The following is a 121896-nucleotide window of genomic DNA, read 5'->3' as shown; positions in this document are numbered from 1 at the left end:
TTATCAACATGTCTGTACGTGGACAAATGTGTCCGTGGCACATTTTTGATTTTCTATTTTTCTATTTTTTCTATTTTTCTATTTTTCTATTTTTCTATTTTTTTGTTCTTAACACCCAAAATACTGAATGTTAAGTCTGCAGGTTTTCGGATGCTTTCTTATTTAGAATATGTATGACACTTATTCTACTGTTAGACGGGATGATAGGTTCTTAGTTTACTTATGATCTCAGATGACTATTTCTATGTATTTGATGTATTACCTTATGTTCTTCTTGCTTACTGTAAATCACTCTGGATTAAGAATGTGTGCAAAATGCCGAAATTGTAAATTGTACTCAAGAAGCATGTTGATGAATTGAATACACAGAACCATAACGGGGGGGGGGGGGGTTATCCTTTTTGTCATCATTGTATAAACGTTATATCGTTAACCAGAAATGGTTTTGTTCTGTACTGTATAGCAGTGATGCCTCTGCTATAGCCTCAATGCTTCAAATGCCTATGCCTCAAAAGTTCAGCATTGAGAGAATTTAGATGAAATCTACGTGAACGCTTGTCATTTAAAGAGGCTTAGTTTGCTACCCCCCTGTCTGTTTTGGAATGAGGGAACATAGGGCTGAGGGAACATAGGCCTGAGGGAACATAGGGCTGAGGGAACATAGGGCTGAGGGAACTTGGGTACGGTCCCAAATCTACGTGAACGCTTGTCATTTAAAGAGGCTTAGTTTGCTTCTTTGCTTGAAATGACCATGCAGTCATAGCCAAGGGTACAGTAGACCAACGGAACGGAACCAGACAGACAGACAGACAGACATGGAATTCATAAAGTTTAAGCCCACATGGCCACCATCCTCTGATGTACATTAGGTATACATTATGCTGGCGCCAGAAAGGTGCGTCTCCATTTTCTTTTTACTTACATTTTTATCCCACGATTTTTGTAACCCATTTTTTTTCGCCCAGTATCTATTCTCTAATAATCTAGGTAATCCTGGGGAGAGCAACGGACTGACCTCATGTTTCCTTCAATGCATGAGGAGTCCAAAGACAAATTCCAACACCCAAATTCTCGGCCACTCGCTCACTCACACTATAACTCCAGCTTAGCGGTGTTATAGTGGAATTGGTGACATGCTGGAATATGACAATAGTGTAGACACTAGACATCACATTTGCCATGCTGGAGTGACCGAGTGTGAGTGAGCGAGTTGCCGAGACTTTGAGTTTGAGTATTGGAATTTGGCTGAAAACGGGGGGACGGTGGGGGACGGGGGGGGGCGGGGGTTTCCCCCGGTTGGACGTAGCACGTGGAAGGGAACACGTTGTTCCAACCAGTTCCTTTCCCCCTCCATCAGGTGTCACAAAGATGCGTCTCCATGTTGAATGCACGTCAGATCATTGCGCCGACATGCAAAATGCCATAAATGTAAAGTTCAAGTTTGTTCAGGTGTATTTTCTATTTGCTTTGCGTTGCCTCCACGTTTTTCCTGTTCTTTCCTGTGCAGACATTTCACTCTGATGCAGGGTTCATCGCCATGCTGGCTTGTGGTGGACTTTTTTTGACACGGACAAAAATGTACAGTAGCCTATGTCCGTTTTAATATCACCAGAAACATACACATAAAAGATCTAGTCCTGAATGACCATAACAGGGTCTGTAACTGCAAATGGAATCAAATGGTCCGTGGCTCAAATGCTGAATAAATAATGGACCTTGATATGAAAAGGGTTGAAAACCCTTTATACTCAAACCCTAATCAGTTCACCACTACTCCATTGTTGACTGTAATGAGCAAAACATCATGGATTATTTTGGCCATTTGTATGCGGTTATTATTCAATAGTAAACTTCTCATTCTCATCATTTCATTTGCTCTTCAAATACCATTTTGTTTGCAGAGGAATGCCTAAACCCATTAGCCGTTATGTACAGTATGTAGGCTAAGTTCTTAGAAACCAACTAAATCCAGTCAGTGGTGTTAAAAGTACTCACAATCTTTATGCAAGTAAAAGTATCAATATTGTAATGTAGACGTACTCTGTTACAAGTAAAAATTCAAAAGTCAAAAATGTACACAATCCATGCCACCAACAGGCAGGTGCCAGAGATAAGGGACACTGTCTCCGCTTGCCTAAGAGCCAAGGGGAGGGCATTCCAGAGCGATGGAGCGTGGGCCGCAAAAGCCCGGTCACCTCGGGTGACAAGGTGAGTTATGGGTGGAAGTGGAACAAGAAGGGCCCTATCTGCAGATCTGAGCCTGCGCACCGGCCTGTGGGGTTTTAGCATGTCCGTGATGTAGCTGGGGGCTAGTCCATTGTAGGGCTTTGAAAGTGATCAATAAAACCTTGAAATCGATTCTGTAGCTCACAGGGAGCCGGTGTAGGGTAGCCAGGATTGGCGTGATAATATGCTCACGTTTTCGTGTGTTGGTGAGTAGGCGTACCGCAGAGTTCTGCACCATCTGGAGACGTGCTATATTTATTTTGCTCATGCCGGAATAGACAGAGTTACAATAATCTAGTCATGAAGAAATTAAGGAGTGTATGACGGTTTCTAGGTCTGCATGTGACAAAAATGATTTTATTTGAGCAAATCTGGTAGGAGCAGGACTGGACAACTTTGGTGACTTGGGTGTTAACACATTGATTGCTAGAGTTTTCTATTTGCTCAGGCTTGGTGGTGCTGAGCGATTAACATTGGGACTTCTGAACTTTTTCGGGGCCCACAGCGAGGGGCCTCTTATAGCGAGAATCACACCGCATAAATCAAAAGGAAGCCAAACTAGTCCACTTCAATTTAAAAAAAAAATTATGATTCTACCATCTTCCATTCTGGAGATATTGACCTTTTTCTAACACCTGCTTTTCGCAGCACGCTGCTCTTTTGAAAAAACAGCAGAGATATGGAAGGTTGAAGTTGACAGACATTGACAGACAGATATAAAAATGAACACAAATAATATCATATACATACTACACACTGAATGAAAGCCCTGAATGTCTACTTTTAGGAGGAAAACAAATACACATGGTCCCATGTATAGTTTGTCAGTAATTGGCTATTGAATGCAGCTTGCGCCCACCAGAGAGGATTTCAGAAAATGCATGGACCAGAAGAACTATTATTCACAAAATAAAAAAATAATAAAATCACACCCCTGTGAAGTGAGCAGTGCAATGTTGCGCAACATTGCACTGCTCACTTCACAGGGGTGTGATTTTCATTATTATTACAGTAGAAGTATTTTTCTTATGAAAGCAGAGAGTCTTCTGTTTCATACGGTATATAGTATGTACATTTCGCTATAGGCCTTATTTTGTGAATAATAGTTCTTCTGGTCCATGCATTTTCTGAAATCCTCTCTGGTGGGCGCAAGCTGCATTCAATAGCCAATTACTGACAAACTATATTTGTATATATTTGTATATTTGTTTTCCTCCTAAAAGTAGACATTCAGGGCTTTCATTCAGTGTGTAGTATGTATATGATAATAATTTATTTATGTTTATATCTGCCTGTCAATCTCTGTGACTTTAAACCTTTATAACTCGCTATGATAACTTCATGAGGAAATGCTCACTTCACAGGGGTGTGATTTTTATTATTATTACAGTATTAGTTTTTTTCTTATGAAAGCAGAGGGTCTTCTGTTTCATACGGTATATAATATGTACATGTCGCTATAGGCCTTATTTTGTGAATAATAGTTGGACCTGAACAACTGCATTCAATATCCTACTGACAAACTGTACATGGGATCAATATTATGTATTTGTTTTCCTCCTAAAAGTAGACAATTAGGGCTTTCATTCAGTGTGTAGTATGTATATGACAATAATTTATTTATGTTTATTTTTATATCTGCCTTCAGAACGATAGTATAACGGTGAGATGCGTTACTGGATCGGTGAGTTTAGTGGTTGAGGTTGACATGTCTGGACATGTTTGAGGAAAGAAGCACAGGAGAGAGAGATGATCAAATAACTGGCTGCTTTGTTGGACAACGCTATCTTCACTTTGTTTGGGCAAAGAAGCAGAGATCAGCGATGGAAAAGAGTTTTATCCACGGCAGATAAGTAATGACGTATTATCGAGGGACCGCCATGATCAACTAACTGCCTGGGACCGAGGCTACGTTGTCACCAGCCAATGCAGCCATCGCTATCCGTTGTGTGATTGTAGCCTTTTTATTCATTATAATTGCAGTGATAAGACCTATATCACAGCCGGGCGTCTCTCTCGATACCGTGGATATAGCCTACATCCACAATCACACAACGGATAGCGATGATGGCTGCATTGGCTGACGAAGACGTAGGCAGTAAGTTGATCATGGCGGTCCTTCGATAATACGTCATTACTTATCTGCCGTGGATATAAAGCTCTTTTCCATCGCTGATCGTGCTTCTTGCCCAAACAAACAAAGTGAAGACGCGATGGCGATCCACACAACGGATAGCGATGGCTGGTGAAGACTGAAGACGTAGCCAGGCAGTTAGTTGATCATGGCGTGTGCCGTGTGCGTGTTGAAAACGTTATGAAATGGCGATCGTTGAAGATTATTCTTGGTTTATATACTGGCAGAGGGCAAATCGACACGACTGCGTTATACCTTTTTCCGAGAATGAGAGAGCGGTGCAAGGCGATTACAAGGCGCAGTGTGGCCTGGGGCCAGGGAACTCAAACTGCAATGCGATCCGGGCAGAAGAGACTCAGACTCCCCCCACAAAGATTCCTCGGGAGAAACCATGTAGAAACAGGAGGGGAGGGGGAATCGAGTGTATTCACAGACACTAGACTACTACTAGAGTATGGGTAACTCCATTTTAGATGCCCTGACATCTGCGTTGGTCTATGCCGTTGCCGTGCAGACCCATACGTGTAATGGAGGCATTGGAGGAGGGAGCGTCTTCGCCACAGACAGACCTCTTTTCAGGAGGGAGGGGCTTTTTACTCCCGGATCACATATTGGAGCTTCCTGGAGACGATCGCTGTTATTTTCCTCGGTGTCCTGGAGCATAGGACGTTGATGTACAGTAAGCAATAAAAAAACGTATAAAACGTATACATACGCTTCGCGCGTACGGCGTTCGATATTAATAAAGCGTATGGATACGTTTCCAGCATTTTTTGTGTTAAAGGAGATGTCAGGGTAAAAGAAAACACCCAGGTTGCGGGCTGAGTGTGTAATGTTTGCAGATAGAGTGCCGAGTTCAGAGTGGAATGAGAGGGTGGAGTGTGGAGGACCGAAAATGATCATTTCTGATTTAGAATCATTCAGTTTAAGGACATTTTGTGACATCCAAACAGAGAGCAGTTTATAATGGAGATAATATTAGGGGCAACCGTCAGCAAGTTCTCCTTCAAGAAGGTGGTGGGAATTTTATCATGGGCATGATGATGATTTCATGTGAGTGAGAGTTTTTAAAGTTTTTAAAGTGATAGGTGGCACTGGACAGGCGCACAGGGCCGACAGTATCACAGGCAACTGCTGTCTAATTCCCTCTATTTTGGCAACAAAATTGTGATGTCAGAACAGGCCAGCTCCATATATGGAGATGTAGGGGTGATCATGTGTGATCAATTGGCCAATTTGGGCCCTGTCCAGAGCCTGAGCAAGGGCTTTTGTGCTGGTGTATCCTACCGACTCAAGGCCGGGCACTGCACTCCCTGTGGTGGTGTGGAACGCGTGTGTCAAATTTGAAGTCGGACCATATAAAATAGCTCGAACTAGTGCTGGTTGTCTCATTAGAATCCATCGCAGTGGTATCCGATTAGAACTTCTAATATAACTTCTAATATAATGATATCTGAGTTGTAAAGCCAAATACTCTGTCTCGTACAGAAGGCCATCGAGTCTCTCCATCGCTTAATTTCCACCACTGACTAAATGAAACAATAGAGCTAAGTTAAGTAGGCTACATTTCCTGTTCTAACAACTGTGCTTTAGAAGAAAGTTCCTGGAAGCTGGCATCGATCATTGCATTATTATCCAAGATAAGCTCCTGGACGCAGAAATGTTTAGACATCTTACACTTCAGCATTCATTCCCATCCATTCCAACCCGCAGAATGTTAATTCCACTAAGATGGATTAGTGCTCGATCTGTAACGGGCACTGACTGACGTCCAGGCAACAAATCAAGGTTCACGAGGTTTCATGCTTGGGTCAGAACCAGGACAAACCGCCCGGGATATGAGGCAGAGAATATCAGCTGGGTCCATGGAGAACTAGAAAAAGTGCCCTTCTGGGCACAGGTCTCCACCAGGATAGGAATGTAGGACATTGCAGCTTGCCTTCATCTGGTGGTTGGATAAAAGGGCAACAAAAGTAAATAAAAACACTTTTCGGCCAGTTATAGCGCCACCTTGAGGCTGAGTTGAAATTGTTCATGTGGCATTTCGTCCTCGGCCTAGTGGGAATGTGGGTGCACAATTTCACGGAAATCACGCGATGTGTTCATGATTTGCAGCATTTTGTTTGAAACTGAGCGCTCCTGTGAACTTTGGAAGCCAATCTTAACCAATCAGGATGGAGTCTGAGAAATCTGAAAGACCGGTTTCGTTGAATGGCTCTAGAGAGACTGTGTACCAATTTGCGTGATGTTTGGACAAAATCTGTAGGTGTACTGTGCAAAAACAAAGTGGCCTCCTGGTGGCGCTATAACAGGCCGTTCTGGAAAGTTTGGGGCAGAGGTTCATCGTTGGCATCCAGGGAGTGTGTGTGCAAAATTTGGCATCGACTGGGTTAACGGTGGCCGAGATTAGCTGCTCACGGACACACACACACACGGACGGACGGACGGACACACGGACGGACGGCAAAACATACTCTCCCCCCATGCCATCGGCCTGGTGGAGACAATGAGGCAGGAGTTTAGTTTTAGTCATAGTCTCTTGAATAGGAATGTTTTAGTGTTCGTCTACTTTTAGCCGGCTAAATATCATAAGATTTTAGTCTACTAATTTATTTTGGCGGGCCTTGATGCCGTCGTAATGACTTGCTGAAAATAGGCGATCTACAAGCTCACAATACTGTACGTCACAGCGCGACGCGTTGTGAGCATGTAGATCGGCTATTTTCCGCATACAACCATGTGTAAAATAACTTATACTGGATCTCTTGTCCACTATAGTCCCTTCCTAACATTTTAGTTTAGTTTTTATTTGTTGACGAAATTGTCAATGAATTAGTTTTAGACATCATAGCTTAGTTTTCATTTCGTTTTTGGCAGTGAAAAAAGATAGTCTTGTGAAGGAAGATTCACACTTGAGCAAGAATCGTGCAGGACGGACGTGCATGGTTTCACAGCCAGTCTGAAAGGTCAACCAGTACGGCATCATAGTTATGGCCAGAATGTCAATGTCAAAACAATCACTGGCATCAGAGTATCAGTACAGATCACGAGAGAAAGACAAAACGGCTTAATAGTAAATGTCAATGAAAAAAGAACAGCTCTGGCCAAAGTGCAGTGTAGGTTTTAGGGAGAATTGAAAGTCTCATGAGCCCCTACCAAGTCTTCTTCCATAAAGTGATTTCATATAGGCTGCTGTGTGATGTGTGCATCATCACTCTGTCATATCAAGATCCATTATTTATTTGGCATCCTAGCCACGGACCACCATTTGATGACATTTAGCTTCTCAGACAGTGTAGAAAGTGTAGAGAATGTCATCGTTGGATAAGATCTAGTCCGCAATGCCATGCTGTATTGATGTTGGTGCCATTAGGAGAGAAACAGGCAAGCGTTGATCAAAATAACAATTCTTCTACATTCTTTTATCCATTTTGTGTAGACTGTGAAAATTAAGCATTGCAGATGTTTGACAATAACATAACGATGAACATATATTCACAAGCTGAGAAAATATATGTGGCCAGGTGTGGGAGAGTAAAGAAGACAGCCAGTTCCTTGTCTTCTTGTGTCCCTGTCAGATTCCCTGACCTCTTACATAACTGGATAATATACACACACAGACTCTTGCAAAGTGGTAACCTACCACCTCTACTTTCTCACTCCTCCCAGCTGCCTCGCTCCCTCACCACGAGCTGATGAACGTAAATAAATAAATACGGTGGGGATGACCTCAAGTTCACAAAATGAAAAGAGAGGACGCACAGTGCGTAGCCGCGATGTATGGATTTATTTAGTAGGAAACCAGCGTTCCGACCTGTCAGAGCTTTTCTTCAGGGAATAAAATGGTAAATGGTGCATTTATATAGCGCAAAGGCACTTTACATAGACTGTGCATTACATTCACCCACACATTCACCCATTAATTTCACACACATTCACACACCGATGGCGCCGGAAATGTCACGGCAGACAGGGAACTCAGATGCAGACAGATCAGACAAGGAAACGTGGTATGATGCAAAAATCCAGAGTATTTATTCACTCCAAAACACAGAAGTTCAAGGCAAAAATTAACTCAAGTCCAAAAGGTATAAAGTCCCAGTTTCCAAAGCAGATAATAATACTTAGGTCTTCAGTTGGAGCTGCGTGGAGAGGTGGTCAGGCTGGCAGGCAGGTACTGAGAAAGGAGACCAACAATTAGGATCAGGCCAGTAGAGGAGCGGAATATGTTCTTGAGTCTTAGAATTCAACTGACCTAGTACAAAAGCACAGAGGTGTGCACTGGCCGAAGAGGAATTATCACTGAGCACTGTGTGCCATCACAGCCAGTTATAAGTAGCCAGCCAGGTGATTGCCAGATGGGGACCAGCCAGGTAATCACCAGGACACACCTCTCCACAGGTAGAATGCAGCTCCAACCTAAAGGACATAGAAATAAAAAGTTAGAACAGACAGACATTCAAGCTGCCATGACAGGAAACCATGCAAGGCACCAACCTGCTCATCGGGAGCAATTATGGGTGCAGAGTCTTGCTCAAGGACACTTCAACACTAACTCTGGGGGAGCCCGGGTTCAAACTGGGAACCTTGTTTAGCTGTAAATGACATTGTGTGTCACAGTGTGTGTGTGTGTGTGTGTGTGTGTGTGTGTGTGTGTGTGTGTGTGTGCGTGTGTGCATGTGTGTTTTTACATGGCTGTCATGTTGGAAACAGCAGTGAATCAGAGGGGCCCAGCAGGTGCTCAGAGGGTTTGATTAGGCAGCAGTCTGTTATAGAGCGGAGCGGTCTGTTATCAAGAAATAACACACCGCTGAATTCAGTGATTGATCAGAATCAAGCATTCAACCATTTGATCAACACTTCCTTCCTTTTACGTGGCGACAGTGTTGCGCTGGGCAGATGGCCAGTGCAACACTGACTGATACAATACTGATGGAATACTTTTCTTTACCGTAAGCAAGGAAATATATGGTTTTGTTGTTAATTTTGGGTCAATGTATTTATTTACTTATTTATTAGCCGTGTAATAGGCTAAGCAGGATAATAAACGGGTCTGCGGTCATTATCGAGAAATTAAATCCCGACAGGATAATTAAACACAGAGACGAAGTCAAGGTTTATTATCCCTTACATATTGCACAGTGGGCTCAGTGCATTATATCTGACGTTCTGAACACACCCCTTAAATTAAGGGTACAGGACACACAGTTGAGTTCCATCTGGAGAGGCCTCAAATTGAGAGAACATTTGAGGAAAATGTTAATAGCCTAACAAGAGAGACATATAGTCCGGCAGCCGGGGGGCGTGGAGTGGGAAATTTGGTATATCGGTTCTTGTTTTTGCCTAAAATATTGTCTATATAGGCCTATACATACATACATGCATGAATCCACTTGCTGACCGGCTGTCAGCATTGAGCATTTTTTATAGGGAAAATTGTCAAAAATGTAAACAAATCTTTAGGATTTAAGTAGAATCTGATGTGTCAAACTAGGGGGTTTTCATGATTCTGAATGAATTCCAAGCATTAGTTTTGCACAAAACAACACTCCTTGGGCTAAAAACGGCCATAGTCGTCATCACAAATGTGATGAGGTCAGCACATTTTGGGCACATTAAAACACGGAGTACGCCAAAAGCGGCGAAAACGGAGGGTTAAATTCCAGGGTTTATATTCTTTAATCCATGTTTTGATCCGATCGTATCGTTAGCCACCGTACGTTAGCACAACAGACCAAGTGGGACAGTGGCCGCGGCCATTTTGAAGATCTGCGCGCATCCACTTCCATTCTAAACCCTGCATTCAAAGCCCATTCAAAGACATTGAGGGGCCGTTTTTGGGGAAGACAAGGGTTTTCAACGGCCTGTAGCAGGCGTTGTGATACTCTCGGTCGCGAGCTTCCACAACCGACCGAGAGAACAACAACTGGTCATGACACCACACACAGCATTTTGTCACTGTCACAACATGTGGTTACGGATATTTGGCTCTTCAAAGTACGTGTTACGTGCAATTAAACCTTGGCAATACGCTATTAATTAATGGCGGCAGGAATTGGGTTGCAAGTGGGACAGGTCAGCAAGTGGATTTATGAATATAATTATAGACAATATTTTAGGCCAATAAGAAAAACTATATACCAAAATTCCCACTTTAAACAAAAGAAGCCTGTCGGCTGCCAGACTAATATGAACCTCACGACCTCCGAGTTGGTGGTGGGCAGCACTTTACCACTGCGCCACCCGAGGGCCTCACATTATGCTTCTACGCTTCCGTCTCCATCGGTGCAATAATGAACATCAGGGGACATGTTTTCTTTTCAAAATGATTCCACTGTCTTTTGGAATGAGCTCCTCCTAATAAGCTTTTAAGGACCAACGCAGAGGTTGCTCAGAAAGTGGACTTATTGTCTACCTGCAGGTAAAACTAGCTAACAGCAAAGTCTAAACCAAGCTTTTAACTATTATTGTTACATCTGGGCCTTATTAACGGACCACGGCACACAGACTAAATCTAAGGGACTCGCACGCGCACACGCACACACGCACACACACACACACACACACACACACACACACACACACACACACACACACACACACACACACACACACACACACACACACACACACACACACACACACACACACACACACACACACACACACACACACACACACACACACACACACACACACACGAGAACCTAACCGTACATGGAGCTATGTTACCTAAGCTATGTTCAGATGCTGTGACATTTTCGGGAAACACAAACTGTACACAATGTTGCCACAACCCACAACTAATACTAAATAGTAGTAGGGTATCACTATATGTCCCCATGTACCTGTCAAAATACTTGCCACTCCCACTAGAGGGAGTTCCACAGACCACATTCAACCCAGATTCGGCTCAAACGAGGGTTTGAATTAATTTTTCAATCAATCAATAAATCAATCAATCACATGTGTTTCTGGGTCTGCCACATATTTGGCATAGCAACGAACAACTTCAAAGCTTACTTATTCACACACACACACACACACACACACACACACACACACTGCAGGTGCTGGGCCAATGAAACTACCGTAGCTTAATATGTCAAAATTCCATTTCTGCCATGGACATGCAAAATGAGTGGACAATAATACTACCAGCAACACACAAAGAGCTAGCTGGGCTTCTGAATGACCGTAGTAAATAAGTGTCATACATATTCTGAAGAAAGCCCAGAGACGTGACATTGGGTCTACTCTATCTATCTATAAATGCACGCCTCTGTACATACGTGTGTAAGTCTGTAATCCACGTAACTCGAAAATCGTTCGACTTCAAAAACGACACACGTTCCACACCCCCACAGTGGGGTCAGTATGAAAGATGCTCATCCATTATTTCTAACCCTTAATTGTACACAATCTTTTGGGGGAAATGACGACAACAATACATGAACTTCACATCAACGTCACATCTTAATCACTGAAATACAGCTCAAAATATAGGTTACAAAACAAAATATAGGTTATTATTTAAAGGCACACATGCTAGTAGGAAGTCAGTCATTATGTATCACATGTCAGTACATGTCTGCATTCGGAGTAACACACTTACACAACAAACGACACACTGTACACAGTAGCAAGTCATGTCCAACAATAGTTCCCCTGCGCTCCACCCAGACTTACAGTATTATTGCATAATACAAGTGAAGTTTATGGGATCAAATTGTCCGAAGAAAGAAAGTCTACGAAATTTCTGAATGGTCTAATGCAAATGGGTCCCGACTCAGTGTTTGGGAAACAGGCCCAAATACTGAGTCGGGACCCATTTGTGGGTGACGGACCAATGTTTATGCGTCACGACTCGAGTAATTATTTTAAATAAAAATCCTACATTTAAAATATATACAGTATATCTTTTTTAATCCAAATAAAGGCCACTACCAAGGGACACAGATGTTTGCCAAAATAAAAGCAGTATAGGGAAACAACGGACAGACGACAGACTAAGAAACTAGTAACTATAGTAAAACAAAAGCCTGCTTACCGAACTACTCTAACCAAAGCATTGTTAAAAAATACATATAGGTGGCAAACAGCCCCATCTAGTTATATAGGCCTCTTACCTGTCCCAAGGCAGAGCATATGCACACACAACACGCCATTTTGGAAAGAACTTGGGCTCCTTCCCTACTTCCTTCACAGGTGTTACCGATGATACTAATGAATGCCCTGCATTCCGGTCAAACAGAGTCAGTGTTAATTATACTAATGAAGGAGCTGTTCCATTCTGGTCAAACAGAGTCAGTTAATGATACTAATGAAGGCTCTGTTCCATTTGGTCAAACAGAGTCAGTTAATGATACTAATGAAGGCTCTGTTCCATTTGGTCAAACAGAGTCAGTTAATGATACTAATGAAGGCTCTGTTCCATTTGGTCAAACAGTCAGTTAATGATACTTGTAAAGTTGCCCGAACGGCCAAGGCTCCAAGAACAGTCAGTCATGCAGTTTAAGGGTCTTTATTTTCCCCCAAAACTCCTCCACCAATAGTCCAGACAATAGTTCAGTGCAATAATGCTCAATAGCACACGGTAGGACAGACAACAAAATAAAGAAAGGACAAAAAGATAAATAAATACTTGGGCAACACTCCTTAACAAAACCCAAACAGGATTAGAGCTCCCTTCAGGCTGTACCCTGATCACACAAGGCCCTGTAGCTCTCCCTCAGGGATGTTACCAGTGTCAATGCCCACATCCAACTAACTAACCTCTCTGTCCCTGCAGCCTCCCTTAAATAGGAGTGGATCCTACCACAGGACACAGAATCAATTAGCACCATTTCTTCTCAATAAATACTTCCAATATAAATACTTCCATAAATAACAGCTTGAATACAAGTAACCTAAACATTCTAAATAATGTGTTACAATTAAACAAGTATAAAACAGAATGAACACTCAATGACAATTACTCCACGCATCAAGAGAAACACCCCTCTCCTGCATAGCACTTGGCCCCTTCCTCATCAAGGGAAATGCCACCAGCAGTGCAGGAGAGACAACTAACCAATCAGTGGTTACAATTTCAATAAAGGTTAAAACAATAGTCCTTGCCTGTTATAGGAAACAGTTTCATGTGTATATATATATATATAGGGCACGGGTTGCCCCGTGACAATACTAATGAAGGCTCTGTTCCATTCTGGTCAATTAATAGTTAACTCTAATTAACTAATAAATGTACAAATGGAACCAAATGGGGTTCCATTTGTACACTCTCAGAGTAATGGGGGTCCTTGAAATTAAAAAGGCTTGAGATCCATAGGCCTACACTAAATGGAACCTTAATTACCGGTAGGATCATCTGTAACACCTGTGAAGGAAGAAAGAAGGAAGAGTTATTCTGTGTGCATATAGTCTGGTCACGGTCACGCGATTATGAATCCCACCAACGTTCTGGGATAGACCCGCCTTACCATCTGTCTGATTGGCTCCCGGGCAGGCATATAGTTTTACTGAGGTTAAGTTTAGCGTTAAGGTTAGGTTTAGGCATAGTTTTACTGAGGTTAGGTTTAGGGTTAAGGTTAGGTTTAGGCCTAGTTTTACTGAGGTGAGATTAGGTTTAGGGTTAGGTTTAGGCATAGTTGCAAAAACTTGTCTGGACGTCTCCAACTGCATGCCTCTTCAGCCCAACAGTTCCCTACTCATTACACACCCGTGCCAACTTCCCCAATCAAGCCATCACCTATAAAACTGGACTCATTCTGCCTCATTCCTTGCTAGACTATGTTGTTAGTGGTGTGTATTCTGGACTCCTGCTTTTGAGTATCTTGATGATTGCTAGTGTGAGGTTTGACCTTTTGCTTGTTTTTGGACTTTGTTACTGCCTGCTCCTTTTTGACGTGTTTGCCTCGTTTTGGACTGCTTTCCTGGTTTTGACCTCTGCCTGCCTGCTGTACTTTGATGTTCGGAACATACAGGGAACATCATGTTCCCTGTATTGATCGCTAATATTAAACTTGTTGACCTTACTCTGCCTGTGTTGCCTGCATTTGGGTTCTACTTTAGCTCACACGGTAACAAGTCTATTTAACTACGAGTAGGAGAACATACATCAATACAATACACAAAGTTTGCTCTGTGAAATGCAAATGGGAGACAAAACAATTAAGGAAGGGTCAGCTACAGTAGGGCTGCAAACAGATGAAATGGTTGAGAGAAAATGAGCTGAGGTGACTGGGAGTGGGAACCTAGCTATAGCAGCTGTTGCGATTGGATGAAGGTCGAGTCAGGTAATGGGTTGATTGACAGATGAGATGGTTGGGGACTGAGAAATAAGTATTTTGGTTCAACTATGTATGTGTTAATGAGCACGAGTATGACTATTAGTACCTGCAGGGGCGCTGTTGTGCCAGAAAGAGAGATAGTGCTGTACTGTTGCCTGCTAATGAGAGAGAGAGAGAGAGAAAGAGAGAGGAGGGGGGGGAGAGAGAGGGGAGTTGCACCACTCAGTTCACACGGGTGTGATTTTTCCATATCGCCCACCCCTGCTCTGTGTGTGTGTGTGTGTGTGTGTGTGTGTGTGTGTGTGTGTGTGTGTGTGTGTGTGTGTGTGTGTGTGTGTGTGTGTGTGTGTGTGTGTGTGTGTGTGTGTGTGCGTGCGTGCGTCCCCAGTCTAATCCTCTCAGTCACTGTGGCTCCACTTATTCCCGTGCCAAACCAAACCAGAGCCCTACATTTGCACAAATGACCTTTTTGTTTCACAGCCAGCCTGAATGGTTTTACACTGTTTCATGTTTAAGAGACGTACGTGTCACAACACTCACACCAGTCCATAACAGAACAGCGGTGTTGATGTCGTCGACTTAAACTGTGGCGAAAAAATGTTCATCGACTACCCTTTTTCACTGATGAAAACTACATAAAAACAAAGCTATTATGACTAAAACTTAAGACTAAATAATATTGATAGATAAAAACTAGACTAAAGAGGGACCAGTGAAGAGATCCATTAGAACTGAAAGTAATTTTAAGTTTGGTTATGCTTGGGTGTTGTGCTCTGAAAATAGCTGATCTACAAGCTCACAACACGTTGCAGTGACACGTTAAGCTTGTGTGGAGTTTGCATGTTCTCCCCGTGTCCCAAACATGCAGTAGATTTCAGATTTTTTCTTCTTTTTTTTTAATCCTGGTCTCTATGCTGCCTCCCCCTGGTCAGCTTGGGTGCCTGATGGAGGGGAAAGGAACTGATTGGAATAACGTGTTCCTAACACACAACATGTCCAACCGGGGAAACTCCCTGTCAGGTGATAAGAAGCGGCTTGCTCACTCCTCATGCATTGACGGAAGCATGAAAGGTCAGTCCATTGCTCTCCCCAGGTCGGCGGAGGGACTCAGGGGAGTATAGTGCAATTCACACTGGGTGAAAAAAATTGTTACAAAACATTGTGGGATGTATATGTATTTTCTTTTTAAACGAAGCGACAATTATGCTAAAGTTGACTAACAACTAACTATTTTTCCGTCTCTTTCCATCCCAGATGAGCCGTCCCAGAGTCTCTCTCCCTGTCCGGAGTTCCGGACGTCCCAGAGTGTCATCATCATCATATACCCCCCGTGCAGGCCAACAGCTCGGGGAGTCAGCGGGTTCACAGAGATGCTGCTGGTGGTCTATCCTGGGTGGGTGGAAAGTTTTGGGAGAGCGAGACAAATACGAGCTTCCCCTCGCGGGCCCCTAAGGATAACGTCCCCCCCCCCCCACCCCCCACCCCACCTCCCCGTTTGTGCTCCTGTCATAAAGAATGCACTCCCAACTAAAGCACTTTCCCACCAGTAAGAGGATTAGGAAGGTAATGCTTTCATATGAGGAGATGCTCGGGCAGATCTAGACACTGGGAAGCTAAACTTAATAACTCATGTAGAAAATTAAAGTGATTTTTTCTTCTTTTCTTTTTTCGACTGTCTGTGTCGGACCGGACCAATCGAGTGCCACGTGTGTTGATTTCGTTGACTAAAAAACTATGACGAAAATGATGACTGAACTAAGACTGACAAATTCGTCAACAAATAAAAACTAGGCTAAAATGTTATAGAGAGGGACTAGTGGAGAAGAGATCGTTTTATGTTTGGTTGCGCTCAACCAAGTGGGGAGTTGGGGACGCAATCAACCATTACGATGTCATCAAGGCCTACCAAAATGCATTTTTGTCGTCAAAATCAACCGTAGATTTAGTCGACTAAAATCGCATGATCTTTAGTCGACTAAAACTAGACTAACACTAAAACTTTTCAGGTGACTAAAATAAGACAAAAACTAAATAGAAATTTGATTCAAAAGACTATATGACAAAAATGTGTCAGTTCACAGGAATAATTTCAACTGACAATTTGCGAAACGTATCAAATGTCGTTGATTGGATTTATGATAACTTACCAAAGAAACATCTCAACACTTGTCCCAAATTGCCCCGCCGCAGGTTCATCGAGGGTGCGTGTTGCAGGGGGACAGAGATTGGAGGCGCACCATGCATGTTCCCATTCTTTCGGGAGTGCGTGTTTAGGTAAGGAATGTTTACGTAGCGTCGCACAGGCCTCACGTCCGATCAGGATCAACTATGGCCGTGTGTGTGTGTGTGTGTGTGTGTGTGTGTGTGTGTGTGTGTGTGTGTGTGTGTGTGTGTGTGTGTGTGTACAAACGTAAACCACTTCCTCTTTGGTGACTTGTTTGTTTTTCAGTCTGATGACCACTGGCTGTCTTTTGTGTCTCCACTGTGGAATGGCAGTCACATTCACGCACCCGTGGCGTATAGTGAACACACACACACACACACACACACACACACACACACACACACACACACACACATTAAAATAGATAGAAACGGAGGGGGGGGGGGTGCATTTCATATAAAGCATTTATAGGAATAGAACAGCTATACTCTTGGTGGAACTTGTGTATTGAAATGCTTCAGACTTCATATGAGTAAATAATCCATCCATTCATCCATCCATCTTCAACCGCTTATCCGTAGTCGGGTCACGGGGGCGAGAGAGAGCCTCTACAGAGGGATCCCGAGGCGTTCCAAGGCTAGTTAGGGGAAATGCTGACAATAAGAAAACAAATCAGAACACGGGAGAAAGCCCAAAAGCCTTGTGTGTGCGCGATAGGGCCAGAGGATAAACTCGGTTCGAACTCAGGTCTCCCGCGTGAAAGTCCAACAACTAGACCAAAGACATATCCCTATGGACCTGGGAGATATTAAACTTTTGAGGCCATCAGGCTGAGGCTCTGAGCCACTGCTACATACGACAACTGGAACTGAGCGCTACAGCGTCGAGCCTCGGAGTGGACAGGGATGTCATATCCTGAGGAGAAACTCCAGAGCAAGATGTTTTACGCTAAAGTTTTACGCTAAAGCACGTTCAGTGCTTTCCGATCGAACTAGTGTTAAGTCTGAAATTTGTAACATTATTGACGAGAAATTTGCTGCTATGGCTCATGTGCTGAGCGAGATAGAGAGATAGAGAGGGATAGCGATGCTGAGTACAGTGACTGCTATTTTCGATTTCTCATGTGCCATTCAGGAGCAGAGCAGGACATCTGCACTTGACTTTGACCACCCCGATGTGGGGGGAAATGACGAGTCAAAGAATGTCAGCGTTTTGGTGACAATTTCAACAACAAAGATACCGATCACTATTTCCTTTTACTCCTTATCTACAGTAACAGGTGTTACCGATGATACTAATTAAGGCTCTGTTCCCTTTAGTGTACAGTGGTTTTCAAAATGTCAGTGTACACTCTGAGAGTGTACACTTTCAGAGTTACAGACCCTTACGGCCGGGGCCATTTGGAACCCACTCAAGGACACTTTGAGACCCACTGGTGTAGCAGAGTGTTTCCAGTGAGCCAACATGCACAATAGCAGCACCCTGACTCTGTTTGACCAGAATGGAACAGAGCCTTCATTAGTATCATCGGCGGTAACATCTGGTCGTGTGTGCATAGACCAAATTGGAGTAGGGGTGCACGATTATGAAATTATGAACAATCTCCGATACCGATTCTGACTGATTCCGATATTATACAGAGGACCACAATGGAAATAAGCCTAGGCCCTAGGGGCTTGGCCCAAACTCCAAAGCATGTTAATAAAGTATTAAATCAATCAATAAATAGCACATATTATTTTCCATGTGTCTGTTTTTAGTTAATTTTTACTTAAGATTTTTTTAAGATTACTTAGATTTTACATCATAATGATTTGGCTTTTGTTGTAGACTAGAGATACAGAGGTAGACACTTTTGATTTATATTGAACTCATTGATTTTTTTTACATTTTCCCTGCTGGTGAAAACCGATTAAATAATGTGTGTTATTTTGAGACCGCTCCGATATGGCCTATTTCCGATTATGCTACTGATTAATCATGCATCCCTAAATTGGAGTCAAGGTGTGGACTCTTTTGAGGATCATCTGGGTTTCTGATGAATTGAAAAAGGTGGACCCTGTTGTAAACAAGTCTTTATAGTGCTTTATCATGGTGTCGTCCACAAAGTAACAGTTTTTGTATTGGCTTGTGCTTTCTTTTGAAAAGTATTCTAAATACTGTGAAATAAAAATATCAATCAATCAATCAATCAATCAATCAATCAATCAATCATTCATTCATCCTCACTGTTCACTTACAGTCTTACACTCTCTTCTTCTCGCTTACACGCAGTATGGACCCGTTTACCCCTCAAACTGCTTGACCCGAGCAGTTAACACGTGAACCCAAAAAAGGGAAAAAAATGTAATTTTGCTATTAGAGTGCACACAATCGTGAGAGCTTTGATTTTTTTCCTTCTCGGGGAACAAAAACGGTCTTCCGTCTATATTGTAACATAACCTCCCTTGGAGGTAGGATGTTCTAGGAACGCTCGCAGGGGGGTGGGGGTGATCAAGGTTGCAGAGAAAAGACAATCCCCCGTCTAAAGCCTAGGAAAATGAAAAGTTAATAAGAACAGTTGTGCCTGGGTGTTAGTGATCTGGCCAGGCCGCGGGAGGGGGGCATGGTGGGAGAGTACGGGCCATGGATGGACGGGATGGGATGGGTGGAGGAATGTTTGGCTTGTGCCCCAGTGGACAGTCAAGTTACTAAACATCAGTGGTGGAAGAAAGCACTCACGTGTTTTACTTAAGGAAAAAGTCAACAAGAAACGGTCTCGGTCTCAAAAGTACAAAGGTATTGGCATCAAAATGTAGGCCTATACTTAAAGCACCAAAGGTAGAAAGTCATCGTTGTGCGGAATGTCCCATTTCAAGGTTTCAAAATGTATACAAATCTTTTTGAAAATAGCAGATCTAAAAGCTCACAATGTGTCGCATCGCGACGCAGTGTGAGCAAATACATTTCTGAGATGTAGTGGAGCAGAAGTGAAAGTATTGGAAATACTCAAGTAAAGTACTGTACAACCACCTAAAACTTGCACTTAAGTACCGGTACAGTTCTTCCTGTTTCTGATCAGATCATAGCCTATATAACTTCCTGTTTTTATGAGTAAGCAGGAAGTGCCAGTTCAACATTTGTCACCTTTTGCGGTTTGACACGACTAGCTGTCAGAGAGAGCACAGGGATATATCATAGAACGCATTCAAGAAAGACTGCTTGCAATCATTCAAGTGCTGCAGTTTCGACCAACAATCTGAATTTAGTTCTTGATATTGAGCCTTCCTGAATTCATAAGATTTATGTCAATTAAGTCTATCCTAATACAGAGATGTAAATGAATGCAGAAGTGTGGTAAGCCAGTGTGGCTTTCTACTGCGTGTGCGTGCATAGATTACAGAGCACACACACACACACACACACACACACACACACACACACACACACACACACACACACACACACACACACACACACACACACACTCCAAGTTAAATATGTGGAGCTCCGTTGCTCAGAGCAGGTTATTGGTGTGCAAAAAAAGAATGTGCGTAAAAAGCAGTGAAATAAAAAGGTTCACTGCAAACATTTTTACACTCCTAGTGTTAATTAAGTTACAGGGTTCTTCCTTTAACTTCCTAGCCTCCAAGACTGACATTTTTAATTGGCAAAATGCCTTATAAGTCACGCAAAACACAGATGTCACAAAATCAAATGACTACCAAAACAGCATAACTTGTAATCTCACAAATGGTTAATTTGTATTCATCATCACAATGGTTAGTATATGCTAACATTCTTAATCTTAATCCATGTGTTAATGTGCACTTTATGATACTAGTAAGTAAAAGTACTGGACATTGTAAATACTGGAGTAAAGTACCACTGTGAATCAGCCATAAGGACATCCTCACTGGGAGATTGCAGCACACATGGCCGCTGAGCTTTGACCCCGGCACATACAATGGCTTGTTGACCAATCATGTTCCTTCCTTCCACGTCTACTTACTTCTTTCTGACAAGTTGAAGCCTATACTGTACTTCACCCACACCCGTGAACTGAAAACAACGAGTTGAGCTGCGCTGGGTTCAAGCTGCTCCGTTACTTTTGAAGAGCAATGCAGTTAAATGTAATGCATGTTTATTAATTTAGTACTTTTTTTTAGTGTATCATTATTTGAGGGCGGAAGTTGCAGGATTTTGGCGGAAGTACCGCTCAAGGAAATTACGTTGACACCTTACAAATCAGTTTACATTCTCCGTGAATGAAACGAGTGTTGTGATTGGTCGGAAAATATCGTATCCGGGGGAAATACATCTGATGGATGTTCCGGCCCGACACTTCCGCCGATACACTCTCTGCCTTAGGTCGTGACCAGGCTGGGGCCAAGGCTACAGTAGCTAGTGGAACAAACAGTTGCAACAGAGAGCCTCCTATAGTGTCAACAACATCTCATCAGTCATCTTCCCCTATTGACTATAGCTGTCTCTGAGTCTCACAAGAGACAGTACGTGGGGGCTGTAGCATGCTACTTGGACACAGGCCGGGGTCTGATCAGCCTTGGTCGGGTCGCCTGGAGGAGGGTGTCTGTTGTAAGAAACAGAAACACCCAATGATCCCAGGTTTACAACACTGATGATGTGTCCAGGTTTGTGCAAAGTAGATGTTTAATTTACTTACCATAAGAAAAGACAATCACAATGATGAATGTGGTCCTGTCTGGATTCATACTAATCAAAGGGCATTGTTGGCAGCAACCGTGTCCAATAAGGGCAGCTTCCGGAGTGAAGACTGTAGCCCTGCCAACCAGCATGGAGTTGTCTTTGAATTCTGTAAATACGTTTGTGGGAGAGAAAAGAAAATAGTATGTTATAAATGGTAAAATTGTGCATTTATATAGCGCTTTTATCCAAGGTGCTTTACATTTACATGGTGCGTCTTTCTCAAGGACACTTCGACAGTAACTCTGGGGGAGCCCGGGATCGAACTGCGGCCACTCTACCGGTGGCCAACCACTCTACCCCTGAGCCACTGCCCCTATGCTCTACTGTATGTTCTGATGATTACATAAAAGACATTAAAGGGAAAAAATATATTTTTTTTATACGGTACCACTGAGTAAATTAAGCATAGGCCTATAATAGCGCAAGGCTGTTTTTTTTTGTTGCACATTTTCAGATATAGCCCAAACAAGGACACCAGGGTCAAAGTGGTTCATCTGTCGTCCAAGTTCACCTGCCCTCTCTCACCAGGGTTTAAGTGCATGTCTACTGTCGGGTGCCCCAAGAGTTAGTGTGTGGAAGCGTCGGGGCGAATGATGCGCCAGGGCCCTTAGGGTGACTGACGGGGGCCCCAGTGCGAGGGCCAAATCCATCCCCCTGGCCTTGATCCGCCTTAGATCTGTGGGGTCAAGGTAAAGCCCAAAACAATGGCTCGCACACAGACCAATACACAAACGTACTCATGTGTGACTGAGGAGGGCATATTAGGAATGCACGCTGCCTCTGTGTATGTGTGCGTCTGAAAGTACACAGAGAGAGAATGAGCTGGTGTGTGTGTGTGTGTGTGTGTGTGTGTGTGTGTGTGTGTGTGTGTGTGTGTGTGTGTGTGTGTGTGTGTGTGTGTGTGTGTGTGTGTGTGTGTGTGTGTGTGTGTGTGTGTGTGTGTGTGTGTGTGTGTGTGTGTGTGTGTGTTAGAGACACAGAGAGAGAGAGAGAGAGAGAGAGAGAGAGAGAGAGAGAGAGAGAGAGAGAGAGAGAGAAAGAGAGAGACAGAGAGAGAAAATGTGTGTTGTTCAAGGATGTGAAATATTTATTCTTATTTGCTGAAGTTAGGCAGATCCTCAAAGTGATATGGCCTGCAGCCTTAGTACAGGGTTTGTAGTTCTTGGTACGTTTTGTTGTGTACTGTACATATACTGTAACCAGACCTGGTGGTTGAATAAAGGATAAACCAAAGAAACTGAGCAAAAATACTTATTTCACACCCAATAAAGATGAGCTTGCACAAATACATAATGTCACCCACTTCTGATGACGTGACAGTAGTATTGGTTTAAAAAAAAGGGTAAATGGTGCATTTATATAGTGTCTTTATACTGTAGCAGCTAGGCTGCTACAGTTTTTACTGTGTCAGAAGGGAGAAATTAAGTGGCTTTCGAAGGAGCTAGGGAAACCGAAATGATCGCTGCACAACAGTGTCAATTTCATCGACTTCTATGACTAAAACATTCCAGGTGACTAAAATGTGACTAAAACTAAATGAAAACTATTCAAGAGAGACTATGACTGGCCTGGGCCATGGCTCAGCGGTCCAGGCACCTTGCCTGGTAACCCAGTCTGGCAGTGTGCCGCGGGTTGGACACCCGATCCCGACGGCCTTCACTGCATGTCTTCCCCCCATCTCTCTCCCCATTTCCTGTCAGCCTACTGTCTGTCCCTCCATAAAAAAATATAAAATAAAGGCGAAAGCCACAAAAAGAATGACTACAATTTGCTGTCAAAATCAACACTGCTGCACGAGGACAGGAATCAGGGAATTTGGGACGACTCGCTCGGCGAACCGTGCACGTCTGTCCGTCACATGACGACGTGCACGCGTGTAATCTCCGTGCACTACCAGGGAGGTCCGCTTTGAAGGTTCCGTCGCCCACGCTGATCTGTAACGACACCCCATCTCGTCCCTTTCTCTCCGCCTCATCGTCAAAGTGTGCTCGTTGCTACGGCACCGCTTCGGTTCAAATACTGGACAGTGTAAGCTAATTAGGCCGCGGGGTCGTCGTGATGGCACTGAGAGCATTTGTTAACGATATTAAGTACAAATAAGTCCAAAGGTGTTTAAACTGGAATTTTGATACAATATAAACTCATTTTTTCTGGAACCCCCAAGGACCTGTGGTGGGGGTCCCCGGACCCCACTTTGATAGCTCTTTAAATACGCTGCACTGTCAAAGTGCCATTGACGGGTATATACTTTTAGTGAAATCCCAACGGTCATTTCTACAAGAACGTATAGCATAGTTCCCAATGAAGACCACAACTGCCCACACAAGCAGTTAGGCAACATTTAAGATAGACTACTAGACCACTTGGGCACCGGCCTACTCAGGAAGGCGGGAACGATGCAAGTTGGAAATCCACGCTCCACCTGGTTATACTTGGTTATATGTGTCTGTCTGTGTCCCTTTTGTGCCCATGTATGGAGATTTCTGTATCTCTGTCTGTGTCCCTTTTATGCCCATACATGGAGTTCCATGTCCGGCATGCTCAAATATGGAGTCCATGTCTATGATGTCATATTGATGACATCAAGCTAATTTGTTGTTTTACTAATATTTTTGGGGGGAGATATGAGATAATATGCTCATATATGGGTATATTAGTTGGCTTAGACTCTAAGCCTTAGAGGCTCGACCAACTCAACGCCGGGCGCGACACTCGCTCGGATCCTTGACAATGTGCGCGTTTGTGCGAGTTTTAAGTCAATCGTGGGACAGTTCTCAAGTTCTCAAGTGAACACACATTTTATTATATATATCAAAAAAGTGTGGGCACCTCTCTCCTATAGGCTGTAGTTACATGTGAAATATATTGACCTATGCTATTAAAAGTGAAATGTTGCGGGCACACAGTTATCCAGTTATGGGGACATTTTAAGAACCGTTATAGAAACGTTTAATCGATTCATAGATGTATTAAATATGGAAGGCTTTTGGACTCATAGCTAACTTAGGTCACTTTGAGAGGGAGTGTGTGTGTGTGTGTGTGTGTGTGTGTGTGTGTGTGTGTGTGTGTGTGTGTGTGTGTGTGTGTGTGTGTGGTAGGGCCTAGCCTATGTTTGTATACAAACCCACGTCACTATGAGGCAAGGCCCCGCCCCCTCCTCGAACAGGGCTGATGCAATAGGAGGCAGCTTGTGACGGTGAGGTATAAAGAGTCTCGTCCAACCCTTCCTGTATTCAGACAACTGCTCATCATTCAACGGACTCACATCACCGCAGCATCTACACTGTTTCTGTTCTGGAGGAATTTTAACGCTTTTTTACGATCACATCATTCCTGTTGTGCCTATAGTCTTATTGTATTGAGTTATAAATAGAGCCTACTTGAAGAAGCCTGTTTTTCTTTTAATCCATTGAAATACATAGATGTAATTTTGGTCGTTATTTGTAAATATATGCGTTTAAAGTAAAAAATAAAAAATAAATAAAGCTTTTTTTGGAACATTTTTTTCTTCAAAGAGTTTGTCTGATCGATCATCTGCGTTTTGATCACAAGGAATTTACACTCAGACCCTCCCCATTTCATCAAAGGTAAGTTACCGGCAGCATCAGCTCACTCACTGACAACGCGCGCGCGCGCGCACACACACACACACACACACACACACACACACACACACACACACACACACACACACACACACAGACACGCACACGCATGCACGCACACACACACACACACACACACACACACACACACACACACACACACACACACACTGTGTGTCAACATTACACCGGCTATATATTAGGAGGAAACGCGTGTATCCCCTTAATTGGTTATAATAAGCAATAACGTTATAATGCACGTATACACGGCCTAAAATACATAATTTTATCTTTATCTACGGCCTGGTTTTAAAACATATCACCTTACATAACCTCACACAGCCTATACAATACATACAGTGTCATTTCAGACCATTATAGCTACCAGCTATTGGCCCGGCAATCAGGCTAGACGACATGTTCTCTCTATATACAAATGGTTATTATCTTTAATTGGGACTTATTATTTCAATAGGCATGGTGGTGCTGTGCTGTGTAACAGTGTAAGCCTATTTTTTTAATAGGCCAGCTATGTTGTAGTAGGCCTACATTAGAGAGAGTTTATAGGCCATTAGACGCTCGTTCAACTAAATAAATAAATAATTAGTCTAAATGACAGTGATGCTGCAGTGTCGCCTATCTGAGATCCTCAGAAATGAAGAGTACAGGCCTATTATAGCTTCATAAGTGATATGATGAGTGTATGATAATATTGATAAAGTCTTGCGTGTAAATATCGATGTTGTAAGTTCAATAAATATTGGAGTCAGAGAACTGAAATGTAAAGAGCACCGGCTCTGCGGAAAACGACAGAGAGAAGCATCATTGCCCAGGCCATAATAAAGGAGCACGTGCCATTGTTTCCATCTGTGGAACCAGACGTGGAAATAATGTCATTAAAGCCATCTTTGAGGTCTTTTATATAGGCTATAATATAGCCTATCCCTTTGCTGACAGACAGTATAGGCCCTAAAACAAATAAAAAACTAAACTCCATTTATTGACATTTGGGGAGTTCACGCCCTAGCTGTGAGAGGGGCGTCAATGCTATATTTATTTTATTATATTTAAATAATAATAAACGAATGAGCCTATATGGGCTACACTTTGACTTTAGACACTGAAATGAAATATGTGTGCGAGACTTCGTCTCGGATTAGCCTATATTTTGAGCGCAAAGTCAATGGAGCCACACAATGCGGTTTTTGTGTGTGTGTGTGTGTGTGTGTGTGTGTGTGTGTGTGTGTGTCTCATGTCATGCACGCTGTCTGTGTGTGTGAGATGCGCGGTATAGAGTCAGATGCCGGCTCTCTGGTATTTTTCCACTGCCGATGAGTCACCCCCCTCCTTCCAAAACGCGGTGGTCACGTGGTGTCAGATTTATGAGGTGGGCTGCGGCTCCGCTCTGTATAATATTGATTATTCTAAGAGGGCTAACAGTCTGCATATTATCATAGATATTATATAGGTGCATGACGCAGGTCTGGAACGGTGGCATATAGTCTAAAAAACAGTGGTACCCCCAAATTGACACATTTGAAAATATATGCCAGGGACCCCCCATATTGAGAAGATTTGGGCTCTAGCAGTGACTCTCAGCCATTTTAATTTCAAGGACCCCGCAGTATGACCTGAATTAGGCTACGGACCGCCATTTAATGGCATTTCTATCTCTGGGACCCCAATGTGTATATTGTAAAAAGCAAAAAAAAAAAGTCAATGTTCATTTAACTCTGAGACTGTAAAAATTATTCAATTTGCACACTCTCAGAGTTACAGACCCATATAAGGGTCCATTTGGTTCCAAATCCTAGCTGGGGACCCCCTGGAACTCCCTTCTCAAGGACCCCTGGGGGTCCCCAGACACCACTTCTAAAACACGTTAAGACAAACAGCGCACCCCCAGATGAACCGACTTCATTATTATTCACCTTCCTCATTTTTGTGGGACGCTAGCCCCTCCTATGTCCAGCTTTTGGTGTACTGTATAATGTGCAATTGTGCACAAACTTTGTCCTACACAAACATTCCCATTAACAATGAATGGACAATTTTATGTCATAGTGTCATGATGATGACATGACACAAATTGTTATTGGCCGGAATGAGATGTGCCATGACAAGAGGGCCCCTCAATTCATGAAACAACCTCATTTTTACGTGCATAACTGCAGCATGAAAGAACCTCATTTTTACGTGTATAACAGCATGAAAGAACCTCATTTTTACGTGTATAACAGCATGAAAGAACCTCATTTTTACGTGTCTATCCAGGATGAAACAACCTACTATCAAGACAGAGATGAGTAGCTTCAACATCAATCCAGATGAAGACAGCAGCTGCAGCTCCAACAGCAATGAGTACACGTACCACCAGGACTGCCCTAAAAAGATCCCTCTGAGCAGGTACCTGAGCCCGGTTCCTAAAAAGATCCCTCTGAGCTAGGGATGTCCTGATTGTTTTAGTTCCCGATCCAATCCCGATAACACAATTTCTGTGTTAGCCGATACCAAATACAGATACCAGTGTTGTGATCTCGTGTTATGTTTATAGCTATCTAGCTATATATCTCGTGTTGTGTTTATAGCCGACTCCTCACTCAAATGTGCACTTGCAGTTTTGGCAACTCGAAAGCAAACTCCACATGCCCCAACATTTTATTTACCTGACATTGTGTCAACCCCTTACCCCTGCTTCGGATCGGTGCTTAGACTGGCATGTTCGCAGATACCGATATGACCCGATATGACAAATACCGATACACTATCGGGACATCTCTAGTACTCTGAGCAGGTACACCTGAGCCCGGTTCCTGTGCCCAAAAAATATAAAACCACACAATTCCAACATAATGTCACATTTAGATGTAGACATAGCATTCTATAGTGTAGCCTATACTTATAGTTTCATTGTACTGTCAGATGCATGTTGGCTTCTTAGTTTACCTCTGATCCTTGATGGCCATTTCTATGCATTTGAAGCATTACCTGGTGTTGTTCTTGCTTACTGTAAAAGTGGCTCTGGAGTAAGAGCGTCTGCTAAATGCCTAAATTGTATGTAAAAAAAAAAAAGCTAAGCTGTCGTGTTTATGCTGTCTTTGTGTGTGTGTGTGTGTGTGTGTGTGTGTGTGCGCATGTTAATAGCCAATACCACCCTGACATCGATGCCGAGAACCAGAACTTCCTTCCGGGGCAAAACCTTGGCAAGAAGAAGTATGAGACGGAATATGTAAGTGCACTGTCATTCTCTCTAACGTTTTTATATAAGTGCACTGTCACCCTCTGTAATGTTTTTAACAGTTTAGCAAATGTTATAAAACCACATTATTCTACTTGCACTGCTTGTTCTAATGTGATTTGGCGCTCCCTCCAGCACCAGGGCACTGCGTCCTTCGGGATGTCAGTCTTCAACCTCGGAAACGCTATCATGGGCAGCGGCATCCTGGGTCTGTCCTATGCCATGGCCAACACTGGCATCGCACTCTTTGTGTGAGTATATACATCTTTAAATAATAAACACACACATCTAAAACTTTCCAGTGAGACTATCACATCCAAATGATGTGTTCGCTGGGTGTTTTCTACAGAGCGCCCCCTGTTGGGCACAACATGCATTTTTACACTATGGTGAATTGCGCTGTATTAGATCAGGGGTTCCCAAACGTTTCAGGTCGAGACCCCAAAGTGAAATTAGCTCTTTGACTCAAAATATTGAAAACAGCAGATCTACAAGCTGTAGATCGGCTATTTTCACTACTTCTTAAATATTTGTTTTCTAATTTATGGAATTTATTAAGATTTGTCTTTGATTTCTTCATGAAATTACTGAAAAGAAATCATTTAATTTTGTTTCATGAAAATGTTTGCTTTTCCGGTAATGAATTTGAAAATGTTTTGAAATAATAATAATACAAAACAAAATGCAGGAAATGAAAAATAAAGGTTCCACAAACGGGTCCCTTAACCCACTGTTTGGTGACCAGTGCACTCTTAGTGAAGTGCACTAATAATATAGTGAAGTGTGTATAGTAGGGTCAGCGAGGTGTTACTACTACCGTACTCTAACACAATCAGCTTACTCCCTCTTAAGACCTTTACCTGATTCACTCTCTGTGTGCTCAAGCAAACCACAGGGTGGTCACCAGTTAGTGTCCAGGGATGTTTTACTTTCCAAACGCAATGTACTCTTGAATTTTCCGCGTTCCCCTCGATGTGGTCGTGTTTACAAACACCAGGAGAGGTAATGTGAGCAGTGTGCGGTTCGACGGACGTGTGGCCAGGGGGGCATACAACGAGTCACGCACAAAGCACCACCGAGAGAGAGAGGGGAAGCCGCTTAGTGGCCGTAATCCCCCCGCTGCATTGGAGCCAGAGTTATACAAATTAGCCCAAGAGGTACGGTGGTACAGTCCATGCTTCGCACATGAGATCATGAATGGAGCCAACGGCTGGCCCGGCCAGTTGTCAGCCGCCAACTCTAATTAGGGCTCTCTCTCTCTCTCACCGAGTTTGGGAGGGGCCGTCGCCTCATGGAAAAGTTCCATGTTGAGAGACCATTGAATTTAGGAACGTTTCAAAATGTAGGGCAGGAGATTAGGGGCTTCTGTATAGCTCAGAAGCTATTCCATACGGAAGTTCTCAAAGAAAAGACAAATACAGTAGTTCAGGGGGATATTATGTCAACATTCCTAACTATTTAAAAGGTCTCATGGTGGCCGCTAGCAATCTGCCTCACACACAAGAGAACAAATTGACTTTTCTTTTAAGGTCGCCCTGGGTGTATTTGATCGGTCACTGGCACTGCACCCGGGGCGATAAGATAGAAATGATGTAGTATAAGTCAGAGGCGGGTTTAGATCGTGGCTAGCTGAGCACGGCCGACAAAGCCTCGGACCTTCAGGTGGCCGTGGTTTTCCAGTGGCCCCGTGTTTGGATCCCTCGCATTGTGCCGCGCACACGCTTACTGCAAATTCCCAGGAGGTGCAGTGCGTCTGTATTATTTTGCCCCGTGGTGGCTCAAATTTCTGGGAGATTAGTTTTCATTCAGTGCTCATTCCCAGGAAAATGTAGAGGAGAGGTGGGGGAGGGAGGGGGGTGTCCATTGTCCTGTTAACGTTTACCGATGCAGTTTGTATCATAACTGTGACGCACAAGGTTGATTCTTTTGCGCTGATGATCAGATGATCGCGGATGAAAGACTGACCGTGTGAAGGTCATTTACACTGGGCCGTCTGTGTGTTACATAAGAAAAAATAATAATAATACGTTGCAGTTTTATAGCACACATGATTCCATAAAATCTCCTATCCAGTAGCTGTGGGGGAGGGGGTGTATTACCTTTCACATCAAAGTACAGGACATGTGTGAAGCACGGGTTGCCGACAAGAAGTATGTACAGAAATGTGAAACCGAAGGACTACAGCTGACCTTGGGTGTGGTCTGTTGTCGTTGTGTTTGTTTACCGTGGGTTAGAACAATACATTTGTTATTGAACTGGCCTTGCACTTCAATGGGTCTCCAGTATATCGATGGAGGGGACGGTACAGGATTAGCCCTCGAGTGCGAAATGTTGACACCGCTGTAATAATAAGGGGCCGCCGTGCGCCGCTTCGTGCTCGATCAGCACAAACCTGTGCTCGTTATGTGTGAAGTGTTCATGTGGGTTCGTGTGGTGATTTTCATCGAATGTCACACTAAATCATAGTATTTTTATTATTGTTTCGTTACAGGATTCTCCTGGTTTCTGTTGCGATCTTCTCTCTATATTCAGTGCACTTGCTGCTGAAGACAGCCAGTGAAGGAGGTGAGTGTGTGTGTGTGTGTGTGTGTGTGTGTGTGTGTGTGTGTGTGTGTGTGTGTGTCAAATGTGTCTTAACAATCTATTACAATCATTAGTACGTGTGTTTATGTGTTTATAGTATATACCGGTACTTTAGTAAAATCCTGTGTGCACTCTCAGAGTGAAATTAAGGATGAATGACTTTTTAACGTTTATTTTTTATTTTTTGTGTCTTTGGACACTGACAGAGTCACTGGTGTATGAAGAGCTTGGTTACAAAGCCTTCGGCATGACGGGGAAGCTGGCCGCCTCCATCTCCATCACCATGCAGAACATTGGAGGTGAGAATTGAGTCTAACCTGCGTCTGAACTAACCCAGTGGTTTTTGCATACCAAGGTCCATTATTTATTTGGCATTTGAGCCACGAATGACCATTTGAAGACATTTATCCTCTCAGACCCAAACTAATGAATGTTTTCTATATCGTCGGATAAGATTTTGTCCACAATTCCATGGTTTATTGATGTGGCACTGGTACAGTCGGGTACCATAGGAGAGATAACAGGCAAACGCAAAATAACAATAACAATTCTTCTACATTCACTAATTGAATAATTTAACTCTTGGGAGTGTAAAATGAAACCAAATGGACCCGCAAGGGACCCGCAATATTTGGATCCGAGATGTGGTGGAGTAGAAGTAAAAGTACTGGAATTTGGAAATACTCCAGTCAAGTAAAAGTGCAGTAACACTTAAGTTTTACTTAAGTACAGTACTTGAGTAAATGTACTTTCCACTCAACTTCCATTTCTTCTCATCCTCCACAATGTGCTTCTCTATTTTTTGTATTCCTAACTTATTCCTAGCTTATTTACAGTAAAGGTCCCAGTATGTTTATGCGAATGGATATTATGTCTGTCTAAAATGGATCGGTTGGGAGGGGGGAAAACATGCCAGAGATCCCAGCCAGTGATGTCAAAGCTGTGTTTTCGGGTGAACGACGTGGCTTCCCATAAAACGCCTGAGTCATACCACATGCTTGTGTCAAGAATGTCCCTCGGAGCAACTTAGCCTTATATTGCCAAATATATCAGCGGCGCTTATATTTATTCTGTGTTCCACCACCTCAGAAACCGTGTTTTCCCCTCTAATATGTTGTGAGCTTTGTATGTTAGAGTTTTGAAAATAATTCTGAAACGCTTGAGAATTTAATGCCCTGTATATAACGACATGCTGACACCACGCTGTCTCGTGAATTATACAAACTAACCGTGGTGCCATTGTTTCTTGTTTTGCAGCCATGTCAAGCTACCTCTACATTGTCAAATATGAGCTCCCTATTGTCATCATATCCTTCACAGGAGCCAAAGAGTAAGTGATTATGTGTGTGTGTGTGTGTGTGTGTGTGTGTGTGTTGTTCGTGTACGTGTCTTTTGGGTAAATGTCGAGCGCACAAAGTGAAATAAAAAAGAGTGCCCGCCCGGCAAAATGGCCGCGAGTTGTTTTCGAGTACCGAGCGGCGCATGTTGGAAGGTGAAGCAGCGTCTTTGTTGTCCCTCCGTTTGGATAGGGAGGCGAGGAGGGGTGGGTGGGGTGGGGTGGGGTGGGGGGCACTCGGAGCGGCTCGCTCAAAGGCTCCTTTTAGAAGGAGGCATCTGGAAGTACCAGCATGGAGACAGAGCCCAGGATGAGCTCACTAAGAGACCTCAGTCCCGCCATGAAACATTGATGTGGTTTTCCTGCCAGCGCACATACAGTACCACCCCCTAAGTGCTTTTCTCTCTCTCTCTCTCTCTCTCTCTCTCTCTTCTTTTTTTTGCGTGCACTGCAGCATTCTTTTTTATCTCCATGGATATGTTCTTTCCAACTAAATGCCGGAATTAGATTTAAAATGAAATACAAGACAGAAAAGGATATACAAGTGGGAGGAATCGTGGGAACGTGACATTTGTAGACATAATAGCCGACACGTTTCGGCTGGTTTGAGCTACAAGCACAATGTTTGCCTATCATTACCAGTCGAAACGCAAAAGGACGGGAACCCCTTTTGGTGTTCTAAGCATTATGTTATACATTAGCTATTGACAAATAGCTAATGTAAATCGTGTCGCAAATGTGTGAATATATATTCTTTCAGAGCGAATGTTTTTAACTAAAATATTTTATTCTGGCGGTGGGGTCCCTGGAACTACATATTTTCACATGGGGAGGTCCGCAGCCAAATACAGATAATTCTGGGGGTCCTTAACATGAAAAAGCACCACTGACATAGAAACATAGGTTTTTCAGAAAACCTAGGCCTCAGGTCTAAATGGGTAAATATTGTTATGAATAGGGATGGTAGGTTGACATGCTGTTGTTGTTCTGTCTATGTTACTTACAGTGAATGGTACACTAATGTTATATATCTGTGTATGTTACAGTGAATGGTACACTAATGTTATATATCTGTGTATGTTACAGTGAATGGTACACTAATGTTATATATCTGTGTATGTTACAGTGAATGGTACACTAATGTTATATATCTGTGTATGTTACAGTGAATGGTACACTAATGTTATATATCTGTGTATGTTACAGTGAATGGTACACTAATGGAGACTATTTGGTGCTGATTGTGACCGTGATCATTATTCTGCCCCTCTCACTACTGAAGAACCTAGGTAAGCAGTGTGTGTGTGTGTGTGTGTGTGTGTGTGTGTGTCCACATGCTTGCATCAGAGTTACACAAAGCGGATGCCTGTGTAAATACTTGTGTAGGGGGCGAGGCAGCTGAAGCAACACGTGTGTGTGTGTGTGTGTGTGTGTGTGTGTGTGTGTGTGTGTGTGTGTGTGTGTGTGTGTGTGTGTGTGCAAAACCTGTAAATGGGTTGGAGTGTGGTAGCCTAAGCGATAAAAATAAAACACTTTGGGGCTAGTAAAAAAGAAGAATGCAAGTATTCTCTTGAAAATGTAGCGCTGCCCTCTCTCTCACAGCATGCTGCCGTTTTAACGAACGCTCTCTCTCTCGTCTCTCTCCTTCAGGATACCTGGGCTACACCAGCGGGTTCTCCCTCCTCTGCATGGTGTTCTTTGTGATTGTGGTGAGTAAAGACCCTCCATGCTCACATGCACGCAACGCACACTCAACGCACGCACTGCATTGTGTGCGTCCCGTCCTCTTGGTTGCCATGGCGACCGATGATAAATAGGAAGTGGCGTGTTATTAGCTCACTTGTCTGTCTGACCATGCTTTTCCTGTGATGTCACATATTAGACGTGGATTCGTCAGAGTGAGGGCGGGGGGGTGGGGGGGTGCATTGGCAGGTTAACAATGTTGGAAAAAGTACTCAAATGTTTTCAAGTGTCAATACTGCAATGTAGAAATTCTCTGTTACAAGTAAAGGTCTGGTATTCAAAATGGACTTGAGTTAAAGTTGTTTGCATCAAAATGTACTTAAAGTACCAAAAGTAAAAGTACTCATTATGCAGAATGTCCCATTTCACAAGTGTTCAAAATGTATTAAAATCTTTGGAAAATAGCAGATCTACAAGCTTGCGACACGTTGCAAAGAGCTGAAGTTTCAAAAATATTGAACCAATGGAAAGTAGTAAAGAACACTTTAGACAAACGCTCTTAACTCCATTGGACCCTCAAACTGTCTGCTAAAGCAGCTAACTCCATCACCTCTCCCCATCTCATGCAAGTAATTGGCAATACCTATATAAAGTCACAATACCGACTTTGATGAAGGTTTTCTTAATTTCCTGAAGAATGTAGAGATATGCAGAAATGTCTTTGCTTAGATAATATACAAAACAGTAGCTATATTGAACTCAACGATGTCCTGTCCTTCATGTGTGTGTAGGTCATTTACAAGAAGTTCCAGATCCCGTGCCCTTTTGAGAGTGTGGACAACTCAACGTTGAGCAAATCAAGTGAAGTAGTGTGTGAAGTAGTGAACGCCACCATGTCCATGTCCATACTCAACACCACGGTGGGGGACTACATCGACGACTGCTGCACGCCAAAATACTTTGTCTACAACTCTAAGGTAATGAAAGTTCCACCCGAGGTGCAAGCCTGTGTCAGAAACGTTGCTCGTATTTGGCTACAGACCCCCACCCATCTGAAAATATGTTGTTCCAGGGACCTCCCCAGAAGCAAATATTTTAGTTAAAACGTTTGCTGTGAAAGAATACAGTATATATTCAAAGATTTGCGCTACATTTTCACGATAAAGAAAAAAAATAGCAGATCCACAAGCCTGTATGAGCTTGTGGATCTGCTATTTTTCAACAGCTAAAGTTTAAAATATCTCGGGTAACTCTCAGGCAGCAAAGCTCCCCCGAGGTGCAAGCTCGTGTCAGAAACGTCGCTGTGTGACAGACGTGTTGCAACGTGTAACACACAGCGATATCGTGTTATTTTGGAGGCCGTTGAAAACGTATCCATTGTTCTTTGTAACACGGATTACGTTACATGACGAGTCGTCTGTACACTTCATCTTCGACTTTGTGGCTGACATTTTATACTGTATGGTCGTTGTTGCTTTGTTTCAGACCGTGTACGCAGTGCCCATCCTGACATTCGCCTTCGTCTGCCACCCTGCCATCCTGCCCATGTACGAGGAACTGAAAGAGTGAGTGTCTTTTTCCTGTCTAGCGCACGCATGCACGCAAACGCACACACACATCCTTACCCAAACCCAAACATTACTAGCTTTGTGTGTGTGTGTGTGTGTGTGTGTGTGTGTGTGTGCGTTTGCTTTTCAAACAATAGTTGGACGTCACAGGCAACCTTCTAGTTAGACAACAGGAAAGTGTTGAGTCTAACCTATCGAGACCATCTGAGACCATATTCTACAAATGTCTTGTCTGGAAAAACCTGTTTCTATATCAGTGGTTCTCGAACTATTTCATGCCAAGGACCCCAAAAAATATATGTATTTGGCCGCCGACCCCATCTGAAAATATGTTGTTTCAGGGACCCCCCCCCCCCCAGAAGCAAAGATATGAGTTAAAAACGTTTGCTATATAAAGAATATATATTCAAAGATATGCACATTTTCAAAAATTGCAAATCCACAAGCTCGTAGATTTGAGCTTGTGATCTGCTATTTTTCAACAGCTAAAGTATAAAATAATGTTTTAAAGTGGTTGAAAGCTAAACGTGACACAGATGCGTTCCAGGTCTCAATGGGCTAAAACCTCTCCCTTCCATCTCCTCTCCTCTCACCTCTTCCAGTCGCTCCCGCAGAAAGATGCAGGGCGTCGCCAACGTATCCTTCCTGTCCATGTTCATCATGTACCTGCTGGCAGCGCTGTTCGGATACCTCACCTTCAACCGTGAGTCTTCTTCTTCTTACAAAAGCACTGCAAACTGCAAAAGAATTTAAAAAAAATGCAGCTCAAATGAAAAGGAAAAGAAAGAGAATGTGTCACTGTACATTTTGCACATACTGTACATGAAATGTTGTAATCTGCATTGAAGCCATCCAAACTATCGGGAGCAGTAGATGATTGATGTGACATCACATTAGCAGTTAAGAGTGATCAAATATAATATATAATATTTTTATGATTAAGCATCCTATACCAGTGTTGCTCAGTGTTCAAATAATGATTTTGTGGCAGGGACCCCCATAGAAGATTTGTCAACATTATTTTGACAACATTATTTGAAAATATCCGATCTATAAGTTCACAGCGTGCCCAAACAAACTGAAATAATAAATAGGCCTTAAGTATTGAAACCCTGTTTAAACCTGTAACGCGTCAACTTAAGGACCCCACTTTGAGAACCAGTGTACTACATATGTATACGATATTGAACCAGTGGACCACTATCAGTGTTCATACATTATTGAAGCAGCTTCACATAGTGTTGGACGAATGCCAACACTTTAGGAAGTGTAGTGTAGTAGATTCATTGACTCCCTCCAATGTACGGGTCACATTCGGCCACATTCGGCTGTCCTTGAAACGACCCGATTGCAAAACGTCAGACAAAGTTTGCAGGAGTCACAATGGGTTCCAAAGTAAACAAAAAAAAAGGATATCAGTAGCTTCTTCCAAATGTTTTGGGGACTGTGTGCGTGCGTGCGTGTGTGTGTGTGCGTGCGTGTGTGTGTGGGGGTGTGTCTGTTATGTAAGCCTGATGTGATAATAAAACAGCTGTGCCCGTGATGTGCTTGTGAGCTGTGTGGCGTTTTGCGGGTGTTTGTTGTGGCAGGAACATCGTGATACTGTACGTGTGTGCAGACGTGTTCCTAGAAATGTAAACTGGTTATGCAAGGTCAGATAGTGAGGAGGAAGAGAAATAATACGTTCTCAGCCGACAAAGTGGGGAAAAAACCTGGTGTTCGTGAGAAACTCACAAGTACACCCAACTTGACCCAAGATAGCTGATGGAAAACGATAACTTATTTAGCCAGGGTCAAGTATAGTACACTGCATGTAGGGTACCAGTTGGAAATAAATTAGATAATCACAGGGGGAAAAAATAATATTTGCCAGATAATTAAGCTTTACAGACTGTAGATGCCGTTGTCCGGATGGGACACACTCATCCATGTTTTAATCTAGCTCTGACGAGGACAGTTTCATTCCAAACCAACAACAATGTGTCGTAGAACCTAGGGTTCCTTGAGGGAGTTCCAGGGGGTCCACAGATAAATGATAGATAGTTAGGACTTAGGAGCCAAATAAACCTTTATAGGTCTGTAACTCGGTAGGTCTGTCTGGGGGGGGGTCCTTGAAATTAAAATGCCACAGGAAAAGAATCACTGCTAGAGTTGTACAAATCTTCTCTTATGGGGCGTCCCTGGCATATCTCTTCAACTAGCTTATATTTTTTGCAGCAGCTACAAATGTTGGATGTATCTTTGTATCTTGATGTCACTGGCTTCCATTGACTATGAATGGTAGTCTGTATCTTCTTTGCATCTGCCCATGTGAACGCACCAGAGGGCATCTTGTGACGTCTGTCTCTCTATGCCTGTCTGTCTGTCTGTCTGTCTGTCTCTCCTCTCCCTTTCCCGTGCAGTGAAAGTGGAGCCAGAGCTGCTCCATACTTACTCCAAGGTGAAAGGGACCGGTGTGATCCTGCTGATCGTTCGCCTGGCCGTGCTCACCGCCGTCACACTCACTGTCCCCGTGGTGCTGTTCCCCGTAAGTACGCCCTCCCTCACCTCACTGTTCCCCGTAAGTAGTAGCCTGGAAACCAGACAAATGCCACAGGACAAAAATAATCCATGTTGAGATTGGTCTGGCTCACCCCAGAGTTGTGGGTGACAAATCAGGGCCCATTATTCAAAGTGAGACTTCTTTCTACGCAGAAATATTAGCCTGGCCACGCCGAGAGAAATGTGTCACAAATCACCTTTTTGACACATTTTGTAGAATCCAAATAAAATAAAATCTAAAATTTGGCACGGACAAGACCAAGTCTTTGCCACGGACACATTTGTCCATGTACGGACATGTTGGTGACCTCCAAGTAGAAGTGATTTAGCACTTTATGACAATATTTATATTGTTCAAAACATCTGTAATGTGTGGTCTAGGACTCTCTAGTTTTTACTTATTATTCTCAATTTATGAAATCATAATAATACCGTACAGTCTATATTTCAGTATATTCCATAGCACAGTGACAAGCATACATACATGGCTGAATTAGACTCCTGACCCATTTTCTCTGTCTCTTTTGTCCAGATCCGTACCTCTGTCAACGCCCTGCTGTGTGCGTCCAAGGAGTTCAGCTGGGTCCGTCACACCGCAATCACCATCATCCTTCTGGCCGGAACCAACCTTTTGGTCATCTTCGTCCCCACCATCAGGGACATATTTGGCTTCGTTGGTGAGTGGTCTGCGTATCTATCTGTGTGTTGTGTGTGTGTGTGTGTGTGTGTGTGTGTGTGTGTGATGTGTGTGTCTGTGTGATGGAGAGGAATTGAAGTGCAGAGGGAGAATGCATTACTGTATGTTGCATCACGCTGTAGTGTGCTAATGCCATTGTTAAAACGACTGTCCTTTCCTTACCCAGGTGCCTCGGCTGCAGCCATGCTCATCTTTATCCTGCCGTCGGCGTTCTACATCAAACTGGTCAAGAAGGAATCCATGAAGTCTGTGCAGAAAATTGGGGTAAGAAGAATGAAAAGTTCTTTAGACTAATAGAACCGCGGCACCGCATATGTTTAAGAAACTGAATTTGCAGGATTTAGATTTTTTTTTTAAACACAAATGTTGTGACTATTCACAGCATGTTATGCCGATAGTGGTCATTCTTATAAGTCCGACCTCCCGTTAGTCCGACCTATGTGGCCGGTTAAGACTGAGGTTAGGGGCCCAGGCCGTAGCGTAACGGTCTGGGCACCGGACTGGTGATCCAGTCGCAGTGTGCCGCAGGTTCGACTCCCGAACCCGACACGGCCTTTACCGCATGTCATCCCCCCATCTCTCTCCCGTTTCCTGTCAGCCTACTATCTGTCCCTTAAAAAATCAATAAAAGGCGTAAGCCGCAAAAAAATATCTTAAAAAAAAAAAAAGACTGAGGTTAGGGTTAGTGACCTATGTGGCCGGTTTAGACTGAGGTTAGGGTTAGTGACCTATGTGGCCGGTTTAGACTGAGGTTAGGGTTAGTGACCTATGTGGCCGGTTAAGACTGAGGTTAGGGTTAGTGACCTATGTGGCCGGTTTAGACTGAGGTTAGGGTTAGTGACCTATGTGGCCGGTTAAGACTGAGGTTAGGGTTAGTGACCTATGTGGCCGGTTTAGACTGAGGTTAGGGTTAGTGACCTATGTGGCCGGTTAAGACTGAGGTTAGGGTTAGTGACCTATGTGGCCGGTTAAGACTGAGGTTAGGGTTAGTGACCTATGTGGCCGGTTAAGACTGAGGTTAGGGTTAGTGACCTATGTGGCCGGTTAAGACTGAGGTTAGGGTTAGTGACCTACAGTATGTGGCCGGTTAAGACGGAGGTCAGGGTTATGGATTTGGGATAGTGTTAGTTCGGAATTATGGGAGGTCGGAAATATTGAGAGGTATTGAGAGGAATAATGACGTTGTTATTTTTGGTCCACTCTCTAGGCCACCATCTTCCTGATCTGCGGCTTCTTCGTGATGATCGGCAGCATGACGCTCATCATTCTGGACTGGATACACAACGCCAGCTCCTCCTCGGAAACCTCCGGCAGCCCCGCGACCCCACACTAAACGTGACCCGGTGCCGCCGCTCGCCTGGCCTGCCTGGGGCAGAGCAGCCGCGACAGCAGTGCTAAAAGCAGTGCTACGTTGCTAAAAAAACAAAACCTAAAGACTTATAAAAGACTGCACCCCACGACGAGGAAGAGAGGACGTCACGAAAGAAGGACAAATATTGAACAACAAGTAAAAACAAAACAAAATGCTCAGCTTCAACACCTGAGCAATAGACCATGCCATTCTGAGAGAATGTATTCTAACTTTGTACAGTATGCTGTTTTTAGACCACAAAGATGGTGTGTTTTTTTGCTTGTTTTATTTTATTTTCCTTTTTACGGTTAACTCTTTGTTTTGTTATTGTTCTTCGGTTACGTTCTTTTTTTGTTCTCTCGACGTTACTTTTTTTGTAGTTTATGGTACACGTTTTAAAAGCAAACAAACAAAAAACAATTGAAGGTGCCTCGGACAAGGACGATTTATTGGTCATAGCGATTCAACTGCAGCTTATATTAAGGTACGGTGAGTGTGTGTGTGTGTGTGTGTGTGTGTTTGTGTCAACTGTGACTGGCTGTCATCTAAAAAATGCTCAGCAACTGATTCTAACCGTACGAGAAATGTGAACCTCCCGACAGAGACTGACTAGAGGCAATAGACTTGAAAGTAGATTCTACTCAAAGGGCAATTAAGTTCCTTCTGTTATTCTTTTTGGTTGTTTTTGCCAAAAAAAAAAAAAACGTATTTGTAAAATATCTTTGTATATTGAAAAGCACTTACCGTACAGCACACTTGTGAAGAAGAAGAAGAAGAAGAAATGGTCATTGTCATGGATTAGGCCCACTAGAATGCCTATCAGTATTTGTACCAAGGCTTTGTGACCTTGCTTAAATAGTGTCAGCTTTTACTTGTAAAATTGCATAGTGTCATTCAACAACAAAAAAACCTGCCTTCTCAACCCAACACTGGGAGCTGCGAAATATCGAATGGAGTCTCTTCAAAACTGTATTTACTCATCATCTACTGAAGACCATGTTGGAAGGTGTGTGTGCAGCCAACAACACTACTGCTTAAAAGCCAAATTTATACTCCGTAGCATGATGCTCGCCAAAAACAACCGTGATCGTCAAGCTATGACGATGGGTTCTCGTCGGCAAGCGACACTGCTGCGCGACGGATTATAAATGAAGCTTTATAGAGATCTGAGGTGTCTTTACGTCCCCCCAGGTCCAACTCCCTTACAGTAGGGGATAATTATGTACAAAAAATGTTTTTTTCTTCATGGGAGAATACTTGGATTTTGACCACATGCAGTGGTTATAATAATGTATCTATCTGTTGGAACTCACGGAACAATGTAGGCTATAGGCTACTCCCCGGCAGCAAGGCCGCACACAACCAAATACATTGTCGATTGTTACATGAAATGACTTCCGACTTCCATCGCAAAGCTTTGGGACGGCGTCACATTTTCAGTGTTTTTTGTGTTTTTCCCATATGGATTTGCAGATTTGTGCTTTATAAATGTACCACCGGTAAAACTTGAGAGCTTGGCGAGGACGAGGGCTTTGACTGCTCGACAAACTTGTCACGTCCCGGGCCTGTCACCTTGTTTGTGGCGGCTCACAGTGCTTCCACCGCTAACTTAAAAATACATCATTCAAGCTGTTATTGTCCAACTATTTATGGAAAACCATGAAATCAATGTAATTTAATCTATTTTACTATATTTATATATTGTATGTGTATATATATGTATATATCTATTGAGTTTAAAGTGTACATACGCTTTTTTGTGACGTTTTTTTTTTCTTTTGCTATTTTAACGCATTGGAAGTGTAAACAAAAAAGAAGATGGTGTATTATTCTGTTCATTGATTTTTAGCCTCAAGCTTTCGTCTCTGATACCATTGACTAAGTTGGCCCACTTTGCTGATATTGTGAAAGCCCATGTTCGTTGTGGAAGCTATATACCAACCCAGCGGTGGTTAGTTAGTCTGTGTAGACATGCCTTGGTTTTTTAAATTCTTTTTCTGCCCCTGAAAGTAATATCCTATACCAACTGTATGACACCACCACGTTACCCAAGCGCACATCTTCGAGGGTGACCACGGCCATCATCTCGTGACCTCAGGAGCAAAGAGAGGGCGTCGCCCACCAGTGTTACACTCTTGTTTCAATGAAACACTATGTACATCCTGTAATTATTGTCCAATTAAAAAAGTCAAAGATAATCTCTGACATCTTACCCCTTGCGTTGGTGGTTTTTTTGGGTCACAGTGTCACGATTGTGATTTGTGGTGGTGGTGGGGGGTGGTGCCAGTGTGCCAGGTCAGTGAGTGAGTGTGTACCTTGAAAGGGAACCAGGTCAAATGCTCAACCGCAAACCGAGTCTCGGGTGCTTCTGTCCTGATTTGGGAAGATATTAAACACAGAGAAAACTCAGCAAAACATCACAGATAAAACCAATAGGCCTACTGTTTGACTACAAACTACAAAGTTTGCATTCAGTAGGTATCTAATTATACCCAAAGAGAGTGGCCCTATCTTTCGAAACCCCTTACCCCTTATCTTCTTTGCCTTTTTTTACTATTTTGAAAAACTTTATAAAATTGTTCAACTAGCCTATCTACATCGACATGTTGTGAGCTTGTAGATCGGCTATATAAAATAAGGGATGGTGCAAGATATAGCCCTATAGGGTTAATCAGTTGTGAAACAACTGCAATCAACTAGTATGAATGCAATGGCTGCCACAATCTCTTTCTGTAGAAATGTCGTAAAATGTTGCAAATTCACTGATCTTGTTGATATAAAACATATTCCAAATACACCAATAAATAATATAAACATTAGCTTTGTTACTGGTAAAACTGATGTGACAATACAGCTAATTTTGATTCTGAATAACACACTCCCAAACTCCCAGGGTCCAGAATTTTACTTAAAGGACCACTTCACCACTTTTCAACCTATCTTCATATAATCTGTCCTATAATGTTCATGATGAAATACCACAACAATTTTCTACTACATCATCGTTAGGCATATTTGTATTATCGTGAGATTCCATTATCGCATACCGTTTCTATTAGCATGTCAATGGTGGACGACAGCTTTCTGAACTGACCACAGCCCTCCTATGAGACACAGACCGAGTAGAAAATACTTTATCATGAACATTAGTGAGGACAATTACGTATTATGAAGATAGGTTGAAAAGTGAAGTGGTCCTTTAACACTGTAAAAAAAGTGTTTACTCTGGTCTGGTTTTTTATATAAAACATATTTCAAACAATCAAATGTACAATTTTAACATTACAGTAAAATTCCCCAAGCAGTGTGTGAGTCTGAACTCATGACTCAAGATGGGATTATCATTTTTTTGGACAAGCCTGCCCCCTGATGGAGAAAACGCAAAATGCATCTAATGAAAGCCATTTGTATATTTGTCTCCACCGCACCGAAGGCATGGGGAGAGTATGTTTTGCACTGTCCGTCCGTCTGTGTACAGCTAATCTCCAGCACCGTTAACCCAGTCAATTTTGCACACACACTCCCTGGATGCCAACGATGAACCTCTGCCCCAAATTTTCCAGAACGGCCTGTTATAGCGCCACCAGGAGGCCGACTTTAGTAAAACAATTTTTTTGATATTACTCCTCCAGATTCTGTCCAAAAATCCCGCAAATCGTTACACAGTATCTCTAGTCATGTGTTCAAGACGGATCTGTCCGATATTTCATAATCCATAAATTGACTAACATTGACTTTCAAATTTTGCAGGACTGTTTTGAATTAAAAGGAATGAAAAGGGTAGCCTATATAGAATATATTTGAGTCAATAGAATCACACAGTGTCACAGTGAAGTAACAGAAATGTTATTTATAATAATCACAAATTAAATGGTTTATAATGTATTTATAAATGTATCACTAAGACGATGCCCATTGGGAACAGTGCAATGCGAGTCGTACCTGTGTGTTGTGTCCAGTGTCAGGTTACCTGTTGCACCCAATATCAGGCAGCTTGTGACGTAGACTCTATGACTTCTTATTGGTGTCATCATGCAGGGATCTCATAAAAGGGACACACACATATACAGAGACCTCCATATAGGCCTATAGGCCTTAAATATAACTGACAGACAAACAGATACAGATATGTCTGGAGTTTTGTTTCTGGACAAAGGGTGATTGAATTATGTTGGTGTACATATTATGACTATTATGATTACCTTGAAGCTGATTGTTTTTTTTTTTGTGGCTTTTGTATACCCCATTAAGACCAGGAATGCATCTGTGTCACCTTAGTTTATAACCATTATGGTTAAAGTTAACCATCATTTTAAACTGTAGCTGTTCAAAAACAGCAGATCTACAAGCTCATAGCGCAGCACCGTGTGTCACACTATGAGCTTGAATATTTGAATATTCTTTCACAGTGAACGTTTTTAACTCATATTCTTTACATCTGGGGGATCCCTGGAACAACACCTTTTTCAGATGGGGGTCGGCGGCCAAATACATAGGCTATAATATTTGGGGTCCTTGACATGAAATTGTTTGAGAACCACTGTCATAGAAACATGTTTTTCAGAAAACTGTTAGGATTTAGAAGATAGGTAGAATCAGGTAGAATCTGGTCTTGGGTCTCAATGGATATATATAATACCAACTCCACTGCATGGCACACTAGCCTACATGTAAACATAAAAAACCCAATGCACTGTACTGTATTTCCATGTACATGTGCTGTGGTTGGAGATGGTCTGCATATTCAACTCAGTGGTTGTACTCAAACTGTTTTCAGCCCGGGACACCCATCCTGACAAGCACTCGGAATGTCATTTTGTTTGGCTCTAGATCATGGGGTTTCGACCTATTTTTCATATCAAGGGCAGGCCCATTATTTATTCCGGCATTTGAGCCATGGACCACCATTTGATGAGATCTGTGTATTGATGTTGGTACCTCTAGGAGAGAGAACAGGCAAACGGATCAAAATAACAATTATTCTATATTCTCTAATTGTGTAGACTTTTTGTAAGTTAAGTAATGCAGATATTTCAAGAGTTAAAGATCTATAAGGGTCCATTTGGTTACCAACTCTCCATCATTTAGCTGGGGCCCACCTGGAACCCCCTCAGGGGCCACTGGTTGAAAACCACTGCTCTAGATAAATAGTGGGAAAAGGCCAAACGACAAGCTCAGAATGACTCCAAACGCTTGTAGCTCAGCTATTTAAAAAACAAAACACACCTGTGTGAACTGAGTGGTGCAACTCCCCTCTCTCTCTCATTAGCAGGCAACAGTACAGCACTCTCTCTCTTTAAGGCACAACAGCGCCCCTGGTACTAATAGTCATACTCATGCTCATTAACACATAGGCAGACATGGACATTGCTGTTCCTTGCACAACTCAATAATTGACTTTCTTATATTATTTGACAATTTAGACAGTTTGAACAGTTTTTATAGTAGTTTGTTAGGTAATAAGGTCTTACAACAGTGTTCAATACAAGTTATTTAAATCAGAAGTGGTGGAACTTTTTTACTTAAGTAAAAGTCAATCAAATTGCAGTAAAATCAATACTGCAATTTAGAAAGTGCTCATTGTGCAGAAATGTCTGATGTTTTCAAAATAGCAGCTCTACATGCCAATGCGACGCATTGGGAGCTTGTAGCTTCAGCTATTTTCAAATGGCCGAAATGTATGCAGGGCTAAATCGGTCAATGCATGTTTTGTAATAATAATCCAAATCTATAAAGTAACTATATTAACTAGTTTTCAAATAATTGTAGTGGAGTAAAGTACAATATTTACCTCTGAGATATAATGAAGTAAAAGTACTGGAAATTGGAAATACTCACATAAAGTATAACATACCTCAAAATTGTACTTGAGTAAATGTACTAAGTTACTTTCCACCACTGTTGGACATCACTGCAATTCAACCTCTCGGCCTGTAGAGGGCGCCAACAGACATACAATTAATCTATGACAGTGGTTGTCAACCATTTTCATATCAAGTCCCATTATTTATGCAGCATTTGAGAATATATAGAAACACTTTTGAAATGTACAAAATCCAGCTATATTACAAACACAAGAGACGGACACAGGAAGCAGCTAATTTATTTCACTACTCTCTGGGGTGTTTTCGCACAGTTCATGTTTTCAAGCTGCGACATTTATTTATTACATGTACGGGTAGAGGCCGTTCACCTGACCGCCCTGGACCCGCACCTTACATCACACACTCACTGCTGATTGGCCATCACACTTCCTGACTATTCACCAATCAGGTCCCTGATACAATCACACTCACAAAGACTCCAGCCCTTATTTAACTGGCTGATCATAATAAAGGCAATGCACTTTTTTTTTTTTTTTTCCTTCTTTTTTAACTTCTCCAAATTACGCTTTCATTTGAATTATCATAATTCTTTTTGAAAGTGAAACAATTACCTTATTAAATGTATAATAAGCTATTTAATCAGGAAACCATGGTTTTAAAAGAGGAGAAATCTGTCGTACCAGCTGGCACCAACAAGGACAATGTTTCCCATTATATTAGCTATTGTGGTTCACGAAGCATCTCGCCTGAGAAATTGCTCTTAAATCACGACCCTGCTAAAGCTTTCCCGGGCTCATTACATTAACTTCCCAAGCCATACGATCTATGCAAAATAAAGGGCTCTTGCATTAAATTTTTTACGATTGGATAATCTTTTCTAACAAAATATGAAAATCTATATAAAAAAAAAAAGAAAAAAAAAAGGAGAATCTTCATTTAATGATGGTACAGATATAAAAAAACAGAGGTGGGCTCTCCAGGTCCTCGGGTCGGGGTTTTGGAGGCCAAAAAATCCAGCTGGAGGAAAATTGCACTTGAGCAGCCAGTGGTGGGGGTGTTTGTTTGTTTGAGAACTCTGGTCGTCGTCATGCCAGCTGGCGTTGCAGGGCGGGGCTTCATTTCTTGCGGGCGTGCTTGTATTTGTCCACATAGGCCTTCACCAAGTTGGCCACCTTGCTGGAGTTCACCTCGCCACTCTTACTGTGACAGACCTAATCATCAGAAAGAAGCACAGTGTTAATGGAGAATTACAGGAACGGCCCGGTTTCTAAACAGCAATGGATACGCAGTACTCATGGAATATAGCTAGGGATGGAGCTCGATAACCAATACCCGGAGAATTACGGGGAAAAAAGCTTATCGAGTACCCGTTATCAATAAGCTTTGGGCTTATCAAGCCTGTTATGGAGCATAGCGGCCCATGACGTCATGTTTAAACAATCAATACAAGATAATCGCCCACGCTGGCACAAACATGTCTAAAAGTGTATTGATACCTGCCAACCGAGTAAACAACATTACGTGTTTAAAGTCACTGTCTGTACACACAGTACTATTAATCAGTTAACAGTTCTTTTAATATTATTTTATTGGTAAAAAGGTCAATTGCCTTCCATTTGTTGTTGTTGTTTGTTTGTGTTTCACACACACACACACACACACACACACAAACTAGTGTTTTCTCATGACAATAAAGCTCCTTTGAATTGAATCACTTGCGACGACATGCGCCGACGTGCAACAGGACATATCAGACCGGTTTCGTCTCAAATCATTGCTGTGGTTTGGGCCTACAGTCATGTGCATGCTTTGAGAGAACGCGGTTTGATGGGCCGGGTAAAAAGAAAGCAAATATAATCTTTAGTCGATGCGTTCCCGATTGCCATGGTGATAGATAATGTATTCTCGTGTAGGTAGGCCCGTTCTGGCCTAAAAAGTGTGGTGGGCAGCCGTACAAACTTCCAATAGTGATGAAGAGACACTCACTTTCTCCACCGCTTTGCGGACAATCTCCTTGTACTCGTCCTTGGTGATCTCCTTCTTTTGGTAGTAGGGTTTCATGGCGTTCTTCACTTCATTTACAGCTCGCTCTTGAATCTGTTGTCTCTACAGACACACAAGCGAGGAAATGTTATTGCAAAAACAGTTATTTATTTTCTTTTTGGTTAAAAAAAAGCTTGTAAAACCATTAATCCATTCTATGGTCCATTGAAAATGTAATGGTGTTCACCGCTGAAATGGAACGATACAGGAAGGGAGATATGAGCATTCTAGAAAATTCTCTAACATGGGAGTGCACGATGCGTAATTTTATTATGGATCCCACCACAGTTCCACTGTGATTGGCCAGTAGCCGCTGTGATTGACAGTTCTTGTTTTTGCAACTATGCCTAAACCTAACCTCAGTGAAACTATGCCTGCCCGGGATCCAAATACACATTGTAAGGCGGGTCTAACCTAGAAAGTTGGTGGGATTCATAATCACACATGGATGATGGGAGGCTAGTTTTAGCGACCACGTGATTTCCTGGTTCCTGGATTAATTGAGACTCAAACAGTGAATCATAGGTTAGCGAAGAGCGCCATCGAGTGCAAGAACAAAACACAAAACTTGTGTACTAAAATAAAAACTCACATCAAATAACGTCCTTGGTGGGGAATATGTTCATGAGTTAAAGCATTATAAAATGCCTTAAGGTCATATCATGCAATCTGATTGGTACAGTAGGTGTGGCATACCAACCATATACCATGGCTATGAAGTCTTGTACAGTTTGTACAGTCTGCAAACTATGTAGTAATGAACTGTGGAGTTAGCCCATTTAAACCATTCTTCACCGTTTTCTGTCTTTACGGTGGGGCTAAACCCAGAGTCGATGACATTATGAAGTGCTTTCAGTAGGTCATCTGTCTCTCCATGCCCAGTTTCACTGGGTAGGGGGAGGGGCACACGTACTTTCTAGGAATAGTACATTCAGTATTATATTATTCTTAAAAAAAAAAATCAGAATCAAAGCTCTTTACAAGATAGCAGAGGCCAGGAGTTGACACTAAGGTCTCAGGGGCATTTGCCCCTTGGGAAAATACAGGTCATGTTCTACTTGCCCAAAGGTCACACCCACTTGCCCGAAAAGTACAAATGCATGTTAAATCCAATCGATAACGGCAGAGTGGCGACAGTCAGTTTGAATGAGCTGCTACTTATGAAAAGGCAACATTATTTGTTCTCCATGAATAACCGTATCGTATTTAATGAAGACGCTTGCTTCCCATTCAAACGCACTTGCCCGTCGGGCAAGCTGAAAGCAAACTCCACTTGCCCTGAATGTTTTATCATTTACTCGCCACAGTGTGGTCGGTCAACCGTTTAGTGTCAACTCCTGAATAGCAAGAGGCATTGAGATACCTGGTCTAGTTTGGAGCTATCAGCTTGAGCCTTGTGCTGGCCGGGCTGCGTGGTAGAAGATGGCAGGGCCTGATTGGCCGAGGGCCGACCCTGGCTTGTAGGGACAGCAGCAGCTTTGGTTGGGGTGGGCAGCAAAGGAGGCTTTCCGTAACTTGCCAGGCCGCTCGCCATCTAGGGTTAAACCCAACGATGGGATTGGTGTTGTTAATTAATGGAACTTAAACTTTCACTCCTCGCGCTATTCCATTTCGTCACTGTCAGACAGAAACCTTGTATCTCTGTGTTTCATCTCATTTTCTCATACATTAATGCCTTATTTTATACTTTGCCGTATGACCAGTGTCGCACAAAAGTAATAAGTCAGCTATTTTCCCTTTTTTATATAGAGATGCCAGTGTCTGTGGGTTTTATAAGAATTTAACCAATGAATTACTATTAACAAGAGCTTTGACTAAATAACTCCATCGGATCCATTGGAAGTTGGAACACAGCTTTCTCCCCCCCCCCCCCCCCCCCCAGACAGTACAGTACAAGGTTTCCGACAGACAGTGACAATTTGCCAACTAGGCTATCCTAAGTTTGCTCCATGCTGCTTGGCTTGCTAATGGTACTTACCGTGGTCCAGTAGGCCCGTCAGTACAAGGGTGCATCCTTGACACCAAGTTCTCAAGCACATACATAGAAAGGTTGACGCCTCCTTTGGCTCTGGAGCGTATGTGCAAAAAGTGAGGGAAAGCTTCCACGTTGGTGCCAAGGAACGTAATGAAAGGAAGGGATGTGAGTCACGTGATAGGACGCCGCCATGACGTTCATGTCCATATAAATCTATGGCTCATGTCCGGCACACTTGCACCCTCATTCACTCCAATGAATTGCAACGGCGAATGAGGCGTCTACCTTCCTATGTCTATGATCAAGCATGCACATTGTATCGCCACAATTTACAAACACTACAAAGTGCTTTATCTCATTTAGGATTCCTGGTTTCTTTTGAAATGTTCTCACTCAGAGTTTGCCTTAGATTAGGGATGGGCATGAAAAGTGAAATATCTGGTGGAGAACAGTTGTGGACTACCAGATGGCGATAGGAATGCTGATCGTGAGATCACGAGGTATAAATAACCTTTTATTGATTTCACTTGATGGCAGGTGGTTAGAAAACAGGTAAACTTGAAGAGGAGAAGAAGCAAGCACTCAGTTGAGTAGTTCACAGTAAGAGCGTATTGAGTGCACGGTTTAGAAAACAGATGCCATATACACCTGTCTCCTGAACATGATTGTGTTACTTGATATTATAAAGTTTATAAGAATTGACTGATATTTCTTCATCTTAACACATTCCATCCATAGGACGTGTGTACACGTCATAGCGCATCCTCAATGATATCAGGCAAGAATATTCTGAAATTTTTCCTTTATTTTTGAGTCGGACTCTCGGCCACCGTACGCTTCGCTCTTCGGTAATATTCCATTAATAACCATACAGGTCAGTGTCTATGTGCATGACCGCAAGCAGATAACACTCAGTGTTATAGATTGAAACTCAGTTTATTCAGACAGATGTCTCCATAATGTAAAAGTCTGTAGCATGAAGTGTGTGAATAAATTCAGCGTGTTCTGACGAAGGCCATCGGGTCGAAACATTGGCTCATTAAACAATAATATGTCTGAGCTGGGACTATGAATCAATGTAATACACATTCCTCTCCATTCCTCTGGTTTTTGCTGTGGCCAGCATCTTGACAGTGTAGGTCAAGTGTATGTGCCCTGCGGCCGACTTTTAATAATCTTCTCTCATACGGCACTAGTTGGATGTAGCCATGTCTGCATCCTAAAAATAAGATTAGCCAACTTGTTGAAATTCCTAAAATGCCCATACCTACAAACTTATCTGCCCATTTTATTGACGACAATATTGAATGAACACCGTTCAAAATCTCTATACATTCCAGCCAGGACTTTAAGATCAGAATAAAATCCTTAGTCAATGATTGAAACGAATAAATTAATCTGGAATAAAGTACCCATTCCTGGAGCATATATAAGTAAGTAGGAAAATATTACTCCAGTTTTAGCTTCACTGCATTGGCTCCCGGTTGTATTTAGGATTGATTTTAATTTTTTTTACTTGTTTATAAAGCTCTCATTCCTACCTACATGACTGCCTGCCTAGATCTGTCCCAATTTAATTGCCCCCCTCAGGTCCTCCACTGCTGGCCTGCTCGATGTGCCTAAGAAAATGGCAACTAAAAAACACGGTGAAGCAGCTTTATGCTTCTACCGACGACGTGGAACAAACTCCCACTATACCTTTGACAGGCGGCCTCTGTAGACATTTTTAAAGCACAGCTCAAGACCTACTTCTACACTTTTTAGTTGCACTTTTAAAACCCTTGTCATTATTCATGTCCTCACTGTATTGCATTACTGCTATTATTTTAATGTTGTTTCATGCCTTTGCTTTTCTCTATTGCTTTGTAAAGAACTTTGAGCTGCATTTAATGTCATGAAAGTTGTATTATTATTAAGTTCGTACTTGTATCGTGTCTCTGTCAGGGTGGGCTGTGGTCATCTGGCTGCCTTGCTGCATGGGCGGGGGTGGTGGGGGTGGGGGAGGCAGGCCTTGAGTGCCCCCCGGAGGGCCTTGCAGGAGAGGCACGGCGGGGTGCAGGTGCATGGGAACCTGAGCCGTCATGGCGTACGGCGCCGCGGGCTGCAGCGCCACAGGCGGAGCTCCCCGGCCGCCGCCGCCCCCCGCCACGGGGTAGGGATGGTGCAGGAGCGGAGGTGGGTGAGAGGGCATCACGTTGAGCACGGGCACCGGAGCGTTGCCCGGGAGCGCCTGTGCCACGGGCTCGCTTTTGGGAGGATCTGAAAAATAAATGAAAAAAAAAGGGGGGGGGGGGGGGTGTTAACATATTTAACCCTAGAACACTAAATACCGGTGATTTTCACCCTGACGGATTATGAAAATTACGAAAATTCCAAAAATATAATTATAATTTTCATAATGTTGCTGATGTCTGAGGTTGGTGGGTCTTTCAGTACCTTCATGATGCTCATAGAAGGTAGGTTTGTTTTCCTGCCCACATTCCTGGTCATTTCTACAGACACGTGTTCGGGTGAATTTCACCCGTGTTTACACTGTTTAGTGATAGAGAAAAATCCCATACACCCACAATGGGATTTATTTTCCCTCACTGGACCATTCTCGCATGTCCCAGGAATGGGTGGACCAAAGGAGAAGTTCCCAGCTCCATTCTTTTAAGGAATATTGTAAAATAATACCCACGTTTTTCACAGATTTTGCCGACGTATGAGAGCCCCTGTGCATTTTCTGATTTAAGAAGCAAACAGAAAAGTATTCTTCATTCATATGTTCCAATATTTCCAATATTTGTTTTAGGCTTTTCTGCCTTTATTGATAGTTATAAGTGAAGACAGACAGGAAAGAGGGAGGGAGACACGGGGAGAGACATGCGCCTGGACCGCTAGGCCAGCGGGCACCCAATTAATGGTCAACTTAAATGTGTAATAATGGTGAGCTCACCTGCTGCAGCTGCCTGCTCCTCCTCCGGTCGGTTCCATCCTCCTCCCCCTCCTCCTCCTCCTCTCTCCCTCCTGGAGTAATAGTCCTGCACGTCAGCCGGTAGAGTCCTCCTCACCGCCCAGCTGGACGCCGACGACCACCCCGAGCGGTCCAGCACAGAGTCTCCCTGATCCGGGTCTTTCCTGCGTCCACCACCCCGGTTCTCGTTGAAGCGGCTGTACGCGTCGGTCCCTGAATTGCTGTTGTTCCGGGGTTGCCAGCCTCCGGCCGTGTCTCCCTGCTGGCTATAGAAGGAACGGTTGCAACCCCCCGGTCCCCCCCCGCCACCGCGACCTCGCTCCGAACCTCCCCAGTTTGCTCCTCCTCCTCGCCGCTGATCCTCCCAACGCGAACCGCCAGAGTCACGGTTCTTGGCTTCGTCGTTCTTGGTCTTTTCCGTCACCCAGTCCGGGTCCGGATTGTTAGACCACGCAGGGGGATCGGGTGAAGGGTCTGTGAAGGCTCCGTTTTCGAAGCGGCCGCCGCTGGCGGCGCCCCGGGGTGGTAGATGATCGGAGGGATTCCTCCGTGAGTCACTGGCCGGCCCTCCGCTCTGCTGCGCAGACCTCCAGCCTCCCCTGCTGCGCTCCTTCCTCTGGGGAGAGCGATCACTAGAGGCAGAGCGGTTTGGGCTGGGCCCTCCTCGCCTGTGGGATCTTGTCCGGGACCTCGACCCGGATCTGGACCGAGATCTGGAGCGACTCCGGGATCGTCGCCGCCTCCTCTCGCGACTGCGTTCTCTCCTGGAAACGTCTCTGTCTCCATCCCTCTCCTTGTCCCTGTCACTGTCCTTCTCATCATTCCTCTCCTTTTCCCTCTCTCTGTCTCGGTCACCATCCCTCTCCCTATCCCTCTCTCTGTCACCATCCCTCTCCTTGTCCCTCTCTCTGTCACCATCCCTCTCCTTGTCCCTCTCCCCGTCTCGGCTGCGGCCGCGAGAGGAGCGCCTGGAGGTCGGGCTGCCATCCCGATCTTGTGTGCGCTCCCTGGACCTTGAGCGCGAGCGTCTCGACGATGCTTCTTGCCTGCTGGAATCCCGTTTGTAGGTGGAAGAGGGCGAGTGGAAACGAGAGCGCCGCTGCTTGCCGTTCTTCCGGTCCTGGCTGCGCTCCCGTTCCCGCCTGCCCTTGTCGCTTGCTGCCTCCTTGGCGACTTGGCTGGCCCGTGTGGGAGCAACCGTGCCAGTTGGGTTGGCATCCTCGCTCTGTGGTTCAATGAGATTGTCGCCGTGCTCACTGGTGGGGGAGCTGCAGTCCATGGGGATGACGTTAGTGTCGTCCTGTAATAGATTGTCGTCTTTGCTGCCTTGCACAGCTCGCTCATCTGATGGCTGTTCTTGAGAGTCGGGCATTCTTGACTTGGAATCCTCAGAGTTGTCGTCCCCTACGTCATCTACTTTCTGCTGGGAATCCCTTGTGGAGGGTGACTCAGGGTGTGGTGAGCTACCAGGTGCTTCCATTTTCACCGCAGACACCTCATCGTTGCCTTCTGGTGAGTCAGCACATACCTCCATTGCATCTTCCTCTGCCTCTTGGCCAGAGTGTAGAGACTGGGGACTCTCTGCAGGTCCATTGTGAGAGTTGGAAGGCAACGGAGAAGGTACACCATCAGAGCACTTTTCTTCAGAGGGAACAGGGCTATCTGGATGTTCAGAACCTTTTTCTTCAGAGGGAACAGGGCTATCAGGATGTTCAGAACCATTTTCTTCAGAGGGAACAGGGCTATCTGGTTCAGAACCCTTTTCTTCAGAGGGAACAGGGCTAGCTGGTTCAGAACCCTTTTCTTCAGAGGGAACAGGGCTATATGGTTCAGAACCTTTTTCTTCAGAGGGAACAGGGCTATTTGGTTCAGAACCTTTGTCTTCAGAGGGAACAGGGCTATCTGGCCGTTCCTCTGCAATTTCACTCTGGTCACCCACAGGAGACATCTGACAGCTGTTTGCAGGGGAGCTCGACATCGAAGACCGATTCTTCTCTTTCTCCTCTAGTGCTGGGCTCTGTTCATTAGATTGTTCACGGGTCTCGTCCCTTTCATGCTCCACGTCGCCACTCATTGGTTGTGTAGTATCTTCTTCATCCTCAGCGCTGGAACCATCACTCAAAGGTTGTGCGGTAGCTTCTTCAACGGCAGGACTGGAACCGTTGTGGTCTCTCTTGGGGCTCCCTTCGACGTCAGAGTGCTGCAGCTCAGAGGTCTGTTTTTCCTCGTCTACTTCATCTTCCTCCTCTTCCTCCTTACCTCCTTCCTCCTCTTCCTCCTCCTCGCTTGCCGTCGGGCTGCTGAGGACTTGTGGAGAGACCTTTTTCTTCTTTGCCGGGGCTTTCCTTTTTCCACTGGCCTTCCGGTTGGTTACCTGCTTGCCCTTCTTCTTGGCGGCAGCCTGGGAGACTTTGGCCGGTTTGCTGGGCTGACCGGCAGAGGAATCCGAGGAGTCGGAGGAGTGAGACGGCTGGGACGTCGTGGACTCCTCCACGGGAGCCGCTGCTTCCTGGCCTCTGCTCTGGCGTCCAGAGCGTCGGGACGCCACAGGCTGAGCGTCTTTGGTAGGGGCTTTGGAGCCGGACGCCCGACCGCCCCTCTTCCCTCCTCCTTTTGGACAGGTGACTGCGCAAACACGTCCCTGAAAAACTGGAAGAAAACGAAGCATTAGTAGGACGTCCTAATGAATTGTTCAATTAAGTTATTCATCCATTTTTCAAATTCTAAACACAACACAAGCCTTGGAAACACAATTGCAAAACTAAATTGCTCATTTGCATTTTAAGAACGACTGTATTCTGTCTGATCTTCCACTCCCAACAATGCTGTTAGTTTGGCAAAGCAAAATAGTTACAAAATGTCTAGTCCAGTACAAAAGTCGTACTTCAAGAAAAAGATCGACACAGTGGGACTTACCAAAATGACCCGAGCCAAATTCTGTAGTAGAGGAAAAGGGAGAGGAGAATGGTCTCAACGGAAAGGGACTGTGGTTCCAAGTTGACGGCTGGAAACTGTGCCTGTGAAAATGTTAGGACAACAACATTAGTCTCCATTTTATTTAGAGTCCATTATGTTCGGGATTAACAATACTGTATGCGGTCATTTCAATGCACACATTTCGCAACAGATGCTCCCAGCCTGTGGTCGGTTTTGATATCAATAATCTCAGAGTACTTCGTCCTGTGTGCTCAGGGTGTTAACAATGAAGCAAAGATGAAAAGAGCGCCCCTCACTTCACATGGGTGATTTGTTTTTATAAAATGTAATACATGAAATGCGTTAAGATAAATAAAGACAGGTTGATAGCAGGGGGTTAGTATTACCTTGAAATACCATTGGCAGCAATAGGTGCAGCAGGAGTGAGCCACGGGCAGTCCTGTGTCTGCCGTTTGCACTGTCTATAGCCGCTATCGTAAGGCATGTCCTCCGGGACCCAATGGGGCTCCACTCTGCACAGACAGGAGCAAAAACTATGAGAACAGTGTATGTTTGAAATAAAAACGATCAAAACTGGATTGGAAACGACGCTGGGCAAGACCTACGCTGTAGACGCTATCATTTGTTTTGGGCGGAAGTTGCTTGAGCGGGAAGTTGCTTTACAAATCAGTTCACACACAAGGCAAACAGAAATACTAATTGTAACGTTCCAATGTTCAATGCAAAAAACACAATTGAATCGTTAATCACAATTGTTTGTGTGACAATTACTTGTAATCGTGATTCGTGATAGTTTACCAAAGATTATGCAGTTGGAATTGGTTGGAGGAGGAGAATAAATGTGGCATAATTTTAGTCAAGTCTAATATCTCATGACTCGGTTTTGGGAACTACTTACGTGTCCTGTGTCAAGGTGCTCAATAATGAGCCAAATGTGGAGGGTGACCAAGTACAGCACGGCGTCCCTCTCACCTGGAAACAAACAACAACAAATATGTGTTCATGTGGGCAAGGTACTAATAGAGGGTATCTGCATGCATAAAGTGAGTTTAATGTTGTTTAATTATTACAATGAGATAGATAGGTCTTTTCTGTTTGGATGTACAGGCTCAAGGCCAGAAAGTAGGTTTTTGTTCCCGTTGTACACTCAAGAGTTAAATTAACATTGATTTTACTAAATTTACAAAATTACAAATAAATCGGGGTCACAGAGATAGAAATGTGATTAAATGGGGGTCCGTGAAATAAAAAATGAAATTTTCAAATGGGGGTCGGCAGGCTAATAAGTGTCAGTTTGGGGGTTCTTGACATGAAAAAGTTTGTGAACCACTGCTCTATGCTATGAACAAAATGAGCTTAATGTGGCGCTTCAGTTTCAAAGCAATGCATTTCCGTTAAAAAGCAAAAGGCAAACCTTTTTCCTGTTTATTGAAGAGGGATCTTCATCGCTACCTGGAGGGAACAGCCACATATTTAGGCCCGTCACGATAACACATTTAAGTTGACGATTAATTGTGACAAATAATTGTGATTAACGATTTAATTGTGTTTGGGGGCATTGGAAATTGGAACATTATGAATAGAAATTACAATTCCGTTAATTCCTTTTAGGCTTCTTAATTTAAAAAAGGAAAGTGCACAGAGCAGATGAGACAAATAACTGAAAAATACCAAGATATTACTGTGATATTTATAAATGTTATACAAGATACAATGATCTACAAGATTACAACGTGGACAGACAATTTAACTTACATTTCCTCACAAGCCCTTTTGTTTTAGTATCCGATGCCCTCTCTGGCTTTTGTCGTCTCAATCTCGCTACTTGTTTGCTTCTAAGTGGAAAATGATACAAAAAAACACCATGATCAAACATTTAAAAATGACTCCTTAGTGTTTTAAACCAGTGGTTTTCAACCATTTATGTCAAGGCCCATTATTTATTCAGCATTTGAGCCACGGACCACCATTTGATCAGACTTAGCTTAAATATCTTGTTAAACAAAGAAGTTTAACAATAACAATAGTGTAAGGGCCGATTCGTACTCCCTATTTTACCGCTGTTTCAGCGCTGTAGTGCCAAAATGATTTCGGCTTGTCAGAAATTTTCAGTAACACCGAAGAGACGACTTTAGGACGGTACCCGCCCCCCCCCCCCCGAACCTCAAATGACGTCAAATTGTAGGCTCTACAGAGCCGAACCGACTTTTATTCGGCTCTAAAATAGGAGTATGAATCGGCCCTAACTCTTGAGAGCGTAAAATGGAACCAAATGGACCCATACACATCCATTTGCTTTAATTTTAATGCTCTCAAGACTTAAAGATTTATTAAGGGTCCATTCCATTAACAACTCTCCATCATTGAGCTGTAGGGACCACCTGGAACCCCCTCAAGAACCACTGGTTGAAAACGACTGTTTTAAACTTAAAAAAACAATGTAATAAAGTTCATGGCTGTGTAAACTGACACTCACTTCAGACAGGGGTTTGGCTCTGGATCTCTGCAAAAACATTTCTTGTTTTCTGATTGGTTCGTTCTCTTCCTTACAGGAATCTGAAAAGATTACATACAAATTATGGCAGATTAAATTAGGTAAATCTGCAATTTTACATTCAAATGACTCATTGTCAAAAATGTCATGATCAGCAGTCCGTGTCAGTCATATTAGGGGTTGGCTCAAGATATGTCACAATTCATTTTCAAGCAGTATAGTATAGCAATTATTTTTCATGTTTATTTTTCACGTTAGTGGCGCCAAAGAAAAACAACAAAATCGGTATTATAAGGTTCATCAGAACGGAACATCCCACAGCAATTCCCAGCAGTTTTCGAGATATGTCGTTCATTAATTCATGTACCGGTAAAATAATTTACAAATGGAAACAGTTATGCAGACCTGAACACATCCGAGAGCTCTATCCCATTTGTAAATGCTATCGAAAGGCCTTCTGTCCACTGGGCAAGATGGAACCGTCTGGGACTGAAAAACAACAATACATTTCTAATATTTTATACACTGTGCACAAACATGATCACAATGCTTCTGTTGATGTGAAAGATTCAGTGCCCTATTTTGCTGGCATTTATGGGCATTTTCTTTATTATTTTGAAAAACGCTTTTTCTTTTTAATAGTGAAAATAACCAATCTACAAGCTCACAACACGTCACGATAGATACAGCTATTTTCACGATTCTAAAAAAGCCTAATAAGTTAGTCATGAGGCAAAAGAAGATGCCACACAATATAGGACCCACAGACTCTTACTTCTGCCCACGTGAGGAGACACCCAAGACAGAAAACGTGGCAGCAGCTGTTGGGCATGGCCAGGTCCCCCCTGACCAAGACGCCCAGGCAGATGGGACATCGCTCTGCCTCCTCACTCTCTGTCCCCTCAGACAGACCCTGGCCACCTGAGGACACAACCAAAGAGATCATGGCTAAAGAAAAGAAAGTACTTTAACCCTAGTAGTATGTGAACCAATGCTTTCACATTGACTTCTGTGAAATGGCTACTTTGTAGGATGTATGAATGTCAGGATACAAAATTATTTCCAGCAGCATTATCCTGTACGCTCTTATAAAATGTTATGTTTTCTGAGAGGGAATACTTGCATGATGAAGGTGAAGCCATAAATTACAATTTAGCAATTTACAGTAAGCAAGAACACCACAAGGCAAAAGTGCTATGGGCTAAGGTGGAGTCTGAAGAGGTGACTTTTCAGGTGGAAGATTGGTAGTGAGCCTGCAGTTCTAATTGCAATGGGGAGTTCATTCCACAATTTGAGAGCCAGAAGGGAGAAGAGTGTTGTCCTGGCTGTTTTAGTGAAGGTTCTGCCAGCCTCCCTGTGTTGGCTGATCTGAGCGAGCGGGCGGGGGGGGTTGTATCAGACTTTGAAGATATGGGGGTGCCATACCTTTGGTTGCTTTGTAGGGAAACATCAGGGTTTTGTGCAAAACACGAACCACTGCATAGTGCATACCCTCTCCGCTCTTCCATAAAAAGCAATGCATTATGGAATACATTTATAGCGTTTAAGCTTGGAGCCTTGGACCGGGCATACAAGTCTGAACTTGAACTGACCAATCACTTGTCACAAGTAACCTATGGTATGGTGTGACTGTGACAGAACTTAGTGCTTTGTCATGTCAAGTAACCTATGTAATGACAGAACTTTTTGAAAGCTTGATCTGACACTTACCATTTCCAGATCCAGTCATCTTTGGCCTCTTGCTGCCCAGATGGCTGCTAGAAAAAAAGGGAACAAAACATGTACAGTCAGAAATGTAAAAAGAATGCAAAGCACGGGTGCAGAGTTTGAAAATAAATGTGACACGCATAGTGTTGTGTACGAATCTGGAATCTGCGCTAATACAGGTGGGTTGAGCAGAGCAGTCACCCACTTTTACATACTACCCACAGGAAAGCGGCAGTGGGATAGCACATAGCAGTGAGAGAGCAGCTTGTCCTACAGATTAGGCCTACATAATGGTTGTGATTATTATAAAATACAACTCCTTGGGTACAGGCATAAGTTCCAACATACTAACAGTCCGACACCCTACCCAAAACCCTAACCTAACCCTAACCACGACGCAACGTATGTCGAACCAACGCATGTCGAGAGCAACGGGTGATTTGCGGTTGTCAGACTTTTGGTGTGTCGGATAAGCGTGCGCACCCCACTCCTTTCTGTGGGGACCTGTGTTGCAAACGGACCTTGGTGGTCCTCAGACCACACGTTGATCCAACACTCCCGTTGGGCCATTTTATGGGGAGAAGCTAAATGTTTATAAATGTATGGGGGGAAGGGGACTTTAAGCCTCATTTAAATTATCTCCACTAGGAGTTCAGCCTTGTGTGCTGAACGTGTGCGTGCAACGCTGTGCGCGTGTGTATGCAGCAAATCTCACATACTAGACTAGACTAGAGCCGATAAGCATCATATTTGTAAGTGCATGAGGTGGACACTGGACACTAAGGGTTGCCCACCTGCACCTGGCAGGTAAATAAAACTTTCGGGCAGGTGGATTTGCTTTCTGCTTGCCCGACCAGGAAAGTGCTCGTTCGAGAGGCGGACACAACAGACTGTAAACAGTAAACACAACACCAGATAGCTGTGTAAAAAACACCCGAACGTGGCCAGAGCGCTGTCTTCTGGTCTGTGGAATGTAAAATAAGAGCACTCTTTACCTATAATATGCCGTTTTCACTGTTAAAAAGAAAAATATAAAATATGTAAAAAAATATATATATAACGCAGAAGAGCTTTGAATGAATTGATTTGATTGATTTGTTTTAATGAGATGCCGTGAAACTCGTTCAAGGCTGTAGGTAGAAATGTAACTACATGCCCTACCTATGCCACCCAGAAGTTATTGTGGGTTGGCCAGAGTCTCATCCTAGCGAAAGCACTTCAGCGTTTCCCCAATTCCTACAGGATTTTTTTCCCAATTAATTATATTATTTTCACTGGCCGCAGCGGGCACATGCCTGTAGAGTTCAGCTGGTCCGGACGGTTTAAAAAGTACATCTGGTGGTCCTGCTCAAGCAACTGCCCTGATCTGAATTGAAATTACACAACAACTGCACATGGCAACTGTGGGCAACTGACCTTGTCAGTCAGTCATGAGCATAAGACGTTTAGTGTTTGTTTGGATCCATGTGGTTGAGGGCATGGATTTGTAGTTGTACACAAACCAACGACTACGTTATCAATGATGTATGTTGGTTGTGGGTGAATCACCATTAACCTCTTGTCACCAGGCTTTCCACCTGGGAGGAAAGCCTGGTAATTTTACCTGGCAATTTTACCATGCTGTCTGAAATTAAAACCCCAAAAAATCAATAATATTGGATATGATTAATGGTTTAGACTTAGAGTAAGTAATTACCCCCCCCCCCCCCCCCTTCTTCCATTGTGTACAATTTATTTATGTCCCAGTAATTTGAATACCAATACGTTTCTAGCTAGACAGTTACAGTAACCACTAAACAGTTCATAGGCTTGCTTGCCTTGCTTTAGGCCTGTAATTAAACATTTCTGGTCCAGGATCACACACCGACCCATGTCCTCTTTGATTTAGTAAAACCTCCGGGCCTGGGTAGACACACTGATACTGTAACACAGGTCTTAGGTGTTGATAGATAACAGTACCCCATTCAGGTCCAACTTTATTCTGGACAATATTCGACAACATTGGCCTCCCTCCTGTTATAATTCTGTGCTAGGCTAGCAGGTAGCCTGTTAACTTGAACGTACACCCAGGCTAGTGTATTTTACTGTAATTCGCGCATTTTTTCTTTTTCAACTTTAAATTCAAAATTACATTAAGTGACGTATATCTCTCAGGCAGAAATGACGCGTCGACACTAACACACACGTCCTCCTCGTCGACGTAGCTACAGAACAGAATGCGTAGCGATTCTTATCCGATATAACTACATGCAACGTTTGAGCAACGCGAACATTTTAGCAGCTGAGTTGGCAGCCAAACCCCTTTGTTGCTGTGCGTCAAAGGTGCAGATCTGCTACTTTCTTTTTTGCCCACTTAATTTCACCGAATGTTCGCCACACGCACAGCAGAGTAGGCAGTAGGGACGCCAGGTTTCGTGTGTCCATGTGGTGGGGAAAAAGCACTCAAATCAAATGTAATGCTTTATTCAAGTTTATTGGGTCGTCCACTCACAGTTAACATTATTTGTATTGAGTTGTGCTTGAAATGTACTGTAATTCTGCAAACTTAATAAATATTTCAATCAATCAATGTTTTACTCAAGTAAAGAACGAAAGAAATATCTAATTGCGCAGAATGTCTCATTTCAAGTTTTCAAATGTATACAGAAAATGGGAGCTCTACAAGCTCAAAATGCAATGGGTCCAAAGTAATTAGTAACTAAAAGTTCTCAAATGAATGCATGCAGTTGACTAAAAGCACAATATTTGTCTCTGTCTGAGATGTAGTGGAGTAGAAGCAAACGAATTGGAAATTCTCAAGTAAAAGTGTACAACAAATGCCTCAAAATTGCACTTAAGTACAGTAGTTACTCTCCACCACTGCGTGTGATGTGTGGCCCTGCTGCCAGCTAGCTGCTGCTACTTAAAACACACTCTTTTCCTCCTGCCAGTTTGTTTGGATGGCATGGCATGGCTGCTGGTGGTGGTGCCACCACAATCACACTGGCACGGTAATGCCCGCTGGGCAGGCTAGCATATTTCTGCCAACAAGAAGCCAGCCAGCGGCGGCCTTGCTGTGCCAGTGTGCCAACCATACAGTATAGAGCAGAGGTTTTCAACCCTTTTCATATCAAGGACTAGCCCAAACATTTAGATTCTCGTAGAGGGTTTTTTCGATTCTAAAAGGACTATTATTTGACGACTGATTACATTTATCCTCAGACCCTAAACTTTGAATATTGTTGTTATCGTTGGATAAGATTGCGTTCACAATTACATCCCATGTTGATGTGGTGATCAAAATAACTAATTATTCTACATTCTCTAATTGTGTGGACTTCTTGTAAATTAAGTAACGCAGACAATGATTTAATTCTCGAGAGCGTCAAATGAAACCTTGCGCTCTCAAGAGTTAAAGATCTACATTAAACCGGGTCCATTTGGTTACCAACTCTCCATTTAGCTACACGATGGGGACCACCTGGAACCTTCTCAAGGACCACTGGTTGAAAACCACTGATGGTGCCAAACTGCCAACACGTCTGCTCTAGTGTGGCGGCACCACGGTTGGTTTACTGGCTTGTTGTTGCTTTAGCCGTGCAGCTAAGAGCTAACGCACTAAGCTAAACCACTGCCAGCCAGTCAGTGGTTAGTTAGCTCAGGTAGCTTAGCCTAGCCTAGCCACTGGCTTTTTTTAAGCAAACATAGCACACAAAACAATAGTATCTAATATTAGCCACGCCAGGTTGAAATGAAGGTCATAGTTCAAAGCTAGCGTCGTAAACAGTTGTGTAGCAATAGGTTGGCTGCTAACGAACGGCGGCTAGCCTAGCCGAGATTAGCTTGTTCTTGAACAAATCCCGCTACTTAGCTTCGCTAGCTTCTCCCACAGCTAGCCGTTAGCATTCGTCATAACTGTGTGGGTTACTTACCAAAAAGCGTTGCTGCCTTCCTCTCTCAGATACTGCGGGTGGTCAACACGCTGTGAACCGTTTGTACCGTGTGTGTCTACGACCGACGTATTATTGCTATGAAATGGTTAAGGATTGTGCGTCCTTTAAATTACAGTTCTGTTTGACTAGAGACTCAACGTAGCGACAAAGTCTCAGCCACATGTCTCGGTCTGAGTGTGAGAGACATGCGAGTCGAGCTGCTGCCACTGGGTGTCGCTGACTGTAATTCCCCAACTACTGTATTTAAAAGGGATTATTGAGGATGTTTTGTCCCCTCAAATTGTCACAAAATGCATCTATTTATATGCATCCATCCATGTTAAATATCTCACATTACTTCCACCCAAGTTGATTTGACCCTCAATTCCAAGCAACACCACATTTAAACCTTATTGTGGTTTGTATAGTAGGCCTACTGCTTTTATTTCTTTCCTGTTGCTGCAATGTCAATATTACGGATATAACAGGGCTAAGGACAGTCACAGGGTGATTTGGTGATTCAGTTAGTTAGCCACACTTTATTGTAAAATGTGATTAAAAAACCGGCTCTTGACATGTGTCAAAGTCATGTCGATGTGCTAAAAGAAATCCCTTTGAAAAGGGGTAAGCACAACTGGTGTTTGACCATATGAAATACAAAATTCAAAATAGAGGATTCCTATTATTAAATAGATGTGGTCCACAAACCTTGACAAAACCTTCCACAAACTGCCCCGTATAAGATGATTATAAATACTCGATTGGGTATAGAAACATAACATAGTACAAATATTGTAATATTACTCTACATTTATTAGAAAACTTGATACATTTCTAGATTTTTTATTATTAAAAATAACATACCTTGGCTTACACTTCAGCCCTACTTCTACGGTAAGGCACATTCAGTCGCAGTCGGACATCCCTCCTCAGGCTCCAACCAAGCTTGACCCCCAAGACCTGTGCCGTCTGCACTAAACTAGGATATAAATTCCCAAACTTGGACAAATATCTGTTGATAACGGATAAGAGATTGCACTTGAATACACTCACTTACAAACTTGATAGATTGTGTGTGTGTGTGTGTGTGTGTGTGTGTGTGCACACACACACGCATACACACACCCCTCTAGAGCAGTGGTTTTCAACCCTTTTTGCATCAAGGCCCGTCATTTAGTCGCCATTAGAGCCACGGACCACAATGTGATGAGATTTAGCCTCTCACACCCATTTTACACTCTCAAGAGGGTCCATTTGGTTACCAACTCTCCATCATTTAGCTGGGGACCACCTGGAACCCCCTCAAGGACCAATGGTTGAAAACTGATCTAGAGATACTCGCTGTTGAAGGTGACTGACATCTTATCTTCACAGAAGTTCACACTTCACACTATATATATATTTTTTTGTCTTACCTGCATTTATCCTGTTCCATTCTCACTTCTGATGCTATTCCGACTGCATTTCCCTGTGGGGATCAATAAATGTTAATCTCATCCTATGAACAACAAGTCTTGGGCTCTGGGAGTTGGTGCAGTTGTACAATAAAATAAATGAAATTAAAAAGGATACAGCCAGTGTTTTCTCACATCAAGGTTCACATTGATGTAATCCAGTCAAAAATGGAAGGGAAAACACAAATGTATTTAGGCTAAAAAGTAATATAAAAAAAGAAATACAGTAAAGTAGATTAGTATCTGTTCATATTCAATAGTGAAACATAAAACGGTTGCATTAGAGAAAAGCAAAACAGTAAATTCCTCAGTGTTAATGTATCCATTTGTAACTCAGGAAAATGACACATTTGGTCACATTTCTACACTGTTAAATACTCAGGATATCACAGTGTAGTCTGACTGAGCGTCTGCTTAAAAAAATACAGTGAATTAATCAAGGAAACCCAGATAAGTAACTCATAGAATGTACAAAAGGGTCCATTTACATTTGTACAGTCTCGGGAGCCAAACAAACACAGACTAGAAAAAGTGCCCTACTGGGCACAGGTCTCCACCAGGATGACAGTGACCTTGCTACATAGTCTATTCACAATTAGTCCATGAAAGTTTCGTATACAAATAAACTGTTTGCTGTTTTATAATAAAGGCATTCATATTAGGATAGGAACATTGCCTTATTATTGTGTCAATAACACAATATACATGAGTATAAAGATTGAAACTCCCAACAGTTACAAAAGGCAATGGCAAGTCAATGAAAAGTTAGTATACAATTATTTTATTGAAGTAAATATTTGCGATGATACTTGATCAAAGGTTGTGCATGGACACGTCTGGAAGAGAGAAAACAATATATACACAATAAGTAATTGCTGAAATATAAAAGGAATATATAACACCAAAATGTATTTAAACAGAGGAGCAGAGGCAATATCTTTAATTGTGTTATTTACACAAATAATTATTTTTCAAGAAGCAACATCAAGCATCAGAATAAAAATAAGCCATACACAGCAATTACCATTCAGCTTATCGTTTGGTAGATCGCAGGTGATTTCAATATTCAACACTTTGACTTGATTATTTTGACTGGCACATGTTCACATGTGTATATTTGATATTGATCTTGCTGTAGTATTTCACAGGTTGTTGCTTGGTTTTATTGATGTGACATCTTCAATGTTGTACTTTGGAATGGTAGCACAGGATTTCTGATTTCCTATAGAAGGGAGTTAAACGTGTTATACAGTTTTATTATTACAAATATTTGTGAAGGACTATGATGTTGGTAAGATGAGGAAGTCAGAGTTGAAAGAAATTACAATTTACAATTTAGGCATTTAGCAGACGCTCTTAATCCAGAGCGACTTACATTTAAGCAAGAACAAAGCATGGGAATACATCACATAAAAAGCATTTATCATGAAACATGCGTAAGCTAAGAAAGTAACAGTGGAATATTTATATAGTGAAACTATACATACACTATACATATAAACTATACATCTTTACTACTATGCTATATATGTGTACTATGGCGTGCTATGACTACATACAATACAATTACAGTGCTGTCTACATAACATGCTATAAGTCTGTATCAAATGCTATATAATCCAACAGAAATGCTATCTAAGGGTTTAGGGTAAGTGCTAAGGGCCATGATGGAGTCTGAAAAGGTGGGTTTTCAGGCTACGGCGGAAGATTGGGAGTGATCACGCCATATGCTGGAGTTGTACATAATTGTGAGAGTGTATGCTTATTGCTTATAGTCATTAGCATAGTAATGTTTTGTGGGTAGTGAGAATGTATTTGGTGAATATGTTACATAGACGACTTGACTTGTATACAATAGGAGAGTGCATTCTTCAGCCTGGTAATGGTAATATTGCATGGTAATATTGTTTGGTGGCAGGATTGAATTTGGTATGTACGTATGTCACATAGTTTGTGGGATAGGCAGCGTTTGTTCGGTATGTGTGTGTGTCACACAAACCTTTTAGGGCTGTGGTCTGCAGAACGTGAGACGTAGTGAATCCCATTGTCATTGGTTGGCTGCACCACTTGGCTCCTTCAGATTTTGGGTGAACTGTACACACAGATTGTGGGGGAAGAAGAATATTGTTTTATTCAGAATCAGAAAATGCTGAAATATAATAGTAATCAAATAGTGAAATCAATGTGAACTAAGCAGCAGTAGCCAGATTATCAATGTGTGTTTTACACTGTACTTTGTCTTGCTACATGAGTTCACCTCAGTATCAACCCAAGTTACAATAAGCTTGAGTGGCAGGTTGTGAGACCCATGGCTAGAAATAACAATGCAGCTTATTGTTTGGTAGATGCAGGGCATTTAAGTAATCAATACTGATGGCTCTACTTTGACTGGCTACACATGTGTATATTTGATATGGAGAATAATGATCTTACCGTAGTATTTCACAGGTTGATGTTTGATTATATTGATGTAACATCTTTGCCGTTGTATTTTGTAATGGTATCACAGGATTTTGATTTTCTATAAAAGGGACATAAATGTTCAATACAGTTGTGTTATTACATATCTGTGAATGTGTTATGTTGGTAAGATGAGGAAATGAGACTTGTATGTGGATGAGATGTATGCTGGAGTTGTACATAATAGTAAGAGCTTATAGTCATAAACATGGTAATGGTATGTGGTGTTGGGGATGAATTTGGTATATACCATAGTTTGTGGGATGTAGAATGTAGAAAATAATTGTTTAAGTATGTTGTAGAATAATAATTGTTAGTGTTGTTTTAGGAAGTTCTAAGAAAGTTTTGAAAAGGATTATATTTAGTGTTGTTTGCTTATGTAGTTTGAGTTTTGTGCTTACTGTGTTCATTGTTGTTTCTTGCTTGTGTTGTCTTCTAAATGTGTCTCTTTATTGGCTGGATTTTGTCCTTGTACCTCCTATTCAATTTTTTCATATTTTCTCCTTGTCTTCTGTTCCATGTAATGTTGTGTTTCTGTTTTTTCTTGTAACTTCGTCTCTGTGGTCATCATCAGCATTTAAGGTAAATCCAATGTTATGTGGATTAGATCATGGTCTGAGTAGTAGGTGTCTACAACATGTGTGGAGACTTTGTCGGGTCTGTTGACATACACATGGTCTAGGAGTGAGCCATCATCTGTGGTTGGTGTTGAAACAAATTGATGGAAGCCATACTGTAGCATGATATTTAGAATTGGGTGTTGTGGGTCAGTGCTGAGGTTGTAGTTGAAGTCACCTAAAATTATTGTCAAGGTGTTGCTTTCGAGTGATTGGAGGAATTCACGAAGGTTGTCAGTGAAGCTTGAGGAGTTCATTTTTGGTGGTTTATACAGTGTGATCAGGTTGATTGTAGTTGCACATTTGGATATTGCCAGTGCTGTGTGCTCCACGTCGTTAAGTGACTTGTTCAGTTGTATTGGAGAAAGGTTATTTGATGCTATGGTCATGATGCCGCCTCCCCTTTGTGCTTGTCTGTCAGTTCGGAAGCAGGTGGAGTTTGGTAAGATGAGGGCATCTTGATCAAGGTTTTGATTTGGTTTCAGAAATGTTTCCACAAAACATAGTACGTCAAGTTCTGTCAGTGTTGCATCTTTTTTTAGGTCAGGTAAATGTGGCAAGTATGATCGGATATTCAGCATGGCGATAGTTAGGGTGGAGTCTTTTGCAGCAAGTGGCATCTGTTGGGATATTTGTAGCTGTGTGTTGCGTAGTCGAATCATTTCTTTGTGTACTTCAGGGTGAGTTTTGATTTGTTTGGCATGAAAGCTGAGGAGGTACAGGCCTTGTAGGGATGTTACTCTGCTGAGTGCAACATAGACCTGGCCTGGGTTGAAGTAGCCCTTTTCTTCTATGGTGACTACGATGTTGTCCAATGTTTTCCCTTGGACTTTATGAATTGTGCATGCCCATGCCAGAGTAAGAGGGAATTGTACTCGTATTGCTTCTACAGTGTTTTTGGTACCAGTGTAGAATTGCACAGTGTGCCTTTGTATTGGTACTGCTTCAGGAAAGTGTTCTTTGTACTGACTGGCTGCTTTGGCTGCTTGTCCTACTCGATCACTGTCAAAGTTCACCAAGACGGTTTGGACTGTTGTGTCTGTGAGCTGGATGTGAACAATTGTGCCGCATACTCCATTGGACAGTCCATCAGAGACATTGATGTTGTTTGTCAACATGACTCTGGCACCAAGTGCTACAGACACAATCTCTCGTAAGCCTCCTGTTTGCGATGGGTTGCTTGATATTGTAACGTTAACCAGTCCTGTCTTACAGTCTTTTTGTGAATCAATTGCCCTGATGTTGAATATTTGTGTTGGTAGGTTTATTATCTTTTCGTCATTGTGTGAATCTGTGGCAGCATTTGTTCTGAAGACATGCAGTGCTTCACTTGGGTATGAGGGATCCGTTTTGGAGACAATTCTGGTTTTTAACAGTGCAATGTCTTCTTCAGTGCATGTGTTTGTACGAACTCTCATAAGCAGCTCTGCATAGGGTTGGTCGTCTTTTTGGCGCATTGTTTCTGTGAGTTCAAACAGTTGGAAATTTTCTTGCCACAATGATCCATGTAGTTTTGCATAGGCATCCGAGGGAGTGACAAATATCTGTTTTGCCATGACTGGTGGTAGTTGGTACAGGTCACCAACCGCAAGGATACTGACATTGCCAAAACGAGAGTCTGGGTTGTTTATGCCTGTGATGTCTTGAAGTCGTTTGTGAATGTGATATAGAAGATCTGCACTGACCATGGAGACTTCGTCAATAATCAGCAGCTTTAGCTTCCCCAGACGTGAGCGTAATGTGTTTAATGATTCCTGTTTTGGAGGCTGGTATCCTTTTGATTTTGTTGTAGGTGTGAAGTTGAGGGCTGAATGAATTGTTATGCCGTCGATGGCAAATGCTGCTATTCCGGTGAATGCAGTCAACAGCACAGCAAGCTCGTTTGGTTCAAAGTGGCGAGACAGTGGATGAAGTAGGTGCATGGTTTCATAGTGGATCAGTTTGATGATGTGACTTTTACCCACTCCTCCTGGCCCACTTAGAAAGATTTGGTAGGTTGGATGTGGTTGATGAGTTTTCAGTGCAATAATTGTGTCTTTGCACCATTTTCTATGAAAGGTCACCATTTCCTTCTGTTTTGGAGTTAGTGATCGCATCATGTTTAAGTATTGTTCACGATTCATCATAGTTTTGTTGTGCTCTGCAGTGAAACGTGCTTGCAGTTCTGACTGGATAGGTGGGGGATTGAGATCAACATTTGACAAGTCTGCATCCTGTTGGATGTCCCTCTCTATGACATTGCCTTCGTTTTGTTGTATGGCTCTTTCATGTTCAATGTTGGCTGCAATCAAATCCCAGGCATGCTGTGGTGGTCCCATTTCTTCCAGGTCTTGTATTGCTTGGTCAAGCTCATTTGTGTTTGTACTGAACTTGTTTTCATTGTGGCGGATTAATTGCTGAACATGATCATAGTGCTCCTTGAAAGAGGGGTAATTTGCAAGCAGGTCTCTGTCCTCTTGACGCCAGGGTAAGTACAACATTAGAAGGATTCTGTATTTTTCTTCTCCCTCCGATTTTTCCTTGTGGAAGCGAATGACACAGTGGCGCTTGCGGGCTGTCATTTGGCCAAGGTTGTTATGCAGGGTGATCGGAGATGGATTTATGTTTCCATTGTCAGTATCTTGAAGTCCATCATCCTCACTAGTGTTTGCGATGTGGTCAATGGCATCAGAAGTTGTTTCTTTGTATGCTGTTACATATGTGGCAGCAAACTCTGCCAGACACATCGTTTCAAGGGAGTTTGGGCGAGCTTCATACCTGTCGAGAAGTGAGGTGCAGAATATGTTTTCTTCATCATCAGCCATGTTTTGTAACATACTCAGTGGCTTAAGTAGCGAAACTCTTTTGTGTCTGGGTGCTGTGTTGACAAATACCACCTTTCTGCTGGCCCTTTTTAAGGGCAGGGATAGCAATCTGTAGGCTGCTTCTTGTGCACTTACTTCTCTGTTGTTGAGAAATGCAGAGCCAACTTTCTTTAGTTGCGTGGTTACATCTTCTCCTCTGTTGTCATCGGCAACCTTCTTCAGCAGTTCACTCATTGCCCTTTCAGATTTTAACATGTAGCTGGTCATGTACATGACACAGGAGTATGCATCCAATACAAATTGAATGTCCATGTTGGCTTGCCATGTTTCCAGGATTCTTGCATTGTAGTAATTGATCCAACGTTCTGCTGGTTGCCGTTTTAGCACAATTTTTTTGCCAGACTTCATTATTGATAGAGCCCATTGGTAAGCTTCTTGATCCACACATGCATGTTGTAGCAAGTCTTCTAGTGAGATATCCTCAGGATTGTCCTTGTTAAGCATGGAGGTAGCTACTTTGTTTAGTAATGTGCGGCTTGCTTCAAGGAGTTTTTGTGTAGCTTCTGAGTCTGCTTCTTCAGGTTCTGTTGCGATTAAGGTTTCACTACTTGGAAGGTGTGGGAAGTTGAATCTGCAGAAGCCTTTTTTTTTGCATGTAGTAGAATGTTTGTGCTGTTGTACTGATAGCACTAATGTTTTGAGTACACCATCTTCTTCTGGGATTGCACATGTTTGATGTCTATCAATGAAGGCAGCAACCTCAGCATCTGTGTTCACGCCAACTTTGGGAGCGTCCTTTATCCACAATAATGTGTGCGCATGCGGTGACCCTCTTTGCTGAAATTCGATGCGTATGAAGAAATCTACAAGTTTATCAAGGGGATTGGACTTGCCACCAATGTAGTGTGTGAAATATGTGCGTAGGCGATATTCAAATTGGCGTGCAGCTGTTACTGGGTTGTTGCGCAGCCATTTGCATTTCTCTTCATAGCCCATGTTTTTGACATCATCTGCTGTTAGGATGGTTCCATACTGACGCGCAACACTTTGAATCACTTCTGGCCATTTCATGTCTGCAGCACTCAAAGTTAAAAAGAAGGTTGGAATTCCTAATTGTCTGACTATAGCTAGTAATTCCAAAAGCACGTTTTGCCAGTAGGCTGGTGAACCTCTTGTGTTTTTCAGAAATTTGAAGGCCATGTCTGTGCGCAACATGGCATGTACATTGTGTTTTAATTTCAGTATGCCAGCATTAACCCTTTGATTTTGGAACGTCTGACCACGGCTTTGTCGTAGGAATATTTGAAGTTGATCTTTGACTTGTTGTGCTTCCACTATGTACTGAGCTGTCAGAAGATAGTCTATATCTTTAGCAAAGCGGCCATCACAACCCAAAATGCGTTTTTGAAAATATTTTCTGATGGTGATGTTTTTTGGTCTTTCTGTTTCTAAGCCACCACGGCCATAAGGGTACTTTGATGGGTTTGCCAACTCTTCAAACTTGTGATCTTGGTAGAAAGGCTGTGGTTTTTGTTGTTCTGCAGGGGCAACTGAATATGTAGTCTCTGCATCTAAAAAATGTTCTTCTTGAAGCAAAGTGTCATATGGGAGTCCTCGTAGTTGACTGGTTTGTTCAAATGCTTGTCTGTCTTCTTCATCTTCTTTGTCATGAACAGTTTCAGCAGTTGATTGGTGTGTGTGATCTGTGTTAATTCTTTCCAGTGCTACATAATGGATTTGTGAAATGTGGCCAATTGTTACAGTATTAACACTGTGGCCTTGTTGTGGGGTCAATTCAACTGTATAGTCATGTTCTGTGTCACTGTTGTAGATGAGTATGTTGATATTCAACATGTTTACCACACCATTTATTGCAAGGTTGTCAGCCCAATCGCCTTTGCGTATGTTATCAATGACCATGTTCATTTCGTGCTGCTGTTGGACTGTAAAGTCAGGTGAATCAATCTGATGTGCTTGAGGATTGGGCAATGCAAGGAATTGCATGTAATGTTGCTGGACGTCTGGGTCTTCTAGAAAGGTAACCAATTTTGTACGTATGTCAGGACCTGTGATCCTTTGTATGCCTGCGGTCTCAAGGGTGGTTGCTACAGCATGGTAAAAACAGTTCCCATCTCCAGGCACATCATAGATGGTCAAGTCATCGCACTTAACATAATCTGCTAATTTCTTGTACAAATCTTCTGAATTGGGTGTAGATCCAGTTGTAAAGGTGGTTGCATTGTTCTTTGGGTAATGATGTTGTGGTGTTGTCATGGCTTCCCACAATTCATTATTGTCTTGGACCCAGCGGTCCTCCCAATCATTGCAGATGTCAATGTCATGGTATAGAGGATTGTGTTGCTTTAGCCAGAATAGGGCGTCAAAGACTTTCTTTGGACGCACATACTCATGCATGTAGTGTCCAGTGTAGGCAAGTTTTCGTTTAAGTTTCAGGGGAACAACTTCAGCAGTGTCAGGAAGTCTTGGCAGTAACTTTATAATGGTGTGTAAGTCAGATGGCACATTGACTGCATTACCGTGGATTGCCTTTTGTCTGCCTCTTGGCAAGCCCACAAGTTTCATGAAGGCAATCCGTTGACTAATTAACCTTTCTTCTAAAGGGTGCAAATCCTGCAGTTCTGGGGGAATATCATCCAGTAATAAATTGTTGGCCCAAGCTTGTGTGGGGAGTTTACCTACTTTAAGGGAGTGGTGACATGTGTGGCAGATCCAAGTTTTGTTTTGATTTGTGACAGTTGGCTCTTTGTCAAGGAGATTTGCAGTATCCATTGTAGCTGTGTATTTTTCAAGTTTTAACTGCAACACTGTCTCTCTGTAAAGCAAGCGTTCGCATGAATAGCAGACATAATTGGGTCCACTTTCTGAAATTTTTTTTAAGAATAAAGCACCAGCTTCATCAACTGTTGGCACGTGTTGTTTTTTCTGTGCTCTGGCTTGTGTTTTTGACTGTGTTTCCTTTTTAACTTGAAGTTGTTTTTTAAGAGGGGACTCCAATGATCTGTGCTGTCTCTTGTTGTCAGTGTTTTCAGTACGTTTTAGTTTTTTGGCGTCTGGGGATTGAAATGATCTTTGTTTTTCCATGTTGGCAGCGGTTTTAGCACACTGTAGTTTTTTGTCCTCTGGGGATTGAAGTGATCTTTGTTTTTCCATGTTCGCAGCGTTTTTAGCACACTGTCGTTTTTTGTCCTCTGGGGATTGAAAGGATCGTTGCTGTCTCTTGTTGTCAGTGTTTTCAGCACGCTTTCGTTTTTTGGCGTCTGGGGATTGAAATGATCTTTGCTGTCTCTTGTTGTCAGTGTTTTCAGAACGCTTTTTTTTTTTGTCCTCTGGGGATTGAAATGATCTTTGTTTTTCCATGTTGGCAGCGGTTTTAGCACACTGTAGTTTTTTGTCCTCTGGGGATTGAAGTGATCTTTGTTTTTCCATGTTCACAGCGTTTTTAGCACACTGTCGTTTTTTGTCCTCTGGGGATTGAAAGGATCGTTGCTGTCTCTTGTTGTCAGTGTTTTCAGAACGCTTTCTTTTTTTGTCCTCTGGGGATTGAAATGATCTTTGTTTTTCCATGTTGGCAGCGGTTTTAGCACACTGTAGTTTTTTGTCCTCTGGGGATTGAAGTGATCTTTGTTTTTCCATGTTCACAGCGTTTTTAGCACACTGTCGTTTTTTGTCCTCTGGGGATTGAAAGGATCGTTGCTGTCTCTTGTTGTCAGTGTTTTCAGAACGCTTTCTTTTTTTGTCCTCTGGGGATTGAAATGATCTTTGTTTTTCCATGTTGGCAGCGTTTTTAGCACACTGTCGTTTTTTGTCCTCTGGGGATTGAAATGATCTTTGTTTTTCCATGTTGGCAGCGTTTTTAGCACACTGTCGTTTTTTGTCCTCTGGGGATTGAAAGGATCTTTGCTGTCTCTTTGCTTTGGTCTCCTTTGCACGCTGTGCATTTGCTGCTTCTTCAGTTTGCGTGATGCGAGTTTGTTGCATGATTTGTTTTCGTTTTTTCCTGCATGCTGCAGGATTGGATTTATAGCGAGGCATTGTGAAGAAATTGTTTTTCTGAAAGGAGTTAGATGTTGCAGATTATCCCTAAAAAAAGCCTGAAACACATGTAGTAAAAGTGGTCAATGAATGTACATGTAGATGTAGGATGTTTTTAAATTACAGAATGGTTAACAGATAAGCATGTGCTAAATTGGCTGTTTAATACGAGCAGTTATGACACATACCACATATCCTTGTAGTTGAGCAGTAACTGTAGTGACCTCGACCTTCGGCCTTCCGATCAGTGCCAGCAGAAAATCTGTAAAACATTGAAAGAACATTAATGAAGTTATATGGACACAATATGTTTAGATTTATTAGGTTTGACAAAATGTATGATGTGAAGTGTCTGTAAAAGACTGTGAATGCATGTGACCAGGAGTTTACCAGGCAAACAATGTAAGTGTTGGGGCTAAAACATGAATCAAGCTGGCAGCATTGATTTGCTAGGCTATTAGAAAAATTATGGTGGCAAGTATAAATATGGGTGCAAACCTGTGGTTTGAGGCATTTTATTCAAAATGGGCCACTTTTTAAACGATCTGTCTTGGTCACATGACTTTAGACTTTGATTGTGGATGTTTGGACAAAATGTGTAGGAGTTTAAATCTTCCTCCTGGTGGCATATGTCTTTACCTCAGTGGTAACCAATCTTTTCAAGCCCAAGAGCCCATTTTATTCCCAATTGTAAGCCAAGATCTACCACTAAAACGTGTTAGAAAAAACACTTGTTTTTTTGCTATTTCTGACAGGCTCAATGCATGTGCACACATCCACACAAAGACTAAAGCTTAATAAGAATAAAAACTTATAGTAAGTTATATTATCAATGTCAAATAATATTAAAGGACCTATAACATAGAATTCAACTTTTTCCATTTCTTTTCTGTTTTTGGAGCTCCCATTATGTGTTTTCTATCCCCACAAATAACCAATTTTGAACAATCAGGCTTTCATATCATATCAGGTGCTTTAATAGAAATTGCTCTCAGGAACAGCTGAACTGATTTTGGCCTCATCGTGATGTCATCAATGTCACCCTACTTTGTATAATTCCTCCTCTTCTTAAGTATTCAGTTCCAAATTTGCATTTCCACTTTGTTTACAATGTCCACCATTGTCGATTTTCCAAGCTGGCATGGAATGGAAACAACCTGGTTTTATCTAGCATCAGTATTATAATGACTCAAATATTAAATAATCTGCATCTGCACCCCCACCACCTCAGGACATTGTGGTACTGCAGCTAAAACTGCTTTCAAAGTCCAGAAAGAAATGACAAGGCCTGGTTATATCAGTGGTGATTGAGGCTCAAAACCTGCACGCACAAATAAAGAGTGCACTCGCGCACGCACATGACGGATTATTATCGATCAAAACAATCCTTAGCGTCGCTTACAGAAGCATGTGTTACAAAATCACCGACCTGGATGGATAAATATCAGTGGTCCATCCATTGTCTGACCTGATTAACGAGCAACGGTAGGCAGCCGAGTAAGTTAACAGCTTAGTAAATTAATAGTCTACCGTAGCTGTGTGTCAGATGTTCTGTCTGAAGCAGTCAAAGCCAAGGAGAATGTTACAATTTAATTCACAATCGAGCATCTTGCCCTGCATCGAATATCACATGATAGAACAGCAGGATAAAAACGGATAGTCTGTCTATCATCCATGCATCCATGAGCTATACGTCAAGCCCTGTCTAGGACCCACTTCCTTCAAAACTGTGGCTTTCTTGTTCAATAGTTAGAATCTTCAACTCTCACTGTGTCATGTTTTGACAGCGGCACTAAACATTTTGACAATTTGTCATAGTGATATTTATCCAGCCAGGTCGGTGATTACTTATCATTCATGCTGTGCAACACGCTAAGGATTGTTTTGATCGATAATAATCCGTCATGTGCGAGTGCCGAGTGCACTCTTTATTTGTGCGTGCAGCCGTGCAGTGTTAAAAGTTGGCGTTCGAACTTTACAAATAATAATATTGAATAATATTCAACGTGTCGGGGACGCTATCATGCTGCGTTCACTCTGATGCTCTCATTGCTCTGTGTGCTGCCTGCGAGGGGAACAACAGACACACAGCACATGAGCACAGAGTGCTAAAAGGGGGAGGGCCGAGGGCGGTGCGGTGGAAGCAAGGGGAACAGATCTTCAAGCTGAAATGCATCGAGCCTCTACACGTTGTTAGCTTGTAGATCTGCTCTTTTTTTGCGAACGACATTCTGCTGTGTATTGCTGCCCGTCAGTCTGACACTTCAGGATCGACTTGAAAGGTTCCCGCGAGCTACTGGTAGCTCGCGAGCCCCTGGTTGGTTACCCCTGCTTTACCTCAACCTTTCACACCAATTTCACCATACTGAAAGACATTGTACTGGAGCCTATGCATGAATGAAGTGACGTGTGCATGTAGATATAGCATTTACAAATCTGTAATCCCTTATGTGTTTATATGTCATGGGGGGGGGGGGGAGCTGCACCACTCAGTTCACACGGGTGTGATTTTTAGATTAGGAAAATAGCAGTTCTACAAGCTCAGATCTGCTAGTGCTTTATTATGGTTTCTTCCACAAAGTAACAGTTTTTGTTATTGACTTGTGCTTTTGTTTGAAAGGACTCAACACACTGTGAAATTAAATTTGCAATCACACACACACACACACACTCTCTAACCACAATGGCTTGGGTGTGTGACACCTTGCACAGCACAACAGCACAGCACAGCACAGCCGCACGCGCGCGCACACACACACACACACACACACACACACACACACACACACACACACACACACACACACACACATGGAGCTGCACCACTTACTTCACATGGGTGTGATTTTTACTGAAGAACAGGTTGGACAGAAAGCATGTGTGTGTGTGTGTGAGAGAGAGGAGAGAGAGATGTGGGGAGGGGGTGGAGGGAATGTGTGTGTGTGTGTGTGTGTGTGTGTGTGTGTGTGTGTGTTTTGCTGCTGAGGTGGGGGTCGAGTAGGTCGACACCCCTGGTGTCCTGCTGTGGGGGTCGACACTCAACATGTGCTGGCCCTTTCCTGACCCTGTGTGTGTGTGTGTGTGTGTGTGTGTGTGTGTGTGTGTGTGTGTGTGTGTGTGTGTGTGTGTGTGTGTGTGTGTGTGTGTGTGTGTGTGTGTGCGCGCGCGCGTGTGTGCGTGTGTGCATGAGAGAGAGAGGAGAGAGAGAGATGTGGGGAGGGGGGGGGGGGGGGGGTGGAGGTAGAGTGTGTGTGTGTGTGTGTGTGTGTGTGTGCGCGCGCGCAGATTTTACGGTTGTGTTTACCCGTTGTGAGATATATGTTGTGATTGGTGCAGGTGGTGAGGAGATAAGGCAGTGTTTCTGACAGACACACATTCAGACAGACATTTGCTTAATTATAGTATGATGATATGATGATGATGATAATGTCACTGCCCACCTTGGAAGAAGCTGTTGATACGGCGGAGGTAGGAAGCAGCTAGGCGGACAGACATCTTGTGCAGCTTTTTCGATCACATCTGGGGTGAAGGGCAGCAGACTGGCCAGCTGATCCAGTTCTGCATTGAGATGGTTCCTGTGCTGTTTGGATGGATTGGCCATCTCAGTGAATGCCATAGGCTATCTGGGGTGGAGGGAGGTGGAGAAAGACAGAGGGAGAGATCAAGAGGCAGCAAGACAAGACATATTAGCATATTATGCTTTGGCCCAATCTTGGGTCATACTGGCAAAAGAGGTTTCATGCACAATTCTTACACTAACCTTTGTCTAAAATGTCTATGAAATAAATTGCATCAGTTGCTGTAAAGGGGCCTAAATAATAATCATTGTGTATTTCATAACCCGTTGTCATGCTGGGTGATACTGTAACTATAAATGCAAATAATCTGGAGTATATGCTTGCAACAAAGAAAAGAGTAGAGGGAGAGAGCATGGAAGAGATAATGGCATGCAGTTAAACGTACAAACAGGGAATGAATAAAAGAAAATACCCAATAGAAATAAAATAGAAGCAGAGCCACTCAAACTAACCTCTTGCTGGCAGCTCCTTGCAAAGGCACTGTGGTCAAGAAACATCTGTGAAGTCTTCTGTGATGTTTGGTTAAATACACATTCCTGCTCAACTTTACAATAGCCAATCTCCTGCTGGGTGAGAGTTGACACACCCACTCTCCTGGCTGTTGAGTAGAAGAAGCCCCCTGGACAATACCCCAATCCAACCCTTGATGCTGAGTGCAAAGCAGGCAGAGAAGCATTCCATGTTATTTTCTATATGTCCCCTTGTTGTATTTTTTTATAGGCTATTGTGCTAAAGAAATCAAAACAAATATTGTATTAAGTGTAAATGTATAGATTTAAAATGAGAATTGCCAAAGGTTGTTCAAGCACAGTTTTTGACCAGTGGGGGGTCTAGTTAGCCCTGCTCCCTGGCGTGTGTGTGTGTGTGTGTGTGTGTGTGTGTGTGTGTGTGTGTGTGTGTGTGTGTGTGTGTGTGTGTGTGTGTGTGTGTGTGTGCGCGAGTGCATGACGCGACTTGGCTTGTCAGGCTGTTGAAAACTGTCAAGTGGCATTTCTTCCTCAGCCTAGTGGGAATATGCGTGCACAGTTTCATCGCAATCGGACGCTGCGTTGAGGAGTTGTGGCGATTTGTACAAAGCGGGCTACTCCTGAAAAGTGTAGGAGCCAATCGTGGCCAATCAGGATGGAATATGAGAAATCAAAAACACCTGTCTTGATCACATGACTATGGAGATCATGTGTACCGATTTGCGTGAAATTTGGATAAAATCTGAAGGAGTAATAATAGAAAATGTGTTTGACATATGTCGGCCTCCTGGTGGCGCTATAAAGAGCAGATGTGAAAAATTCCAGACAAAGGTTTTTCCTTTGGCCTCTAGGGAGTTGACATACAAAGTTATCCACAGATCCGTGCAGTTAGAGGTAAAAACACTTTTCGGCCAGTTATAGCGCCACCTTGAGGCTGAGTTGAAATTGTTCATGTGGCATTTCGTCCTCGGCCTAGTGGGAATGTGGGTGCACAATTTCACGGAAATCACGCGATGTGTTCATGATTTGCAGCATTTTGTTTGAAACTGAGCACTCCTGTGAACTTTGGAAGCCAATCTTAACCAATCAGGATGGAGTCTGATAAATCTGAAAGACCCTTTTCGTTGAATGGCTCTAGAGAGACTGTGTACCAATTTGCGTGATGTTTGGACAAAATCTGTAGGTGTACTGTGCAAAAACTTGTTTTGCACAAAGCGGCCTCCTGGTGGCGCTATAACAGGCTGTTCTGGAAAGTTTGGGGCAGAGGTTCATCGTTGGCATCCAGGGAGTGTGTGTGCAAAATATGGCATCGACCGGGTAGGTGTACTGTGCAAAAACTTGTTTTGCACAAAGCGGCCTCCTGGTGGCGCTATAACAGGCTGTTCTGGAAAGTTTGGGGCAGAGGTTCATCGTTGGCATCCAGGGAGTGTGTGTGCAAAATATGGCATCGACCGGGTTAACGGTGGCCGAGATTAGCTGTTCACGGACACACACACGGACACACACACGGACACACACACGGACGGACACACACACGGACGGACGGAGTGCAAAACATACTCTCCCCACATGCCTTCGGCCTGGTGGAGACAATAATGTTATTGCGTACTAAATAACGAAGTCTGTCTTGTGCTCGTTCGCGGAAACAGGAAAAAAGAAAAGAGCCTAAAAACAGAAGGGGCTAAATGTTCAGTCTTTTTATTTAAAAACTATAAACAGTCACCAAAGTAAATAAAGCCAATCTCTAACAGACTGTTAGGTCTATGTATAATCGCACATCCTACTGACACGGCAGAAGAAATGGGGGGGAGATGGGTTTGGGGGAGATCGCCCCGCTCGGATGCTAAACACGACAGGCAGTCATAAATGTTATTATTACACAACACACACTGTAGTAGAGAGGGGACAGTCTGAGAGGATGTGAGCCGGAATGTGGCATATGGTATTTTTTTAAGAATGAAAAAATAGTACAATAAAACTCCACACTATATTAAGATAGAAAAAACGTAGTGAAGAAAATATCATACCTGCACGTAAAGCAAAGAACACAGGAGAAAACCTGTATAAAACTCCATGTATTTAAACCAATTTACAAATACAAAAAAATTTTGGTACGCGCACCGTGCTCGTACAATGACAAACGTTTACAGTGGATACATGTTTACTGGTGTGTTTGGGGGTGGGGTGTGGGTGGGGGGTGGGTGGGGAGCAGGGAAGGAATACCTTCAATATCTTTTTTTCTTCTACAAAATGACATGATATATTATTCCATACTCTTTCAGCCAGCAAAATGAGTTCTACAAGGTATTATAATACAAAAAATGTCACAGTTCCACAAAAAACTGTTACCCCCCCTCCCCCCTCCCCCTCCCCTAAGCTTTACAGCATCAGTACCTTTGCAGAAGTATTTACACGTTTTTAAGTACATTCATCCACTGCTGAGTATAGAATCACATTAGATACAAGTGACCACGGATCATAAAAAAAAAGAACAAAAAACAAAAAGAAAAACAAACAAAAAAAACATACTACCGTATTCAATCCTACCAAAGTTAATGCTTCTATTTACTCCACAGAGGGTTCCTCCAGTGGCTTCATCGGCATCATCAAAGAAGATCTTCTTTATATATATTCACAAATATTTACAACGATTCTTTTTCATTAATCATAATGGTATTCATTTTCAATAATAAATAAGTGAAAATATATCGACTCAAGTAAGAAAACCAAAGCTACCAAGTTCTAAAGAAAAAATGAATAATAAAATTAATTAACAAAAAAAAAAAAAGTCTGCGCCAGTCACCAGCGGTGTTCTCGTTCGTCCTGTCCTGGCCATCTTCGTCTTCCTCTCTCTCTCTCTCTCTCTCTCTCTCCCCCTCTCTGGGTGTACCCCCCCCCCCCCCTCATCACCCCACACACACACACTACTGCCACATGCTCCAACTCACACCGGGTCTCTGCAAACAGTCATGGGACTATAAAAAAAAAAGAAAGTATGTGCTCGTAGTCAGGGTTTTGTTGGTGGAGTGAGTTCCTCAGGGGAAGCAGTCTCAAGCACTCCCCCTGGTGGGCGGCTGGTGGAAGACCCCCGTGGCAGTTTGTCTGTGGGTGGTGGGGCTGACGGCAGAGGAGGGGGGGTGTGTGTGTGTGGGGGGGGGGGGGGTTGAGCACGAGTGGAGGGGGGGCTAGACCGCGAGGAAGAGAGAGAGGAATGAGGTGTGGTGGTGGCAGAGAGACATTGTCCCGGCCGGGGTCCTTGTGGGCTGCTGCTGTCGCCCGTTTCGTCCCGTTGCATCCCCCCCGTTGGGTTTGCAGGTGGGTCGTCTCGCCCCCGGCCGGGCCCAGTCCTCCTCTCCTCTCAGGAGAGAGGGCGGGCTGGCGGTCAGGGCGGTCAGAGAGGTTGTGTCCCATGTCTGTGGGCCTCAAGCCTGGAGCGAGCGCGTCAGTTCATAAAGGCATTTGGCGAGCGTGGTGGACACCTCCATGTTGCTGAGCGCCAGCACAGAGAGGTGCGTCTCATGCCTCTTCACCAGCCTAGAGAGAGAGAGATAGAGAGAGAGAGAGAGAGAGAGAGAGAGAGAGAGAGAGAGAGACACATTACCGCAAGCTTAAGAGGTTCTTCTTCCACTCTATGTAAAAGCATTACGTAAAAATAAACTAGTGCTGCACAATTCTTACTCAAATCTCGATCTTCCTCCACAAGAATTGAGATCACAGTTCTCCTTTTTATGAGAATCGTTACAAATATGTACTGTCTATAGTCTGTAGTTGCTGAGCATTACTACAAAATGTGGCACCTGGAGCCAACTACTGTGGCTTTAAACAGACAACATCAAAGTGCTTGACTTAAACCTCTTGTAGCAAAAACACAAGAGTAACTAAAATTAATTGGACAGTCAACTAGTGCTGCACCATTATTGCTCAAATTTAGAAATTAGATCGTATTATGTGTCTCAATCTTTTTTCGATTAATCGTGCAGCACAAAAAAGAAAAACATCACTGCCAATAAACAACAAAACCACATAAGGCAGACATGTGCAGTATGTGCAAAAACGGCTTTCTTGTACAAATGGGTATGTAAAATATAACAATTATTTACCAACAAACCAAAAACTTGACTGATACTCAATGAAAAAATATATATAGTAAGTTGAGAGCCTTACTTGCGACCACAGTCAGAGTACTTGGCGATGTTCTTTAGCGTTAAGGCAGCAGTTAGTCGTATATGTTTGGTCATTGGTCCCTCTTTCTCATCCTATGGAGAACAAAAATAATCAGGAGATTAAGTTTGTTACATCAACTTCTACAAATGTCTTCTATATCCTGACAGTTTTCTGAAAAAAACGTATAAGTGGTGCACAAACATTTTCATGCCAAGGACCCCCAGAATTATCTGCTGCAGACACCCATCTGAAAATATTGTTCCTTGGACCACTCAGAAGCAAACATGAGTTCAAAACGTTTGCTGTGAAAGAATATATTCAAAGATGCATTTTCACGATTTCTCAAAAATTGCAGATCTACAAGCTCTATGAGATAACACCACCCCAAAAGCGATTGTCCAATGCCAATCCAAATAGTTTAGCAACCTCATAGCTGTCAATGATATTTTAGATGGCTGTGTTGTCTCTCACACACACACACACACACACACACACACGTTTTGGCCAACAACATAACCTAACCTCCCCTCCCCCCCCCCACAAATGTCAGTGCAAACTGACAATAAAGTACTATATCATATTCCACAGACTTTATTTTCTACAGGACTAAAAACCCCATGTGAAAGAAAGAGTCATTGGAAATCTGGTGAGGGAGGGGAAGCCATGTGCTCAGAAATGCTCACTTCAATTCCAGGTTTTAGGACAAACTGCTGACACTCGGTGTACTTACAGTGAAGTCCCTGAACACCAGATTTCGAGAGCCTCTGCGCAGCGCCATGAGAGCCGCGCTCGGATGATTGACTATAGCTTTCTGTGGTCGCGGTGCTGGACTGCTGCTTGCTACGGGCGGAGTCCTTTAGAACAAAAAACACAGGAGAAGGAGGTTAGTTGTCAACAGTGGTGGAAGGTAACTAAGTACATTTACTTAATTACATGTTGACGTACTTTACTTTACTGAGTATTTCCAACTTCCAATACCTTTACCAAGACCCGTTTAATTTCAACTTGGCATTTAATCACAGCCAAGCTTAATTTTTAACTTTTGAGTTGATCACCGAAGTCTGACGTCAATATCGGTAGAGGGCGCTAAATCCACGGGTTCATGTACTCAGATAAGAACTGTCATATATTATTGAACATGTCATCCCGGCCGTTTCACTCATATGGATATGAAGAATCAACTGACTGAGAGAAACGCTATTGTTACTGCTACTGAATTAGTTACATTTTCGCTAGAAACAGACTGTATCATATATGAGTGACTGACTGTCACAAACGATACAGAGACACCTCCCCGACAATAACGCAGAGACAGCTTGTTTATATTTGGACCACAATGCTTATATGAAACGATTTTAAGATGACTCCATGTTATTCTCCATAGAGAAATTACTTCCATGAACGAGGCAGAACCAGGGGATAAGCGAGTGACATCAGGACAGTTTGCTTATCTGACTGTATTTGATTGTATCCGATTGTTTGATTGCATTGATTATATTTGATTGTATGTATCGTTTCTTTTTACCTGTACAGCACTTTGGTCGATGATAGTCGTTTTTTAATTTGCTTTATAAATAACGTTTGATTAGATAAAAAGCAAACCGTATGACAATCAGTTGTCAACTAAGAGGTCAAGATCGTGACAGCCCTAGCTCTGACGCATGCATAAAACATGGACTGAACGGCTCATACGGTCACCATTCAGAGAGCTCAATGTGTGCGAGAGGATACGGCATGCACACGCATATCCGACACACCAAAGGTCCGACATGCGTAAATCACCCGTCGCTCCCGACATTAGTTAGTTTAGGATTTTGGGTAGGGTGTCGGTCTAATGACAGTCAGACCAATAGTATGTCCGAACTAAAGCCTGTAGTCCGAGGATACATACTGGGAAGCCTTCTGAGACAGTATTCATGGAATAAAGCCAAATAAAATATCATCATGACTGAAATCAGAACTTTTGTCAAGTCTGAATCTGAACAATGAACTAATATGTATGACTGAGACGTTTAGATGCTATAGTCATTCTATTTTTCTAGATTGAAGCTTCAATTTTATGATAAATCCGAGAGCAAAATACGGTCTTAGAAGATACTTCTGACCATGTGTCCTATTTCTAGTTTGACCACTTCAAACACTCTTTAATCTTAAAACTACTAATAACTGAATATAGCCGATCTACAAGCTCACAACACGTCACTACTATTTGCAGTACAAGAAGATGCTATAGAATGCATACTGGCTGCTGTGGAATCACAATGACTGACATCAGTCGTGGCTACTGAGAACTTGAATCCATTGAGTATTGTGTAATGTGTGTGATTGGATACTTACTGGGAAGCATTCTGATTGGGGCTCTGCACCTGCTCCTCTAGCTTGAGTCCAGCAAGCAGTGCGTCCCGAGAACAGTGCTTGTCCTGAAATCAGAGCAGAGGGGTGTTTTTTGTTTTCCCCTTTTAATTAATATTTTACACAATGTATGTGGTCATGACGACAATAAGGAGGCTCTCTAAGTATAGTAAATTAAATATAATTTAGGGTTGATACCAGGCCTGGAATTTCAACATTTTTAGGACACAGTTTTCTTTTTAGGGCACAAAGGGGCAGGAAGTAACCTGACGCTGCCAGATGAGGGCGGTATTGGGTAACCATGTTCCCCAACACAGCACTCATCTGGGATCTCTCAGGGAGTTGAGCTGACAAAAATCCGTTCCGTACCGAACCAATCAGCGTGAGCTAAGGGCGGGATATGTGCAAAACCGGATGTGAAGCTATATAGACACGTCAATATGATTGGTTGTGTTTGCACGCCCACACGGTGATAGACAGACGGTCCCATCCAATCATCTACCAAGTATCTTGAAAAAAAGGAACAGCCCCGTCATCGAATTTGCTTCCGCGATCCCAGATCCCAATAAGCTGTGAAACAAATTTGTGTAGCAAGCTTCTTGGATCTGGCAGCGTCAGGTTAGGCAGGAAGGCCATCAAATAAAATAATTAATTTAACTTAAAGGTGAAGGGTGAAGAACAGGGGTCATCACCATGCTGGCTTGTGGTGGACATTTTTGTCAAAATGTAATTATTGCCACGGACATACAAAACATTACCAGAAAACACAAAGAGAATAGCGCTGAATGACCATAACAGGTCTGTAACTCAGGAGTTAGACATAAATCTAACATGTGCCACAGACAAGAACAAGTCTTTGCCACGGACACATTTGTCCGTGTACGGACATGTTGATGACCCCTGATGATTACTAGCCTCGCGTAGCCATACTAATATCGGCCTGGGGCTCCCAGGCCGTCACCATGAACTTCTTTCCCCGGGTTTAGAGCATCTCAGTGGGGACAGTGGACCTGGTGACTGGGGGAGATTGCGGAACTGCAACGCAACAGTTACTCAAATGAATTTAATTGTAAATAAGATATTCGATAGAAATTCACAATTCTTTAATGCCATATTTAGCCTGTACAGGCACAAATGTCCCGTTTACTGCTGCTATGGTGGCATGCCGGCATCGATCATTGTTGTGAAAAAGGATATTTGTATACTGGGCACTGGTTGGTTAAAGCCTGGTTCCAGATTAATCTGGTTGGTCCGACTATATCTGCCTGGGACAATTTGCATTGCAAAGGCAGATACGTCTGGCTACACGAGGCAAGGTGATTACAGTATAATATAGTACAAGTACAGCATAACCAATAGTGACATGTAACCTGTTCATTTCACAAAATAATGCATTGGCAACACATTACCAATATCTGTACTATACTGGCCTCAATATTTCTCACATTCAGAACTGCACATGAGCATTCACAGATTAGACGTTTTATTGTATATATTTTGTATATTGTTAAGATCAGTTGAAAAACCAAGGCACATATTGGCATATCGTCTAATAAAGTAAAAAAGATTTAATTATAAATGCTAGTTCCAATATGTTTCGGACTTCTTCTTGAAGAACAACTAGTTGTATTAATCAAAGTATTAATATATTATTAAATAAGCAGGCATCACATTAGAGGATGTTGGCTGAGAAGTAACCCAAGCCTATCTTTGGACAGAGATTGTTCTCACAGCCATTTCACTGTAGGAGGCGAGTAGCAGTGAGGCCACATGGTCTTAACTGACCTCACCTTCTTTAACCTCCATATGATCCCACCCCTCCAGACGCACATTTCACATACAATTATTGTATTGGTTTTGCTTTGTATTTGAATTATAATGAATTAAATGCCCACGGGCACTATTTAAATATAGTGCCCGTGGGACTACAAGCAAATCTAAAGCTTTTAAGTTTTGTTCTGAGATGTTAGCCTTTAGTATTTCTATATTTTAGTGTTCTGAGCCATGGACTTGCCTGTAGATGTGTGATAAAGGAGAGTCTCTGCCTAGGGAAGGGTTCACAGCCCTCCCATTGACATGTGCCCGTGTACGCCTCTTTGCTCCCGTGTTGCGTGGCCGCGTGGTAGAACACCTGAGACGGCGTCTCGAACCACCTGGACAGAGGAAATAAAAAAACAGAGTGATCAGTACACACACAACCACACCATATATTATTAAGCAGGACAAAAGGCATATATTACATAACAGAAGGAGAAAGGTGTGCTTCCCGAGGGGCCCTGGGACAGTTCTCCAGATCCGGGTTGCCTACCCAGAGGCCAGAGCTGTGTTAGTCGTGGGGAGCATGTAGAGTAGAGTGTGTTTCTATGAACCCATTTTATTGATCATTCTGAATCAATAAAAACCCATGAAAAACCTATACATAATGTTCAGTAGTGGGTGTGTGGTCAACACTCACCGTTTACAGGATTGCCACAGACATTTGAAGTTCTGCCCTGCTTTCCTAATGTGTTCCGGGGCCCGGGGTACCGTCGAAACGTGCTGCGTTGAGACCATGGAGCTGGGGCTGCCCATCTGCACCGGCGGCGTTAATGGGGCTGGAGAGGACGACATGGTAGGCTGCGCACACGCACACACACACACACACACACACACAAAAGAGCGTCAGTCAGTCAGCAGCATATGACAGTTTACAAGAATTCTGGTCATCTAAACTCAAAAATTCGGAAACATAACTTTGGTTCATTATTTCTCCACTTTTATAATACTAATTGGTATTGTATTTTATATCATTGTAATCATTGATTAGTCACCTTTACAACAAGGTATAGATTATAACGATCAGGCATTCGTGGAATAAGCAATACAGCTAAACAAGTAGGTAGTGCCTCCAAAAGATTTGCCAAAATTGAAAGTGCTTGGTATTCAACCCTTGCTTTGAGTTGCTTAGCGCATTGGATTATTGCACTCTTCCCACAGTAATAAGGGGGGTAAAAAACATATTGGCCATTTTTACACTTTATTAATTTTACACTCAGTTTTAAAGAACTCTGTAGCAGGTGGAAGATCCAAAAGCAGTTGCAACAGCTTGGCACCATGCTGGTCACCGAACCTAGCCACATTTTGCCTCAACCAGGTTGAAAACCAGGTTGTGTCATCAAACGTAGTCTGTTGGCACGTACAGCCCGCCCAAGTGTTCAAATGGGTTGAGGTCTGGACTCACGGCAGGCCATTCTATCCTCTCCAAAATGCTGGAGGTAGGCTACTCTGTGATGATCCTGGCTCTGTGGGGGCAAGCCTTGTCATCCTGGAGGATGGCATTGGTAGGTCCCAGATTCTGAAGATATTGGATCGCCGCTGGCTCCAGAATCTCATCCCAATATCTCACTACATTGATATTGCCTTCAATGATGACAACTTCAAGTTCTGTCTTGCCTGTGAGAGATACTGCCCCATACCATGCCAAGCTGTTGTGGCTGTGCATGGATCTTCCTCCCGCTACAGAGTTCCCCAACACTGAGTGTAAAGTTAATAAAGTGTAAAATTGGTGGTTTTTTTCCTCCTTATTACGGTGGAAGAGTGCAATCATCCAATCCGCCAAGCAACTCATAGCAAGGGTTGCTATTTTGGCAAATCTATACCTTGTTGTAAAGATAACCAATAAATGATTAAAATGATATAAAATACGATACCAATTGGTATTATTAAAGTGGCGACCTAATGGACCAAAGTGAAGTTTCAGAACTTTTGTTGCCGAGTTTAGTTGAAGCAAATGTATACAAACATTCTTAAATATTGTTGGCTGAGAAGTAACCCAAGCCTATCTGTGGACAGAGATTGTTCTCACAGCCATTTCACTGTAGGAGGCGAGTAGCAGTGAGGCCACATGGTCTTAACTGGCCTCACCTTCTTTAACCTCCATATGATCCCAGCCCTGAAACGCATGTCATTTAAAGCCAGGCGTTTCTTCAGTCACCCTTTTACCTGTGTTCAACCCTTGATAGATGAGGTATACTATAATATAAAGATAGCAACACGGACATACACGGGTGCTGGGTTTTATAAACTGTACATGAACGTGTATGGCTTGGTATGCGTTAACTGAACTTGTTGGTGTGACATTCAAAGCTTTTATTATTAAAAGCTGCTACAATCAGAGACATCATTGGTCATTTCCTAAAAGCTACAATTACCAACAGCATGGTCATGGTGGGTGAAGGGATAATACTTTGCTTTTTGTTTAGCCTAATCGTGTTAATAAGCAGCTTAATCTTAATCACCGTTTCCCAAACAGTGGGTCGGGACACATTTGTGGGTCGCGGACACATTTTTAGGGGTCCCTTTATTTCTTTTCGTTTGATACTAATTATTATTTCAAAATATTTTCAAAAAACATTGCCAAAAAAGGCTAATGTTTCACGAATTTAAAAACAAAATCCAATGATTTTATTTCAGTAATTTCATAAAGAAATCAAAGAAATATCTAAGAAATTCCATTATTTAGAAAACAAATATTTAAGAAGTAGTGAAAATAGCCGATCTACAAGCTCACAACGCTAGCCTCACGTAGCCATGATACTGCATGGATATTAGTCTGGTTCCCCTGTGAATATTTTTGTATCATTCATATCATTGTTGTATTTGATTGGAGCTGGCATTAGATTCCGTGCATTCAATACCCCGCACTACTTTACAACACAGAAACAGCTTCCATTTCTGCTTTGTGCCATGCCGGATTACTGCGACATCGAAGTCTAGGCGTACTTCAGCCTTCTTCCTTTCCACTGCACAACAAAAGAAATACAGACAGACGGCAGCTGTAGTGTAATCTGTAATGCCAACAGAGTCAAATGGAGTGTGGAGAAGAAGCCTTGGTGAGACTAACCAGACTAGAGCAAGTGAAGTGAGACGGGTATCGACTTTCTTGCAGTGCACGCTACAGATATTACAACATGGTCCAACATTTAACTTTTGAAATTAACATCTTCAGTGGGAGGCATTAGACAGATTTAACTATTATGAGGCTAAAGAAGAGAATCGATATTGGAATCTCATCTCTTTTCATGAGATGGGTGTTTTTCCCTTTTATTTTTTCCCCACCAGGCCGAAGGCATGGGGAGAGAGTATGTTTTGCACTCCGTGTGTGTGTGTGTGTGTGTGTGTGTGTGTGTGTGTGTGTGTGTGTGTGTGTGTGCGCGTGTGTGTGCATTACAGGTGCTAAAAAAAAGAATCATGTCAAGGAACCACCACCATTATGTATTTGGCCGCGGAACCCCCAGAAGCAAAAATATGTGTTAAAAATGTTTCCTTTAAAAAAAAAAAAAAAGAAAACCTGCATTTACTAACTCTAGCAGAGTATCATCATTCCTAAACGTTTTGGCTCAAGACCAAAAAGAGATATTAGACGTTTGCCCCGGGACCAAATTTGTGAAAATAATCTACAAGCTCACAACGCATCGCTTCATGTGTTGTGAGATGGTAGATTTTCACTACTTCTTAATTATAAAATAAATAAAATATATATATATATATTCATGAAATATTTTAGATTTGTTTGTTGGCTTTAAAATGTATAAAATAATTTTAATTTTTAAATATATATTTTGATATACATTTAAATTTTATGTAGGAAAAGAAAATTTGATTTTTACTCGAGTCGTGACCCATAAAACTTGGTCCGTCATCCACAACCGTTTGTGAACCAGCGCCCTAGCAGTGCCAGTGTGTTAACAGAATGTACTGTACTCCAGTGTTGTTTTTAGATTTTAGTTTTAGTCATAGTCTTTTGAATAGTCAGCTAAAATGTAATTTGGCGGGTCTTGATGCCGTCGTAATGGCTGATTTTACACTTGCTGAAAATAGCAGATCGGCTATTTTCAGCATGCAACCAAGTGTAAAATGACTTCTACTGGATCTCTTGTCCACTAGTCCCTTCCTAACATTTTAGTCTAGTTTTTATTTTTCAACGAAATTGTCAATATATTTAGTCTTAGTCACCATAGCTTAGTTTATTTAGTTTCCGTTTAGTTTGTCAGTGAAAAAAGGTAGTCGAACATTTTTCGTCATAGTTTTAGTCCACAAAATCATTGCTAGTGTACTCACCGTCCAGCCTGCGTGTGCCTGTTGCGTGGGCGAGCAGTGCCTCTGCTGCTGCGTGGCGTTCTCTATTGCTACTTTGGCTACTGTGCTTGGGTCCGTACCGGCGGGCACCGCCACCATGGTGGCACTGCTGCCGGCGTTGTTGGGGTCGCTGATGGTAATGATCCGCACGCCCACCTTGTTGGGGATCCCCGACGAGGGCGACGACGACGCATCGAGCCCCGCCTCCTCGGCCGGCCTCTTGAGGCCCCGCGCCTCGAGGGAGGCCAGGCCATTGGCCGGGGGGCCGGCGGGGGGGCTCTGGGAGGAGGTAATAGAGAGCGTGGAGAGCAGGGGGGAGGTGGCGTTTGGGAGCAGTTGCTGTCTTAGTACGGGCACGGCGTGGCCGAGTCCCATGGGTCCATTGGACAGCTCGGAGCCGGACGGAGGAGCCCCCCTGGCGCCACCGCTGCCGCTCGCCCCCTGAGGCCCGTTGGCCAGCCGCTCCGCCTGCTGAGGAGGGGGGGCCGGGGGGAGTTCCGAACCGCGCATGGGGCCCACCACCTCCCCGTTTCCCAAGTACAGTTGTTTGGAAGCGACGTGATTTGGAATGTTCTTGCTAAAGTTGCCGGCAGCGGCGGCGGCGCCGCTCTCGCCCCCCCGCTCAAAGTCACACACACCGTTGACCAGAGTCTTTTTGGGGTCCGGCGGGGGGTTGGCCTCCACCAGGCCAGGGGGGAGAGCCTGCTTCCCGTTAGCCGGGTGCTGGCCCTCCATCGCCGCCGGGCCGTTGAGGCTGTTCCCTGAGTGGTATGGAGGTAGGTTTGTCTCCATGCACTTCCTCCCGTTCAGCAGCTTGGCCCCGCCGCCCCCGGGCGACACGTCCCCGTTACTGGTCTTGCCGTTAGACGACGACCCTCCCTCGGCCAGAGACGAGTTCTCCATCACCTCGATCTTCCTCTCGTGGATGTGCAAGCCTGTGGCGTCCTTGGCCTCCTCCTCCTTCTGACAGATGATCTTGTCCCCCCGGAGGGGAGCGGGGGGCTGCTGCGGGGGCAGCGGCGCCCCGTGTTGGGGGGGGAAGGGAGGAGGGGCGCCGGGCATGCCCCCGGGGGTCACGGCGCCCTGGCTGACGGCCGCGGCCGAGGCGGTGAAGCCCGCGTTGGGCACCACGGTGAAGGTGACCTGGCCTCCGGGCGCCGTGGGACCCTGGATGATGGTGGCGGCCCCGGGGCTGCCGGCGGAGATGAGCTGGCCCGGCAGGAGCTGGACCGTTCCCGTGGCCTGCAGCTGGCCTCCGGGCACCAGCTGGACGTTGAGCTGCTGCTGCCCGGGATGAGGGGACGCTCCCTGGGCAGCGTAGCCGGGTGCCTGGTGGTAGATCACCTGGGGGCTCTGGGCCCCCCGTGCGCCGCTGTTGAGAAGGCCCTGCTGGGGCACCTGCGGCGCGGGGAGGATCAGCTTGCCCCCCGGCGTGGTGGGGCCTCGCTTTGGAAGCAGTAGCTGTTTGATCAAGCTGGACTCTGTTGTGGAGGTAGGCTGAGACGACAACGGGGGTGGCTGCTGGGAAATGATCTGGAGCTGCTGAGTTTGCTGCTGCTGATGCCGCTGCATGGACAGCATGTGGCTGATTGTTTGAGGTGGCTGAACCTGCACGTTGGACTGAGAGGCAGCAGGACAGGGACTGGAAGGAGCAGCAGGCTGCCCCGCGATCTGGATAGTCTGAGCCGAGGGGTTGGCCAGAACGATCTGGTGGATGGCCGGGGAGTACGCCGCCGGGCTCTGCTGTGGGTTGGGACCGACGATGACCACACTCTGCTGCGGTTGCTGGTTGGGAGTGGCCGTCGTGGACGCCGGCCCGCCCGCCGCTGGTTTCGGGGCGATGTTCTGGAAGGTGACCCGAGAGCCCTGGGTGTTGGGCACGCCGGCAATCGTGAACACCTGGCTGCCGCCCACTTGGAAGTTCTGTATGGAGGAGACCGGCGTCGACACGGACGCCACGAAGTGAGCCTCCTGCTGGGGCGGCGCTCCAGCCGGATGGCCGAACGACGTGGGAGGGGTCTGGGCCAGAGGCGGCCTCTGCAGGGCGATGGGGGGGCACACGCCCTGCACCCTGGCTGTCAAAATGTGACCCTGCGGTACCTGCTGAAACAGCGTGACGGGGGTCCCGGTGGGGAGCAGGGGGGAGTGTTGCGTAGACGGCGGAGGAGGAGGGGCGCCGGTCTGCGGACTGTGGTTCTGGATCACGTGGGCCGACGTAGGGATCTGGATGGCCGGGCCCGGTCGGACCTGTTGGGCTGCCAACGAGGGGTGCGCCTGCTGGGGCACGGGGAGGCGTGGAACAGTCGTGTGGGTTGCGAGGGGAGGCTCCTGTGCAGCGAAGGCCATCGGTGGGGTAAGGCTGGGGACCGGGGCCACCACTGGGGCTCGGACGAGCGGAGATCCAGGAAGCCCGGGAGGTAAGCCTAGGCACATAAAGTCAAAGAAACATTAAACATTGAAGTCCAGCACTAGTAACCTTGTAAGCAGTTTATGTTTAATACTTGTCATTGAAAATGACAAGTTCACTCAAATATCGCGATTTTTAACTTTGTCTTTTTTTTTTAATTATTTGTATGTCAAAGACTACTGACGTTATGTGGCTGCATTGAAGTGAACTTTACATGGTTTATCGTTTTCAAATACTATAAAAGGAAAATAAAACTTAAATCAAATCGGCACCCTAGGTATCGAGATCCAATCGGGAGATAAGTGAATCGTTCCACCCCATTACAAGAATCGAGTATTCTTGCCAGATATCCACATCTCTATAATTAATTCATCATATCATCTGCTGTAATAATTTATTCATCATTCATATATATATATATCATTTGCTAAATTAACCGTCTTACTTACTACACTAGAGCAATACTGAAAACCAACAGCTTTTTTTGCCAATAGTAATTGTAATAATTGTAGTAATAGTAATTGCCAACAGTCTAGGTCCACTGTTGTGTAATTTAGATAGCATTTTATGTAGACTAACTCTAGAGTGTATACTCATACTCGTTTCAGTTTGTAACCCATTCAGGGCGGGAAGCCCTTTTGGTGTTTTAAGCATTATGTTATACTTTAGCTATTGAAAAATAGCAGCGCTACGAGCTTGTAGATCTGCCAATTTTGAAAAATCGTGAAAATGTGGCGCAAATATTTATATATATATATTCTTTCAGAGTGAACGTTTTTAGCTCAAATCTTTGCTTCTGGGGGGTCCCCTGGAACAACATATTTTCTGATGGGGGTCGCTGGCCAAATAAAGATCATTCTGGGGGTCCTTGACATGAAAAAGGTTGAGCACCACTGACATAGAAACATAGGTTTTTCAGGATTTAGAATTCATTTTGTAGAATCTAGTGTCAGGTCTAAATGGGTTAATGACAATTTTTATGTATTTGATGCATTACCATGTGTTGCTCTTGCTTACTGTAAAATCGCTCTGGATTAAGAGTGTCTGCTAAATAAATGTCTAAATTAGTGTGGTTGCCCTAACAGGGCAACCAGACTATTGTTATTGTAAATGAGCGATACTTTGCCGCACTACTACTCCCACAGTTTGTGCCGCACACACTCGAGCCATATGTCAAATTGACCGGCTTCATCGGGAATTGTGTGCTTGTGTTTTGCTAAGAGATCCGTTGTATAGTTTAATTGATATTAATTAATTAGTTCTCCATAGACTTATAATGGGGAAATCGAAGACTAAATGTAAGTATTTTTTTCCATTGGAGACCGTAAGCGCCATATTTACAAGACTTGGGAGGGAGGTTCATAATTATTATGAAAATTAATTGAAAAGGAATTACATCAATCAGCCCACTTTAAGTTTTTCCCTATAACTCTTGAACCGTTAGTCGTAAAATCAAATTCATGATGCATTTCCACATATAGGCCACGCCCATTTTCGTCAAGAAAGAAATTCCTGCAAATTTGAATTTTCTCCAAAACACACTTTTGGCTCCTCCTACAGATTTTGTCCAAATCTCACAAAAATCGGCACACATGATCTCCGGACCTATCCGATTAAAACACCAACTGCAGAATTTTGTGTGTAGTGCGTATCCTTCGGCCGTAATCCTCGTCCGAAGATAGTAGGAGGGGCCTATTTTACAAAAAATGCCATAAATCACGAACGGAATGTCCGATCCATTCCAAATTTGAATCGCATGTCGCGGGTGGTTCAATCAACCAAGTTCCAAAAGCAATTCCATTTTCATCCATAGGGGGCGCCGCAAATGTGAGAAATGTAACCGTTTGTCGCAAAAACATGAATTTTGGGGGTTAAATCCCCTCCGAATTACTTACACATGATCTAAGGTGTGACTTGAAATTGTAATTGGCTGGAAATATTAGTGGGATGGGGCATATGTAAGCCACTGCAGCAACCACACTTTTTTTAAATTGCGAATTTTCTAGATTGCAATTGTACCTGTTGGAGGGGGGACCAGAGGGTCTCCAGGGCCCTCAGGTTTGGCTGTTGAAGGGGACGCTGGGTTCTGCTGCTGGTAGTACAGCGGGACGGGCAGGGGGATTGCCCTCCGCCTCAGGCCCACCAGGAGGATCTGAACCTGGCCATTGGCCTTGGCCTCCTCCTGCCGTCGCATGGTATGGTTGGGGAAGATAGTCCTGTGTGTGGCAAAGGGGAGGTGGAAGCTGGTTAATTCATTCCTAATTGCCAGACTGCAGAGCCTGGACTACACATTCTTCGATAGCACTTGTAAAGACGACCGTAAACACGACCTTAGCGGACACCTTTTCATGATTGGCTGCCAATGGGAGACTTGCCCATAAAACCCATAGTCTGAACGCCGCAACAAGAAGCCCTATTGGCTGCTGTTGTGTATGGGATTAACACGAGTGACGTTGGATCCTATTTCTAAAAGGACAGCAACAGAAGCTAATGTTATGAGATAACTGGAGCTAGAGGAAAGCCATAACAAAACACAGTGAGTGAACCAACAAAAGAACCTCTGAAACGAATGATGAGACTAATATCTACGCAGTGATGAAAGAAAAAACAGGTACACTTCCTCTAAAAACTGCCTTTGTTTAAGGCAGTGGGTGCTCAGCTTTGAAAATAACTTCACTAAGAAACCAACTAAATGGAAAAAGCGGCACTCCAAAATAAAAAAATGCATGACTGGCTCAGATGCAATTTCTCATGTTTATTTGAGGATGTGTTTCGGCAGTAGCCTTCTTCAGAGCAGTGATGTTCGTTTGAAGTTCCAGACCGATATCTACGCAGTAATGTTAGTTTTAAGTTAGACTTAGTAATATCTACGCAGTGATGTTGCCAGGCTAACGTTCTATAGCCAGAGGTGCCTTGAATCAGCTCATTCGATCAATAGATGTGTATGTCAAGTCAATGTTTTAACCCATTTTGGGCGGGAACCCCTTTGTGTTTTAAACATGTTATAATTTAGCTATTGAAAAATAGCAGATCTACAAGCTCATAGCGGGCCACCGAGTGGCGCGCTACGAGCTTGTAGGTCTGCTATTTTTGAAAAATCGTGAAAATGTGGCACAAATCTTTTAAAAAACTTTTTTGGCAGCTTTTTTGGCAGCCCAACAGGTCCGACCGGGCCCGGCTATGCAGGTCTAAATGTTTTAAAAAAAGGAAACAACTTGATGAACCCATTTCAACCAATTGCTCCTCTATTCTGTGCCAGGCCATGGAAAAGGTTTCAGTAGATTGCATTAACTCTTCTGTCGCAGGTAGTTTAGACTCTCGAGGGCCTGACACTGACACACTGCCAGTGTCAGACACATTGTTTACGGCTGCAGTCACACCGGAGGCGTCAATTGGACTCGCCAAAAGACCCCGATGCCTGCCGCCGAGTCTTTCAGCGCTACGTTCTATTTTGGAGCGTCGACACATGGCACAGACAGAGAAGGCGAAGCGAGTGAAAAGGGGCAATAGAGCACAGGCCAGACTCCCGGTGCTGTTGCGTGAGCAGCGTGTGTGTTTTGGTATGGTAAATGGTGCATTTACCGGTATATAGCGCCTTTATATTGTGCATTACATTCACCCATTCACACACACATTCATACACCGATTGCGGCGGAAGCCATGCAAGGTACCAACCAGCGTCTTGCCCAAGGACACTTCGACATGTAGACAGGAGGAGCCGGGATTCGAACCGCCGACCCATGGATCATTGGACGACCTGCTCTACCTCCTGAGCCACAGTCGCCCCACTATGTCATTTAATTTGGGTTTGTGCGATGCAGTTCAAATTATTGATCATTGCGGTGGGGCCTGTGATACATTTATATGTTTGAGACGAGTGCCAAAAGTAAACTTAATACAATGAAAATCTGTGTCGAAAAATGACATGGTAGTAATCTCTGCTTTGCAAGTGAAATATTGATTTTCTTCTTGCTTGGATTGGTTTCATGCCAAAGTGAAGGGAAATCACACAATACAGGGTGCTGGGAACTAACCGTAAGCATTTGAGGAAGCCAGTAGAGTTTAAGATGTTGCTTCGGCCCATTTTACTGCAAGTGGCCAGGTACTCCGAGTACATCTCTGACCGCGACACAGTGCCCTCGGGGATGGCCTCAAAGTGTGCATGCAGCCTGTTGGACGACACAGAACAAAGAGATCATCATACGAGAGATCACCATACTATTCACAAAAGGTGTCTTAACGTGGCAGCTTCTTAAACACATTATGATTTCAACAGATGACCTCATTTAGTGAAAACCAAATCTGTTTTAAACGGCTGATGACATACTGTAAAAAGGGGCACCAAACCATTGGACGTTAATGGAATGAATGTTGAATGTTGTCTATAGCCCAAATAGCAGCGTTACCCTTAGGACACAACAGTGAGTTGGGTATTTTCGGTTTCCTAGATTCGGTTCTAAACACTAATTATGCTAAGGAGATAAATGAGTCAGTAGTAGAGGCCTGTAGAGGGGAGCTGTGTGTGTCTGTGCCCAGGTGATGGCCGTTGATGCTCATCAATAAAGGCAATTATGTTTCAAAATTAACGCTACTTCTTTTGCAATGTAGTTAAATAAAAAATGTGAAAAAAGCTCGGGGGGGAAGATAAATGATATAAAGAAAATAATTTTAAAAAAAACTGTATTTCTTCTGGAAGATATTTTTAGTTTAAAATATCGTAACTTTGGGTCACAAGGTGAGACTTCACATTTCTCTTTTGGTCCCGAGCTACAAACATTTAAATGGTAGGACTTGAGATAATGAAAGAGACTGTATGAAATCTTAAGCGTAAAAGAAAGATTTAGAGGGCGATGAAAGGTAGGAATGTCTCTTACCACTGCAGTGTAAACTTATCACCATCCACTTCAGCAATACCAGGTGGAGGAGGAGGAGTGGACTGGGCTGGGGCTCTTGTTACTGCAGACACAAAAGCATAATAAGATTAACAATTAAGAAAAGGTAGGTACCCTCACAAAAACATTCAGTAATCCTGGTCTCCTATACTGTCTCCCCCTGGTCAGCCTCATGGATGGGAAAGGAACTGGTTGTAATAACGTGTTCCTTCCACACGCTACATCCAAACAGGGAAACAGGAACCCCACCTCGGCCCTGTCAGGTGATAAGAAGTCGGCTTGGACTCCTCATGCATTGAAGGAAGCATGAGGTCAGTCCATTGCTCTCCCCAGGTTGGCAGAGGGAGTGTAGTGCCAAGGATTTCATTAGACAATTGACACTGGATGAAAAGAAATGGGTTACAAAAATCGTGGGATAAAAAGAAAAAAAGGAAAAGGTAGGTAATGCAAAGAAGTCAACCTAATCACTTATTTAATGAGGAAAGAATGATTTGGTGTGAAATACGGCAAAACCTTTGACACGATGGGCAGTTATAGTGCAATACAAGTTGCATTTCTTCGTGGAATTTCCAGGGTTATCCACAAGATGTCAGCAAACCAGTGAACTTGCTGCTGAATCAACAGGTGATGGCATGCCTGACACTCACCCCTCAACTTAGCATGACCTTCCATTCTATACTCCCAATTATACGATCATCAGCACAGTGCTTAATGTGGACACAGCACACGGGTTTCCACATCCAAGAATTTAGCAGGCAGTGCCGTCTTGGTTCAAAATGTTGGTTTTTCAAAAAATATATATAATTTTTTTCCCACGATTTTGTAACCCATTTTTTTCACCCAGTGTCAATTGTCTAATGTAATCCTGGGCTCTACTCTCCCTCTGCCAACCCGGGGAGAGCAACGGACTGACCTCATTCTTCCTTCAATGCATGAGGAGTCCAAGCCGCTTCTTTTCACCTGACAGAGGGGAGTTTCCCCAGCCGGTTGGCCAGGGGGAGGTAGTTTAGAGACCAGGATTACTGCATGTTTTTTGTGAGGGTACCTATCCTAGGGGACACGGGGAGAACATGCAAACTCCACACAGAAAGGCCCTTTCGCCAACCCCGCCTCGGGGGGGGGGGGGGACCCTAGAACAGCATATTTTCAGATGGGGGCATAGAAACATAGGGTTTTATGAAAACTGTCTACATTTTGTAGAATCTGGTCTGCAGTCCTAAATGGGTTATTCTACTTTAACTTACCACCAGGTACTGGTGATCCAGGTACAGGTGTTCCTGGTACCGGTGCTGGTGCCGGTGAAGGTACCGTTGCTCCAGGTACCGGTGCTGGTACCTGCTCTACAAGCTGCGGCCGAACCTCTGCCGCCTGGCTGGCACTGGCCTGGTGCTCGATCAGCTTCACAGCCGTGAGAGCGTCCGGTCCAAATGTGTGCAGGTCTACAGACACTAGCCGCACCAACAGGTCTGCTCAGCCAATCGGTTGGTTTGGGGGAGGTGGGGGGGGGGGGGTGGTACAAAACAAACAAAAGCGTAGTGTCAGAAATTAGATATGCGGGTAGAAATAAGCCAACCTGTACATGTCTTTTTTTTTTATTATGTTTTTTGATGATTTGAATTTTGTTGTTATTTTTCATGTCATGATTTTGAATTGACTACCAGGACCTGAATGGAAACACGACCGCAAGGTGATATCGTTTTAGACTTGAGTGTCTGACCGTATTCTGTACCGTTTACATTTCTGCTTAATAAAGTGTTCAATCAATCCATTCCATACATGCACTAAAGGGGTTGGGCCAAATAATGGAACACTCTCCGAACACGTGCCCAGACCGGCAGTGTAGTAGTGCCCAAGACTGAGCTGTGTTGTCGCCAAAACATTGCATTGCGTTATTACGTAAAACCGGAAGTAGCAGCCTGACACAGAGACGAACAGTGCAGCAGCAGCCAATCGTCTACATATTTCTTTTTTTACACAATATGAACAAATAAAACAGCCGACATTTCCCGGCGTTTGTCCTCATATTCAATTCCAATTTACAGAACAGGTAAATCCTTGCTCACAACTTGGGTACGCTTTCATGTCTTTTTATCTGTATGGTATACGGTTTTGTATTTTAGCTTTTATCTCTCCCATACGATTTATTCTATTTGTGCTTTTGTCTTTGTTTAAAAAAAACAACCCACACTTGTGTGAACTGAGGGGCACTCTAATCATTGTACATCATCATCAAGAATGGTGGTCCCTTATTGGCCAAGGGGTTCTCACCAACATACATATGCCGATTTGCTCAGACAAGTATGACGTAAATTCTCCTTTCATTGTCAATGGCATTTAATGTTTGTGTTCAGACAACACTAAATTCTATAGCTGTTTATAGGAGGGGCTAGCGCCCCTCAAAAATGACAAAAACCCTTGGACAAAGAAATGCAATTAGAAAAATATTGCATAACATGATTATTGATGTCCTTAAATAAAGAATATAAAAATAAAATAAATAAACAGGTGGTCGTACCTATGCTGTGGTCGACGGCAGCGATCCTGCTGCAGGGACTCTCTCCCAGCTGAGCGAGGAGGTAGAGCACCTCCAGCGAGGCCATGAGGAGCATGAGGTCGGGCAGCGTGAGGAGAGCCACCACCTCCCGGTACGACTCCTGGTCCACGTACTCACAGATCAACACGCCGTTGTCCTCCGCCTTGCTGAGGTTGCCCAGGATCTCCATGGCTGGAAGGAGAGTCACGCAAAGACAACCAGACTATTGAACCCATTCAGGACACGGGAACCCCTTTTGGTTCATAGCACGGCACATGCGCTACGAGCTTGTAGATCTGGGGGGTCCTTGACGTGAAGAAGTTTGAGAACCACTGACATAGAAACATAGGTTTTTCCAGAAAACTGTCAGGATTTAGAAGACATTTGTAGAATCTGATCTCAGGTCTAAATGGGTTAAACACAACCTAGGCATGATTGGCTGCCTCCTAGCGACCTCACTAGTGACCTAGTCATGATTGGCTGCCTCCTAATCCAATGGGAGTCTGAACTGCATAAAAACCCATACTCTGAACAAATGTTATGAGCCAACTGAAGCTACAGGAAAGCCATAACCAAACAGTGAGGGAACCAACAAAAGAATGTCGGAAACGAACGTAAACGGTCGCTATACCACCGCTTATTGCACCTGGCAGTTATGACCGAGTCATTTCCTTGGTAAACTACTTTATGTGCCGAAGGCACACCAACTGGCCAAGTTTAAATGTCAATAACCAACCTAGAAGCTGATGTGAGGTCGTAGATCTTATATTCTTGCATTCTATAAATATTATTTTTAAGAACATAAGTGTTATTAGTGTTCCAGGCCTTTCGGCACAGAGTTGCCCATTCATGTAGGCAGCCCTGCTTCCTAGAGCTGGGTCTATCTGAGCCTCCACTGGATTATACTCAGTCACTCTGACAGACAGGCATAGTGGCGGGAGGCTATTCTTGCATTTTTTTAAGTGTTAAAATTGTATTATTAGGTTACAAAATGTGCCTTTGTATTGGGAAATCAGTGTGCACAAAGTACTGATATCGTACATTTTATTGTGAATAGTTGTATACAATAATAGTTGCAATAATAATGTGCGATACTGTAATAATGTGTGCCTCGGCATTAGCACAGTTAAGAGAAATGTATGCTCTGGGTGAAATTACTTGAAATGTAAACAACCGGGGAGGCGGTTTCTCCCGAGTTAAGTCACAACATAATCATGAAAAGCAGCAAACCACAGATGACATTGATTACACTGAGACAAGAGAACCCTTAGGCCACACACGCAAAAATAAATCAAGAGCAGTGGCAACGGCACGGGCGGCTAGTGTAGCGGTCCAGGCACCTAGGCTGCTAAGCCAGCCTGACTGCGTGACGCGGGTTCGACTCCCGATCCCGACGACCTTTGCCGCCCTCGTGTCACCCTCCCCCATCTCTCTCCCCCCATTTCCTTTCACCATACTGTAGTGTACACTATCCAATAAAAGGCAGAAAAAGCCCAAAAATATATATAAAAAAAAAAAGAGAGCTGTGGCAGCTGCAGCTTAAATTCAAATGCCTGGGACTGACCTCTCATTTTGAGGAACCGGTCCCTGGCCATCAAGCATTTGGTGATAGTGTGAAACATTAGATGGGTCGTTCTGAAGTCATCAGGATCCAGCTGGAGCTGTGAGAGGGGGAGGAAAAAAACAGATGATTTGGCATTGTGTTCTTTATCCAAATGTAGAGTATTCGACCATCCTTCCAAGATAAATAAAATTCCAAATGGTACGAAATAAGCTCAACAGGCTTACAAGGTTTGTTTTTCCATGTTACAGGCTGCAGGGGGTATTGTGTTATATATATAAACTTTATTATATATTGAATAGAGCAGAGCCTTCATAGATGCTACGCAATGATATGCCACAATATCACGCAAGAGCCCAGATCCTGGCTAGCCAATTAATGACATCAAAGGTTTATTCAAATCTATCAGAGCCCTTATGCAAAAAAGCTTCTAAAAATAGGAGTGCTGAATGCTGATTTAGGACCACTGACTAATTCACAACGCATCACTACGCCTTCAGAGACGCACTTTCCATTTTAAATGTTCCAAACTTCTGCCAGACCTTCATTTCTCAATGACTTTAGTAATCCATAATCCTGAGTAGATAACTGGCTGTGTAACAATACAAGTTCCATCCACACTGGAGGATGACACAGGAGTGGATTTTTACTCCCGTCCCACTCCCATGAGCCTCATCCCATCAAAAAAAAAACAGATTAAAAAAAAGAATCCCATCCCATCCCATGCCACTCCCGGTAGAATAACCCCCGATCCCATCTCGCTCCCACTCAAAATTACTCCCGTTGCTTTTTTGTTTTGATTTTATTAATAATTAGTCATTAGGAAAGGAAATGGATTTTGTGGGGTTTTTTTAGATTGTGTTTCATGCAGTTTTAATTCAAAAGATATGACACCAGAAACATTTCATCTGTGGTAATATAATGAGGTCCCATTGACTTTTCATTCCCGTCCCAATCCCGGGATTAATACAAAAAATGTAATCCCATCCCTGTGGGAATCCCACGGGAATTATAAACCACACAATCTATGGCGAACAATCAGTGGAAATAGCAGATCTACAAGCTCAGAACACCACATCGCAACAGTATGCATCGTTTGCTTGTAGATCGATTGGTTTCGACAAAGATATTATTTAGTGTAGAGGGAAAACGGAAGGGGGATGCCAGGCAATCAAGCATTTATGGTTTAACTCAGTCCCATACGGACGACTTGCAGAATAATGCAAAGAGACAATCCTCAGTAGGCCCATCACAATTATTACATAATCGCCAAATTGCAATTATTTTAGATAATAATTCTTCCATAATATTAGAATGTTTCCAGACTTTAGTTGTCACTGTACAATACTTAAAAACAGTTGTCATGTTGCACGCATAGTCGCATACCTAAAATTGCTGATATTTGCACCGCCCTCGTTGAAAACAATGTATTTCAAACTCCAGCTTGTCACTCTCCAGGGCTGCATGAACAGTGCCCCGAGCGCTCAGTTTTCTGCCCCCTCAATGTCGTAACTCTGTGGCTCTGAGAGGACCAGACCACCCACCTCTGCGGCCACGTTTCCCAGCGCGTCGAGGCCCAGCTGCCGCAGCGAGACGAGGCTGCAGTGGGCGCACAGCAGCAGGAAGCGCAGGCACGTCCGGCTGGACGCCAGCAGCTTGACGTTGGCCTCCTCGAAGGAGAGGTTCCGCAGGATGACCGCCACCTGCAGCACTCGCTGCGCCTCCATGTCCTTGATGCCCGAGTCCCGGGGCGGGTGGAACAGGGTCTGCCAGGGGCTGGGCCCCGCCCCGCCGCCGCCGCTGCACGACAACGACGTGCCGTCTGACCGAGGGGAAGAAGAGAGAGCAGAGCAGTCATTTTATATTCAATGCTCCGCTCAATGCCACAGAGTTATTGTCCAAGCAGGGCTCTAGCTCTTTTTTATAGAGAGATTTGACGTTTGCCCCAGGACCCAAACTAGTGAAAACAATAGAATTACAAGCTCACAACACAGGTGAGCTTATAGAATTTTCACTACTTCTTAAACTTTATGTTTTTTAATTTATGGAATTATATTTTATTTATTCATGAAATTACTTTGGGAAAAACAAAGAAAAAAAAACATTGCATTTGTTTTTAATTAATGATAAAAAAAAATGCTATTTTTGGGAATGTTTGTAATTTTTTCATAATATTAATACAAATAAAAAATAGGAAACAAAAATAAATAAAAGGGACCCATAAAAAAAACAGTGCAAAACAACCCACAAGTAAATGGAGATGCATTTTGAGGGAATACCGAGTGTGTGTGTGTGTGTGTGTGTGTGTGTGTGTGTTCATTAGACAGCTTACTTACCATGTGCTGGGCTGTTCTTGTCCCAGATAAGTTCCCTGACTTCAGCATCTTCCACCACATCCTTCCAAAACTAGAGGAAAAACAGCAGCTGTTAGGACTAGGAGTGCATTTGGAATAAACCGAAATCCTTTTTTCAAACTACTTTTTACTCAAAATGTATTTGAGATAATCGCAATTATTTTGTCATAATCGTCATGATCGTGTCCATGTTGAAAGAATTTCATACATAAAAAAGGCTGAAATAGCAGTAGCAATCAACAAGCTTGCACATCGTGAGGCGTTGTAAGCTTGTAGATCAGCCATTTCCCAAGTATACTGTATATATATAAACCAAAAAAAGCCTTTCTATTCATATGTTCAAGTATTAATTTGACAGGAGACAGATTGATTGTCACTTTACCCTAACAAAGTCTCTGGAGGTTTTCTCCTTCCAGTCCATCCCGAACACCGCAGAGAAGGTACCTAACGCTGAAAAAAGGCAGGCAAAAAAAGGGAAGATGTTTTAGAACATTGAAGCTCCATCTGTTCGCTCACTTCTCCATTCACTTTCCTTGCTCTTCAACCTGACCTAGGAAATTGCTTTTTGGAGCTGTACGAGGAACAGAGCCCTTTGTGGGGCTGTATACTGTATACTTATAGTTTGTTTCATTGTGCAGATATGCTACGGACAGATGGTAGGTTCTTAGTTTACTCCTGATCCTAGATGACTATTTGATGCATTATACCAGGTGTTCTTGCTTACTGTAAATCCCCCTGGATTAGCTAAATGCCTACATTGTACATTGTATGGGTGTACAAACTCACAACTCTATGCTGGGAACTGAAGACAATCAGCAACAAGAAAAAAAAACAATCAGTTAGCTGAATCCCCATTACTCAAAACAGAGTAATTTTGTCATTAAGAACAAGGAATGAAAGTGTGCGTGTGCCTGCATGCGAGCAAATTCAAATATGACAGTGGTGTTCAGCGAGTGGTCCTTGAGCAGGTTCCAGGTGGTGCCCGGCTGAATGATGGAGAGTTGGTAGATCTTTAAAACATGAGTGTCCAGTTGGTTTCATTTTCCGCTCTCAAGAGTTAAATTATTGTTAAACATCTGCATTACTTAATTAAAAGAATTAGAGAATGTCAAATAATGTCAAAGAATATGGTACCACCATCAATACAGCATGGAATTGTGGACAAAATCTTAGTTTTGTCCAAAATCTTAGTTTTGTCCACACGTTTTGGGTCCGAGATGCTGAATCTCATCAATGGTGGTCCGTGGCTCAAATGCTGAATAAATAATGGACCGTGATATGAAAAAGGTTGAAACTGCAATACAAGACGTTAGAAACAGCACAGTGGCTTCAAAGCGGCGATGCGGTTGGACGTACTGTCGTCGAAGACGCCGGCGTGCGCCAGCAGAAGCGTGACCAGCTTGGGGTCCTTGTCCAGCTGCATGACGTGCTTGCTCTCGTTAGAGAGGAGAGTACAAACGTTGACCGCGAAGTCCACCTCGTTGGGCAGGCCCGACAGCAGAGACAGCACCAGTTTGTTGTAGTCGCACGGCGGGACAAAGTCCGTCGACAGTCCATAGCTTTGGCGGAGATAGTCTGGAGAAAGGGAAAAACAAAGAACAAACAAAGACTTGTGATGATGCAAGCAATATATATATATATATATATATATATATATAATCAGGGAGCATACAAAGTAGCAGGGCTGCAGTAAGTTAAACGCTTTGTTGAATTGAGAACAGCATCTTTTTCAGAAGGAAATAAAAATGGAAAATATGGAATGTACCCAGTTTAGAGTTATGCTTAGCACACGATTATTGCAAAACGCACAATAGCTGCAGGACTCGCCTTGAACAAGATTTCTCTCTATCTGTATGAGCAGCAGGTGAGAATACAGGAAACTTGTCTAAATAGATTAGTTAGTTAATTCAGGTATGAGGTATTTCTGCTGATTTGGAAGTTTTTGAAGAAGAATTGTCGATATGTTCCGCTGTAATGCAACACATTCTGATTCTACATCACTTAGGATGAAGGCACTGCAGAAATGCAGATCATTCATACAACTAAAAAAATAGAATGTCTCTGTATCCTCCCATATGTTGAACAGTAGGGAAGAAAATGTAATGTAATTGGTGGGCAAACAAACTTAGCAGCACACAGTTCTTGGCTGGGTCCGGGATGATTGCAACCAACAGACAACAGACTGTATACAGCATTTGTAAACTTTGCCAGTTGGGCCAGTTCACACATCAATAAATCTTTGACACTATTGAGGATGTGTAGTCAAACAACATGGCATTCCCATTCACATCAATGACTGGAGACTAGAGCAGACAGAAGGTGGACCAAACAAGTGAGTCAGTTGTAATAATGTGATTCTTTCAACACAAACCAAAGATTAAGGACCTGACCGTTGACATTAGAAAGCAGCAGGTGTGCAGCTTAGACACGCTGAGGAGAAAACACAGCTCTTTGAGTGCTATAATGTTACTGTGCCACTTGCATACAGCCTGTTGCTGCATTTACACATGCTTAGTCAAAACTAGCACACTACACTACTTAAAGTTTCAGCCCCAAGCCTCAACACTACACTAAAGTTACTTACAACTTAGGAAGCTGGCATTTCCATTCACGAAATACATTTTAAAATGTCTTTACATTGAATTTTTTAACATCCATTTCTGCTAAGCAGCAAGCTATACATATATATATATGCTTAGAGATTATTTTGATTTACAGTATATTAGGATACATTTGCGCGACAAAACCGTAAATGGGGAGGAAGCTTCACTTGCACTTTAGCGCTTGCTCATGAGTCATAATCAGAGTTGCCATTGCTCCAGACGATTATTAACCTCTTAACCGATATAATCTTAGTTGACCGGCGTCCCCCTTTCCCCCTCCTAATACACCATATCTCTCCGGCCATCTTGTGAAAATAAATAGCAGAAAGTTCGCCACAGAAAAAGGGCCATTGGGTTTCTTCATGGCGTAAAGTCTATCTACACCCATTTTGGGCGGGAACCCCTTTTGGTGTTACATTACGTTATGCTTTAGCTATTGAAAAATAGCAGATCTACAAGCTTTTTTCTTCCAGCGAGTCGAGTTCTCCCCTCACACTTTCAGAAAGACTTTTTTCACAAATCATGCATCAATGTAAAACAACTTGGCTCACAATGTTTTGTAAATGTATGTACATTAAAAGTTGCTGTGGCCTGCGGGCCAGAGTCCAAAACTTGTTGGGGAGAGATAATGGCAAAGAACAGTTCAAGAGAAAAAACAAATTTGAGTATTAGTTCAGCTTTCTCCAATGATTCCATCAGAAATAAAATGCACCAAATCAGAATACGCCTTCTATAAAAAAAAAGATAAATACAAAAACATGACCTACAAAATATGAGGAAGTCTCGTCGTTTTATAGAAGTGTCACACAATTTGGTTAACTGCTGAATTACAGCTAAATGTAACAACATTTTACTACTATGTCACTTACCACCATGATCATGTTGCAGAGTCAAAGATACGATAAAGAAAAAAGACAGGCACATCACAGTGTTCAATAAATGTCAAAACAACCAACAAAATTAGAGCAAGTCAAAAGCAGTCAGCAAACAAACACTGCTGCATGCAGCTGTTCTGTGGCAGAAGACCATTTCCACCTAAATAAAGAGGCTTCGTCAAATCAGAGCCATCCCATGTTAATTTATACTTGATGGAGGTCATTACCTAAACTCAATTTGTCAGACGAAATTATCTTGTGACTGGAAAAAATCTAATCTGACTGGCAAGGAAACTGGACGGGGGGAAATGTAGCTCGTCTCAACTATCAGAGGGGGAGCTGGTCATTTGTAATAATAATGACGTGTTGATTTTGACAGGAAATTTGGATTTGGATTTTGAATAAAAATAAAAATTCAGTTGTGACTGAACTTGATCTAGATTTGCCATTTTCAGAGCACAACACCTGAGCGCAACCAAACATAGTAGTTGTTATCTCTTGACGAAATTGTCAGAATATTTTAGTTATAGTTTTAGTCATCATCATGGAAAAGAAAAGTCGACTAACATATTTCGTCATAGTTTTAGTTAACGAAATCAACACTGTGACCATGTAACCACTCCCCCACCCAAAGAACAGACGGCTTCAGGGTCCAGGGAGGCTGTTTTACAAACAAGAGCCCAGGAAGAACCATGCTCTGTTGGACAACTCCCAGGTGTGATACGATAGTGTTTTGACTTACAACTCTCTCTCTGCAACAAACTGCTCCAGGGTACACCTGCTATAAATAACAATGTTTTCTGTCAAACTGAAAGGTTAATTAATAAGTATAATAAATATTATATCATACCTAGCATAATGCTGCAGTGCTGTTACACAGCATGTAAAGCCTGATTTTAATAAAGGTCATTGTAAGTATAGACAGCATAGGATTAGACTCAGAAGACCAGTGATACAACAACATATCCCCAAGGCCCCTGGCTTTAAATAATAAATGTTCAAACTAAGTGAATCATTTGCCTGCATCAATTTAGCGCCGACTTCACTTCTATGAATGACAGCACAGAAATGACTCTGCCGGTAATGGTGGAGAGAATTATGGAACCATTTATGGAACATGCTTCTAAACATTCCATCGCTAGTTTGATTACTTCCAATATATTTTAATCTTAAAGCGGAAAAACGAAAAGCCAATCTATAAGCTAGCAGGCTCTACAAGCTCGCAACACGTCGCAGCGGTGCACGTCGCTTTCATAGAAGGCATGCTTGGCTTCTGTGGAATCCAAAAGACTGAAATCAGTCGTGGCGACTAAGAAGTGAGAACTTTAATCCATTCTGACCTTACCATACCATAACGTAATGCTAACACCAAAAGGGGTTCCCGCCTAAAATGGGTAAATCCATGTAAACTAAGCAGTCGTTAAACAGCATCCTCTTATACGTGGTACCACAATAATACATACCATAACTAGTTAAACATTTAGTTTTTTCACCACACAATTATAACAACAGGCATTACACGACATCTGCAATCAAGGCAAAACTTCAACCAATGACCATTTCTATGCATTGGGTAGCTTTGTTCCAAAGGCAGCGTCGAACAATTAAAATAATAATATGGAGAGGTTATCCTTTAAGATGAATAATCAGTTGGATAAATATTATCTGAAGTGGGACGTGTTCCTCAGTCATGTTGCAGGTCCCTTGGTGTGATCCATGGTCAGGCAATGCCCTCTTGATCGTTTATTGTATTACTACACATTATGATACAGTTGATGATGCTGCGTTTGGTCGTGTAAATAATGTAAACTATTTTCACATTTTAATTTGATTTTTCCTTTATTTTTATTTTTATCTATCTTAATTGTCTATCCATGAATACGTACTCTGCTGTTGTTGCTTGTGTTTGTATTGTAGGTTCTGTTTTATTTTTGTAAAAAATCTAAAATAAAGTACTGATCATAAAAAAAGAACAATTAAAATAACCTACAAGAAAAACTCCACTTGAATGATGTCCCGCTGCAAATGACAGCACTAAAACTATCTAAAGGTTTTTTTTCATTTTTTTTTTCAATTTTTATCCCACGATTTTTTAACCCATTTTCACCCCTGTGTCAATTATCTAATGTGATCCTGGGCTCTACACACCCTCCACCAACCTGGGGAGAGCAACGGACTTGAACTCATGCTTCCTTCATGCCTGAGTGTCCAAGTCTAAAGGTTTGATTGGTGAGCAAGAAGAACTAGCGCGGGAGAGGGGGCCGGTTAAGGTAGCCGATACTACAACAGACCAACTGAAGTCAGTTTGGCAGGAACACAACAAAAAAACAAAAACACAACACTGCGCCGTTGCTGGCGAGTCGAGACTTGCTCAAACAGCACACACACACACACACACACACACACACACACACACACACATTTCTGGAAGCAAGCACACACGCACACAAAAACCACATCATATGGTAGTTTTGGATCAGCCGAACTAAACACAACTCTTGTTGTGGTGTTGTAGTATGCATCTGGCTTTAGTGAGAATTATAGAAAGACAGCGATGTTGGTGAGTTTAACGTCATTTAATACAAGCAGATCAGAAATTTGTATTTGGATCAATGCTGGGCTGTCAATGGAGGGGATTGCTCTAGATTCAAGAGAATGCAAAAGGGAGTCTGTACGCACATCTCTAAAAAAGGTAAAGGTTTTTGAGTGGTGCAACCATAGGGTGCAGCCACTCCAATGCCCAGCACTGACTGACTGACTGACTGACTGTCTGTCTGTCTGTCTGTCTGTCTGTCTGTCTGTCTGTGGTACCAACAGGTGACAAAGTGGCGCTGTTTTTTTTATTATATTAGTTTTTATTAGGTTTTTATAGACATGACAAACAAGACATACATAACAATGACACATACACCAGACTGGGCTATGTATATAAAACGAGTGGCAAAGTGGCGCTGTTGAGCTTCAGACTGCACATCTGCATGATGGGAAGCTGAGTCAGAGATTTAAAATAGGGTGCAATTTGCATCCCAAAACACAGTTTATAATTAAGGGACGCAATTAAACAACGACGTCCATGGGATGCACTTTATTCTTATTTATTTTGCTAGCTTTAGTTATAATAATAATTTCTTCTTCTGTTTTCTACATGAATATAACCACATTATAACCATATAAAATGAAATGGGAGTTAAATGCTGCAATTTGTAAAAATGGCAAAATATGACTCCTAACGTTGTTGAAGTGAGACTCATAAAATGTCCCTGGGACTCATCTAAAAGACCACCGCTGCATCGCGGGACTCATTACATCTATTCACAGCACTGCTGAGTTTTTAGCAGCCAATACGTGATTTCGGGTGTGACAGTACAGTACAGTGACAGTACAGTAGAGGGACCCCCTGGGGACCCCCACAAGGTAACTCTGTTATTTCTCAACCGTTTTGGACACCGGGCGGCTCGCCGGATCCGTGCCGCCCCCATTGGCTCGTTCCTGGGGTTCTGGATGTTCCGGGGACCACCCCAGGACACCCACACAGTAACTCTCATTTCTCGACCGTTTTCCTGCCACCTTACACTCGAGTCGACATCCAACAGTTAGCCTTAGTGCCACTATTAGTTTTATTCTATGAGCCCTTGCCTTGATAAATACTCAGCCGTACTCTGTAGATGCGGTGGGTGTGTCAGTAATTATCCGCATTGCAAAAACGGCTTGTTCATTGTCAACTCGCCCATATGCGTATATGACACGCCTACTTTTGTTTGTGTACCCATACCTGACGAAGACCTGTTGTGGTCGAAACGTTGTCTGTCTCCAAATAAAATTACCCTGGGAGATACAATACAGCGTGCGGACTGCCTTCCTTTTACCAAACTCTAGATTCTAATTCCCATTATTAAAAATATATAGAGCACCGAAGTCTGACGTCACTTTCAGTAGAGGGCGCCAGTACACAGGATCAAGTATATTTTTAGTTGCATTATAATCCCCATAGGGGGATTTTAGATCGCTTCATATAAGAACTATGTTTGAAAAATGAACCGACCACCCCGGCCTTTCTGTCAGGGGGGTGGCTGTGTGTCGTTAATGATGTTCATTCATATTTGATACAGCCAGTTTCTGGAGAAAATGGAATTAATGTGGCCGCAAAAGCCTTGAAACTACATATGAAGGCAATGTCGCTGCCAATATACGTCACGCCCAGCAGTCAACACATTGCATTCCTGATTGATTCCTCGTTGACATAAGCTCAGCTGGTGGTGACTCAACTCGTACTAACCACGAAACATTAAATATCAATGAAATAAAAATAAAAATAAACGTAATTAACATTCAGTTTATGTTGTGCGACAGGCATATGCAGACACCCGCCTACCCGGAAATGTAGTCTCTGGGTTATTTGACTCGTTTCTAACGCTTATTTTGTTACTCTTTGGGTATATTTGTACATTTCCACCTTCAGTCGATGCTTCATATCCATATGAGTGAAAAGGCCGGGGTGATCGGTTTATTTTTCAAACGCAGTTCTTATATGAAGAGATCTAAAATCCCCCTATGGGGATTATAATGCAAATAAAAAATACATGAACCTGGGGACTGACGCCCTCTACCGACAGTGACGTCAGGACTTCGGTGCTCTATATAGTGTTGCAAATTGTGTCTAGGAACCTACCCGATAGTGGTAATTGTAAGAGCAGTGAGTTATTGGCCTACCTGATACAGTGTGTTGCTGGTAGTTGTAAGAGCAGGGGATTGCACCGATTGGAAGAGAAGCTTTGGGATTCCCCGGCTGAGGCTCGTCATCATCCTCGCCAAAGTGGTGGACCTTTTCATACTTTTCCAGGTATCTGTGGAGAGACGAAGGACCGACAAACAAACATCAGTCTTTTTAGTCGTTTCATAACATTGGGTCAAACTAGAACTCCTCCTGATATGATAAAGTTATCAGGTTTCCCACACATTTTACCAACCTTTCCAGACTATTTAACCCAATTTCCAGGCATAACAATCATTCAGTGCAATAACGAGTCTCTTACTCCTGTGTGCAATGCCATAGAATGCTATATATATATATAGGGCTTAGTATGACGCTGCAGCACGTTGTGAGCTTGTAGATCTGTTATTTCTATCACATACTGGTACATATTAGGCTGCAATCATGCAGCCCATTTGGCGAATAACGACTTATGTTACACATTTCATGTAATGTTATACATTTTGGAATAGGTTTTTTTTTTGTAACAAAATCAATAGCCAAAAACAATGCATATCCAACTATTTTTCCAGGCCCTTGATAAATCCCAACGCTTTTCCAGGACTGGAAAATGTTTTTTCAAAGTATGTCCAGGAATTTCATGATATTGTAATCGCGATTTTATTAATCACAATTATTGGTTATCGACGAATGTTGGTGGAAAAGGCTGTGGTCCTTTTCTAGGTAGGGGAGGGTAAGTGATTATTTTGTTAAAACTAGTAGGAAAGTGCGTGAAAAGATTTGCGTAAATTGCACACTGCGTTCATGAGGGTTTTTGTTCAAAACGGGCCAATCCCGCAAACCTTGGAATCCAAGGTTAGCCAATTAGGATGAAATATGAAATATTGGACAGATCCATCTTGAGCACATGACTATAGAGATACTGTGTAACGATTTGCGTTGGCCTCGTCGTTGGCATCCAGGGAGTGTATGTGCAAAGTTTGGCATCGACAGGGTTAACGGTGCCGGAGATTAGATGTTAACGGACGTACAGATGCACGGATGGAGTGCAAAACATACCTTCGGCCAGGTGGAGACAATAAATAAGGGATAATAGCTCTATATTCTGAGAGTCATTGGTACCCCCCAGGGAGAGCCCCATTACCGTTTGTTCAGTAACAGGGGTCTCCCTGTCTCTCTCAAGCCCTTTAGTAAACAGAAGGTTCACTTTCAGGTCGGGTTACCAGTTTCATCCAGTCAGAACGGAGACCTCAGACAGGATATAGATAGATTAGATTAAACAAGTGGAATTGGAAGTTATGACACAAACAATTAGACAAAACTGGAAGACTAGTATAAATTAAGAGCTGATAAATAGGTACCCACTCCCGATTGGCTGAAAAAACCCAGCTGAAATGTATTTTCTGTTTTTGAAAGAGCTGGAGAGACCACTGATACTGAACAAACACTAGTATAAACAATCATAATAATACAGTATATTTAATGTATACATGTTTTTTTAACAACATGAAAAGTAATATATTGGGGATAATGATTATTTGTTTTTAACCCAACACAGTTTCCCCTTCAAGTCTGACATTTTGAGAATACATAACAAGATCAAAACATGTTGAATACTTTTTGTCCGTGATATTGCATTGTGATCACATCATGATTATTCAGACAGACAGAACAAAATAAAAATGTCTTATCTGGCCACCATTTCATTTAGCATAGTCTAAGAATAACATGATCCTCCATTCCTCCACAGACAAACTCACACCAATATTGTGCCAAACGTAATTCATACTATAATAGCATACAACTGCAAGATTGGCCAGCATTTCAGTTGGTCAATAGTGGCCCCTAGCCAAATGCATACTTATTTAGAGGTCTTTGGCACAAGTTTCAGAATCCACACTCTTTTAAGCACAATGTAGTACATTTTCAATGACAAAAGTTGAAATGTAAAAGCCATTAAAAACTTTTGTCCCCCCCTTTCAGGTTAGTGAAATGCCACCACTTATCTTTCAATCACAAGACATTGAGCATCGGTTGGACTTCACAAACAGCCTAATTGAAATGTTTTGACAGAGAGACCATTCTAAACGTATTTCTTTCTAAGGATATTTTAGTAGCACCACAGCGAATATGTACCCCAACAATGTCTCCTGAACAGACCTAACCATTTCTCAAACGCCTGAGAGCAGGACAATCCATCCTTTTCTCAAATAGATATGACACAGTGTGCAAACATTAAGACCATTAACTCTTGCTATGGAATTACATTCACCTTTGGACTACTTGACTCTACTATGATACTATCTATCTCCAGTCTAACATCAGAGGCAACTCAGTACTTTTAAGACTTCAAAAAAGGCAAAACAAAACCTCTCAACAAAGAGAAATGCCATGGTCCACACTCCACACACAGTAGTGGTAGTGTTTATATAGCCCACTTGTTAACAGCGACTACTGCTACACAGCTCAAACAACGCATGACAGAGAACTTAGCAAAACAATTAGACATCTCTCCATATTAATATGTCACGGGCTCACAACAGCCATTTACTCTAGACACCCCTGCTCAGTACTAGATCTATGGATGGAGTCGTGGGTAGTTTTGGTTAAAAATATGGTTAAGCTTGCGAAAACAATCAAGACAAACAAAACAAAACGCACAGTCACAAATGGCGACAGCAAAACAAAAATACCTCAACAGTGATATAGTATGTCAAACCGCATGCAGCTCAGCGCAAGAAAAAAAGCACCCTCAGTGCCGGCGTTGAGTCACAGAGAGCGGAGCGCGCCCGTCTCTGAATGAGGCCCCGCTGGTTCACCGTTGGCCAAGGTAATCCCCCGTCCGTTGGCTGTGCATGACACACTGGACTATAAATACCCTCAGCCTCCATTTGTAGAGAGAGAGAGAGGGGGAGAGAGAGAGAGAGGCGCCCCGGCCCTGCGTGCACTTACACAACGCGCAGCGTCATCAAACGCTGTCTGGGCACGGGCAGAAAGGGTTGAGGGGGGGCGGGCATGATGGCGGGTGGGGGGGGGGGGGGGGGGGGGTAGGGGAGTCAACTGCAGCTGCTCGAGCGAGTCTGCACTTCCCCTTTTGATAAATGATGGGAGGGAGGATGAACACTGGTGCTGCCATCTCAGCTCTCGCACGTGACAAACAACCAAACGCTCGAGGAAATTCACCTTTTCAATGGCTGCACTTTGACAACCATTGAAGGATGCAGCACACCAACTACACTTGGCCACCATGTTAAAACATGCATGTTTAAGACCTGATTAGGACCTGATTCTACAAATGTCTTCTAAATCATGAGTTGTTTATTTTTAACCTATGTTTCTATATCAGTGGTTCTCAAACTATTTCATGTCAAGGAGCACATAAATTATGTATTTGCTCACCAACCCCCCCCCCCCCCCCCCCAGAATCGAATATTTGCGTTAAACGTTCGCTGTGAAAGAATATATATATATATATATATTCAAAGATTTGCAGTGCACACGTTTTCACGATTTTTCACAAATAGCAGATCTACAATTCTATTTTGTTTTAGGGCGACACTAAACAGCTAAATGGTTAAAGCGAAGGTGACAGAGATATACGTTCCATGTCTTAATGGGTTTAGTTTTTTCAGCTGGTGGAAGTATGGGAAATGCACTTGACCCAATGCCTTGATAAGGAGCTTCCATGTGATGACGAGAGGATGTGTGGCAACAAACAAATGTTCAGTGGACTAACGTTATTTAAGGTCAAGTGGATCAAACGTGCAGATACACAGGATTTGATTACGCTCAACCGTCTGCTTGTCCAATGCCCTTAGTATGTGTGTGAATTGGTCGCCCCCTACTGGACATAGACACAGCCATACAGACAGAGACAATAACATGCTTGCTAATTTCTAGGGAAATCTGGGCAGAGGTTTCTGTGAGCAGAACATCTCTAAACAAGGTAAACGACAAGAGGTTATACTTGGGTAAGAGACATTAAGAAAGATCATACGACAAACGGCAACACTTGTGTTGTGGCTCTCTACCACTGTGTCCAGAAGGAATCGAATGGCTGCAGTACACCGCAAGTGATATCTTAAAGTCTAAATGGAAAGATGGCATAGAAAAACAAAGCACACAATGTACTCCATAGCAGAGGGACAGAGCATATTAAACATGCATTTACAAGACTGCAAATGATCAGCTTCAATCTGGTCAGTCTATGACCATTAGGGATGTTTCAGCACAGAGGCTGGTCAGTCTATATGACCATTAGGGATGTTTCAGCACAGAGGCTGGTCAGTCTATATGACTATTAGGGATGTTTCAGCACAGAGGCTGGTCAGTCTATATGACCATTAGGGATGTTTCAGCACAGAGGCTGGTCAGTCTATATGACCATTAGGGATGTTTCAGCACAGAGGCTGGTCAGTCTATATGACCATTAGGGATGTTTCAGCACAGAGGCTGGTCAGTCTATATGACCATTAGGGATGTCTCAGCACAGAGGCTGGTCAGTCTATATGACCATTAGGGATGTCTCAGCACAGAGGCTGGTCAGTCTATATGACCATTAGGGATGTTTCAGCACAGAGGCTGGTCAGTCTATATGACCATTAGGGATGTTTCAGCACAGAGGCTGGTCAGTCTATATGACCATTAGGGATGTTTCAGCACAGAGGCTGGTCAGTCTATATGACCATTAGGGATGTTTCAGCACAGAGGCTGGTCAGTCTATATGACTATTAGGGATGTCTCAGCACAGAGGCTGCATTTACAGATATATTCCACTTGTATTCAGAATGACTAAAAATCACACCCGTGTGACGTGAGGGACACTCTTATCATCATACATCATCTCCTTCTGGCCAATCACAATTTGCGTCCTCACTTTTCGGCCTTTTATATGTAAATAATATGCTGGGAATACACCAGTATTCCCAGCTTCTTCCTGAAAGCCTTTGAGTGAAAAAGCCAATATCAGCCAATCCTCTTATTATCATACAACAGCCACGGGCGTAGCTCAAGAGGTCCACGTTTTGTATCTCGAGTATTGCACAATGTCTGACATCTCTCTACCAGCCACATATATACATACACAACGGGTGTCTCCCGTGGCACAATCGTTATGCGAATCTGCTCAACCAATGGCACATCTTCCACCCAATCAGGCTTGAATCTGGATGTGTGTGTGTGTGTGTGTGTGTGTGTGTGAAGAATACACACACACACATCATGAACGCTTCTCTCCGTTTTGAATACGTGCATTATTTTGCAGGCTGGAACTGGAACCACCTTGCCCATGACCCAATTAATTAATGCTTTGGTCGAACAAAGAATATCCATGTATACAGTTGTGAACAGTGTGTGAATCTTTCTTCGGAATGAATTCATTCTGAATGAAATATTGTTCATGTAAACGCAGTGCAGCCATGGCACACAACAGAGACTACCCTACAGCTTAACTCTAGAACAGTGGTTTTCAACCATTTTCATATCAAGGCCCATTATTTATTCAGCATTTTGAGCCACGGACTACCATTTGATGAGATTTAGCCTCTCAGACCCAAGACAATATTTTGTTGTCGTTGGATAAGATTTGTCCACAATTCCATGCTGTATTGATATTGGTACCATAGGAGAGATAACAGCAAAACGTTGATCGACATAATTATTTTACATTTCCAATATGTAGACTTCTTGTAAATTAAGTAATGCAGGTGTTTAACAAAAATGTAACGTGTAAATTGAAACCTTCGTTACCAACTCTACCTCATTTAGCTGGGGACCACCTGGAACTCCCTCAAAGACAACTGGTGGTCCCCGGACCACTGGTTGAATGAAAACCACTGCTCTAGAACATGAGCAAACTAACAGTGTTAAACGGAAAGAAACTCAAACCACCCGACACCAAATGCAAGTTCCAGTTGAAACTTGAAAGGAAAACACTGATATGTGTGCTTGCCAGAAAGAACACTGAAAGGAAAAGATTAGGCTATCAGTGGTGGCCAACACTGGCGAAAGGCAACTAAAATTACAAACGGGCTCCAAATAATACAGTGACACAGAGAGAGGCAGCTCAAAGATTTGGCCAGTACCACGGCGCACACACAATACTATGACGAAAAATGTTCGTTGTCTACCTTTTTCCACTGACAAAAACAAAATGAAATCTAAGCCATGATGACAAACTAAGACTAAATAGATTGACAATTTTGTCAACAAATTAAAACTAGACAAAAAAAAGGGACTAGTGGACAAGAGATCCAGTATAAGTTGGTTTGCGCTTGCTGATAATAGCAGATCTACAAGCTCACAACACAACACGTGAGCTTGTAGATCGGCTATTTTCAGCAAGTGTAAAATCTGTCATTACGATGGCATCAAGGCCCGCCAAAATACATTTTAGTCGACTAAACCAACTGTAGATTTAGTAAACTAAAATCTTATATTTAGTAGACTAAAACTAGACTAACACTAAAACATTCCAGGTGACTAAAATGTGACCAAAACTAAATAAAAACTATTCAAGAGACCATGACTAAAACTACAATAAGAAATTGCTGTCAAAATAAACACTGGTACCACACCACTATTCTCTTGCACTCTCAATTAAGTAGCCTTTGATTATTATTATTGCCATGCATAAAAAAGCTTAGCCATTGGATTTCACAGACTACAGCGTGGTTTTATCCCCAGCGGGTCACTGTCAGACTCAGACTACGGGTAGCAGCACAGATGGTGCAAGGATAAGAAGAGCAAGGCAATACAGATGAAAGGCCACTTTGGCCAGATGTCACAGACAAGTAGTCAAGTTCGAAATATATTATAATATATATATATTTTTTTTTACCTTTATTCATGGAGGTAAAACAATCCTTTTGAGATACAAGATCTGTTTTTCGAGGAACCACCATGCAAGGATGTTGTTGACAAGGTTAATTTGCATATTTCCGTATCAGTAAGTCTAGAGGGTTAACTGAAAATGGTTCCTAGGTGATATGCTGGGCATTACTTACTCCTGTTGGGAATCGAGTGGGAGTGCAAACAAAAGGTTGAAATTAAGCATTTGGTTTGGGTTCAACCGGACTGCCCTTCATGTAGGTTGTCAAAACTGTATCAACAACGTCAGCAAACTAGCATGTTCAATTAAAACGTATTACGAATCTTTACAATGCAATAGCAGTCTCACAATGGTACCTTTTATTCAGTAATATCAGTTACAAACTTATACAGCGTGTTTGAAGTTGGATGATGCCAAGAGACACTACCAGCTTATGAGAAGGGATAGTGCCAGTGTTGATTTCGTTGACTAAAACTACGAAAAATGTTCATTGACTACCGAAGAAAACTAAATAAAAACCAGGCCATGCATGATGAGTAAAACTATGACTAAATATACTGACTATTGTCAATAAATAAAACCTAGGCTAAAATGTTATGGAGGGACTAGTGGGGAAGAGATAATTTTATTTAGTTTTTTTTTTTTTGTGCTCGGGTGTTGCACTTTGAAAACATAAGATCTACGACAAGTTGCGAGCTTGTAGATCTGCCATTTTCAGCATGCAATCTGCCATTATGACTCCATCGAGGCCCGCCAAATGCTTTTTTTTCTGTAGAATTAGTAGACTTAAACCTTATATTTAGTCGACTAAAACTTACACTAAAACATTTCAGATAACTAAATGGAATTTCATTCAAAGGACTATGACTAAAACTAAGTCAAACTTTGCTGTCAAAATTGACACTGCTGTGAGACCACTCAGCCCATGAGAGGCGATGGTGCAGCACAATCCCACAGACACATAATCATGTGACCCTATATACCACCCGCTGGAACCAAACCAACGAGATGTGAATTAAGATGTAGTAAAAACCATGATCCACATTAGATCTGCCACAGGAATCCTAACTGGATGTGGGTAGGACATAATCC

The 121896-nt window shown here is 43.0% G+C and overlaps 3 protein-coding genes across 6 annotated transcripts in view; 1 reads left to right on the top strand and 2 right to left on the bottom strand.

Annotated features, from left to right (window-relative positions):
- The first annotated feature begins 24783 nt into the window (after nt 1-24783).
- slc38a2 (solute carrier family 38 member 2) lies at nt 24784-42337 on the top strand. Of its 2 annotated transcripts, XM_083757587.1 has the most exons (16): nt 24784-25110; nt 27403-27534; nt 28273-28357; nt 28502-28617; nt 30858-30931; nt 31156-31248; nt 32207-32279; nt 33492-33574; nt 33936-33994; nt 34760-34945; nt 35454-35533; nt 36139-36239; nt 37939-38063; nt 38610-38754; nt 38941-39038; nt 39982-42337. In XM_083757587.1, the coding sequence occupies exons 2-16, from the start codon at nt 27404-27406 to the stop codon at nt 40105-40107; spliced, it is 1575 nt and encodes a 524-aa protein (XP_083613713.1). In that variant the 5' UTR covers nt 24784-25110; nt 27403; the 3' UTR covers nt 40108-42337. The 2 variants fall into 2 exon arrangements, with proteins under 2 accessions (XP_083613713.1, XP_083613714.1); XM_083757588.1 differs by lacking the exons at nt 24784-25110; nt 27403-27534 and adding an exon at nt 27558-27571 and having other exon boundaries at nt 28271-28357.
- Nucleotides 42338-46211: 3874 nt separating this feature from the next.
- Nucleotides 46212-64156, bottom strand: scaf11 (SR-related CTD-associated factor 11). 3 transcript variants are annotated; one of them, XM_083758082.1, is made up of 15 exons: nt 63974-64156; nt 60066-60112; nt 59131-59276; nt 58761-58844; nt 58338-58417; nt 57617-57696; nt 57276-57313; nt 56760-56833; nt 56248-56373; nt 55841-55941; nt 52907-55573; nt 51893-52227; nt 49357-49527; nt 47937-48056; nt 46212-47161 (listed from the first exon to the last, which is right to left on the bottom strand). In XM_083758082.1, exons 2-15 carry the CDS (start codon nt 60082-60084, stop codon nt 47066-47068), a joined length of 4137 nt encoding a protein of 1378 aa, XP_083614208.1. In that variant the 5' UTR covers nt 60085-60112; nt 63974-64156; the 3' UTR covers nt 46212-47065. The 3 variants fall into 3 exon arrangements, with proteins under 3 accessions (XP_083614208.1, XP_083614209.1, XP_083614210.1); XM_083758083.1 differs by having other exon boundaries at nt 60066-60109; XM_083758084.1 differs by lacking the exon at nt 49357-49527.
- Nucleotides 64157-81466: 17310 nt separating this feature from the next.
- Nucleotides 81467-121896, bottom strand: part of arid2 (AT-rich interactive domain 2) — a 45135-nt gene continuing 4705 nt past the window's right edge. The window contains exons 4-21 of the mRNA XM_083757666.1: nt 113975-114108; nt 107143-107361; nt 106169-106236; nt 105769-105838; nt 104977-105254; nt 103436-103532; nt 101854-102063; nt 100583-100804; nt 99321-99402; nt 98481-98615; nt 96466-96662; nt 92022-94462; nt 88378-88538; nt 87937-88075; nt 85908-85990; nt 84301-84424; nt 83571-83662; nt 81467-82940 (exon numbers count right to left, since the gene is read on the bottom strand). Coding sequence (XP_083613792.1) covers nt 82829-82940; nt 83571-83662; nt 84301-84424; nt 85908-85990; nt 87937-88075; nt 88378-88538; nt 92022-94462; nt 96466-96662; nt 98481-98615; nt 99321-99402; nt 100583-100804; nt 101854-102063; nt 103436-103532; nt 104977-105254; nt 105769-105838; nt 106169-106236; nt 107143-107361; nt 113975-114108 — 4864 coding nt within the window. The 3' untranslated portion in view covers nt 81467-82828. The remainder of the gene's footprint in view (nt 82941-83570; nt 83663-84300; nt 84425-85907; nt 85991-87936; nt 88076-88377; nt 88539-92021; nt 94463-96465; nt 96663-98480; nt 98616-99320; nt 99403-100582; nt 100805-101853; nt 102064-103435; nt 103533-104976; nt 105255-105768; nt 105839-106168; nt 106237-107142; nt 107362-113974; nt 114109-121896) is intronic.

This window comes from Protomyctophum parallelum (genome assembly GCF_964188405.1).
Source record: "Protomyctophum parallelum genome assembly, chromosome: 22".
Taxonomy (NCBI): Eukaryota; Metazoa; Chordata; class Actinopteri; order Myctophiformes; family Myctophidae; genus Protomyctophum; species Protomyctophum parallelum.
Note: the sequence above shows the minus strand (reverse complement) of the source record. Positions and strands in the feature narration are given on the sequence as shown.

What these genes read in the sequence shown, in the direction of transcription:
- slc38a2 (XM_083757587.1), top strand. Translation starts at nt 27,404, where the DNA reads ATGAAACAACCTACTATCAAGACAGAGATGAGTAGCTTCAACATCAAT. An exon ending in GAAGACAGCCAGTGAAGGAG is followed by an intron (nt 30,932 to 31,155) that starts GTGAGTGTGTGT and finishes GGACACTGACAG; the next exon opens with AGTCACTGGTGTATGAAGAG. An exon ending in ATGTACGAGGAACTGAAAGA is followed by an intron (nt 35,534 to 36,138) that starts GTGAGTGTCTTT and finishes CACCTCTTCCAG; the next exon opens with TCGCTCCCGCAGAAAGATGC.
- scaf11 (XM_083758082.1), bottom strand. An exon ending in AAAAGGGCTTGTGAGGAAAT is followed by an intron (nt 57,314 to 57,616) that starts GTAAGTTAAATT and finishes TGTTCCCTCCAG; the next exon opens with GTAGCGATGAAGATCCCTCT. An exon ending in ATTTGGCTCGGGTCATTTTG is followed by an intron (nt 55,574 to 55,840) that starts GTAAGTCCCACT and finishes GTTTTCTTCCAG; the next exon opens with TTTTTCAGGGACGTGTTTGC.